Genomic DNA, 144,179 nt, shown 5'->3' with positions numbered 1-144,179 from the left:
ATCATTTCCTATGAAAAAAAATGTTTCGCAATAGATAAGATTTTCCCCTAAGAACTCGCCTTTTAGAACAGATTAAATTGATATTTAGCGCTGTGTTTTTATTTGTTTGTTTGTTTGTTTGGCCATGTCAAGATGTTTGGACTTGGTCTTACATAGTGATTAATAAGGCAATTTATTGGTTTCCTCGGTATAAAAAAAACAAATCATCATCGTAATCATTATCAAATGGGTTATAGTGACTGCAGCACACAACCCTGTCATTGATTATTTTCCCATGATGGCACACCCCAAAACAACTACAACATATATGCATTAGACTTTCCCTTAGATGTATTGTATAATTCTCCAATAACCAGGGTATTTGGTAACTCTGGAGCTGGCCTATTAGACATGTGTCCATGTTGTTTTAATCAGCTTTATTGGCCTAGCACAGATGATAGGAAGTTTGTCAGAAAGCTGTATAAAATGTCCTACTGTGAAATGGGTCCTCCATTTATGTGCCTAAACAAACCTTGGCCGGTTTCCTTCTTAAGTGTCACATTAAAACTTTTTAGTAATAAACCAACGTGCAGAAACTACATCCAGCATGAGGAATCCTCAGCATATGGCCAGGATATATAAATCGGTGAAGGCTGAAAGAGTTGAAGGTGTTTTTAATCAACAACAGATGGAGCCCCATCAATAGAATCTGGCTCTAGATGGGAATCCTCATCTTCCTGCAAAACTGTCGCCAGCATTATCTCTCTCTCGAGTTCCCCACCCACAGCCGGATTTCCAATGACGAATGTAAACAGCTAAATACACAGAGAAACCTTTAGCCTGATTTAAGATGCTTTGAAACATTTATATCTAAAGAAAGTTCTCGCAAATTACATTGAATGCATTGTTTTTGCTGACAATAGGGAATAATCCCCAGGAAGACTCGCAATCTGTACTGCTTGCAAGACTTTCCTGACACCTCGTGTGACGTCGTGACGGCTATAAAGTTATAGCAAGAAAAAAAGAAGTAATAAATTATGCTATATGGAGTTAGTTCCCAAAATGCTCCTGAAGATCATCTGAGTGTGTTGAAACCCTGCGCATGTGATGTGCACAGATGGTTTACAGCAACAGAGTGAGAATTCACAATGCGAAAGGGTGTAAATCTCCGCACCAGTTGCAGCTCGGCCGTTCAGCTTTTGTGCTCATGACTGAAAGGGTGTGAGTTCAAATCTCAGGATTTGAAACCAACTGTTGACTCACGGAGCATGCCATTTAACTCTTATCTGCTTGGCTTGTTCTAATGCCGAATGCTGGATACATTTTTTTAAAAATGCATGACGATGAAAATGTGTTGCCTTTATGGACAGAATGCCACAACCCTTTAAAATGGATAAGAATGATGATGGAAACGTTGTTCGGAAAATTGATGCAGTATACGACAGTGTGACTCTTCATCATCCGGTAGGAAAAGGTCAGGGCTTTACACTGATGTTAAGCAAGATGAAGAACAAAGTGATTCTGGTTGTCACCTCAACTCCAATGGTATACAATCTGACACTATAAAAATTATAAGGGCTATAAGGGTTAGTCTGGGTTTCTTCATATGAATGCATGTTCAAGTCAAACAGGGACTTTTGAACAGGGAAAATTTCTCATGAATGAAGCTGTTAAACCTATGGTAAGGTGATGACACTCTTAGCCGCAGTAAAACATCTGAACAGTGTATAGAAGGCCATACGTACATGAATAATGGTTCTAGCCGAGGGGGCTCGGAGCCCGCTGCAGTCGTTTCCATGAACATTTAGAGAGTTGAACACCTCATCCTTGAAAATCGGCTGTCGCAAAAAGTCGCGAGCTTGCGTGCGAGACGAATCCGTCTGCGTGAACAGTACTGTACATCATTCACCAAGACCACTTGCACATTACAGGTGCTAGGAGTTACACCTGGTATAGTCCTGAACATGCTCCAAGCCATTTTCAGGAGTTCCTGGGAGGCCACCATTTAGAAGTAAATCAGATACGCCATCCGATCATGGCTCAGGCATACTGAGAACTTTCTATCCTAATGGTATCCAAGCACTAGCGGAAGACTCGGATAAGTGCATTAGTGTAGCAGGGGATTATAGGATTATATAGAGAAATAAAGGCAGTTTCACTTTGATGATGGTGTTATTTTAATCTGTCCTAGTTTGACTTGAACATCCCTTGTAAATTAACTCTTTATTTACATTTTATCCTGTATACAGGTGCCTGGAACCTATCCCAGGAGACTTGGGGCACGAGGCGGGGTACACCCTGGACAGAGTGCCAATCCATCGCAGGGCTCCCAACATTCACTGCCTGCAGTTTGTTTGCTAATTAGAAAGACATTGAAACATTGTGTCTCACTAATGCATGTTATTGATATTGTACTTTTGAGACCAATTTGGAGCTTTGAGTTTCTGGTTGTGGTGGGTAAAAAAGGATGTCAATTACAAGTACAGAGTGAAACTTGAGCTGAATTTGTTTATCACATCGCAAGACTATGAAGATAAAACAGATAATCACAGAGGAGGTGTGCTATTTTACAACTCTGAATGGGTTTCCATTGCACATCATACTCGGGGATGGAGTGTTCACACCTTTTCCGCCTGACTGCTTTGTTTAGTGTTCATATTTAAGTGTTCATTAGGTTTCTGCAAGGTGTCGATTTGCCAGATACCCGCTGCTTAAAGCGTTGAGTCACATCATTAACACTTACCTCATATGTGCTGTAACTTGACTGAAGGAAAGAAAAGAGGCGCAGGAGGGTGTGGGGGGCGGATTCTAACCTCTGTGTGCATGGAGTTTGCATGTTGTCCTCGTATTTGAGGATGGGTTTCCTCCGGGTACTCTGGTTCCACAGTCCAAAGACATGCAGATTAGGCTGATTGGCGTTCCCAAATTGCCCATAGTGTGTGTGTGTGCTGATGGATTGACACGATGTATGTTCCCTGCCTCATGCCATAAGTCTCTTGGGATAGGCTCCAGGCCCTCCGCAACCCTGAATACAGGTTAAAGCGGTATAGATGATGAGTGAAAGTTCTTCTTGGTAAGAAGAACATGCTCAGTGGAACACAAATCTTTTGTCGTCATACCCGTTCATCATAACACCACTCTACGGGAGCATGTGAACAGGAATTGGGGAGGTTTAGGCTTGAGGGTTCTTCTGATACACTCATCATTGTGGTACCCACATAACATTTTCAGCATCAGGTGTCTGTTCATGTCTGGTGCATCCTATGGAATTGGGATCTGAGGAGTTCAGAAGCCTGGTGGGGTGCCTTGGGCTCTTTGCTGTCTTTGCTGTCTGTTTTAGTGCCTTTCTTTCGTTGCCAGCACTGACCTTTTTTTTTTTTTTTGCAGAAGCATTGGCTTCTCTGTAGGATCAGTCTGGATTGGCTGGCCTTTGGTCCCCATGGGCATGGGTGAGTCTTGGGCGCCCATGATCCTATCTCCAGTTTGCTGGATTCCTTAAGACACTTAAAGCCATAGTTGGTCATCAAATGTTGTTCGGTTTACCTGGCAGTGGTGTTGATGTTATGGCTGATTTGAAGTATATGCCTTTCTGTCACTCACTTTATTCCTGTAGTTTAGCACTGCACTGGTCATCTCCTACAGTACATGTAGGTTATGTGTCTCCTGACTGTATGGTCTATGAAGTGCAATCACAACTAAAAACCTGTTCTGTTATTGTCCTTATTGCCACTGAATGTTTTTTAATTTCTTTCAGGATCAATTAAGTATCTATACAAAAAAAGAAACGTGCCTTTTTCAGGTCTGTGTATTTCAACAATAATGTTGTAAAAATCCAAATAACTTTACAGATCTTTATTGTAATGGGTTTAAACAATGTTTTCCATGCATGTTTAATTAACCATAATCAATTAATTAACATGCACCTGTGGAATGGTCGTTAAGACCTTAACAGCTTACAGAAAGAAACACCCAAAGAAAGATGCCCAGGGTCCCTGCTCATCTGCGTGAACGTGCATTAGGCATGCTGCAGGGAGGCATGAGGACTGCTGATGTGGCTAGGGTGATAAATCGTCATGTCCACACTGTGAGACGCCTAAGACGGCGCTACAGAGAGACAGGAAGGACAGCTGATCATCCTCGCAGTGGAAGACCACGTGTAACAACACCCGCACAGGATCGGTACATCCGAATATCACACCTGCGTGACAGGTACAGGATGGCCACAACAACTGCCCGAGTCACACCAGGAACACACAATCCCTCCATCAGTGCTCAGACTGTCCGCAATAGGCAGTCCATGAGGAGGAGATGCACTGCAGTACTTCAAGCAGCTGGTGGCCACATCAGATACTGACTGGTACTTTTGATTTTGAGCCTCCCTTCATTCAGGGACACATTGTGAAACATTTTTAGTTTATGTCTTATGGTGTTGACTCTTTTAATGTTCATACAAATATTCACACATTTAGTTTACTGAAAGTAAAAACAGTTGAAAATCAGAGGACGTTTCTTTTTTTGCTGAGTATATATATATATATATCTATTTCTGAAACACACTATGCGCAATTTGGAAACGCCAATTAGCTTAAGCTGCATGTCTTTTGGACTTCGGGAGGAAACCGGAGCACCCGGAGGACCCTGGAGGTGCAAATCCACAGTGATGGTGTAGTTACTATCTTGGTTATCTATTCTATAGCTACTGCACATATTCAATGCTCACAGACTTCATGAATTCCGCACATTATAAATTGCACAATGCCATTATTGCACTGATGTACTGTGTATATACTCTACTATTTGCACTTCTTGTATTTACTGAGTACCTGTACTGTGCATTCGCCATATTCTATTTATAGTTTTCTCTGTCATTGCTGTGACATTACAGTCACTTAACAGATTTCTTATCTAGGTTACAGTTACAGTACTTGGACATTTGGCCAGTTATTGTATATTTGTTGAGACACTTTGAGTCTTAAAGCTGATGTATTTTTTTTTAATGACCTGTTAATGGATGGAGGATAAAATGTAGTTGACCTCAGTTATACATCGCATTGAGTAAAGTGTCGACAGCTTTGATTAGCCCAGAAGTATCTGTCTATGTCCTGATGAAAGCCCAGGAAGAATGTGTATCAAAATGAGCAACGGATGACGTTATGGGAGGCGACAATTAAACAGAAGGTGGTGCTTATTCCCGCCATGTCAAATTGAAATCATACATTAGTGGTAACATGAAGAAAAAACATTTAACAATTTTAAATGAATGTACAACACCAGTTGTAAGATGTCTAAAAGTAATCATCTTCAGCTGGACCTTCAAATACTTGAGCTGAAACACCTTGATCTAGAAAATGGAAATAAAAAAAATCCTGATTGGATTTTTTTTTTCTTTTTGCCATCAATATTTCAAGGACTTTGATTTTCAACCAAAGCAAAAATAAATCATAGGAATAAAAATAAACCCGAAATGACGTGTAAATAGTACTTTGCAGGAATCAGCGGGGTTTCTATTTCTGAAGCCACTCAAAGCCTTCAGTGTACTTCCTAGTGCACGTCCTGCAGTTCTAAACCCTAATAAAACGCGTTCCCATGGTGCGATTAACATCTGATTCAAAATAAAGAGCCTTAAGAGGGGGTTGAAGGGGGAAAAAAAGACATTTCAAGCATGTACAAATTTTACCTTCATTTTTAAGGGAGGCATTACTACATGCTTTTGGTTTTTTGTTTTGTTTTTCGGAGAAATCAAGTGACCTTAAATCTATGGTTGTGCTTTCGCTATGGGGACGGTTAAGTGTTTGCTTGGGGAAAGAGGGGGAAAAAAAGAGACGTTACAAAAACAACTCTATTGATGGCAGGAAGAAGAGTCTCTGCTCTTTGCCTGCTGGTCTAATGGGCTACGAGTGACTCAATCACTACATATATAGTGGGTACAGAAAGTATTCAGACGCCCTTAAACGTCTCTTTGTTTCTGTATAGAGTATTGCAGCCATTTGCTAAAATCATTTAAGTTAATGTACCCACAGCACCCCATATTGACAGAAAAACACAGAATTGTTGACATTTTTGCAGATTTATAAAAAAAAAAAAAAACTGAAATATCACAAAGTTGAAAAAGCTTAATATTTTTACTCGAATAAGTTCAGATTTTACCTGAAGTGTATAAGTGAATTTTAACGCGCTGGACAAAACGTAATCTTTATGCGATCTACATTATTAATTTCTGATCTGTGATCACTTTCCGATTACTAAAGAGGGAGTGTATTTGGCTGACAACGAGAAGTACAACTTAATGTACAGTACACAAGGCATAGTTCATATACTGTAAGTACAACTTCTGAGTTCTGCCGTACAGTGTGTGTGTGTATTAGTGATGCGCGAGTCGGGTATTTTTTCAACCCGCGGGTATCGCTTTTATGAACTTATTTGGCCCGCCCCGGCCCGCCCCGCACCACTGTATCTATTTTTACGCCCCGCCCCGCCCCGCCCCTCACCGCACCCGCGACCATTAAATAGACATACTAGGCATTGTAATTCAAATAAAAAGTTTACAGTTTACAGCCTACGCTAAATAACCGCTGATTTTTTTTTTTCATTTATCACACGGAAATGTTAATTTGGCGTTTTTACGTTCGCTGTGCAAAAAAAGAATGCTAAGACATTAGATTTAGCAGCCTGACTTTTTTTTCTTTTAATGATGTAAATTCCCGATCTTAATTTCTCCCGCACCTCGTCTTCCATCTTCACTTCTATTTCTTTGTTTTTGTTGTGACTGGCAGCGGTAGCTGCTTGGCGCTTTTGTGACTTGTCACGTGACGTAACCTTATCAAAGAACTTATATGTTATACTTATATGAAAATAGATATTCCCAAATATTTAATATAGGCTATATAGGGAATTGCACGCAACATACATGGATTTTTTTATTTAATTTTGTTTTTAATGACCCGCCCCACAAATAAAGTAACAATTTCTTTACCTGCCTCAACCCGACCCGCGCATCACTAGTGTGTATTCCCTTTTTTAAGGGTTGATGTCATTAAAATGGTTAAATGTATATTTGACAAAACAATATATAAAAATAAAGGAAACCGTTGCACTGTTCAACTGGTTCTGCAATCCCTCAGGAACAAAGAAGGCATCATGCAGACTTGACTTGACTCGGTCCTGGCACCTAGGTGATGGAACGACCTTCCTCTAGATATCCGTACAGCTGGGTTTGCCAGGCGGTTTTCAAACGAAGTCTAAATACCTACCTTTTCCAATTACAACCAGGACAGACAGACTGACTCACTGAAGCAGTATTAGGATCGATCTACTGATAAAGACTTGAAAACACTTATATAGGTCACATGCATAGGCATCTGCCACCTGCCACGAATGTAAATGATTTGGCAGCAAATTTATTTTCATAATTTAGCTAAATAATAAACGTCCTGTTGTTTCCAGTGTATGCTTGAATGTTGTTTGTCTCATTTTATATCACTCTCCACCATCTCTACTGATTCTGCTGCATCCTCAGGGAATGATCCTTGTTAGTCCTTGTCACTGCAGGACATAAAGTCTGAGAGCTGATTTGTAAGCTGGCGTTACGATGTCACAATTATTAGCTTCTCTTCCAGCTTTCAATTTGTCAGTCACATTTTATTGATCAGCGGCGCACTGTGCTGCAGGCTGGGCCGTTCTGTGTTATCAATGTGGTCAATAAGACAGCACACTGTTCTACTAATCCCTGCTTTAACAATTACACGTGCATGCAAGAAACATGCTGGATCTGTCTATCACATGGGGGTTTGGGGTTTATAATGGATCGGGAGTGATGCAAAAAAATTTGGTTCCGACTCTACACTACGGGGTACTAAAGAAAGTAATTGATACTGTACAATAATTAAAATTTCTCTTGCAGTATCCCTGAATGTGATTCCAGCCACAAAGTACATCAGGTTATGATTTCCATGGTAACAGCTTGTATGGTGGGTGTTCCTCATAAACAAATTAATAAACATAGTCTGATCGTTGAAATGTTGAAGCTTTGTGAATGATGCTCATTTGGCTTTTAAAAAAAAAGACTTTTCCTGGTTAGCTCTTTGAAGACATCAGATAAAGCAGTTATATGATGTCTTTTTGTTTTGGAGACACAAACCTGTTTTGCAGAATGGTAAAACCTTTTAATGGGTCCGTGACACTTGAATGGGTTGGGCTGGACATAAGGACACGGAAGGCAGGCTTAGAACAATGCAAATAGGCCCTTGGACACACACACACACACACACACACACACACACAGTTCTGTACTGCTTATCTCTCTCTCTCTCTCTCTTCAGTCCCTTTGCCCTTTTTATACTTTCACTGCTCACTGGAGCACAGAACCATTCCAATCATAAAACCGCTGCTTGACCATGCCCCCACCTCCTCATAATTGTAGCCCTAAATCCATGGACACCCTGGAGTAGGGTGTGGTCACTCAGCAAAGGGTGAAGGCCGACCCAACACATGATATCAGAGATATTATCATGATATTACTCTGTGGCTGATTTGGGTGGTCCTCCGCTTCCAACACCTATGACAACGTAGCCCCCAGCCTTCTCTCATTCCTTCGTTTGCCGCACAGTGCCGATTTTACCTACGTGACAATCACAAAAATTGTCTCATCATCTTGGATCTTGGACAGGCCGCAATCAATGTGGGGACACCTGGAAGTCTAGATACTGTACCTCCATCTGCACAATCGCACACTTCCTCTTTTTTATAGAATCACTACCGTGATTCCTGATATATTTGTCCTCGAATGCTGAAGGTGCAAGCTGCATCTAACCAACTGAGCAGTGTGGAAATGTGTAGCATACAGTAGATATGCAGCAAATTTGACACATGTTTTTAAAGTACTGTACACACAGGACTGGATGGAACCATCTGCCTTTACTGCTTTACTGTAAACCCGAATAAAGTTGGCAAAACTCTTTAAAAAACTTTTTGAAGTAATGATGTTTCCAGTTTTAAGTAAACGGAACTATAAGTTTTTAAGTTCGTCGTACTTATTCATAGTAATTGTTCTTTACTTGCATTATTTAGTAGCCTAACTCATTTCTTTTGTTGTTGTTGTTGTTGTTGCAAATCAAATAAATCAATATGTTACATTATTTTGAGCATTAGGGTTTACAGTGTTGTGTACCAGGACCACTGGACTGGACTAGTCATAATAGGGTCCCATAATTACCCCATAGTCCATATTGAGCAAGACCATGAGCTCCTCCAACACCACTTGTGTTTGCGCAACTCTTTGTATTTGTACCGCCAGCCCTGGGGCTTCTACAGTATATAAGATTAGCAGGACTGGGTAGAAGTAAAACCATGTTCTGTCTCCAACTTGGAAACCTCTGTGATTTAAATGGGTGAAAGTTCGGCTCTTTTAGGGGTTTTTTGGGGTGGTATATATGCTGTGCCATGCCTGTCTGTTCTTTTCACTTTGTTGTCAACATCCCTTACTTGCTATGTGACTTTTTAAGGGCTCTTTACACTTGGAGCTTCATTTGGGTAAAAATACAAGCACTTTGCACTGAGCTCTCTTTTTCTCCAGTCAGTTCTTAGGTCAAGAATATAGTGAATTTCACTTTTGCTTTCCAAATTTGCCTTTTTCCAATTATTTTCCCGATGCCTTAAGGATGCTTTTAACACGAGGCATGATTGCTTCACACCATGCACAGGTACAATCGCTCCACCACCACTTCTGGACAATTTTTACATTGGTAATAATGTTCTGTACCCAAGGATGGATGGATTGACTAAGATCCGAGACTTAGTCAATTTTGCGAGCTGCAAATAAACAAGTATAGAAAAGTATGTAAAGCAGGAAGGTTAACTTCCATGCTTAATATATGATTCGAACCATGCCCAAGTACACATTACAACTTTCGAGAACACCTTTTCAAGCAGACATACTGTAAGCATGGTACTCTGATCTAATGCACGGTATGGAGAGCTCACGTTACAGAAACCTACCAGACTTTGATTCATGCCGGAGTCCGAATTTTGTAAATATCCATTACCAATGAATTGCCTCTTTCATTGTAAATGTTTAAGTGTATGATTTAGGTAGTTTGCCATAGCTGACTATAATATAGCTTGTATAACGATGTCGTCTCCAGTATGCTTGAATGTTGTGTATTTTATACGGCTCTACACCGTCAACTCTATTGATTTGTTTGTAGCTTCCGCTTGTTCTGCTTCCATGTAGAACATAAAGCCTGAGAGCTGATTTGTAAGCTGGCATTACTACATGACAGATATTAGCTTGTCTTCTAGCTTTCTATTAGTCAGTCACATTTTATTGATCAGCAGCTCACAGTGCTGCAGGCTGGGCTGTTCTGTGTTATCAATGTGGTCAATAAGACAGCATCCACTGATCCACTGATGCCTGCTTGTGCAATAACACGTGCATGCAATGAATAAGCTCCGGCTTTCTGTCACTGCGGGTGTTTGTGTTGATGATGGATTGGGAATAAATACATAATCCGAAAATATATATTTCAAATACATCCAGGGTTCTTACAAAGACATGCTGCTATTTGTTTATTGTAGTTTTTGTAAGATCTCTATAAAAAAAGACTTCATAAATTCTGACTAGGTACTGTAGATATGTTGCTCTGGTTTTAGAAAAATATTGTAATAAAGCGCTGTTATTGGAAAATGGTAAATTTTTGTTAATTCTGCTGGAACAAATAAGAGCATCTTCTTACAGTTTATTTTCCTACAACAGCAATCCTACATGTTTAATGTTTTTTTTTTCATATTTAATTTTGTAATGCAATATATTATCATTATTATTATTATTATTATTATTATTAACTGCTAATAATTATTTTGATTAGGAGTATACTGTAATACATTAAGTGTTGTTGTTTTTTATTGTTGTTATTATTATTATTATTATTATTATTATTATTATTATAACAACCTCAATACTGCCATAATCTGCATTTGTCTAACTGTAACATGGTCACTTAACATATTCCTAATCAATTTAATTATTATTATTATTATTATTAATAATAAATATTTTGTGTGATGTGAAAGCTATTTGAAATTATTACTAGGAAGTCCTAGCTCCTTTTAAATTATATTTACATGTAAAATGTGTTCTACGAGGCACTAAAATTAAATATAAAAAAAAAATAATAATAATCCAAATCTTTTCTTATATCAGCCAGCTGTTGTAGTTGGTCATTTACTAGATTTTGCCCCTAAATCTTATTGCCTTTTTTCCATGATAGATCGATCAGCTGGTGGTATTGATGAGATTAGAGAAGTGGGAGGTTGCCTGTGGAGAGAGGCGAGACAGTCTCGGTCTCTCTCTCTCTCTTTCTGCTTTTTCTCACCTGTTCTATCATGCCCAAGGACAATCCTAAAAGAACAAATACAGCCTTTAAATCTTCCTCAGCCAGGAACAGGACAAGTGGTTTTTATTGTGTCTACATCAGACCTACAGTATATGTGAGTGTTTTTATGTAATGATATATTGCAGCCGTGAAATCATAAATCCATGTCGTAGAATAAAGTCCCAGGAGACCGTGCTGTCCAAGTTTTAGTTTAGTAGTCAACAGGAAGTGGATTATGGCTGACAGTGGTTGATCTTTTTATCGCAGCAATCTGGGTCATGCTGCTTTTTTAATTTATTTTTAATAGACTGTTTTAAGTCTTACATGTAATCACACTGAACGTGTACCCCGCACACATGGAACAATAGAACTTCTTTGTTTGGCCTTTTTTTTTTTTTTTTTTTTTTTTAGTAACCAAATGTAAGGAAATGATGTTGACCTAAAAATTTTTTTCCAACATTTCAATAAAATGAAAATAATATTATTATACTGGATATAGTATGTACTGTAGTGGTACATACTGTATGGTGATGGAACATTTACTGACTCTAAAGTGCATTGAATGTGAACACCCTCCAAATCACTATAATTACACCAATTGTTCAAGTCAAACCGGGACTTTTTTGTGCAGAATAACAGAACACAGTTATGTGTTTGTTTGTTTGTTTGTTTGTTTATTTTTACAATAATGCACTTATCTCAGAACTTCACTGGTGGCTGAATAACATCAATATAGAAACTCTGGCCCCCCAGGAACTCCTTAAATAGCCCAAACATGTCGAAATGGCCTGGAGTGATGCAATGTGCAAGTGGTGTTGGTGAACAATCACAGTGAGTGACACACACACACACACAGATGAGTCTTTTCCACAAGTTGGCGACGAGTTATCTGTGGATTTTCAAAGATTGATGAATGTTCATGGGAACGACTGTAGCGGGCTCTGAGCCACCTCGGCCGGCATTGCCATTCACGGACATGCTGTCCGTCCTTATTTAAAACATTTGCACCATTTAAATGTTTTACTGTGGCTAAGAGTCTCACCATCGTATTGTGCTTTTCTAAATATCAACTGGTTTTTTTTGTCATTCATGAAGAATTTCATCACAAGTCTTGGTTTGACTTAAATGTGTCCGGTAGCTATTACTGGTCTAGATTTTGCCATCTGCAATGGTTATGAAAGTTGGTAAAAATGCAAAACTGTCCATGACATAGTGCAATTGTAGCCCTGTTAAAGCTAAAGTGCTGACAGTGTTCTTTTGTCCAGGTCATGATAGGGGCGTCATTATCATTGGACTGTGATGTTTTGGCCTGATGTCAGTAAATGTGGGCCGTCTCTGGGCCGTCACTCATCTGCTGCCTGGGCACTCACACTGCCAGCTTGTACACACATTATCAATCTAAATAAGGAATTTAATTGAGACATTTTGCTTGCATATGGTTCACTAATTATAAAAAAAAAAAAAATCCTGAACGCTTTCACACGCATATGTGTTTTGATATTAGTTTACACTTACTTCCTTTTTATACTTTTATCAAAACAGCTTTTCACTGTCACCCACCTTCAACCCTATTAATAATCATTAATGTGATCTAATCCTTATTAGTTTCCTAAGCAGTATGTTAAAACATTTCATTTTGCATTTGTTCAATGCTACAAATATATACAGTGTATATCTGCAGCTGTAGTAGGCGTTGACTAAATGGTATGTCATTTTATTTTATAATTAAATATTATTTCTACCACTATGTCAAAGATGACTGTGCAGAATATCAGGAAAACCCCAGAGAAAGAAAAGTAAGCACTGACAGCATAATGTGTAAATCTGACATCTGAGATCTCTCATATTGGGATATGACTAGAGATATACTGGAGACGTTTTTTGTCTTTTTTTGTTGTTGTTGTTCTTACTACCACTTATGGTTCCTCTAAAGGTTCCTTCCTATTACCATCTCAGGAAGTTTTCCTTGCCACTGTCGCCGTCGTCCTCAGCTTGCTCATCAGGGACGATCTTACATACACATTTACATTCCATACAACTTAAATAATTCCTTTGATTGTGTAAAGCTGCTTTGCGACAATGTCAATTGTTAAAAGCGCTATACAAATAAAATTGAATTGAATTGAACTATATTTAAAAAAAATAATAATAAATTATTGTACCTGCTAAAAACCCAACAGGAATTTTTGGTTGTTAAACATTGTGATGTCAATTTGCCAACGTTACGGACATTTGTGTCAACATTGGTATTAGTTTGTTTTTTAAGGGCAGAATTACTTTTGATTAAAAGATGTCTACATGATGATGGGAGAACGTTGAATAAACAACCGTTAACACAATGTCGAAAAAAAAAAGACTAAAACAATATTAATACAGTACCAAAACCGATGGAAAGCATTTACAACACTGAGAATTGTGTGATGTGAGATACACACGCTGCGTGTGGGAAGCTGTTGTCTCTGTCCCAATCGGAATTCTAAACCCTGTTAGAAACTTAGGGGACCATGGATGGAGTTAGACGTTGTGCACATGGTCCTGGATCAGCACAAACACTTCAAATAACCGTTAAAATTTTACTTTATTTACCAACATTTTATTAAAGCCATTCTAACTTTCAAAAAACACAAATTTCCTGACTGTGAACATCATCGTAACATCGTTGCAGCTACTGTATATTGCAAATGTTACGGCCCCTGCTGGGGTTTCTTTCAAGCTAATTATATATAAGTTATTTTAGAAAATATTAACCAATTAGTATCGTAATTCAAGATACAACTCTAACCAGGTAATTACAAAGGATTCTGTAAAAGCAGTCTATACCTCTTAATGAACATGAAATTTATCCTGCAAGCTACAGTATAAAGCATGTATATGTTAATTCCCATTGTTTATGTGATTCTTATGCACAGCTTTAATCGCACCCAGATAATATGTATTTTTTTTTCTGGCAAATTTGCAACAACAAAAAACCCTTTTGTACAATATACTGTACAGTATCTGTCTATTTAGAATATCATAGTTGCATTTTTACTTGTGTTGCTACAAGGAGTCCATCCTTGATCTCTATCATGAGATGAGACATGGGAAAAATGTCCCAGTCCAAGGTTGCATGGGACTTTAGTAGATCTATTGACATGGACTCAATATATTTGATGGCAATATCTCCCTGGTGGTGCACATCATTTTATGCTCTCTTCTATTTTGAAGCCTTGCAAAAGGTCAACAAAGCACTTTGCAGAAACGCCCACCCACCCACTCAGTCACTCACGCACTGAGACTGATCATTAGTGACCTATGAAGGAGGTATGGATTAACCACAAGCTTTAACTCAGCCACTAGGACAAAGCTTTTGAGAAGTCTAATAGTCTTGCAGAGATTGTCTATGTATTACACTTCTCAAAACTACACATTGATGATCATTTCTGCTCAGCTGGTGGACTCCATCCATCCATCCATCCATCCATCAGCTATACGGCATAACCTGTGCAGGGTTATGGGGTCCTGACGACTCTCTTTCAAAAGCAACCCAGAACACAAAGCACCCTGGATGGGGTGCCAACCAATTACAGGATAAGACCACATAGTCACACTCCCACTCATACTATACACTACAGGAAATCTGGAAATAGCAATCAGTCTGCAACTCGTATCTTTGGTCTATAGAAGGAAACATGGCGAGAACATGCAACCTCCATGCCCATAGATCAGAGGTGAGACTTGAACCCCCAACCCTGAAGGTGTGGGCCAACCTTAATTTTATTTTTATTTTAAGGGGCCTCACCAATAAATCAAATTCCTTATTAATATGTATGTTTTTCGTTTAATTACTTTGGTATCCATTCAGATTATTAATACTCACTACAACCTTATTGTTGATTGTGCTAGCATGCACAGCGGCACCGTTCATCTCCCATCTACAGTACTACTGATTATTACAAACAGCTAGCATGTATATCTTGGGCCTTATTCAACACCTCCTGCGCATGCATAATTTAGCATTTGCATTGATTAACCTACAGTATGCGTAAAACTTCATACTAAGTTTTGCTTATGCATGAGGCTACATGTATATATTTCCGCACTCACCCGATGATGCATATGCAAAAACCCTTTGGGTAAAAAGGTGTAAGAAGCAGGTAAACTGACTGCAGAACTTCTATATGACATACGGTCTATTATAGCACTATTTGAGAGACTACTGAAATTATTGATTTTGGTGCTCACAAGATGCAGAATGTAAAGTAAAAAAATAAATTGCATATAGAGAACACGAAGCAATCGAATTGAGATGATGTCATATTTTTAGAGTTGGCTCATGCCGCTTTGTGGAGGGAATGTGTTTTTTAAAGCACTCGGTGCAGTTTTATTTGCTTTCTATTCTAAGGCTTTTAGCTACAGATACATTTCAAATAGAGAACGGAGTTGTTTGTTCGAAATTTCTTTAAAAAAAAAAAAAGACATTTTTTAATGTATTGCACAAAGATTGACTTTAGGTTGGCTTTCATGCACTGGTCGGAAAAACCGAGTAAACAGCAAGTGACCTAATAAATGCATCAAAACATCTGGATCTAATTAAGTTGTAATTACTGGTTCGAATTCATCTAATTGATAATTTTACTTTTAGCACCCAAGCACTAAAGATAACAAATAAAAAGACTTACATGATTTCAAAGGTTAATAATTTTCTTATCTTTTTTTCTGTTTTTTTTTTTTCCTTTTCCTTCACATCACGCCTCACACTCAACCCCGCCTGTGCTGCATCTAATGGAGTCTCTGTTCTATCCTGATTCACCTTCTTGTGCAGTACCACCGAGCCGAGCGAAGGGAGCAGTAAGCCGAAAGAGAGTGCCGCGAACGCCCACGTCCCTGACCCGGGGTCAGGTAAAGATGAAGTACACCTGCATTTCTATTCCATTTATTTCTCAACCACCAATCGCAGTCCCAACCACAGATGACACGACTGTTCTGGCTCTTGGGCTGTTACTGCGTCTGCTTATCTAGAAGAGTTCACATGGTGCCTGCGAGCATGGGATGCAGCGATGGAGAATGCTTCCGGCTTGTGAAGCTGTTTGAGCTGCCTTTAACAGACTGAGCTCCTGAGAAAAGGATGTGTATGACTATTGAAGTGGTTTTTTTTTCTATTCTCGTCAAAGATAACAGGAAGAAAGGCTTACTCCCGTGCGTCAGATGTCTGTCCTTTTTGAATAAACCCGAACTCCATCTCCTCGGAGACGGAAAGAAAAACATGCGGACAGATAGAAAGAATTTGGATGCATTATGTTTGCCTTTGTACACGTGTATATACCATGTTTACACACCATCATTATCATGTATTAATATATTACATACATATAAAGGGGTAGCTTTATATCCTACTCCTTACTTTCTAAATACAGTAGCAGCTGCAATTTTCTTTATGGGAACATTTTGTTCGGTTCCTATTATGTTAAACCTGTCCTATATGGCTACTAACATGAGAACGTTATGCCCTCGGCCAGACATGAGGACACGTGAGGCTCTGTATCATATAAAGAGTGTAATAGCTTCATTGCCATTAGGGCACAGTGGTGTAACAATAATTTTGCTTAATAATTTTCTTGGACGCAAGCAGATCATACTTGTCCAGGTGTAATTGTTCTGATCAGAAATACACACATACTCTGCCAGCAAGTGTAACAATGGGCATGTCATTCAAAGTCACATGATCCAGTCCTAGACTGTATAGGAACTGGACAAACCCACGGGTTTCTAAAGAATGGTTTTAAGGCTCATCTCATGGAGCTCTGGGCATCACCATCTTGGTAGGAGCTGACCACGCACACCCCTGCTTAATCTATAACTGGGCAAATGGGCAGAATAAAAAGTACAGTACCTGGATGTTGGCCAGGGGTAGCTCAGTGGTTAAGGCATTGGACTACGGTCCAGAAGGTCCCAGGTTCAAACCCCACAACCACAAAGTTGCCACTGTTGGGCCCTTAAGCAAGGCCCTTAACCCTCAAATGTATAATGAGATAAAAAAAAAAATGTAAGTCGCTCTGGATAAGAGTGTCTGCCAAATGCCTAAATGTAAATGATCTCCTACACGTCATCCTGTGTCAACTCCTCCTATCTATCTATACGTCTGAAATCAGGTGTCAAACCACTAGCTGTCTGCTATGCATCACTTTATGCTAGCCAGCTACATGGAGTCAGTGTAGTTTAACTTACCAAAAACAAAAACCTATAAGGTGGCACAGTGGTGTAGTGGTTAGCACTGTTGTCTTGCACCTCCAGGGTCTGGGTTCAATTCCCAGATATCGTGCCTGGGACAGATGGGACAGAGCCTCCCAGAGTGTGTGTGCGCGTGTGTGTGTGTGTGTGTGTGTACCCTGCGATGGATTGGCACCCTGTCCAGGGTGTACCCCGCCTCGTGCCCAAAGTCTCCTGGGATAGGCTCCAGGCCCCCCACGACCCCAAATACAGAATAGAGCGTTATAGATGATGAGTGAGAGTGATGTATAGCAGCTAATCACTTACATTGGCCATGTCCCAATTATCCATAATCTTATGGCTTAATATGTTTTAACTAATGCAATCCATTGAAATTGTATGGTTGTCACGTATGAGAAATCTATGTAAATCTTGGCGGTAATCAGTTGTAAAGTTGGACATTTTAACATGGACGGCTATGGAGATTGAGTTACTTTTGGGGTCCTAGGATGGGTTCCCTGTTGAGTTTGGATCCTCTCAAGGTTTCTTCGTATTGGCATCTCAGGGAGTGTATCTCTTGCTCATCAGAGACAATCTGATCATTTTGATCCATACACATTTACAATTTATACAAACATCCATAATTTCTTTTGATTGTGTTAAGCTGCTTAGCAACAATGACGATTGTTAAATTGAATAACAATCTGGGGTACAGCTACACTATAGCTTCACGTATTCCAGCTATCATCAAGAGAGGAATGGAGCGGATGATTTCTCTTTTTATTGCTGCCCGAATGTAGCTTGTTTTGCGGAAGTTCCATAATGTTAAATGTATAGAGTACAATGTATATACCTCGTCATATGAACACTCCATCTTTAAGAATATTCGCCTCAGCATACAGGCGAAATGAACCGAGCGCTGGCTAAGTTGCGCAGACGTCTGGGAGCCATTCAGAACTTGTTTGCGTCAGTAGAAAGCCTAGCAAAGCGAGTTTCCTTTTTTTTTTTTTTTTTTGCAAGATCTAGTGAAGACATGGGACAATGGGTCCCAAAAATAATAGAACGAAGTAAAGGGAGTCACTTTCAGTTTGGTTTGTGCCAAGAGAAATCCTGAAGTAAGGTTAAATGAGGTTTAATATCTATTTATTTTATATTTTACTTAATTTACATGTATTTTCTAAATGTTTTGATTGTTTTTTATGTCCAAAAATATGATTATAATGTTGGAAATTGATGATATATAATATTTTTTGTGTGGCTGGAACGTATTATCAGCATTTACATTATTTCCTATGGAAAAACGCGTTTCACAATACGAAATTTCGCTTTTAGAACTCGTCTCCGGAGCGGATTAAATTGGTCAATTCTTTAAATGTAACTCCGCCCGCTTATGTTGCTCATTTGCTTTAATGATCATAAAAATACAATATTATTCTTGTCTTGTTGTATTTGTGTTAAAATAATAAAAAATACAACCACAGCTTGTTTGCATGAGACAAAGAATATGATGGAAGGCTGAGAAACAGAGAGACATCTGTGTTGCACGTAGCATGTGACAGATTTTTGCTCCTCTAACCATGTGACAGCCGTGTTTATTTCTGTTGCGTGTAGGATTACAGCGCTGTGACATCGACTTGCCGTGTGCTACGTCCCTTAATCCTGATCATCCCATCTAACACATGTACAGTTCTGCTGGAACTGGACTATATTATTTCGGTTAAAAACAGAAAAAGCTGGAGTGCCCTCTACTGGTGCACTGCTGCAGTGCATGCATGTTTACTTGATTTTCTAGTGGAGGGATTTACTGGATCAGAGAAGCCGGACATGTGCATGTGCAAGTGTAAGACCACACGTATATGCTAGGTGTACTGGGGATTCAGTTGTATGAGTGGCTAGAAGGGTCATGATGTGTGTGTGTGTGTGTGTGTGTGTGTGTGTGTGTGTGTGTGTGTGTGTGTGTGTTTGCAGTTGTATGTGGAGTACTCAAAAATAGAGATTACATACGATCGATGAAGATTTAGACAGCATTAGATGACCACTTTTATGATGGATTTCACTTAAGCTATAAGTCCTTAAATCCTATGAAGGAATGAACACACACACACACATGCACACACACACACACACACACACGCCATTTTAAAGCAAAAGGCAAAAGATATGGTACAGCCTAATGAAGTCCTGTTTAAGGATTAAAGAAAGACTCCTGTGGTTTTCAATCTAATCCAAATCCACTGCATCGGCTGTCTATACCGGATTACTCAGTAAAAGACATTTTTTTAAACTATGAAAAGAAAGTAAAAAAAAAAAAAAAAAGATTACTTGGAACTCGTTAAATAAAGTTTAGGGGGCATCCGTTGAATTCTGTTGACAAATGGTAAAAAAAAAAAAAAAGCAGTCCTTTTGGAACTGTAGTGTTCTGTAGGACGTTCAAACCAAACCGGGACTTTTGACCAAACCGGGACTTTTGACTGTGCAGAATAACAGAACACAATTATGAAAGGAAAACCTCCTCTTTCTCTATATAATCCCCTGCTACACTAATGCGCTTATCCCAGTGCAGAATGTTTTCTCTTCAGAGCCATGCCTCCATCTGAAACACTGAACACCTTCTAAGAACTCCTTCAATGCCCTAAACATGTGGAAATGGCTTGGCGCGAGGTCAGGACTGTACAGGGACGTGTCAATAACTCCAAGCCGAGTTCCCGTAATGTGCAAGTGGTGTTGGTGGATGATTGTGTTTACAGTTCAGTTCACACAGACAGACGAACCTTTTCCGCAAGTTTAAAACAAGTCAACTGCTGATTTTTAAGGATCAGGTGTTCTACATGCTGAATGTTCACGGGAACGACTGCAGTGGGCTCGAGCTACCTCAGCCAGGATCGTTATTCACGGACATACGCTCTTATTTAAAGCGTTTGAACTGTTCAAATGTGATACTGCGGCTAAGAGTCTCATCACAGTACAGTGCTCGAAGTCAGTCTTCTGTAAATGTCAATTAATTCATGATAAATTCCATCTTAAGTCCCGGTTTGACTTGAACACTTGAAGGATTCACAAAGGCTTTTATTTACATTTATTTTATTTATATATATATATATATATATATATATATATATATAATATATATATATATAATATATATATATATATAATATATATACTGCATAATTAGGTACAAAATTATTCAGTATTTCCGTATATAACTTAAATTAATAAATAAATAAATAACATTACAGGAGAATATATTCATGGCTATAAAGAAAAAAAAAAAAAAATATATATATATATATACAAGACAGACCAGTTTTCACGCTTCGGGATTTGCATAAACATATAAAGGAGCGAGTGTGAACTCATATTCTCCACCAAGCTCAGTAAAACCTACCAACTGTTTTACTTATAGTACTGTGCAAAAGTCTATATATACATATACATTTTATTTATTTTTTTACATAAACCTTTAACACCTGCCCCATAGACTTGGAGGTTACAGATTATCGGTTTATTTATCAGCACATAATAAATAAGATTCTCATATTGCCCTACAAATAAAAGAAAACACTGGTGTGTACACCCTTAATGACAGTTTCGCGCTCTTCTACAGATTCACTTGAGAGATTTATTTTATACCTGTTTTAAGAGCCACACACCCAGTTTGTTTCAATTTGTCAAAAAGCATACCCCCCCAACACTCCCACCCCCACCCTCACTCCCATAAGGGTCTGTTAGAGCATGTGTTCCTGCTGCGTGCTCTCTATCGACATGGCTCGCTGCGGGTGAAACAGCATTAGGTCAGTCAATAATAAAGGCTGCAGTCACACAGGCCTGACCTGTTTTAGCCAATTCACTTTTCACTGCTAAATGAGAGAAGGCTGGAGCAAAGCAGGTTAAAAAACAGCGACCATGAAGGGGAAAGAAAAAAAAAAGGAAAAAAAAAAAACTAATTTTCCACATCAAGAAGAGATTACAGCATGTTTTCTGCCCTTAGCCTCTGCTTAGCTAACAATGACTATTATTTTTGATCTAATCATGATAAGATTCTAAAGAACCATGGCAATGCACTTCTTCTTGTGAATTGAAGGTTATTATGGTGATAATGAATATAATAATAATAATAATAATAATAATAATAATAATAATAATAACAATAATAGTGAAAGGGGTGTAAAATGTCACGGATAGTCAGACAGTCCTAGACATAACAAAATTTCTCTCTTTCAGTAAACACATTACCTGTCCCGTGTTGGCGCATATCTCTCTTTGTTTAAAGTGAAAACAAAGGATACGGAAACCTCAAAAAAGCTCAGTGTTTAATAATGAATGAAAAAGAACAAGGCGTATAAAAGTGAGTTAGGGGTGAAGTCCTGATTGTTTTAGCATTCCTATCAGAAACAGTTGAGGAGTGTTGAGTGTTACCTTTTCAGCAGCAGTAGATACTGTGTTTTTTCACACTCGATCTGACAGTCATAGTTAGAGGCGTGGGTAGTTTGTTTATTTATTTCTTTATTTATACACATTTTTTTTTTTACTGTGAAGAATGATACATAGTTGAATGTGAGCCAGATCAATTTTAACTCAGAATTTTTTTTTCTTTGGTTGCTCATATTTACTGCCACACTATAGCATAATAAATCTAATACAGTGGAAACTTGGATTGCGAGTAACTTGGTTTGCAAGACGAGCAAAATTTTGAAATAAAATTTAAACTTAATAAACAAGCTAGGGCTTGATATACAAGTAGTAAATATACGCTTTAATTACTGAGCCAATAGTTCTTTTCTCTCACATGCTACGATTGTGGGTAATCGTCTCCCATACTTGGTCTCAGTGCTCATGTGCGTATAGAGCAACTTGGTAGACAATGTGGCACTATGTTGCGTACCATCATACTTTAATAAATGGCTCTACATATGGGGTACCACAGTGGCTACTAAATTTCAGGAGGTATCTAATATAGTATGTTTGTACTGTACAGACTGTACCATAGTAAATATACTAACACATACATATATACAATGGCACCATATATAAAACATCTATCTAGGAATGTAAAGATTGTGAAGGCCAATGGTGACCATTGTATACTCCAATTTTTTCGACTTTGGTGTGACCTCCGGTCAACATTCAAACAGTTATTTGCACACTACGGACAATTTGGGAATGCCAGTTAGCCTAATCTGCATGCCTTTGGACTGTGTGATAAAAAGGTGGGAATGGATCCTGGTAACCACTAAGCCACCATGCCACCATACTATAAAACATACTATGTAAATATTGTAATTTTTATGGTACATGTAGCACTCTAGTAAATGTACCACTGTACCAAAGCATGTACCATAGTGTAGCACATCTACTATATCAGCTAATAAGTAACATGGTTCTGTCAAAAAATGCATGTACAGGTACCATGGTAAAAACTTTTCTGGGTATGGACAAACTTTTTTATTTTTTGCTTTTGGACAGGTTCTAATATGTGTATAGAGAATCTAAAACAATATATATAGTTAGCGATTATCTTTTACATTATAATAAATGTGGTTGCTTACTCTACAGTACATCACTGAATACAGTATGGCTACCTATAATGCTGAAAGAAACTGGCAATACAATTAGTTTATGTTATATTAAATTAGCTTCCCCAATCTAACCATAGGTCCAAGTTATGTAAATCTAGCAAACTTGTACATGTATAGGTTAACTAACCTAGTGAACTCACAAGACTACTATAGTAACTACATCATCATTACAAAAACAGCTAAATTTATGTTCTTCTAAGATGCATATTTGCATGGTTTACAACCTAATACTATTAAAGATGTTATTATTTATGTAAAATCATACATCTTTAATTTATATGTTTTTACAGAACTTGCTAACCAGAAAATCCACAAACGTTCTGACCACTAGTTCAAACTTACCACCATTTTGCTGACCAAACACATCACAGTCCCTCCAATCTTGCTTTCTAGTGGCTCACAATACCTCAAAATAAACGTCTAATGACCTTTACCGGTTGCAGTTGCTTTGCCCATAAATATTGGCACCCCCTTGAATTTGCTAGAGTGTTAACCAAAAGTTGCTAGGTGAATACATTACCAACAAACTCATCTTGGGTTCAGTTTAAGTGCAAGAACAAGATGTTTTTCAAAAAATTTTATTTTGTTTTGTCATGAGCATAAAAGAAGGCGAATACAGACAGAATTTGTCTCACAGATTACACTGTTGGCAGTGAAATAGTGGCATGCTGAAGGTTAATACAGTAAAGTAATACATCAGGTGTGTGAGCGTGTCGTGGTGTGTGTGTGTGTGTGTGTGTGTGTGTGTAAGAGGGAGAAAGAAAGAGAGAGAGAGAGAGAGAGAGAGAGAGAGAGAGAGAGAGACGTACTTTGAACATTTTTTGCACCTGTCTTGTGTTCCTGGGGTACATGTGCTTAGTGTACTACAGGTGTGATGTCAGAAACAAGACGTTCCGGTCATGTGGACTGAAACACAATCAGTTTACACAAGACCTCCTCCTCTCTCTCTCTCTTTATATATATATATATATATATATATATATATATATATATATATATATATATATATATATATATATATATATGCGCATGGACACTGGGTTGATTAGTAGTCCAAAACATTAGGCACCAAGCAGGCAGTACTGGTCTTATACAGCCTAGGGTTTATAATCACATAATTCTATTACACATGAGAAAGAGATAACTGGTGTCTCGCTTTATTTATTCCTTCCATGTATTGCAGCCATGGGCATGATGTAAGCGAAGGTCTTCCTCATGCTGGACAGCTCACTCGTGGAGGCGGGAGACAAATTTAGGTTTTTCCGCCCACACCAAACCGAACATGTGCGCATAGTGGAAAAGAGATGACAGAATAAAATTCCTATTACAACACGGATTCTTGTTTTTCTTTTTAAAGGCTATCATATTATTTTTTATTTTAGTTTTGTATTTATAAATGACTAAGAAGCTAAATAAAAAAAAAAACATATGATGCGACAAGACTACAGATGAAAGACATCCTAGTAAACAAATACCAAGGCGCTAGGTGTGTGTGTGCACTAATCCAATCCTTTTTTTTTTTTAACCTTTAACAGACACTAGTACAGTCACCATATCAGAGGGCTGAAATTATGGGTCTGCATCAAGTAACACAAACACAATTGAGATTTTAAATTACTAGAACTGTGTTAGTTTGGCCGTGCGGTGGCATAGTGGTTAGCACTGTCACCTTGCACCCTCAGGGTCGAGGGTTTAATTCCCACCTTGGGGTCTGTGTGTATGGAGTTTGCATGTTCTCCCAGTGCTTGGTGGGTTTCCACCCACAGTCCAAAAACATGCAGAGGCTGATTGGTGTTTCCAAATGGACCGTAGTGTGTGAATTCTGAGATGGCTTGGGACCCCGGTCCAGATTGTACACCCTGTATACAGGATAAAGTGGTATAGATTTGGGTTAAGAACTGCCCAATGCACTACTGAAACCTGGAAAAATAGTTCTGAACCGTCAGCATTCTGGGAATATGGAGATCACTTAAACTCCCGATAGTGGGCCAGGGGTAGCTCAGTGGTTAAGGCATTGGACTATGGTTCGAAAGATCTCAGGTTCAAACCCCACAACCACCAAGTTGCCACTGTTGGGCCCTTGAGCAAGGCCCTTAACCCTCAACTGCTCAGATGTGTAATGAGATAAAAATGTAAGTCGCTCTGGATAAGAGCGTCTGCCAAATGCCTAAATGTAAATGTGTTGCATTGTAAAACATTGACCGTAGAATGTTTAATAGTGAAAGTAAGAGCATTTACATACACGCACAATGTAATGAAAACTCATTGGATTGGGACTAAACAGCTGCATGTCCATAAAAAAAACCACTTGTTAATGAGACTAATCAGAAAAAAAGACTTTAGTTTGCTATGGAGGATAAAGGTTAGACTTTGGAGCGATGGAAAAAAAAAAAGGTCATGTGGTCTGATGAGTGGGTCAGGGTAAGAAGAGAAGCGATGCACCCGTCATGCATAGCGTCCACTGTACAAGCTTCTGTTCTGCGACGTTACGTGGCAATAAAATGAAGTCAGCTGACGACCTGAATGTACTGAATGACCAGGGTATCACATCTAATGGAGTTTCTCTTCCTTAATGGTACGGGCATCTTCCAGGACTCGAATTGTGCAAAAGTGGCTCTAGGAGCATGAGGAATCATTTATGAATTTGTAAAGTTAATAATTTTTTGGGTTTTAACTCATAACTGAATGCTTTGCCTGTTTTATTCCTTATATAACACAATTAATAATTAAAGTGCTGTAAGGAACTACAGAAATTAATTACAGCGACAAAAGAGCCCAAAGAAGGTTAAAAAAAATAATAATAATAATAATAAAAGTTTGTCTGGTCAACATACAAATATCACATTCGCCCACTCGGACCACCGCATTTTTTACAACGGCCCAGCAATACACTGAGCTCATCTCATCTCATCCAGACACACTCGCAGTGCTGCTACACACATTCTGGCATGAGCGACATAACAGCCTGTGACAGAGATAAAAAAAAGTCCATCCATTACATAAAACAATGCTGTTTACTGCAGGCCAGAGCCTCTCATCCTGCTGCTGATAACGTACCCGGCAAACTTCTCCTTGCACTTTTTTTTTTTTTTTTTACACGGAAGTATATATCTCAAGCTCTTTATGTCTGGAATATTAATGAAATTGTGCAGTCTGAGTACAATCCACTACACATGATGATAAATGTACTGTAGGCTATAATTCTACTGTCGCACAAACCAAGGTAGAGACATTTTTAATACGTTCTTGATATTAAAAAAAAGAAGATTTTTAGAGGTTGTAAACTTGGAAAGTGAAGGTGTGGCGATGCCTCGACCATTCATTAATCAGAATAGAAGGATTTTATTAAGTTCTGCTTCACACGAGTTATAACAGCTTCAACACTTCTGTGAAGGCTTTCCACAAGGTTTAGGACAATTTTGGACAATTTCATGCTCCCAAATTTGTGGCAAAAGTTGGGGTATCACCCAATCCTGCTCCAACATGACTGTGCACAAAGCACAGGGTCACGACGGGGCCTGGAGCCTATCCCAGGAGACTCGAACCAGGTGCCATTTACACACTACAGGCAATTTGGGAATGCCCAGTCAACATGTCTTTGGACTGTGGGAGAAAACTGGATTACCCAGAGGGCACGAGGGGAACGTGCAAACTCAATGCACACAGACCCGAGGTGGGAATCGAACCCGGACCATGGAGGTGCAAGGCGACAGTGCTTACCACTAAGCCACCATGCTGCTGCGAGTTAAAATATTTGAAATTCTATTAAATTAATTTATAATTTAGGATCACAATATACGTGAATAAATATAAGATTATTAAGCCTATAACTGTAGACATATTTTATTATTTTAGCCTAAAAATAATCTAATGTTCTATTGGCAGACTTTTTTTTTTAATTCAAAGCATTTAATCATAGAAAGGAGCAAAGCTTAATACTTTTTGTAATCTTATAATCTTGTAATAAGTGAAATCTTACGATCAATTTTTTCTTTTTTGTAAATTTGACTGGGTTTAAAATACAGTAAGGTCTGCTAAAACCAGGTTTAAAATGTAGGATTTTGTTTCATTTCCCTGGTCATACCTCCAATCTTAAAAAAATAAGAATATTGTGAAAAGTTTTTTTTGTGTGTGTGATTTTAATTTAAAAATTTAAACTCTCATACATCATTTTATTCCATGTAAAATGAAATATTCCACCCTTTTTTTTAAAACCACTTAGAGATCTAAAAATATTTGAATATCCGAGAGGTGCCGTCCATGGTACCCGGTGTGGTCTTCTGCTGCTGTAGACCATCTGCTTCAAGGTTCGACATTTTGTGCGTTCAGAGATGCTCTTCAGCATACCTCGCTTGTAACAAGATGTTTTATTGATTGTGATTAATTGAGTTGCTGTTGCTTTTCTATCCGCTATGTTTCTATCAGCAGTTCCTGAAAGACCCAGACGGCTCGTCTGGCACCATCAACCATTTGAATGCCACGTTCAAAGTCACTTAAATCACCGTTCTGATGCTCGGTTTGAACCTCTGCAGATTGTCTTGACCATTTCTTCATGCATAAATGCATTGAGTGGTTGCCATGTGATTGGCTGCTTCGATATTTGTGTTAAGGTGGGGTTGAACAGGCGTGCCTAATAAAGTGGCCGGTGAGTGTATAATCAATATTACGTTAGAGAAAGCTACAGAACACCGAAGGATCGTTCTAAAACAAACTTTTAAGTTAAAATGGCTGCCGATGAACTTTTCCGTTTAGTGTTGGATGTTGACAAAGTCCCATCTTTTGTCCTGTAATTTCAATCAATACAGCACTCAACCTCAATGCTCTGTTATCCTTGAAATGAAACCACCATTAACAGCATAATATTGACAAGTTTTTTTATTGCTGTCGAGGTCATGCTTTTTTTTTGTATCACTGTTGTCGCGCTTGATGAATGATGGCAGCACATAAAAGTTAGCTGCAAAACTCGTTTGAGCGCTCTGACATTTTAGGGAGCCCTCTCAGCGTCATAAAGGTGCCGGGGAGATGGATGGGCGAGAGAGAGAGTGGAGCAGGAAAGAGTAATGAGGCGGGGATGAGGAGAGAAGAAGATAGAGGGAGGGAGGAAGGAAAGCGGGAGATAATTAGGTTGGGAAAGATGGGAAGAACAAGAACCGACTCGGGGGAAGATGGAGGATGATGAAAGGCAGAAACTGAGAAGTATACTGTACATCGTCTGGAACTGGACTCAATGGGTTTTCCCATACCGGATTATCTGCACTAAAAGCTCAAGAAAGCAACTTACAAGTATGTGTTTTGGACAAAGAGTTTCCCAGGGTGTAACATCTGGAAATTGTGTATATTGTAGATCACAACACTAAAAAAAAATCTTTGGTCAGAAGTTGTTTAATCATTTTCTGTAACAGCAGCTCATTTTAGCCATAGGACAATTCATACGTTTATTTTAACACTCAAATACAAGCACAATGCCTGGCCAAAAAAAGAAAAAAAAATAATAATCACACAGCCTAATATTTCAATTAACTTCCATTATACTGTAGCTTTAATTACAGCATGCAACCTGGTGACCAGTTCATGTGTGAAAATGATTCCTGATGCTCCCACAATGCAGCTTTTATTTTTTTTAATGATGCAACTTCAACAAGTGTTTACGAGATCTTTTATCTTTTTTGTTTTGTCATCTCATCTGCAAAGTTTCCAGGTTTTAATCATGAGCTGTACGGTTCTTTAAAAAAATCTCCTTAGTCAAGTTATGTATTTCTTTTTCTTTTTAAAGCCAGGCATGTACTTTATGTGTATATGGTAACATTTTTGCTAAAAAATGTTTGTGGAACACGTTACATGTGACCTATCGCTATGTTAGCATATTAGCAGCATTTTTGAAAATTTCCCTTCCACTTCCTTTTCATTCATTATTTTTTTTTTTAGTCTGAAAAAATGAGTCAGATAAATGGTAATTGTGTGTATGGATGTGAACCGTCATGACCCGCAAACCAGATCTGACCAAAACATCACAACTGGACAATGTGGCCAGATGTAGCCAATGCTGGTAAGGTAAGAAAGAAAGATAGGAAGTAAGATGAACCAATAACAGAGACGCTCCATAACTAACAACATAATCACTGTTGAAGAAAATGAAATTGTATAAATAACAAACTGTGAGAGGAGTAAAACACATCAGGAGACGGTGTTCCAGGAAAAGAACCGCGTCTGCGTCTGTTTTATCACAACAGTTGATGGTTGATGACAACAGCAAGAGTGATGTCATTATCAACAACATGACCAATGATTCAATTTAAATGAAATGCAGAACAAGAACGAAACCAGCAAGTGAATTCATGTATGTCTGAAATGCTGCTTTGGACTGAAAATGTCTGATGCATTATTTTGGTTTGTGATCCTTTTCTCTATCAAATGAGGAAAATAAGGCAGGATAGAGAGGAGGTGGAGGGAGGGGGGGGGGGGAACAACCTAAAAACCTGAGGTGTCTAAACCCCCTGAGATGCTGCAGTTTATTCGGGAGCTGTGTAGGTGTCTAACTTTAAAAAAGGCACGACACAGGAAGTCTCCTGCGTGAAAGCACAGCGTGAGTATGTCTTTTACATAGACGGTCTGTGGAACAGTTCTCCACTGGTGAGTCTGCGTACAAGCTCTTTCCACAGTAGAGTTCGCTCCATCTGCGCTCCCTTCATCATGCCCCGGTTCTCCTGAGCACGCCGCGACAGGTACGGGATCACCTCGTTCACGGGGCCGTACGGGACATACTTGTACACCGGGAAACCTGCCTGACCTAAACACACACACACACACATCAAGAAAAACAAGCCTGTAGAACCGACCCAGATATTCTTACAAGCTAAGAATAAGCATTTCTAAAAAAAATTGTCCAAAACCTTGAGTCAAGAGCATGTTTAAGTCAGAAGTTAGACTTGAATTAAACTTCTGGCTGGAAACATTAAATATGGTCACCCACCATAGTGACCTCACATAGGAAGATCCCCTCCCTCGGCTTGTTGCTCAGCCCTGCTGTTCAGTAGTAGGTGTTGCTCAGCACTAGCTCATTTACATAAACACTAAAATGGCATGTTTAGAGGAGGAGTGAGACAAAGGCAGACACTTTGGGGGAGTTCTAAGATCTGCGCTAACTTATAAAAAAAAAAAAGGAAAATATGAGACCTTTAAGGCCTCCAAAAAAAACAAAAACAGTATATTAGATGAAATACCTAATCCAAATAATATGGACATTGTATCTATGGTATATTCAGTTTGGTATTTAACTTTAAAGGCGTAACGCATTCGATTTGCATTTGTACCGCAAACTGATCTTCCAAAAGCACTTAGACAACGGTTGTACATCTAACATGTCTCGGCTGATCGATTGCACATGATTAGATTAATTTTAAATGGATAGTTCAGCAAAAAAATCTAATGCAAACCGCAATTTCACTTTCCAGACAGATGCAGAGTGTGTGTTTTATGTCTGTGAGTGTGTGTGGGTGTGTATACCTAACGGAAAGCTGATCTGGTCGCACATCCCAAGCAGCTGACCAAAATACACCTTCCTGTCAGTTGGTGCAAGTCCCATTTCATTCATCCTATTAAAAAAAAATAATCAGCATGTAATAAAATTAAAGAGCAAAAACAAACAGTGGAATGAGATTATAACACGAGTTGACACGGCTGGACTGACGAGACGCCGCCGGACCTAACGGGTCGCACGATTAATGCTCGTTTTACTGCACGCAGGAGTTAAGTGTGGCAGCTTTTATCAGGGTTTTGTAAACACGCCTGACTTTGTCATTGACATGTGCTCTGGTAAATGGAGTGGAACCCTAAAGGAATGATGGCGCCACGTTTAATAAGATTACTTGGCAGAGTTTTTTTTTTCTTCCTACAGACTATAACTCCCTCACCGGGGAGCATCAATCACTGGCCTTATTTTGGAAATTGTTTGATCTAATAGCTGCTAAGGTGATGGATTGTTGGATCTGATTGCTAAGACTCGGGTTTAACTACTTCACCCTGAGTAAGAGAGAGAGAGAGAGAGAGAGAGACTTGGAGAGGAATGTAGGATTGTGTGTGTGTGTGTGTGTGTGTGTAGTCGAGTGCATCATTCTTGGCTTACTGAGGTCAGGTCAACATTCCATTTATTTTGCTTCTACCCATTACAAAGCTGGTGCTAAGCTTAAAAAAATCCATCTCCTTATATGGAAGTGATGCCAAGCCTCAACTACTGTATGTATACTAAGTATACCTCAACTATAAGAGACAAAATAAGAGGAAAATACAATCCAGAAAATCACATTGTAGGATTTTTTAAGAATTTATTGGCAAATTATGGTGAAAAATATGTATTTGGTCAATAACAAAATTTCATCTTGATACTTTGTTATATACCCTTTATTGGCAATGACGGAGATCAAACGTTTCTGTAAGTCTTCACAAGGTTTTTACACACTGTTGCTGGTATTTTGGCCCATTCCTTCATGCAGATCTCCTCTAGAGCAGTGATGTTTTAGGGCTGTCGCTGGGCAACACGGACTTTCAACTCCCTCCAAAGATTTTCTATGGGGTTAAGATCTGGAGACTGGCTAGGCCACTCGAGGACCTAGAAATTCATCTTTAATGCCCTTGCTGATGGAAGGAAGTTTTCACTTAAAATCTCACAATACATGGTCCCATTCATTCTTTCCTTTACATGGATCAGTCGTCCTGGTCCCTTCGCAAAAACAGCCCCAAAGCATGATGTTTCCACCCCCATGCTTCACAGTAGGTATGGTGTTCTTTGGATGCTACACAGCATTTTTTCTCTTCTCCAAACGTAAAAAGTTTTCTTCTGGATCACCCAAATGCTCTCTAGCAAACCTCCGACGGGCCTGGACATGTGCTGGCTTAAGCAGGGGGACACGTCTGGCACTGCAGGTTTTGAGTCCCTGGCGACGCAGTGTGTTACTGATGGTAGCCTTTGTTACTTTGGTCCTAGCTCTCTGCAGGTCATTCACTAGGTCCCCCCCTGTGGTTCTGGGATTTTTGCTCACAGTTCTTGTGATCATTTTGACCCTACGGGGTGAGATCTTGCGTGGAGCACCAGATCGAGGGAGATTATCAGTGATCTTGTATGTCTTCCAGTTTCTAATAATTGCTCCCACAGTTGATTTCTTCACACCAAGCTGCTTACCTACTGCAGATTCAGTCTTTCCAGCCTGGTGCAGGTCTACAGTTTTGTTTCTGGTGTCCTTTGACGCATCTTTGGTCTTGGCCATCGTGGAGTTTGGAGTGTGACTGTTGAGGCTGTGGACAGGTGTCTTTTATACAGATAAGTTCAAACAGAGTCTATTAATACAGGTAACGAGTGGAGGACAGAGGAGCCTCTTAAAGGAGAAGTTACAGGTCTTTGAGAGCCAGAAATCTTGCTTGTTGTAGGTGACCAAATACTTATTTTACAGAGGAATTTACCTTAATTAATTCATTAAAAATCCTACAATGTAATTTTCTGTTTTTTTTTTTTTTTTTTTATTATTTTGTCTCCCATAGTTGAGGTATACCTATGATGAAAATTACAGGCTTCTCTCGTCTTTTTAAGCGGGAGAACTTGCACAATTAGTGGCTGACTAAATACTTTTTTGCCAGACTGTATAGTTAAAATCAATTAAAATAAATTTTCTCATATTACCTAGGGTGTGCTGAAAAAAAAAGAAAACCCTATATTGCATAATTCTGAAGCGTGTATCCAGTACACCTCCCCAAAAAATGGAATATCATGAAAATGTCACTTTCTTTTTGTAATTTAATTAAAAAGCAAAACTCTCTCATATATTCCAGCTTTTTTTCAAGCCTTTTCTTGTTTTAATTCTTATAAATACATCTCACAGCTCATAAAAATGACAAGTATCTATCGCAAAATATTAGAATACTTCCTAAGATCAATCAAAACATATACATTTTTTTACAATTCATAAGTTATGTTTATACTAGGACTGGGCTTCTGTCGCACAAATTCCTGCATCAATGTGGCATGACATGGCGGGGATCAAAACATGTCACTGCTGAGACGTTATTAAAGACCAGGTTGCTTTGCTTCAGCTCATCTGTATTCTTGCTCTTCTCAGACTGTTTCTCATCTTCCTCTTAACAACATATTCTCTCTAGGGTTCAGGTCAGGCGATTTGGCTGCTCAATCAAGCACAGTGTTAACAGATAGTGGTAGTTTTGGCACTTCAGGCAGATGCTGGAAAAGGAAATCGGCACCTCCATGAAACTCGTCAGCAGACTGAATTATGAAGAGCTCTAAAATCTCCTTTCAAACATCGCCATTGACTTTTGACTTGATAAAAAACAGTGGACCAACAACCATCATCAGGTCAAATCATCACAGACTGTGGAAACTTCACATGGACTGCGAGGAACTTCTCTCTTCCTCCAGGGGCCAGGACATTCAAGTTCCAAATGAAATGCAAATTTTACTTTTAATTTTTTTAGCACTATAGCCTTGCACCTCCAGGAACAGGGTTTGAGTCGTGCCTTGGGTCTATGGGTTTGCATGTTCTCCCTGTGCTTGGTGGGTTTCCTCTGGGTTTCCTCAAAACGTCCAAGGACAAGTAGAATAGGTTAACTGGCATTCCCAATTTGGCCAGTTTTGTGTGTGCGCCCTAAAGTGGATTGGCAATCTGTCCAGGGTGAACCCCGCCTCTTGTTGCCCAAAGTCTCCTGGGATACGTTGGGTAGCTGTAATCATCAAAAATGAAGCAAAAAAAAAGCTAGAAATATTTTACTTTACGTGGACACGGTGATCTGTGGAGGCAGGGAATTAATATAAACTAAGCACCATCCAGTAGAGTGCTGAAATATTAAAAAAAGATAAGAGCAGTGTGTGTGTGTCAAACCCGTCAAGGTCAAGAAAGAAACAAAAAGCTGTCTATAAACCATGTCTAATAAAGGGCTTGAGAGTGCATTATGTTTTTATCCTAGGCCAGGCATGACGTGGGCAGAGTTATCTTTGTGTGTGTTTTATACGTAGAGATTAAAATGTGATTAGAACGCTGCTTGTCTTGTAGTTACAGTAAAACCTACAGACCTTTTGCAGACACGTGACAAACACGTCATCTGTTATAACAGTGGACTGTAGAAGCAACGTCATCGTAACAGACATCGTATACCGTATGTTTCTACTATCTATTTTTGTTGATTAATTATGTTTCGAGCCAAATTCGATAACACAGTAATGTAAAAACTGTTCTGCTGATTATTTCCATATGCAGTATGTTGTGGTGGATTTCGTAACTTATTTAAAAGAGAAACAAGCGTACGAAAATTGATGGAGAAAATAATAAGGATATTCATTTGCAAAAGTTTGATTTGTTATGACAGCGTGATTTACATTAGTGCTTCTGTTGCAAATAAGACAAACGTTGTGCGTTTATGCTTCATAACATGATGTGCAGGTGATTTTAATCACTTTCTATTAATTGTTACATCTTTATCAGTTGGGATTAGAGCTTGTTTATGTTAACTAACTATCTTTGTGGCTAAATATAATTACATACATTAACCACGGCGTCCCAGAAGTCGTTATACATCTAAGAAATTAATCCCTTTTAATGAAATGCAATTTCACTAACGAAGTATTCTCTATATAATTGCCATTTCTTTGAATCGTCTCTACCACTCATGACTTATTTAGATGAACACATCTGGTGTTATGCATGCAATTATACATCGAATAATGTATTCCTTTTATGTTAAATTACATTTTTTAGTCTTTATTTCTAGATAAATCTCCAATGTCCTTGTACAAATAAAACATGAGGAAAATAAAGAAAAAAAAATCCCTGCTGTTTGTCCTTTTTTTTTTTTTTTTTTTTTATTTTATATTGGCTGGGTCTTTAAAAAACAACAACAACAACAACAGGAAGATTTTCCCCCCAATATGACCTCATATAAGAAAACCCAGGAGGAAGTTGTTGCTCAACTCTGCTGTTTTCTTCTGCAGTGTGGCTCTGCGGTAGCTCATTTATCTCGACAATGAAATGGCGAAGTTGGAATAAGAGTGAACCAAAAGCACGAAAAAAATGATCTAAGGTGTGTTTCAGCTGGAGCATTAACACACACAGGTTGGGGGATACAGGAACCATACAGATCCATGAGGGACCTTTATGTGATCTTTGTGTTGTATCGTTTCCTGGTACAACATGACCTTCACCAGGTAAAAATCAAGCCAAGCCACGAATCTGAAAACTATTGATCCAAGAGCATCACTTAATTTCCTCTACGTGCGGAGACTTTTGGGACACTGTGTATTTCGGTCTAACACTTTCCTATTTATTTGAACATGAAGAGAACATTAGGTGCGATGTCTGTCAGATATAATCTTTCAAACTAGAAAATAGAGACGAGATGCGAGATTGCTAATATGAGATTTCGAAACAGGTAAGAGAGTCATAAGGTCAGTTAATATCAGAGTTCAAAGCATCTACACGACCGTCAATACTTTCAGACTAACATGTCAAAACTGAGAGTGATAACTCACAGCAGTGCATTTGGATGTTAAATTGCAGAAGGGATGTAGAGTAATTATGTCAGGTAGATTAAAATCTGGACTGTCTGTAGCTACAGTATGTTTGCATACATCAAACCAGAATAATCTGGTTATAATCAATATGTTTGATTGATAAACAATGTGTGCAACCTGTATAATATTCTATTATTGCATCATAATATATTTATTATGCAAAATATTTAAAATTCAAAATAATACAGGACATATTTTTCAAATATTGCGTAATAGCCGTGTCAACCATTGTGTATTTGTTTGATTTGAGTCATGATGTGCTCCTAGAGCAAGAAAGCCGTGCTGTAAGGACAACAGTTTATTTTACAGATTATGATCCTTACGATAAATAATTGCGACGCTGAAAGCGAGATGAAGATATTATGGATGATTAGCAATTGAGATGGAAATCACCAATCACCTCCTGATACGATATTATCACGGCATACCTCATGCCAATTCGATTAAAATTGTGATAATCATTATATCTAATAATAATTCAAACTTGGCACATAGGGATAAAAAATGTGTAAATAGATCACCTGTAGGATCATAAACAACGACGTTTTTACCGCCTCAAAAGGATCAAAACCCAAAAGTAAGCCCATGGGTTGAGCTGCTGGGCTTCTAACATACGCAACTTTTGACTAATTAGCGCTCGTGGTGTTTTGAGACTGGTGTAAGCGAGTGTAATGAGTGGGCTTGAGACAAAAAAGTGGATTTCTTTTGTGCCACTCGGACAATTTGATATTGAATTACATTATTGTTATTATTATTATCATCATTTCTACCTCTGTATTGTGTGTTTCACAGTGTCTATGTTGTGTGACGCCACCATGATGTTGGCTTTCTTGTTCCTGTCGATCTCCTCCAGCACGTAGTCCAAACACCTGCAGAAATGCAGAATGTCTGTTTAAATCTCAACTAACTGAAACGACTACATATCCAGCACATGCAATTGTAACACAATACCCATAAAGACGTATTTCTGATACGACACCTGTGGTACATCTGGCTCGTGGATTCGTAGTCCGGGTTGATGGGATCCTCGTAGCCGATCTCTTGAGCTCGTGTCCTCTCTTGGTGCATGTACGCCCCTCGTACCAGCTTGGCTCCGAAACACCAGCCTTCTCTCCTCGACAGCTCCACGTCCACACACACGTTCTCATAGGCTTCCTGCGAAGACGAACAGCAGTGCTCAGTTTATATAAATCAGCTACATGAAGTGTGTCAGGTGTGAAATCAAGAGCTGTGTACACGACTACGGTTTCCGTGTGTTCGAGTGCAGTCACGCAAAGTATTACACGGCAGACTTTCAGCAACTAACGAACCACGTGATTTGAATGTGTGCTTGTTTTTGAGTGTGTGTGTGTGTGTGTGTGTGTGAGAGAGAGTCCTGCCTTCAGGTAGCACTGGTAGGTGTTGAAGATGACCGGTTTGTCTCGGTTAAATATGCGCTGCATCTCCAAAGTCAGCCGACTGATGGCGGGTTGGAAATACGTCTGTTCTGCATCCACCATCAGCCTCACGTTGTTCTGCACCGCATGCTACACACATAAAACACACACACACGCAGTCATTATTACTGTACACACTCCTGAAGACATTTCGACACTGCAGCATTTACACATTACAATAAAACACGTCAATTATAAACTAACCTGGGGGCGTAAATGCGAACAGAACTAAATGTAACATTCCCTGCTGTTTAAACCAATTATCCATGAATCCACTTATTTTATTATTAATTATTACTAATGTTAATATGAAATAGCAGTATATTTTAAACTCACTTACTTTACGTCAATTCTACTTTATTCTGAATAAAGGGTTAATGGAGGGCCGGGAGCCTATCCCAGGAGACTTAGGGCAAGAGACAAAGTACACCCTGGGCGGGGTACCAATCCATCGCAGGGCACACACACACACAACAGGCAATTTGGGAACACCAATTAACCTAATCTGCATGTCTTTAGACTGTGGGAGGAAACTGGAGTACCTGGAGGAAACCCAACAAGCACGGGGAGAACATGCAAACTCAGACCACATACACAGCCTCCGAGGCGGCGAATCGAACCTGGACCAAGGTGACACCACTATGCCACAGTGTCGCGGCATTTATTTTTTTTTTTTAGTTTTCATTATAATTACAGAATTATCATCAATGCATTATGAAATATTAAAATGTTCTACAGTATATAAATTATACACACTACATGTAATGTATTTAATTTGGATGAACTTATAAAAGCAATATTTTTCAAGTTTCTAAATAAGTAGATTTTACAGATGAAATGAATAAAGTTTTAAAATAATTTTTATTACAAATTATTCCGTTTTTTTTTTTTTTCTGTTTTGTTAAAAAAATATTTGACAAAAATATTTATAGCATTTTTCCTTCATATGCGTCAGATCATTTTTTTTCTGGCTCAATCTGACACAAACATTATATAAGCAGTAAATAAAGAGTGTAAAAACTGTTAATATTCATCGACTCCCTGAAGGCTGAAGCCGAGCTCGAGGTCAGTTCCATTCCGGCTCATTCGGTTCATTTCTTCAGAGGAACTGCAATTCATCTGCCATTGACTTTTACATTTTTAATCGTTTTTAAATAATTTATTTGCAGCCTGTGAATTGAATTCGGCTCCGATCCTGAACTGAGCGCGGCCTTGTCTAGAGAAGCCACTCTATATTTCAGGAAACACACAGGCCGAGTGGTGAGTAAAGCTGGCTGCAGTTTGACACTTAAAAACAGTGAACCTGTGGCCGGATGATGGAAGTCTCACACTATTCATAAACGTGATGCACAGTTTAATATTAATCATCAAATTATCAGAAAAAAACAAGCTGTAAAGGAAGAACGTGTTTATATTTTTAATGGTGTTTTTCATGGCTTACTTTAGCAAGTACATCAAGTCTTCGAAGCATCCTCTTCATCTGCTTCTCCTCTTCCTCAGTGAATCTCTGCAACAGAGGCTCCAGGTGGCCTGTCTGTTCAATCAGGAAAAAAAACAGGTTAAATATGAAGCCAAGACATGTTTATTTAAAAGCACAACGTAGTCAATTTAGTTTCATACAGTCATTCATTCGTCTTCTATACCACTTATCATGGGGTTATAAAACTCATCTGCATGTCTTTGGACTGTAGGAAGAAACCGGAGTACCCAAAGGAAACTCATCAAGCACAGAGAGAACATGCAGTAACCCTGGAGGTGCGAGGCTACACGACTAACAACTAAACCACCATGCTGTCTAGTCAATTTAATTATTATACGTCTTTCGTCTGTTCCCGTCAAGGAGTCGCCACAGCAGTGCCATCCGATCTGCACACAACTTGGCACAGGTTTTACACCAGATGCCCTTCCTGATGCGACCCTCCCATTTTATCCAGGCTTGGGACCGGCACTGCATTCAGTGGCTGGGGTTTGGGCATTGGGAGGAAATTGAACCCAGGCCTTTCTGCATGAAAGCCACCAATGGCCCTGCCTGGATAATTTGGTATTTAGGATAAATAGATAATATTGTTTTGGTTACATTTAGGGAAAGTGAGCATTTACGGCCACGTTTAGTGAAGGTGACCAATCTGATCATGCCTATGTCTGGGGAAAGTGATCAATAAGACCTTGGCCATGTTTAGGGAAGGTGACCGATAAGACCTGGCAACGTTTGAGGGACGTAACCAATTAGATCTTGGCTACGCTTGAGGGACGTAACCAATCAGATCTTGGCTACCTTTTGGGAAAGTAACCCGTCAGATCTTGGCTACCTTTTGGGAAAGTAACCGATCAGATCTTGGTCACGTTTGGGGGAATCACCCTTGGTAAGTTCTATTCAAGCAGATCTTGGCTATGTTTGGGGAAATCATTCTTGGTAAGTTCTGAACCAATCAGATCTTGGCTATGTTTGGTGGAATCACCCTTGGTAAGTTCTGAACCAATCAGATCTTGGCTACCATTTGGGAAACGTAATCAATCAGATCTTGGCTATCGTTCGGGAAAATGTCAAGAAAGCGAGCAGTTCTGTCTTGGCTTTAGGGCAGTAGAGCTACTTATTATAGATTTAGATAAAATGAAGTATGTCTTGGCCACGTTTGGCCGCACATGGCCACTCATGTTTTGACTACACCCTTGGTAAGTTCTGAACAGTTGCATGAATTAAACTTTAACTAGCACTCTGGAACCAACAGCAGCATTTGGTGTGAGGACTTAAGAGGCAGAGTTGTGGAACTGCTGCCAACTCGGAGCTCTAAAATGTAGCGATAAAACCATAAAACTGTGTAGTTAACAGAAATCCAGGAAAGAGAGGCTGTTCGGAGGAAAATTCTGTCCTTGGTTGTGATCTGTGGGTGTCATTTATAAAGGAGATATTTTCGTGATGAATGAAAGCTGGCAAGGTCGGCTTACTCATGGGTGACGCAACGCTAATCTGAGGGTTGTTACTCATTCAAACTTGAATACCTTACAAAAAGTTGACCTTGTGTTAAACACACACAACATGACCTTCATTCAAGGACAATTTCATTCACTAAATATTGAGTGAAGGCCATTTCCCCTGCGATGCTTCACCTACTGAATACTAACAGTTAAACAGACATGTACATATTTACGCACTGCATTATTATTATTTTTTTTTTAAATGACAATAATTTGAATATGGCTAGAATTATTGGCACCCTTAGTGACAAAGCCCAATTTTAAAACATTAATTAAAAGGCAGCATATTATATAGACACTTTAAAACATTTTAATGCCACTTTAAAACATTTCAGAATTTTTATATATATATTTCCCCCCCAAATTCCTATATTCTATATTTTGTGATATTTTTACATGCCCTTATTTGTACAGTTTGTTTATTTTACTAGTTACATTTATTTTCCTTTGTATTTTATTTCATTTTATTAATATTTCTTCTTTATATATAGTTTTTTTATTTTCTTTTTAAGGTCACCGGCGGTCGTGTAAGCATTTCCCTGCATATCGTACTGTGTATGACCGTGTATGTGACAAATAAAATTAGAATTTTGAATTTGAATAGACGTTAAAAGGCATTTTACACCCTGTGTTTACCTTGTAGGGCTAACAACAGATTCTCACACCTTTTTTTTTTCTTTTCTAAAATGAAAATCACAAATGTGCATGTAATGAGTGATGAAGGGGAGGGTATCGTTGGGGGGGTGTTAATTGAACCCTCAGGTTTTTTTGTTTGTACACTGAAGACGTGGATACCTAAACATTGATAAAAAGTGAACTTTATATAAATTATAGCTCCCCCGTTAAATTGATTTGATGGTTTTCCTCATTTCTACCCAACTTAAGATATCAGTCATGCTCTCTTACCTCAATGTTGGGTACCACGAGAAGATCGGATATTTTTGTCCTCTCGTCGATCAGACTGTTCCAGTCAAGCATGTCGATGGTGCTAATGTGGGGAAGAAGGTTAATTGATACACTGCAAGTTCAAACCAGATCCATACTCCTTACTGGGCTAGACTATTACGCAACATACCAGTCTGACTTAATATGCATGAATTAAGGAGCTGGCTGAAACAAAGGCTCGACTTTGTGACATTTAAGACTTTTTTTTGTTCCTTTCTTTTTTATTAACACACTTGTTCTTCGAGCTTTAGGTGTATTCGTTAGGGGTCCGATGTGCCAGAGCTCGTTAAACTCTCTTAGGTGTGAGGAGTTAAGTAGCGAACACAAAGCTGACCCTTTTTTAAGGTGTACAATGACGGCTGCTTAGAATTCAGAGAGTCGTTCTTACCCAGACGAGCACAGCTTCTCGTTCGTGAACCAGCCACGGATGTCACCTTTGGCTCCGAGCTTTGTCAGAAAAGACTGAGAAAGAGAGGGGTTTTTATTCGTACGAACACACCTCATGAATTTCCTAGACGTTGAGAATGAATTTGTATTCAAACATCCACTGCAAAAAAACTTACGCTAGATCAGGTCAAATGCTCCGAAAAGAAGGGGAAAAAATCGGATTTGATCTTTATTTATCATATTCCTTGGGCTATACTCTTTCTCTCTCTCTCTCCATCTCTCACTTACTCACTCTTCACTCAGCATGAGTCGTGTCTTTACCTGCAGCTCCTCGAGGTCCAGTTTCTGCTCCAGCACCTCTGGGCCATCTTTCCCCTGCTGCGCCGCCAGGAAGCTGAAGAAACGTTTCCATTTCACCAGCACCTCTGAAAATTGCAGCTGGACGACGCGAGAGGAAAAATAAACAAAAAAACAAAATAAAAAACACCCTCAGATTTGCAGATTTCCTGCCTCCCAGGAGAACTTTATTTTTTTGGGAATATATGAATCTGAATTTTACCAGAAACTGTGGGCGTCCCAGTGCGGTCATCTTAATGGCGGAGAAACCGTCTTCAGAACTTCCACCTGAGTGAATACAAGCGTGGAGCTGATTGGGGTTTGGTTCATTTTCATCTCAATCTTATTTCGTTAGCTTGATTTGAAAGTGGATGAGGTTTTTGTGCATAAAAAGACAAAAGAATGCTTATGGAGACGACACCATTGACACAGGAGCAATGTGCAGAGATGGATGAAGGAGCCTAAAGAAGGGAAAACCACCACCGAAGACAAACCATGCAACGCGGTAGGAGACCGCCAACTGCTACAATTTTCAGAGGATTCGAGACTTCGAGGCCTCAACGATGGAGCAAATGCATGGCTTGTGATGGAAACTATGTTGGGTAGAACCTTGGTATTGCAAAGAGACCTACTCTTCCCTTAGTCTACCAAAGTTATGCCCACTTTACATTAGTTTCCAGTGTTTTCCACTCTAGGCGGGGTCGTCCAAGCATATTATTCTATTATTTATCACATAGACCTTACAGCAGAGTGAAATATTGTTTGCATGTCCCAGAATCAAGAAATAATCAGCTGGATAAATAAAAATTAGGAATAAAATATTTAATACTCTGGCATGCTAAATTTATCACATGTGCAAAGCAAGATATCCATGACCCCAGTCCAGCTTGTACACTGCATTTACATGGGTGTTTTCTGGGTGCTATCTGTGGCTATTGCTACATGCATTGTGCCTCTTTAACCTCCACTCTGCTACTGCTTCGGTCAGTCCCTGCGCTAGATTTGTGCTTGTCTGACTCTCGAAGAGTGGGCGTGTCTGTAGCGCCGAACTTCTTTAGACCTTGATGTCCACACGTCTGTGGTGATCACAATAGACGATGCATCAGATCAAGTCCGCAAGAATTTGCATTTTATCCTGTTCGTAAAGTTCATGCTGGGTATTTCGTAGCGTGGCTCGAGCACTTTCAACATGTTTTTTAATCCTTTGTTTTCCACAACCTGACCTGCTGCGATAAACACCTGATAGATTTGGGAATCGTTTTAGCCCGCTCTGATTCTGGTGCTGATTCTGCTTAAATGCAGCAGTGAGCAGCTGTTGCTGTGGTTGTTCCGTTTTCCACCCTGACAGCACACCAGGGTGATGTCATGCTCGATGTACTGCCGCTTTCATACGGCTTTCTCGTAGCACACCCTGTAATCGTTTTGTCCACCACCCTTTTTCAGTCATCGTTATATTTGAAGTCAAAATGCTTCCATGCATGTGATTTGAATGACGCGGGAGGCTTGTCGTGTTCTTCTGCTCCGTCTAATTTATTACCTAAAAAGAAATATCGACAGAATAATGTCTTTTTTTTATTTTTATATAAGTGTGTAGAGCACTTTTGTGCTTGCAGGTAATGCCGGGTCGTGCCGCTCTATAACACTGCAAGTACATTTCACACCTGTTGGAAACACTGCTTTCATTACAGACCATTTTGACGGTTTGGGGAAGACCCTCTTACTTGGTCCAGAGTGACGTTCACCATGTGCACAAATGGAACTGCATAAAGGCAAGGTTGGTTGAGTTTGCTTTGAAAGACCTCAAGTAGCCTGAACCCTCATTCAACACATTTGGGATGAACCTGAACATGGATTGTGGTTGCTATAGCTACAATAGGGTTGCAACTCCCTACTAACGTCAACAGTTTGGGAATGTGGTTACGGGACGTCCAACAAGAGTGGAACCTTAGATTAGAACTTTAGAGTTCATGTGACTTTTAGGGGAGGCACAATCGCCTTGCACCTCCAGGGTCCAGGTTCGATTCCCCTCTCTGTGTGCACGTTCCCCCTAGCTTGATGGGTTTCCTCCGGGTTTTCCGGTTTCCTCTCACCGTCCAAAGACATGCAGAATTGGCGTTCCCAAGTTGCCTGTAATGTGTGAATGAGTGTGTTGTTCATTTCAGCACACCGTCCTGTTGAGACACCTTTTCAAATCGATAACTGCAAAGTTAACAAATATAAAAAATAACTTTTAATTACTTTTAACTAGTTCATTTCTAACCTGATGCCTTGATGCACCTGAGGAATGTTTCCATGTGCTGGTCGCATTTGATTTCGTCTGCGTAGAAATACGTGCGTGCGCTCGTTACGCCGTCCCTGCGATCGCCGAACTTCCGATGGGCTGTGAACTTCCTCTCTCTGTGATCCACCCCTGAAATCCCAAAACATTTGAATCACATTTCATGTAAACAACTCATTCTAAACAACACGAACCAAATCCCATACAGCATATATTATACACTACGATACACCTGACATATTAGTGAGCTGCACTATTTTAAGCTCCGCCCACATACCCCAGTTTGACTTGCATCCTACCTAATCAAATATTTAGCTCATCTACTGCTTGCATAGAAATGAAAATATCAGGGATTGCAGGTAATTTCCTGATCTGGGAGAGAAAAAAAACACAAAGGTTTGTCTTTAATTCAAAAATTCTAGCATGAAACAGACAAGAAGCTCTGAATCACAATACGGTGTGTTTACTAGTTTTGAAAGAAAGATGTGCTGCGCTGTGTATCTTGTCTCTCACTCGCTCTGATTCACTTTCCCGCCTCCGTTCGTCTTATTACAAGTTGCATCAACACAGTGTGGATGAGCAGCTGCGTGTACAAAAATATCTTCTCCCGCAATATCGCTAAATCAATAACGGTGTAAGTGTGTGTCTTTGTGTTTGTGCTTGTGTTTGATGCGCAACATTGTCATGACCGGCACGAAATATATAAACAGATAAAAAAAATAAGGAATAAAAAAAAAATAAATAAAAATAATCAATGATTGAAGCGCAGTACAAAAGGAACTCGACTATTTTTCTCTAACAGCATGCCCAGAAGGCTTTTATTCCTCTTCTATCAAAGCAATGAAGGACGCGTTATAGTTTCCATGCAACTTTAGTAAGTGAGTGAAAACTTTCTACCTTGATGGTGTCCAAGCCCTGGTGAAACGCTGGGATGAGTGCATTAGTGTAGCAGGGTTTATAGATTACATAGTGATATAAAGGGAGTTTTTAAACTCTATGAGAGTTACTGTTGCAATCAAAAGTCCCGGTTTGACTTGAACCCCCCCCTTAGATACTTAATTTGCTTTTCTGTTACAAAATAACTCCTTTCAATCTCTCACGCCTCTCTGTGAATGAGACTATATTATAGAAGCGCGAACACGTACTGTATATTCAAATTAATGTCTCAATACTACGTGTGAAACTCTTAATCAACACCTTCTGACCAATCAGATTAAAAATTTCAGCAGCTGGAAAATATAGACTATATTGCCAAAGATACTCGCTCACGCATCCAAATCATTGAACTCAGTTGTTCCAATCACTTCCATGGTTACAGTTGGATAAAATCAAGCTCAGGACTAAATAGCTACAGACCTCCAAACTTCATCTAAACCTTCTCTACTTAAGAACATCGTGTAGAGAGCTTCATGGAATGGGTTTCCATGGCCGAGCAGCATCCAAGCCATACATCACCAAGTCCGATGCGAAGCATTGGTGTAAAGCAAGACGCCAATGGACTCCAGAGTTGTGGAGACGTGTTCACTGGAGAGACAAATCACGCATCCCTGTCTGTCGATGATTCTGGGCGATTTGAGTCTCGATCTGATGGACCAGTCTGGGTTTGGAGGTTGCCAGGAGAACAGGACTTATCTGACTTCATTGTACCAAGTATAAATCTTGGTGGAGGCGGGATTATGATGTGTTTTTTCAGGAGTTGGGCTCAGCCCCCTAATTCCAGTGTAAGGAACTCTTAATGCTTCAGCATACCAAGACATTTGTTTTTCTTCAACAATATTTTTTATTGATTTTTACCAGGGATAAAACAAAGTAGACATATAGTGTTTCAATGTACACTTTATAAACCCCTATACCTCCCACTCCACCCATCCCTGACTCCAAGCCAGCTTTACATGTCTAAGAAAGGCTAGACACCAGGCATATTTAAAGAAGAAAATCTGTAATAAAGAGTGGCGGGCGCATAAGGAGGTTGAATTGACAAGCTTGAGATTTGAATTCCATGCATCATCTGACGGTGTCAAATTTAGGTCCTTTTCTCCAAACAGGTGTAAGCTTAACAAGACATTTAGGACAAATTCATGCTCCTAACTTTTGTGGGAACAGTTTGGGGACGACCCGGTCCAGTTCCAACATGGTCCTCCAAATTAGGGTCCACAAAGACATGGATGAGCAGAGTTTGATGTGGAAGAACTTGATAGGCCTGACCTCAACCCCGATAGAACACCTTTGGAATGAATTAGAGCGGCCAACATCAGTGTCTGACCTCACAAATGTGCTTCTGGAAGAATGGTCAAAAATTCCTAAACCTTGTGGAAAGCCTTCCCAGAAGATTTGGAGCTGTTATAGCTGCAAAAGGGGCGGGGCCAACATTTTAGTAAACCCTATGGATTAAAAATCAGATGCTACTCAAGTTCATATGCATGTGAATGCAGGCAAGCGAATACTTTTGGCAATATAGTGTGTACACTGCATTGTCCTGTGCATTGAAAAGCAACACTGTCTACGTACCTTACACCTGAAAATATATATTCCAATAAGGTATATATTCCTATAACAGTCGGACGAAAGCCGCTACCAGACGGCTGGAACATTTCTCTTTCCAACGTTGTACAAAACTCTCAACAATTAAAAGCACTATTTTATATATATTTTAAAATTCCACTGGATGGAGTTAAGAGTTTGATCCAGTTCTTCATTCTAACCTGTGACAGCGTGATCCTGGCCCGAGACCGATGGAGGGCTCTTCCGGATATCGTGGCCGTGTGTGATTTCATGAATGTTCACGCTGTGCTGTAAGAAAACTCGACGCTCGCTGGATAAACTCGGTGATCGTCCGACTGAAATATCTCTCATTTAACATGTTGTAAAGTGTTTCGCACTCGCTCGCTAAACATGATTTGTATTTCCACAAGCACTCTCCACTGCTCTCCATCTCGGTGGGGTTCGTTTACCCCTGCGTGGGCTTTTTTTCTTTTATCTTTTCAGAAAAAGTCAACGTTTTTCAGATTATTAAAGCTTTTTAAAAGCTTTCTGCACTGAGAAAATTGAAGGAAGAAAGAAAAGAATGAAAGAAGAAGGGAAATTATTTTATATATTGTTAGCGTCAGATTTTAGCCCTTTTTTAAAATAACTTTTCAGAAAATTTTCTGCTTTAAAAAAAAAGAGGATAGTTCTGAATTTGTAATAAGTTAAATTGTACACCAGATTTACTCCTGGGCATTTGTAAAGCTTTTCTGAAACTAAACTTTAAAAAACTGTAATTAATAACATTTAAAAACTATATACATTTTAAACCTCGTGAAAGCTTTCTGCTGTTAAATGAAAATAGAAAGTTGTTATAACCATGTAATCCAGAATGCCACCTGGTGGTTGGTGGTTAGCACTGTCATCTTGCACCTCCAGGGTCCAGGTTCAATTCCCGTGAAAGGAAACTGGAGTACCCAGCGGAAACCCACCAAGCACGGAGAGAACCTGCACACAGACCCAGAGGCAGGACTCGATCCCTTGACCCTGAAGGTGCGAGATCAAAGTGCTAACCACTACGCTACCGTGCCGCCCACATGTGCGTTTCATAATTGGATAAAAATTAAATCCTGATGCCGTCTCAACAGCAAGCAAATCCATAAAAAAAAAAAAAAGACTTCTTTTTGTAAAATAAGGATCACGTACAAGGAGGGGTGAGTTTTTAACAGACTTGCTGGCAGTTGAGAAAGTACATATACGCAACTACCTTGTCCTCCAGACGTCCTTCTACTCCTGAAAAGAAACAAAAGTCTACGATAGTACCACCTCGGGACCACGGTGCTCCACTGTTTCCGCCAGTCTGAGTGGTTTTATTTTTGTTACCCTTTGGATTAACAGTCACCAGCGCTCTCTAAGGTCGGGTGTAACGCAGATAAAGATGTGGACCAGGGATTTAGCGCAGGATTTAGGAGTTAGGGCAGCCTATTGAGTAAAACTAAACCATAATCACTTTTAATTCTGTTAGGTTGCGACCTACATACACATTGTAGTTTGTTAGCATTAGTTTTTTTCAATGCTAAGTATTATTGCACAGTTACCGGGGTACAAAACAAGACAGCCAGATAAACGTTAGGGACGGGATCTCCCAGAAACCACCTGATACGATATTATAACAATACCTACATGCTGCATTTAACAATACAAACTGACTTCAAATACAAAAGTTTTCAATTAAATTAGACCTTTTTTTTTCTGATCAGCAATCATAATCGTTATTTCAAATCAAATGATTCATTCCTACCACTCGGGATGAAAATGTGTGAATAGTGCAGAGTTGGAATAGAAAATGCCGTTCCCCAAACCGTTGCTATAAAGTTGCATAGAAGCGTAGCATCGCCGCGGTATGCTAAAGCATTAAGATTGTCCTTCACTGGGGATGAGGGGCCGGACTGATTGAAACACCTCAATTCAATAATTAACTGGTTTAGCCAAATACATTTGTCGATATAGTGTATTATTATTATTATTATTATTATAATTATTATTGATTATTGGTCCACCCTGCGAAACACTTTACAACATGTTAAATGAGAGATATTTCAGTCGGACGATCACCGAGTTTATCCAGCGAGCGTTGAGTTTTCTTGAAATACTATTAATTTAATAATAGTACCAATAAAGTTCTTAGCAGAAACATGGTAAAATGAATTTACTTTATGTAATTTACATTCATTAAAAAGTATTTCTAATAATTAATGTCTTTGTGCCTAAAAACGGTAAGTTTCTTAACATAACAACTCATAATCTTTATCATAGCTCCTACAATGCTAATGGTTTCCAACGGCCCTGAAATGTTTTATTATTATTATTATTATTATTTACAAATGTTTAAAATAAAGGGGTTATCTCTGCTATATTACGTGTCGTGCTGCACAATTAATGAAAATGAAAAATCTATATCGCGATATGGATTCATGCAATTATTTAATCACAATAGTTTATTACGGATTATCAATAATTTTATTTATTTATTTTTTTTTGAATTTTGAGTTGATAAACAAATATTGGCAAACATCCTCTTAATGAGATTATTGGATAAATACGTTTGAACACAATATTTTACATTTAGTGGGTAAATACCGCAGACTAAATTGTCTAAACTCATTTTCATCGCATATTTGTGCCAACATTTTTTTGGGGGGAAAAAAAATTGTGCAGACCTAATAATTTTGTGCAGTTCTTGAGAACAAGTGGCATATGGAGGAAAAACACTCAATTATAAAATAATTTTTTAAAATCCATTTTGGATCTGACTTTGAATAATTTTTTTTTTTAAATAATTGCGTTTATTCTGGGATTTTGGTAAGGCCTGAGGTGAGCAAATACTTTAGAAAGCTTTTATCATCACCTTATCTAGGACACAGAAGAAGACATACTCACCAGGGTTTTCCTTCTCTGACGCTGACACACACGATCTGACAGAAGAAAGACAAAGAAAGGAAATCATTACGTTGGTCTTGCTCATTCTGAGAATTTCAAAAAGAAATTGACCAAAGAAATGATGATAATAGTCCAGAACTTCGGGGATAAAGCTCCTTTATGAGGAGTTTTTGTGGTAACAATGAACAACAATTAACTTTTGCACTGCGGGACGTTAATTGGTACTCTGTCAGTCGGACACCTACCACCCTAAACGCTCGGTGCAGCCGTTTCAATTTCATTTCATTTCACAGAGCTAATGGGCTTCACACCAAAAACGAATGCAGCGCACTTTCCCTGACACTCGACGCCAATATTCTGAAATGTTCCAAAAAGTTCAACAGAATTTATTATCGTCATTAAATCTAATGCTACCGGACGCCCTGCGCTCCACATTCTGCTGTGTGAGAGTCTAACGCAGATCAATAGAACAGGACCGATATTAAAAAATAATTCGAACGCCACGTTATGGAGAAAATATTCCTACAAATAACAGAATACATCACTTCCCCTGGCTCACGAAAAAACACCTCGCTTTCCCCTATGGGTAACTCGTTTTGAAGCAGGGTTGTCATGGTAACACGTTTCTCACCTGTTTGATCACGCTGGTTTTCTATTTCTTCCTGCCCGGGTCATATTCTCGTTCCATTTCAAAACCTGCACCCGACATAAATCACGATTTCTAGGTTTCCTCCATTCAAACAGGGCTTAAAAACTACAAAACCCAAACCCAAGTACACGTCTGACCTATGACCTCATCCCCTACTGACATGAGTGAACAAAAGTAAGACCAAAGAGATGCGCCGTCATTAACAAAGTGTTCGTCTGTACATTTAACGTTATCGTAAATGCACTGATGTGGCTACCTTTTTTCTTTTAAAGGTAATAAAACTAAAAAAGTGAAAGTTCTTTATCCTTAAACCTAAAACAAAGTTCTGACACTGAAGACTCCTTTCTTAAATGTTAATAAAACATCTGCTTATTAAAGTTGTTAATCCTGTGCAGCCTTTCTTTTTGATTTAATTATATTTTTAATTAAATTTGATTTGTTATTGTCCGACTGTCCCATCAGCTACATTTCTTATAGTTTTAAGGTATTAAAAACTACTAAAAGTAGCTAGTAAGTACTGAAATTCTGTCACTTGTGTTGTTGACTGTTCAAGTATCATATCACATGTTGTTGATGGTCTCTCGGCTGTAGCGTAGACCATCTGATCCGCACACTGGCTGGGAATTGAACCCCCGTCCCTGCAGTATTGCACCAAACCTCCTCCATTAACTCAGAAGCAAAAACGCAGAACATGGAAGCGGTTTGTGTTTTCTGCAGAGATTGTTGTATATCTTAAGGAAGTTGTTAATTTTTGAGAATTTTATATGTAAAAGTTTACTTATATATAGTTTAAAAAAAAAAAAAGAATCGATTGTGAACAATTAACTGCAACCACCAACCATTGGTGTAAAAGTAGACATTAGTTAGGGCAAATATTACTCAAGTGCAAGTAAAAGTCCTACATTTACTTGTGTACTAAAGTAAAAGTACTCAACTTCAAGCATTAAAATTATACGGCTTGCATTAGCTCAGTTGCTTAATTACCTTTTTCATAATAAAAGTCTCTCCTTTGCTTATTCACTTTATGCTCACTAAGTGTGTCTACTTTAAAGTCAACAGTCTCCATATCTAATTTTAAAAATCTGTTGCATTATTAGGCACATTTTGAAGGAAAACCAAGACTATTATACATGATACTCAGCAGGTGGCGACATTCCCACTTCAAACGCAACACACTAGACAATGACTAATCCGAAAGCTCATTAAAGAACCCAGAACAACATCTAAAGATCTGCAGGCCTCTCCCGCCTCAGTTAAGGTTAGTGTTTATAATTCACCAATAAAAAAAGAGACTGGAAGCAAAAATGGCCTTCATGGGAGAGTTCCAAGAATACAAAGGCTCGTCTCACACTCGCCAAAAAAACATCTTGATTATCCCCAAGACTTTTCGGCAAATATTCTGTGGACTGATGAGACAAAAGTTTACATTTTTGGATGGTGTGTGTCCCTTTACATCTGCGATAAAACTAACACTGCGTTTTATAAAAGAAAGATCATCACGCACAACAGTCAAACATGGTGGTGGTAGCGTGATGGTCCGGGGCTGGTTTGCACCTTCAGGACCTGGACGATTCGCCATAACTGATGGAACCATGAATTCTGCACTCTACCAGAAAATCCTGAAGAACAATGCCTGACAGTTTGTGACCTCAAGCTCAAGCGCAGTTGGGTTGATCCGAAACACACCAAGTTCACCTCTGAATGCCTTAAAAAAAATAATAAAATTAAGGTTTGAGAGTGGCCTAGTCAAAGTCTGGATTTATATCATATGACGTGACCTTAAACAGGCTGTTCATGCTGGAAAATCCTCCAATGTGGCCTTACTGAAACAATTCTGCAAAGAAGAGTGGACCAAAATTCCTCCACAGCGATGTAAAAGACTCATTGGCGCAAACGCTTAACCGCAAACACTTAACTGCAGTTATTGCCAGCAAGGGTGGCATAACCGGTTATTCTGCTTAGGGGCAATTACTTTTTTACACCGGCCAAATCAGGTTTAAACAGCTTCTTTCCCCATAATAAATGAAATCATCATTTAAACACTGGGTTATCTTTGCATAATAATTAAATTAGTTTGATGATCTTAAACCATTAAGTGTGACAAATATGCAAACAAATAAAACAACAGATTAAAGGCTATTACTTTTTCACGGCACTGTGTATATATATATATATATTTATATATAGAAATCATGTAAAGCAGGACGGGGCTTAATAACGGTGCAAGGCAGGGATGGAATGTCTGCCTCCTGTCAGGACGACCGGCACAAACGCCTGCATACTGGATGCCTACTCATCCTCTCATGCCACATCCTCCATCCTCTGGATATTGCACTCTTGGTAATGCTGAAAAGCTGAGCACTCACTTCCGTGTAACATCGTTACCGGGTCCGCCGAGGGTGGACAGTAATGCAATACTGATAGAGGCAGAGACTCTAAAACACACACGCATGATGAACATAAATTAGCTTTTATTAGCCAATGGCCAGCTTGGGTCTTCTGTGGTCGTAAAAAGCATTTCCAATAAACGCTCCATTTCGAGGTGATGACGAGACGGCACGGTGGTGGAAGAGCGCCTTCTACTGGTCTGTTCAGGTAACAACATCAAACCATGGTTTCACACAGTAGCTCAGCTGTTCCTGCATCTCCACAGGAACACACGTTCTATCCCAACTGCGCCGATTTACTAAGATCAGACATTTATTTTACTTACCAAAAAATTCAAGTGTTAATTAAGTTGGATACAGGATTGGTAGGAAAATGTCTTTCTTTAGTCAAATAGGAATTTTGCATCTGCAAATTCTTCTTAAAGGCTTCTACATCAGGAACAGCAATACTCCAGATACCAGAGCTTAATGACGATGTGTTCAGTGATGCTTTTAATGTTATAACTGTCAATTCCTTTTTTTGCTTTTTGTTATAAATTAAAGTAATATAATTCTTCAGGGTCTTTTTGGAAATACACAGAGCACAAATAAAACGAAAAGTAGAGAGAAATGATACGAACACACTCTTAAAATTCCTCTAGAGCATTATCACCAGTTTTTTATTGGGTATTTATTCATTTATTTATAACTTTATTAGGGATCCACATAACTCGAATGCCTGGAAATTGAGTTAAAGGTCCCATATGGTACTGTATTTTTAACAATTTAACTCCTACAGTTCTCCTACAGTTTGCCTAAAGTGTGTGTGTGTGTTCAAACCTCTGTTTCATTCCTTTTCCAAATGTACCGTTTCAATTATCTCCACTTAAATGAGTTACTGCTTGAGCGACTTCTTATATGAGGTCACATTAGGAGGGAAATCTGGTTTAAACTCCAGCTGATACAAAAACGGGAAAAGGAAAAAAAAAGAATGGACTGGGTAAACGAGAGGTGTTTCAAAAGTGGTGATAATGGACACTAACATCATTGGGACGTTTAAGAATATGAATCACTCAGATCTCACGTATTCTATAATCATTAATTACAATAACTGTGGGTCGCAGCGTAGGTCTATACGGTCCGCAGTACTGAGGAGAGAGCAGCGGCCGGCCAAAACCCACATTCAAAACCAGTCACAGAGCACAAGAATGCACATCTGATAACATTATGTCATCTTAAATAACTTTTGTCTCGTTCCGAATCGGATCAGAACCATCCGTGTTCTTTTACTTAGTACTAGCTACAAAGCTTACTAGATTCCAACACAAGGCTGAATCACAAACTCCTTTCCAACCCCTGATCCAGTGCACTACTTGGGGTGTTGAACGAGTAAGTGACTGTGCACCCTACATAGCGCACAAGTTATCCATTTAACAGATTTTGGGTTTCAATCCTGGAACCAGGAACTTAACAAACTTTTGAGATTTACAGAACTGTTCACCACCTCCATGGTTTATTCTCTTCACCTTTTGGCTACATACTGTAGTACTGGTAAGAATTTAAAACAATTTTTCACCTCTGTTGATCACCAGTCAGTCGCCAGCTCCACCAGTCGCGGACGGATATGTGTTGGTGGAGCAAAATAACTGATTAAAGAAACGAACAAATCAAAATCTGTTGATAATAAATGGTGTTTGTGGAACCGTTGTATAAAAGCAATATCGGACCCGCAGTCATGCTGTTGTGCTGAATATCAGCATGGTTGAGCCCTCATTTGTACGAGAGGGAGTATGTTGTGCTGGGATATCATATTCCAGCAGAACACACTTCCTCTTAGGTGATATTGTTTAATTCTAGACCATATGCATCCAATATTAGGGTATTTCATATTTAGCCCCAAATCGAGTGATCCTATAACCGAACCTATTGATAAACCTATGTTATTTTTGTTGTCTATTAAAGAAAAGAAGTAAAGTTCTGGATTGAGCTGATTTGCCCAAAAGAAAATGAAACCAAAATTAAAGAAATAAGGATCCTTTGCACCACCATATAATACGGTTAATAAAACCCCTTTTTAAAACTTCCAAGCTGCATTTAGACTTAAAGTCTGGGAGAAAAAAGAAAAACAGAAAATTCTCCTAAATGAAACCAGATATGCCTCCCAGATCACGCAGAGGCTCCCTCGAGCACACCATGTGACAGAACTTCTGAGGAAAGACTGTGTGTGAGTGTAAAGAGAGCGTGTTGCAACCAATCACACACGCTGGGCCTTGACTAGTCTGACCAATCAGGCGTCAGTTCTTCATTTACTCCTCCAGCTCTCCAGCTGTGAGTCCTCATCTCTGAGCCTGACTGTTTTTGTTCTGAGGATACTGTTACAGCTTGTCCAACCGCCTCAAATCCGCCGAAACACACCCCGAGCACCAACTCGTCCCCGTCTGCAGATTACCCGTCTGCACTTCCAGCCATATTGGAGTGTAATGCTGTTTGGGTGCACTCAAAAACTTTTGGAGGAATCGTCATAATGGCGTATAACTGCTGTCTGCTTCCTTAAGCGCTTTTATCTCCGCCGCACCCTCCCCCAACTCCCCCCCCCTCACATATGCTGGGAATTACCATACAGTGAAGCGTTAGACCACTTGGAGGAGCTTGGTGCGCTTTTTTGAGGCAGCGTTTAACACTCGAACAACAAACTGCACCTGGATTCTCAGATGCAATTTTCACACCCTGCTTCCATTGCTTCTGAGCCGTGAGCGCCAGTGTAGTATGGACAACCCGTAGGACGTCAGTGAATTATACAGCGTCGTACGGTGCTGTGTGGACATCTCGAGCCACATCTCATGTCGTCATATTTTGCTTCCAAAGTGTCAGACTTTATTGTATTTTTAACGTCGCTCTGAGGAACAGTTCTCCAGGCTTCTCTTTTTTTTGACACCTTTTTGTCTCTCATTTTTAGTCCAGTCCCTGTACCCGAGAATAAGTTTCAGAGAAATGTTTTTTCGTTGTTTGTTTAAGCCACACAGTGGCTATGAATCATTCAAGCATTAATAAAAACAAACATCTAACTTAAGGCATGAACTGGTGAGAAACCTGTGCAGATGATGACGGTGACTGGTGGTGCTGGTTGGACCAGATGAGAGGGGAGATGAGGTTGCTGCTGAGGTTGTTTAATAAATATGAAGAAATGAGGGAGTTTCAAGACTTTCGTGACTGTGCTGTGCTTTGTTTGTGTGCTGCTGCCTGCTACAGGAACTAAACTCAATTTCTCTCAATCAAAGATTTAAGAAGTTGTGAGGGAACATGATGGACATGTGACTGAGTACTTTTATACTATATTTAAGTAAAGGGTGTACAGAAGAAGTGTTATAGCATGATGGTATTTCAAGGAAAATACAATCGCTGTGCGATTAGCAAATAATTAATTCGATGCACTAATTATAGTTGGGTCAGTTCTCAATTCAGAATTGATTGACACCTAACGATTTGAATATTTTATGTTATGTTTCAAATGTTCAAACTAAATAGTCAAAAATTGATCTATTCCTTAAACATGGCAGACATAAAACCATTTTTCACAAATACTCGTGTTTTGAGAGAGTATAGTGTCTTCTTCTTTTGAAATACATGACCATTCGGTGCAACACTGCCATCTCCTGGACTGGAGTATTGAGCAGAAAATTGGCATTGCAAGATCGCTTTGTATGAGATGTGACATTTTAACAACTAACAACAGGAGTTACACAGCATTTCAATGCTAATAAAGTATTTTTTGTTATATTTTTCTATGCATTAAAATTAAACCTTTAAACGTTTGACTTGAAATAAATCAGAGAGCTATTGAAGTGAATCGAATAGAAAATCTCAATGCCTGGAAATTGAATCAAATCGACAGGCTACCTATGATTCACAGCTGTAATACGATTTACACAAATGCGATTGTGGTGAACACAAACCACACACTAACCTATATACATTAATGAAAACCCGTTGAAACAGGTGTCCAGTTACAGGCTCTTATGCGTAAGCATGACCAAAGACCTTACACATGGACTCTGCATTCCTGCAGTTCCTCAAGCAGTAGAAGCGGCGATCATCCATCTTTACTCTACAGTACCAGCTTCTACAGGACTATCATTAACTCTGCCCTGACCCACAGCATTACACAGTAACTAAACTGTATCGGATGAGAAAGAAAAACAAAACAAACACTCCACAGTGTGGTGAAGAATGCCCGCGGAGTCACAGGAACCAGCCTGCCTGAAATTAATATCATCTACACGGAACGGTGTACTACGAAAGGCCTGGAGCTTCCGAGCAGACTCGGCTCATCTGTCACACAAACCGCTCACCTTGCTCCCCTCGGGGGAAAAAAATGGCCGGCATTCGTGCCAAATCCTAAAGACTCGTGAATAGCTTCTACCCACAAGCTATGAGACTGCTAAACAGGTTCTCTTCATCTCCACCTCCACATGTCACATCAGAACGAGTCTCTCAGCACCACAAACACCAAGTTTTTGCATATTGTACTTAATGCCTGTCTGCTGCATAATTTTGTACACTGCTGAGTATTATGTGTAGCACCTGGACGCAGTGAAAACTTGTATTTTGTTCGGTCCTTAACCTTGTGCTGAATTAGAATAATAATAATAAACCTTCTCGGCCTTATGCAGAATGCCTTAAACTAACACCAAAAGCTGTGTTTTTATTTCTTGGTTCGTTATTTAATATAACGATGAGAATATTGATCATGTCATGTTGATGTCCTGCAGCAGGGTTTAAGAACTTGGAAGGATAGTGCTGAATCTTCTCACTGCTGTCTGAATAAGGGATTACATTTTTAAAAATATAACTAAATACCTGAGTACTTAAACGGCGAACCTAACGTGTTAGATTACTCGTTACATCAAAAACATAATCCGAGCACTCTAACATACACCCAACACTGTACACAATGTGATGAGAACTCACAGGATTTGGGATAAACAGCTTTGCGTCCATAAGAAAACCATTTGTTAGTAAAACTTATCAGAAAAAAAAGGCTTCAGCTTGATTGAGAGCGTAATGATTGGACTTTGGAGCTATGGGGAAAGGGTCATGTGGTCTAATGAGTCCGGACTGATCCTAATCCAAAATGATGGGTTCGTCAGGATAAGAAGTGTCCACTGTACAAGCCTCTGGAGACTGGAGTTGCTCAGGTCTAGACTTGTTATGTGGCAATAAAATGAAGTCGGCTGACGACCTGAATGTACTGAATGACCAGGTTATCACATCTATGGAGGTCTTCTTGCGTGATAACATGGCCGTATTCCAAGACTAACACTGTGAAAGAGACAATACCTGTCAAAAGTTTGGATGCGCCTTCTAACTCCATGGCCTTTCCTAATTTTTATTAATACAATGCTAAAGCCGTTCAAAATACACAATAATCTAGATGATATTGAGATGTATCTGCTACTTCTGCTTTGTAAAGCTTCATAACGGCTCTAATCTGAGGTGCTGTTTGTTAGTTGGTGATTTCTGAGGCTGGTAACTAAACTAAATGATCTCCTCTGCAGCAGAGGTAAGTTTTGGTCTTGCTTTCCTGGGAAGGTCTTCATGAGAAACCGTTTCATTAAGGAGCTTGATGGGTTTTGCAAGAACTGTTCCAGAACAGCTGGCCTTTTGTGTCTTCAAATGACAACCAACTGTTGTTGTTATTACTTAATTACTTAATGCAATATGTTTCATTTCAGAGTTTTGAAAAAAAAAAAAGCACTGTTCTAGAATGTAGAAAATAAATCAACAAAACCTTGTGTACAAACGTCTGACTGGTATTGTACTGTACATTTTATTCTGGAGAACTAATCATCAACATGAGCAACAAGACACAACTGAACAGCAGAAAATGAAGCGGACCCACAGGACACCCTAGAGTGTCACGAATGTTGCTTCTCTACACTTTTTGAGAGTGTTGCCAAAATCAATAGTACTTTTATAATTATGGTTACGGCAACAAGTAACACTGGAGTGTATGACACTCGTCTGTTTATTAATTCCTTTGTATATACTTTGCCTTGTCAAATCAAGTAATAACTTGTTAGCGGAATGAAGGTCTAGTCGTAGCGGGTGTGTGTTTTCTGAAGTGTTCCGACAAATCACATGTAGAAGACAAGCATGTGTGTGTTTAGCCCAAATCTGCCATGTCCTACTGTGCTCGTCTCCGTTTGTTTGCACATACTGTAAGCGCGTAAGCAGATTACAATTTAAGTAGATTACGATTTTAAACGAAACTCCCAGCCTCTATTGAAATTGATTGATTTAAATTCACACCCTTTGAACTTTGTTTAAAAAGTATAATTTACTACCATAGCACGATTGTGAAAGCTGGAACTGCACTGCAGTGTGCTTGGACACCGATGACGCTTATTTGCTGTTTGTTTCTTTTACGTGTCACTGTGTTCTACATATTAGTTTAAAGTAAAAATAAAAAAAAAGGGCTAGGTTTCGGGATTTTTTTGTACTTTTTTAACTCTTGGCCAACATCAAAAGCAGTCTCTTGACAAACTCTTTATATAATTGATGCAAAAAGGTCTGTTTGGAGAAATTTCCAAGGTGCGGTTCTGTTGTCCCATGACTGTAGTGCATTCTCAGACACACTGACTCACTACGGCCAAAATCCAGAGCTGACTTAAAAGTGTGGTGTGAAAATGAACATGTGGAGATTCAGGCCTAAGTTCTTGTTCTTGAGTGAGACGGACCTGAGCGAGGATTAGTGACAGTCCGTAACCACAATCCATCATGCTTATTAAATATAAAAATATGACACTAATTACAACTCACTCACTCAACGTCTATACAGTTTCCATATTTGTACATATTGTCTATATTTTGTACAGCTAAGTTTTTTTCATATAAATTATTTTATATTTCATATTTAGTTTTTCTATATTTTTTATATTTTATTCCTATTCTATTCCAAAATTTATTTCTTATTGATAATCTTAATTTTAAGGTCACGAGCGGTCGTATTTACTGCATATCGTACTGAGTATGACTGTGTATGTGACAAATAAAACAGGTTCATCTGAAGAAAGGATTTTTTTTAATACACACAATCATATAACAGTAAACAACATATAAACCAAGCTGTTTTTGTAATATTTACACTTATTCAGCTTATCCTTCAAACCAAAGCTGCACGAATCAATCAGCCAGTGACTGGAATCGGACGTTTTTTAGCTTGATTGGACACGACCATCTGCGCATGAGCTCTCGAGTGGAAGAACAGAAAAGCGTCCCGCAATAATCCAGAGATTCGCAGATTCCAATTCTGCTTGTGCTGGATGACATCACCTTCAATCAATATCACTATTAATTGGATTTTACATCGATTATGATTAAGAGATGATTATTTTGTTTTTATTTGTTTTGGTTTTTTTTGCCCTTATGGTTGACTGACGTGGTCTGTGATGTAAATATGCTCAATAATTAAAGCTGGGATATTTTTTTCTAAAGCTGCATGTTGCTCTCATGTCACAAACTGTCATGTGGTGGAGTCATGTGACTACATACAGTACGTGTGTAGTATGCATGTTTTTAAAGGGGCACTACATGAACACACACAGTAGGGAAAAAAACAAAATAAAAAGTATTAAGGTAATAACAGAACAAAAAAAAAAGTGATCTGGGCCTGATTGCGCCAATTGTAGCTCTGGATAACGGTTGCCGTACATATTTTTGATTAATTGCCCAGCTCAAGCTACAGCCATGTGAGGCTGGGAGTGTTGGGAGTCTAGGGAGCACACAGGCCATGCTTTGAGGGGGAGGGACATCAAACTTGCATTCTCACATCAATCATGGTGACACATGAGCGTCTGTGAATACACAAACACACACACACACACATACACACACATACAGATAATACCGACTAACGGTGCATAGGAAGCAATTTGAAAAAGTGTTGTCAGCTGGTGTCACGTGTCTACAAGGAGCATGTGATAGCCTTCGCACTCTCTGCTTTCAGTTGTGTTTTATTTGTACCCAAAAAAAAGAAAAAAAAAGAACTGAAACCAGAATGCTGGTTTTCAGTGGCGTTTTGTTTGTACCCAAAAAAAAAGAAACAAAAAAAACCCCTCTGTCCCAGTACCACTTCATCATTCTTTTTGTGTATTTTTAAAGAAAAAACCTTTTTAATAATACTAATCTTAATGACATATTATAAATATACAATAGAATATTTAATTAAAGATTACAAAAAGTGTTCATGTGCCCACATCTGGGTTTTGCATTAAAAGAACGGAGCGAGTGTGAAAAAGTCACCAGAACTCACATTCTCCAGCACGCTCAGTAAAACCTACCAGCTGTTTTACTTACAGTAAAGTTCAAATGTCTTACGAACACTCAAAAACATTTTCTATGGAGGTCACTAAAGATTAATACAACAAACACAGTCAGTATTCGGTGTGAAAACCCCACAACTTTGCTTGAAAATAATTAGTAATCTTAGATCCAGATGTGTCCAGCGGTTTTATTGAGTGTACTGGAGAATAGGCATTTGTCTGGCAACTTGGTCACACTTGCTCCTTTCTATATATTCATGCACAACCCATGAGCCTAGATTATTTACAACGATTAATTATAATTACAATTATTAAATATAATTTGTTTTTTGTGTTTTTTTTATTATAAAGGCAGCACAGTGGCTTAGTGTTAGCACCAGGGTCCGGGTTTGATTCCCGTCTCTGAGTGCATGGAGTTTGCATGTTCTCCCCGTGCTTGGTGGATTTCCTCTGGGTACTCTGGTTTCGTCACATGATGTCCAAAGACAGGCAGACTAATTAGGCTAATTGGCGTTCCCAAGTTTCCTGAAATAGGCTCCAGGACCTCCACGCGACCCTGTACTAGGGTTATATATAACCGAAACAGAACGCAAATTTCGGTGCCACTTAAATGCCTGAACTGTCGAATGAATGACGCAGTTGTAATAAGCATCAGATTTATTAACACACATGATCGCTAGTAAAATTTAAATACTGCATTTATGGGGTGTCAGAAATGATCGGAAAAATAAATTATTTCCTTAATTAGAAAAATCTTGAGAACTTCGGGAAAAGCTTTGATAATACAAATCCAAAACATTGTTGCAGTAATGCTACTGTCCATTTTATTTTTGTAAATTAAAAGTTTATTAGATTAGATAAAAAAATTAAAAGCACAAATCATCAGGAAATGAGACCATCCAATATGCGCGTGAATGCAGCAACTAACGTTACACTCACTCTGACGGCGGCAGGAGGTCTACCGCTATCTTAGCTTGCTAAATTAAACAACTTTCATTAAAATGCCTAAAACTAAACAGTCGAAAGTGTGGCTATATTTCACAAGAAAGGATTCCGACCCTGCGACGTGCAGAAAATGTTTTACAGGAGTTACTTGTAAAGGGGGAAACACGTCAAATCTAATGAAACAGCTTGTGGACAACAGCTGGCACTATCGGTGTGAATGAACCCCAGCTCCAGTCATACCAACCGTAGCAAAAAGGAGTCCACCGATTATGATGACGACAGCAGCCTTTCCGCAGGTTAGTCGTAGGCTAATGTAATGTTAATCGCAAAATGCAAATCTTAACAAATGGTCAAACGATTTGTAAAATACTAAATGTTACATGGATTCTGTCACCGGTATCGAAAAAAAAAAAAAACGAAACCCAACCCTACCCTGTACACAGGATTAAGCGGTATAGATGATGAGTAAGCGAGTGTTTTTATGTTATTTTTTCGCTATGTAATATGTTGCTTTATTTACAGTCATGTAAATATTGTTCTGTAATAATATTATATATTTAAATATTTTTTAAGTTATGTTTGGGAACAGTGAATAGTTTTATACATGTTCTACATTTGATTACTATCGTGAACACTGGAAACCCAGCGCCACCACTGCGACTTTAAGAATGCGTTGTAGATCAAACAACCTTCAAAATATTTGCTTGTTTAAATCTAAAACACTTCCCTGTTTGAGCGGGACACTGATCAATCACTCATCACAACTAGCAGCCTCAAACAAACAGAGACGCACCCATGTTCTTCTTCCCACTCTTTATCTCACATGCACAGAAGTCAAACGTGGCGTCATCGCAAGCCCCCGCTGTACTTTTTCCGAGGTACAACAAACACAACTTGATGTGTAAGGGAGTTTAGAAAATCAATTTTAACCTCGTGCAAACCTCGATTCTGAACACTGAAAACTTTCCCCATATAAAGATTAACGTGACTAAATGAATTAAACACTTACTCCATTTCCTTGGTCTCGGCCTCTTCCTTCGTGAGGTCCTCCTCCACGCTGTAGTCCAGAACGGCTCCGACTCCGAAGGCCCTGTTTTTCCTAATCAGGGGTTTGATGGTCTGATGATTCTCTCCGGCCACAAACTGCCCGTAGAATGTCATTTTCATCAGCTTCTCGAACGCCGCCTGACCTAGCAGCTTCTTACTCAGGTCCATTATCTGTGGACGGCGGAGTCATGAGACATTTAGGAATAGTACTTGCTTAGAGAGTACTGGCTCTGCTCATTAAAATACATAATAGCAAAAAAAAAAAACAATGCTGAGGGCGTTAAGTGCAGTATTGGTCTTAAATATTTTGCAACACTTTAAAATTTTATATTCAGACGTAAAAGGATAAATAAAACAAGCCCACCATTATTACAAACACATATTGCTGTGGAATCATCCGAAACTCATTTTAATTATTATTTTGCAGCATGGGGGCAACAATGGAACTTTATTTACAAAACTACAGAATATGTAATAATTCAGAATAAAAAGATAAATTTATATAATACTTGGAATAAACAAGGTTGTTTTGGTCTATACAGACGTCAGACGCTGATGTGCCACTATCATGACGCAACCTTATATCAACAAAAATGTGGACACGGGTGTTACGTCATGACAACAGAAAAGAAAGGTCAATCTTTTTACTTTTTTTCTTTTTTTTTAGTTACAATTGAGCAAGCGATGACACATCATGACCTTCACATGACTTAGAATTACCAGAAATACACTCAGGTGATACAGTACCTCTAGTAAACAAAACTTTTTTTAAAAAAATGTATTATTATCATTATTATTATTATTAAGTAGCCTTTTGTTAGTCGATGCTGGAGCAGTGGAAGCAGATGGACTTTAACCCTATAGGTTTAAAATAATAAGAATATTTTAATAAGAATGACATTGTCTTAAAATATAGACTTTTTAGCTAATAGGACAACAGATTTAATATTAGATTTAATATTTAGAATAAATACGTGTGTTATGTCAGTTCAGGTTTGATCAGGAAAACAATCCATTACAAAATAAAAATAAGTAAATAAGTAAAATGTGCCTAAAAATAGGCTTTATATTCATGTTATTACATAATAATAATAATTATACCACGGCGCTGATAAGTTCTCTAATGTGATTGGTCAGATTATCGTTATTGTTTCTATAGCAATTATAATATATAACAAAATATTAATTCTATATAAGAGAATCTTGAATTTTTTGGTTTGGTGCATTCATAAACTTTGCAACCAGGCAAAGTTTGATATGGTTAAAAAACATGTTTGGTGGGTTGACCACTGCTTTATGCTCTGCACTTTTCTGTACTGGAACAGTTATTTTTTATTTAATAACATGCTTTAGCTCAGTTTTTCAATTAACAAATTAAAAACAGTATTTGATTTATCGGAGCTGCAGTCCTATCACGTATGGTGTGACTTACTGTAAGTGCAGTGAGGGAACAAAAAAAAAGTGAAAGGAACTTTTTCAGGCCATTTTTGACTTCAGCAGCTTCATAATCCTTAAGATACACCCAAACATAGCAGGTGTTTCTTTTGTCCAGTGTTCTTCTTTTATATAAACAGATGTGTATGTGTGTGTAAGATGTTTAATGACTTTGTTGCATGGGTCTCCTTGAATGTTCTTGGCTTCTTCCGTCCCTACCCATGTGAGGTTCCCCACATACCAGTCAGCTTTGTGCTGTAATCCTACACACTGATATCATATGACCTTTCCGTTCCTGCATGACCATGAAGAACAATCTGGGACATAGACAAAGACTCTATAAAGGCCAGACGCTACTAACAGAATCACAAAGCAATGGAAAAGGAGTGCACGAATTGATTAGCATGTCCAGGAGGGTAAAAAGAGGAATGCAGCAAAGTTGTTCCCTAACATTAACTTTATTGGTTCAGTGTTGATAAACATGTTTTTGTGCACGTGGTGATTAGCTCATATCATATCAACATGCTGATAAAATGTTACCTATTGTTACTACTGATATTTCTTTGTTAAGCTTCTAAATAAGATATATATTTCTTTTTTTAATTGAATATTTCTTTATGTACTTTTCATTTAAATTTTATATTATGTAAAATTGTTTAAGTGTTTTAATAAAAAATGAATGTAAAAAATTTTAAATAAAACATATGTCAAAAATGAAATTCATAAAAAAGTATACTATTTTAAGCATATTTTTGTATTGAAAAAAATTTTGATTTTATATTTAAACAAAATGTGTATGTAAATAAATTCTACTATTTAAAGCATACTTTTGTATAAAACATTATCAGACTATTGTGTAGTATTTACAATATTATATTCTGCACTCTCTCATCGCTTTATCCTGTATACAGGGTCGCGGGGGCCCTGAAGCCTATCCCAGGAGACTCAGGGCACAAGGCATGGTACACCCTGAAAAGAGTGCCAATCCATCACAGGGCACACACAAATACTACGAGCTATTCTGCAACGCCAATTAGCCTAATTTGCATGTCTTTAAACTGCGGGAGGAAACCGGAGTAGATGGAAGAAACTCACCAAGCACAGGGAGAACATGCAAACTCAGCCCCGAGGCGGGAAGCAAACCCAGAGGTGAGAGGTGACAGTGCTAACAACCAAGACGCTGTGCCGCCATAAATTTACACATTTACAGAATCTGGGAGACTCCCTTAACCAGATAGACTTACATTTTTATCTTATAATACATCTGAGCAGTTGAGGGTCTTGCTTAAGGGCCCAACAGTGGCACCTTGGTGATGGTGAGGTTTGTAGCATTTTTTTTTTTTTTTTTTTTACATATATACAGTATTTACTTCATTTAGATTACATATTGCATAAAGTGGTTTATTTAAGTCTTTGTTCATATCATGGATATTTTTGTATTTAAAATATTATCAAAAATAATTTATTTAATTGCCAAGATATGACGGACATTTCATGCATGATGGATATTGAGAAATGCTCACAACATAATATTGTTGTAAAAATGTCGAAATGACATGCATTTTTTAATTTAAAGTGACTATTATAGCCTTGCACAAATATTATATTTTATAGTTTTAAATATTTTTTATGTTAGCGCATGACCTATATTTTTTATTAGACTGACTACTACTTAAAGTGGTTTACTGAAGTATGTTTATATATTAAAAAAATAATAATAAAAAATTAAATTATAATATTTTGTGTGTATTTTTAATCTTACTGTGTAGTATTTAAAATATTATTTATATTTTATTTATTTTGCATATTATGTAAAATAATTTATGAATAAAAAATTAGAAAATGTAATATGTAAAAAAATCATGTTTTAAATGGATATTTTTGTATTTAAAATATTATCAAATTATTGTGTAGTATTTAAAAGTTTGTTTATTTTATTCATTTCAGTGACAAGTTGCATAATAAGAAACACACCACACTAAATATTAAAAATGTTATTTAAAGTGATTATTACTGTATTGCCTTGCACAGACCATAATATATAATACATCACTTTATAACACTTTAGGAATGTTAGTTCCAGGACGTGACCCCTGGTACACCCGCATGTACACCATATGTGATGAAGGGGAAACAATGGGGAACACTTTACAGATGCGAGGCCTCCCTACCTCTTTATTTCTGTCCACCAGGAAGTCATAAGAGCAGAGTTTGAACACCAGCAGCCCCCTGAGCAGCTCCGCGGTGTCTTTGCTCTTGTACGCCTCTTTAGTCTGATCAAAGTCGACCCGGATCTCATCGTCGCCACGCGCGCCATCCTCGCCGCGGAAGTGCGCGAGCGCTCTCTGATGTCGGCCAGCTTCCGGCCCTCTCGAGCGCGACGCCGGCAGTCTCGTGAAGGCGCCGTTGAGCCGCGTCAGGAGGACACCTCTCCGATAGGACATTACTCTCTTACTGCTTAAAAAATATACATACACACAGTATAAAGACAAAAACACACACACACACACACACACACACCCCTCTGAGTCACTTGTATCTGGCTAGTACGAGTTTGTAGGCCGGCCCTCCCGTTACACACCCCTTAGAAATAACCCGCGCTGATTGGTTGACGATTCATGACGCTGATGTTTACTGACGTCACCCCCACATGTGCTGGAAAACCCAAAGGATAAGTTATGAGCTAGGTTCACCTTGGTACATACCAGTTTATATATATATATAATTAAATTATATTTAATTATATATAAGTATATTATAATTAAATTATATATATATTTATTTTTTTATAAAAGTTAATTATAATTGAATTCCTGATAGGGAACTCAGTGAGGCAGTGGTTATCACTGTCACCTGGAACCTCCAGGGTCAAGGGTTTAATTCCCGCCTTTGAGTTTACATGTTTGTGCTTGGTGGGTTTCCTCCGGGGTCACCAAAGTCCAAACTCTACAGAATAAAGCGGTATATAGGATAAGTGACTAAATAAAAATAAATATATAAAAATCTGGAAAAAACACAGAATTATTCCTGTCGCCTTGTTCCGGGTTCCAGTCCCATCTGTGTGCATGGAGTTTGCATGTTCTCCTCAAGTGGAAATCGAGCCCCCGACTCTGGTTAACCACTACACCACCATGCCGCTGAAGTGCAATTGCACAACCAGGAAATTAATTACAGTGTTTATCTATTTTGTTGACATAAGAAACTGTTCACTGTTGGGAGATTTGAGGGCAAAACCGTTCATGGCGTTCGCAATCCTAAAGCTAATATGAAACCTAATGTGCTACCTAAAAAGTGAGCAAAGATTGTATGTAATGCCTTTTCATCAGTAAGATAAGAGAGAGAGGAGTGCTACTTGTTAACAGGCAAAGCCAGGCAACTTGGGGCCAGTAATGGGCATCTGAAGGCTAACAAATTTATTAATTTTTATAAGACTAGGAAGTCCCTACCCGCAGATCTGCCCGCGTGCAGATCCTGATGCCTGTGAATAGATTATTTAGTCAACTCGCTGCTGCTCCTCACGCTGCTCCAGTTCTCCCTGTCCTATGCATCACAGTCTGATTAAGGATTTCAGTAGCTATGAATTCCCCCTGACTTACTGTACCTGTTTTTTCGCCGCAGACGGTGCTGCCTACACTAGGACTGTATGTGAAGAACTCCTGTGACGCGCTCACAGTATGACATAAGAGTTGATGATGATGATGCTGCCTAATGTTACATTCCTAAATTCTGATGGTTGGAGAAGCTTCTGAGTGATGACATCAAAGTGATGACTGAGTGATGACATTAAAGTGATGGCTGAGTGATGACATTAAAGCGATGAGTATGAGTGATGACATTAAAGCGATGAGTATGACATCATGTCATCGTGCTCTTTTAAGGATTGTTTATATTTATTTGTTTATTTATTTATTTATCTATCGTCTGGGTTTTTTTTTTAAAGGTCTTAACATACTCAAGTAAAATAAATAAATTAATAATCCTTACAATAACAATAGAGCCCTTGCACAATAAAGGTTTTTGGGAGGTCTTAACATGCTCAAAAAGTCATGAAAATCAGCCCACATGTTGGAACCTGCTGCCATTGGCATGCCCCTCCAAAAATCCCATATGATACAGAATATTAGGTAGGTTTGTTGTTACATAATGTGTAAGAATAATGTATAGCATGTACAGAGTGAAAGCTGGGACTACTAGCTATGACAGCTTAAGCAAATGGGACAGCAAAGGGAAACATGGGAATTAAAACATCAGGAACATCTAGACAGCAAGGTGTTATAATGTCCCAAACTTGATATAACATAAGCATAGTGTAATAACATTACGTTTCTTAGCAATCTTTGTTATGTAAAAGAAAGCACTCAGAGTAATATTATCTTCATGAGCTTCAGATGAAAAACTAGAATCAATAATTACACCAAGACCTTTTACTGCAGTGCATGATGAAACAGAAATGCCATCCAGAGTTACGATGTAATCGGAACACTTACTTTAAGTTGTGTGCAAACATAAAACCAGTATTTCTGTCTTGATAATAAGCATCTGGTGTCGAATGTACTTTACACATTCAGCAACTTTATAAAGCTGGTGTTTCTCATCAGGCTTTGCTGAGATATTCAGCGGTGTCTCATCAGCATAACAACAGAAACCAGGAGCCAGTCTAGGATCAGACTTATTAATAGCACCTTGGTAATTATTATCTTATATACATGATTTATATAATATATAATGATTTGTATGCAAGAGTATTTGTATGTGTGTAAGTGTGTACAGTATTACAGTGTTGTAAATTAATCACACAGCAGTACAGAGAACAAAATGTCCACATTATTACTCCCAAAACCGCATAATCAAATCTACATAGTAAATTAGCCGACATAGTGCAAATTCAAGTTGGTTCAATATTTGTCATGTCAACAAAATGTCAAGTGTAAATGCTTGTTGTGAGGCTAAGATCCTCTACAGCTTGCAATACAATATAAATATATTAAACGATGAGTGGGAGGAAAAAAAAAAACATTTATTCTGTAGTCTCTGAAACCATAACCGCTGAATCATTAATCATTAACAAGGTAGACAAAATACTTATATAGACAAAAACTAAATTGTTGGAATACAAGACAATCAACATAAAGAAAAAGAAATGTAGGATAGGAAACTACTTATTCAGCAATTTGTTCTTTATTTAATGGTTGGTTTGGTTAAATGCCAGGATCTAGTATAAGCATTTGAATGTGAAATTGGTTACAAATTATTAATATTCATTTTTTTTTTAATAAAAAATTGTACTTGGGAATAAAATGTAGTGACATTTTGTGTAAACGTGTACATTTCTAAACCTAACAACAGGGGGCGCCGTTGTATTAGGCTACATTGTTATGTTTGTTTCTCGTGAATAACGGATTTGTAAAATCTTGCAGAATATACAGTATAAAAGGTGCCCAAAAGTCTTAATGTGGTAATATGAGCGAGATCACGATAAGGGAGAGAGACGACACTGTTTTGTTTTGGTTTTTTTTTAAGGAATATTAATTAAACAGTGAGAGTTTTGTAAAATGTGAGAATTTTTTCCCACGCGTGAAATCAGAAAAAAGTATACACACTTCAGGAAAAAAATAGTATCATATTAATAACAGTCTATATCAGTGTTATATATATATAAAACGCATAGCAATACATTTTTAGCAACAAATTTAGTTTTTATAGTTTTTAGTTTTTTTATTTATTCAAGGTTTTCTTTGGCTGTGTGGTTATAATGTTATGGCTGATCTCTCTCTCTCCCTCTCTCACATTTATATATATATAAATGTGTGTGTGTTTGTATGTGTATATATATATATATATATATATATATATATATATATATATATATATAGAGAGAGAGAGAGAGAGAGAGAGAGAGAGAGATCAGCCATATCATTATGACCGCCTCCCCAATAATAGTTCATATTGATATACTCTATATGACAATATTATTATGCATTATACAAATTTTCTCCTGCTGAATGTTTCCTGAACATTTTTTGTCTGACTCTCTTATATATAAGAGATAAGTCATTGTGTGTGTCATTATTTTAAACTGCTTTCCTTTTCCACAACATATTTTAATATCACAAACATTGTGTATAATTTGTTTTTATATATCATCTATATATCATTTTATAACATAATTGTGTGTGTGAGTGTGTTTGCGAGTTCGTTGTTAGAGGGCAGTCCTGGGTACAAGACGAACACATACCCACCCACTCCCCCCCTCCAAACTCTCTCTCTCTCTCTCTCTCTCTCACACACACACACACACACACACACACACAGACTTGGCTGAAAGTTTTTGAGTTGTTGCTCAGGCCAAAAGCAAGCGAGCAGAGAGAACAGAAGGGAAACAGAAGAAAAAAAACGTTCTCTAGTTCTGCACACACACACACACACACACAGAGAGACACAGAGGGGGAAACAGAAAGATGCGAACTGGTTACTGTGTTTATTCATCTTCTGTCCGACAAACGACGCATTGGAGAAACTGAAAGTGGATTGTACAGAAGGAGCGATTGGAGAACATCGCGGGCTTTCCTCTTGTTTTCTTTTTGGATTATCAAAATGCGCGTTTTCTTTGATGATGTTAAAAAGTCGCGAGCCGTTTGGAACGCGAGCGCGAGAAGTTCCTTTGCTGGAGTAAAAACTACTTTGAAGTTTTGCATCCACATCTAACTCTCTCTCTCTCTCTCTCTCTCTCTCTCGTTTCCGTCCCGGATCCTTGGTTTTTTTTTGTTTGTTTTTTTTGCACGTTTTTCACGTGTTTTGTGCGTTAAGGCATGCGGTGCGCACGGAGCGCCTGGAAGGATGCTGCCGCTTCTGCTTATACAATGGAAATGAAGAGCACTTTGGCAGCCGTGCTTTTGCTTTTCTTTCTACTTTTTTGTCCTGCTTTGAGCCAAGAACTTAACCCCAAGGGCCGGAATGTGTGCAGGATACAAGGGTGAGTGTATATACTTTTGTACCAGCATGCACTTTTGAATACTTGTGGACGCAGAGATTTATACTGGGCCTGGGCTTGCACCACAAGCTTACTTTTATAGCCTTATTTTTATATCCATGAACAATTCACCAAGCGAACCTTGACTTGTGCGCATTTTCACTCTTTCCATCCATCCATCCATCCATTCTTCTATTATTATCATTATTATTCACTAAGCCTGCAGTGGCCCGATCTAGCATTAATCATCACTCCGTGCAAGCAGAAACCAGATGTTCACATCTGGAGCAGCGAATGAACCGATAGGGGGCGTCGATACGTCGAAGTGTCGCCTAATAAGTGGCGACTGAAGTCGTGGCAGTAACCTGGGGCACGTCCCAAACCGCATACCAGCCCATTATATAGTACAGTGGCATCAAAATAGTCTTCCGATACAGAACCCATACTTAGAGTCAAAGTGCAAAGTATCTCAAGAACCTGAAATAAAATAAATAGGGGGATTTATCTCTGGTGTTGTAGTTGTACTGTAGTTCGGCTACAAAGTAGGATGTCCGAGAGGTTAAAAGAGAAATGTTGAACATGATTTGGCTGAGGGGAACTACTGTATGTGTACTTGGCGTGCACTGTGGCTTAGTGAATCCAGGCTCTGGGTTCGATTCCTGCCTCGGAGTCCATGTGCATAGAGTTCGCATGTTCTCTCCTTGGTGCTTGGTTTGTTTCCTCCGGGTGCTCCAGTTTCCTCCAACAGTCCAAAGACATGCAGATTAAGCTAACTTGTGTTCCCAAATTGCCCATAATGTGTAAATAAGCGGTCCAGTGTATTCCCGCCTTGTGCCCTAAGTCTCTTGAGAGGCTCCGTGCAGCGGTACAGTACAAGTGAGTAAGTGAATTATGTGGCCATATGCCATGTAGAAGACTTAAAACAGCAATTATGCTAGAAATATATTAGAACTTAGACAGTCCACAGGCAGTGGATACTCGGGGTCCGTGCGCATGGAGTTTGGATGCTTGGTGGGTTTCTTCTGAGTACTCTGGTTTTATTCCACAGTCCAAGGACATGCAGAAGAAGTGCATATGCATGGAGAAGACCTCAATGTGTAGAAGAATTAGATACATTTGCGTTCCCAAAGTGAACTTGCGTGCACAAGTGTGTGAATGAGCGTGTTGATGGATTGGCACCCTGTCCAGCGTGTACCCTGTATGTCATGTAGAAGACTTACAACACCAAGGTCTAGAAGAATCATGCGTGAAACATATTATAACCCAGAGAATCCTGAGAAATTGTTGTGCATTATACGAAAACAATATGGCAAAACACGGGCATGCAAGTTAAGAGATAAGTTAACAATGAGAAAGGGAAATGGGAACTTTTTGTATTCTGTTCACAGAAATCAACAAAGGAGCAAAACGTTCAAAACCCAACACGTTCGATATTCTATTCTTTGTGTGTATAGACCAAATTTTGTATTGCACTAAAAGAAGTACTATACTATTGGGTCATATGTTTCCCCTAGCATAATATTATACCTTTAAATAACAGTCCACTTACTGTATGTGCCTTGAGGATGTTCCTTAATAGCAGAATAGTGTCTGTGAAGTAGTAGCTGCTATGTTCGAGTTCATGCTTGACCAACCACTTGAATAAAACTGGATTAATTGCAAACTTTAACAGCTGACAAACATGCACAGCTGTCAGTTTTACAGTATATATGAACCTTTTCTGGAATAAAAAATATATATAACAAATAGCCAAAATATCATTCTATAAATTTTAGAGGGTCCACTTTGTAAAAGAAATCTACAGTAGGCTCATCTGACATTGTCTGTTCGTTGTCACATAACTACAGCAGAGCATGGATACAGTATGAGTGTGCCCTAAGTGCCAGATCATTAACACACCATTAACAGTGCACCATACATCTGTATAGAATCTATTAGTTTGGTTTATAAAACAATAAAATGCATCATACTTCTCTTCATTAAACGTTTGTTTACGAGCAACTATAAAAACATTTTTTTTTGTTTATATGCTGCATAATGGTTCATATGCGCATCGTTATACTGCACGGTGCGCTGGTTTTTACTGCACGGTGGAATGCGTGACGAGACAAAACAGTGTCTGCTGTTGTTGCCATAGTGTTTTAAACGCTTTAGTGCAGTTTTCCTGTAGGGAATGTGGCATTACATCATGCACCAGGGCATTTTGGTGCAGCATCATATTATTATCAGTCAAAATCACAACGATCCCTTAGAAATTCGGACAGATAAACAGGTCATTGTTGTGATTGATGATTTCAATACTGTCTCGGAATGGTTATGTCTGGCGTACTGTAAATTCAGTTCAGTTCCTCGCCAAATGGCAGAATTTTGGAGAAATACTGCGATGGCTACCATTGTGTACTATGATCATACAGTATATTATTGATGTATTTAGCATGTAAGCTGATAATACAGTACGTCATGGCTGGACAGAAGATTCTAGCAGCTTGCACCATGGGATCATGGTAAAATTTATACCAATAACAGTGATATGCTTTGGACATTTTTACTCGATACGGATAGTTCTAATCAGCCAGCCAGACATAAACAAATGACAACAGCCAAGCCGTCTCCAGTTTTTGGCTTGCATGTCAAAATGCACGCTCTATTCCAATCCCAAAGCGTTGTGCACTGTAAGTTAGAGGTGAAAAAAGTTTTGCAAGTGAAAAAATAAGTGGAGCCGCACGCACATGCTGGTTAAGTTGTGGCTCGTAGTCTGTTGCCAGAGAGTGATCGGGTTTTATAGCCTGAAAGAGATAAACTGGTACAGTACATATACATATAGATGAATTTATAGATTTATGTGAAGGAATGAAAAACCAGTAATACACTATTACAGGATCTATAAAATCTACACTTTATTTCATTGCAGTTTAAGTTTCATATAGCGTTTTTAACAGTGGTCACAGGCGCAAAGCGGCTTTACAGTATTAGAAGAAAATATGGAAGTGTGTACAAATCAAACTGCATCAGAGGAAGTTTTTTTTTTTAAGTCATACCCACTAGTGTAAAGTCACTGCAGATTCAGTCCCATGGAGTCCAATTAGACAGTAGCATGTAGAGTGAATTTCCTACAGTCTACCCGAGCCTGCAATAACAAACTGGACTTCCAGCCTTCTAACACACAGTACTGTATGATGCAGAACTATTTTTATACAAATCATACAAACTTAATTTCTTTTGATTGTGTAAAGCTGCTTTGCGACAATGACGATTGTTAAAAGCGCTATACAGATAAAATTAAATTGAATTGAATGGGATTTTGGCTGGCGGTCACTTTTTATTTGCATGTTTATGGAATCTTTTATGCAATAAATTACCTTTAATACCTGTCATATGAGGCATCAAGTGAACGAGATATTAGTTCCTGATATTCATGTGTTGGACGCAGAAAAATTGGCTAGATCGGCAAGGTCTTGTGGAGTCCATGCCTCAGTCAGTCAGAGCTGTTTTGCACAATATTAAGCAGGTTACATAACCTTAATTAAAACTTGTTTGTAACGTCAGATACTTTTTTAATTTTAATGGAAAGATAGTCAAGATGTGCTGCATAGTAGTGTGGTCGTTAATGTAACAACCTCAGCAGCGACCTCGTTTCCCCTCTCGTCTGTTCCAAGCATCACCAGCATCACCAGTATCCTAATCACCAGCCTGATCATCTGTCATCATCTGCACCTGTTCATGTCATAAGCCAGATGTTTTTATGCTTGAATGATTCATAGGTCACTGTGACATTCCTCTGAAACTGCTCAGGGACTGGACTAAAAATAAGAACCAAAAAACTTGAAAGCAAGAAAAGTCCTTTGGGAAGTCTGGATGACTATTCCTCCAAGACTGCATTCAAAACATCTGAAATTCTGTCTCTTTGGAAGCAAAAACATGAAGAAATGACTTTTGCATAGTACTGTAACCTCGAAAACATTAATTTAAATCACACTAATTAGGTAGATGTAGCATGTAGATAAATATTAATGTTATACTGTAGTTAATAAAAACACGTCTAATAGGAACTGGAAGACAAATCTAGGCTTAGAGTAAATTACAGTTACAGTCAACGACCAGTCCCAGTCCGTCAGTGGATGAAGTCCAAACGACAAAGATGTGGGGATTTAGTAAAACACTTGATTGTCTTCCTCTATGACTGCCAAAAGAAATGAGTGTTGCGAGCGTTGTTGTTTTCACTTCTGAAGTCTGTTATGGTAATACACTGCTCCGGCCAAAAAAGGTCAACACCTGGATTTAACTATGCAAATGGGTCAATGTCTTCAATCGGATCACTTCCGCGGTGATTAATACTGTATGTTTCAGCTGACGAAGAAGTTATTTAACCCTAACTGATGCATCGAGAAGCTTATTATTGAGACTATTCATAAAAAAGGTTTCATAAAGGTCCAGATTGACCCTGTTCCAGGGTGATGGCTTGTCAGGGTAAGAAGGAGCGATGAATAATGTACATTATTCCTTGTACAAGCTGTTTGGGGTGTTATGATCCTTCTGTTGGTCAGGTTGAGGATTAGCAACATTATGTGCCCAAAAAAGGAGGTCAGTTGATGACCTCAATATATGGAATGACCATTTTTTTTCCCATGAATGTCATTTTTTTCTTCCCTGATGGCACGGTCATATTCCAAGATAGCGATGCTAGGGTTCATCAGACTCCAGCGGTTCAGGGAGCATGAGACATAATTTTCACACATGGATTGGACACTACAGTCTAAACCTTGACCCTATTGCGAATCTTTGGGATGCGCTTCGACTCTCCCATCATCAATACTTGGCGGTGTTAAATAAAGCTAAGAAGCAAGTTTTTTTTTTTTTCTATATGGATCAGGATTTATCTTTAATCGATTTTTTGTTCCAGCTTTGCTAACATCATTGTAACACACTGCTAATTATATACAGTAGGCTAACTGAACTGACATAGAAAGTGATTTAGTGTTCTTCTTCTCTTCTCTAAAGATACCTTTATGACATTTGACCAGCTCTTACTGATTTATTTTGCTCCGTCTATTTAATATTTCGCCAATTTAGAAACGTACCGCCTCATCCAGAAATGCCGTATTCTTCACTCTCTTGCTGGGGTTTATTCAAGGAAAACCAAGCCATTGGAATATTAGCTATACAGTTTGCCAATGAACAATTTTGTAAAGTCGTGTGGTTTTGGCAAATGGGTTTAAGCATTGGAAATGGATTTAATCAGCTTTATTGTGTATGCGGCTCATATGATTCCAGCTCTGTTAGGGTGATTTGCTTAAATCAACTCTACCGAACCCAGAATGTCGTCTGTGCTAGTAAGCGAAACAATGGTAACGGAATGAGATGTAAAGATCGTACTGAAAGATCGCCCCAAGTTCCCTGGGATAGGCTCCAGGCCCCCCACAGTATAAACACTATGGATAATGGATGGGTGTTTATTTTTTAACTATAACTATATTATTATCTGAAATGTAACCACTTTGAAGAACCACTTTGTCCCTATAACGCTTGTTTCTCCATATACATGGCCATTATGACAAACATGTCTCCTTATATAAACCTTATTACCTAGACTATGTTTAATGAAAACACATTAAACAAAATCTTATTATTGAATTACAATATATTTTATATACCTAGGCGGCACGGCATGGTAGCTTAGTGGTCATCACTGTCGCCGTGCACCTCCGGGTTCCGAGTTTGATTCCTGCTTTGGTTCTGTGTGCATGTTCTCCCTGTGCTTAATGGGCTACTTCGGGGTACTCCAGTTTCCTCCCACAGTCCAAAGACCTGCCGATTAGGCGAAATGGAGTTCCCAAATTGCCCGTAGTGTGTAAATGAGTGTGTGAGTGTGTGTGCTCTGAGATAAATTGGCACCCCGTCCAGGGATACCCCGCCTTATGCCCTAAGTCTACTGAGATAGGCTCTAGACCCCCGTGAGGCCCCTGTGAGCCTCCTGTATATAGGATAAAGCGGTATAAATGATGTAATGTGAAATATTTACGTGTTACTATGAAGTCTGCATAATGAAGGTGTGAGATTGTGCATCATTTTTTTATGATACTGTATAAGGGCCTTTTAGTCTAGCTTCCCATCGGCCGACTGCGACGAAATAAAGCCTATATGGTACCTCAAGCTCGACCAACATAAAATTCATTCATGCAAAAACAAACAGACAAAAATAACAAAAACTATTGTGATGTGTTCTATTACTCATTTTACATCCCTCCAAATAATTCTTTCACAAATAACTTTAATGTACTTAATGCCATCTTTATATGTATAGATATGGTACAAATTTAGGCTTCTAAATATATACCAACTTTAAACACGTGGCCTTCTGGAAGTCTATGCAAAAGCCCACTGTGTTATTTATCAGAAGTTCTATCTGACAGTAAATGAGATTAATTCAACATAAGGAAGATAACCTTTAGTGACCTTTGTCACTTGTTCAATCAGCGTTATCATGATGACTTAGGAGAGCATGCATGCAGTACGTTACCACCTTTTCCTGAAAGCCACATCACAACAGTTTAAGGGGGAGCTTTTTTTATTGTCCAGAGGTTTCTTACTTGCACGGCCTTCTTCTTTTGAAATACGGGCAGATAACAGATCCCTCATTCTAGATTGATATCGGTTCACATGAATCAGATCCCAACGTACCAAAAATAAGCTGGTGGGAAGGAGGGAAAATACCCTGCCGCAGGAAATTGCTCATAATTTCCACTTCTCGATTCTTGCTGAATCAAGTTGCACCCCCACCGGACCCTCCAGTTGACTGGTGACTGATCTTCAATTTCCACTCACATCAGCTTTCACGGCTCCAAGAGAATCAGATGAGTGCGGTTTGACTCTCTTAAATGTCTCGCGGCATGGTATGTGTAGTTTGACACAGAGCAGAGAAGTCAAGATTGTGGTGAAGCTCATGTCTGGAACACACACACATTCAGAGGCTAAACAAACCTTGACTTAAGGCAGAGCAGAGTTCAGTGCTCCGCTGGAAGTAAAAGTGTGGACAGGGCCTCTTGGGGGTCACATGTGATGGAGGATGAGGAGCAGCATCTGTGTCATATCTCTCCAGCACTACAGATTTATGCGAAAACGTCAACTACTGAGATTCAGAAGGAATGCAGACAAGAAAAAAAATGTGTGAGAGGGAAAAAAAAGGAAACAGTCAAGGAGAGAAGAAGCTCTCGCTCTTTTGTTATTAATTATATTTGGGACAAATTTAATATCAGTCTTATTAAACACCATGTAATTGCTGTAATTTCAGTCTCCACTATAACATTTCAATCTGATTGAAATCTTTTTTTTTTTTTTTGATTAGAGATGCCAAATGAACTGTTAACATGGACGCTGATCCAATTACATGGGCATGTACAGTACATGCTCAAAGCATTTAATCTACATTCGTATATTAAACTCAGTGCAGTGATTATTATTTCATTTATTAAGGGAAAAAAGCTGTCTAAACCGACCTGGCTCTATGTGAAAAAATAACTGCCCCTAACCCTAATAACTGGTTGTGCCACCCTTGGTTGTTGGCAAAACCTGCAATTTCTGATAACTGGCAAAGTCTTTCACATCGTTTTATTATAGGGATTATGTCCCACTCTTTTTATCAAAATAGTTTTAATTCAGCCACACTAAAGGATTTTTAAACATGAAACGCTTGTTTAAGTTCTTGCCACAGCATCACAATCAGACTTAAGTCCGGACTTTGTCTACAGTAGACCACTCCAAAACCTTATTATTATTTTTTTTTATCCATTTTTTTTGTCCCGCTGCATAACCCAATGTGCTTGACCTTGAAGTCACAAAACAATGGGCAGAGCACAGAATTCATGGTTCCATCTATAATGGCAAGTCGTCCAAGTTCTAAAGTTTCAACTACTTTTTTACATAGGGCCAGGGTCAAAACCAAAAAAATCAAGAAGGGGCAAATACTTTTTCACATAGGACTAGGGTCAAAACCAAAAAAATCAAGAAGGGGCAAATACTTTTTCACATAGGACTAGGGTTAAAACCAAAAAAATCAAGAAGGGGCAAATACTTTTTCACATAGGACTAGGGTCAAAACCAAAAAAATCAAGAAGGGGCAAATACTTTTTCACATAGGACTAGGGTCAAAACCAAAAAAATCAAGAAGGGGCAAATACTTTTTCACATAGGACTACGGTCAAAACCAAAAAAATCAAGGAGGGGCAAATACTTTTTCACATAGGACTAGGGTCAAAACCAAAAAAATCAAGAAGGGGCTAATACTTTTTCACATAGGACTAGGGTCAAAACCAAAAAAATCAAGAAGGGGCAAATACTTTTTCACAAAGGACTAGGGTCAAAACCAAAAAAAATCAAGAAGGGGCAAATACTTTTTCACATAGGACTAGGGTCAAAACCAAAAAAATCAAGAAGGGGCAAATACTTTTTCACATAGGACTAGGGTCAAAACCAAAAAAATCAAGAAGGGGCAAATACTTTTTCACATAGGACTAGGGTCAAAACCAAAAAAATCAAGAAGGGGCAAATACTTTTTCACATAGGACTAGGGTCAAAACCAAAAAAATCAAGAAGGGGCTAATACTTTTTCACATAGGACTAGGGTCAAAACCAAAAAAATCAAGAAGGGGCTAATACTTTTTCACATAGGACTAGGGTCAAAACCAAAAAAATCAAGAAGGGGCAAATACTTTTTCACAAAGGACTAGGGTCAAAACCAAAAAAAATCAAGAAGCGGCAAATACTTTTTCACGACACTGTACCTTGCACAAAGTGGTTTTACTTGCTGCAAAGCTTTTAATCTGCCATAAATATATAACAGAAGGAGAAAAAATGTGACGTTAGATCAGGTTTCCTATATTTTCCATTAAATCCAGCCTTCTGCATTATGATTGGCTACAAGAATTTAACCTTATCTGTGATTGGTTTAGGGCTTTACTATGTATGAAACGGCAAGGCAGTTGGTGGTCCCTCCTCAGCCAGACACCCAGTGGATGAAAGTAAAGACTGGTTGTTTTCATGGAGTTTACTGATCAGGAATGGAAGCAAAATTGAATTATGTGAGATCGTCCCATGTGGGGTAAACATGCACAGAAATAATATATTTATTTCTGCCTATAAGCTGCCTATAGGCTTATAGGCTACTATAATGCAACCTCAAAACAATAGAATAACATTTTTTATTACTTCTCAGTCTCATTTTCCTTCAGAGCTATTACAGTTAGTTCAACTTAGCTCACAATTTACTTTACTGTATTTTGGTGTTTGCATGGCGTCCAAATTGCATCACATCCGGTTTCACAAGACAGATCTTCTTTAGCAATTTCTTTCCCCGTTTAACTGAAAATTTTTGGTAAATTGCTGTTGTCTGGTATTTTTTTACTTTTATGCTGTATAGGAATGTGAGAAGCCTGGAGCCCATCCCATAGACTTAGGGCACTAGGCTAGGGATGGGGTGCCAGTCAATCTGAGGGCACACAAGCACACACACTTATATACTATGGGCAAGTTGGAAATGCTAGTTATCCCAATCTGCATGTCTTTTAAGTATGGGAGGAAAACCACTAAGCCAGTGGAGAACATGCAAACTCTCTGTACGTAGACCCGAAGAAAGGACTTGAACCCTCGACCCTGGAGGTGCGAGGCCACAGTGCTGATTAGTATTTCTGAAAGGTCCCACTCAGGCCACTGGCTTATTCCAATAGATACAGTATATATCAGTTTAAAGATGAAAATAAATGCTGTCTGGGTCATCTGTTCAATATTATCCCTATGTTGTGTAGTCTAAGATGGTCTGACATCATTTCATCAAAGTAATGCTACATCCTGATATCTGTAACATAACTGCCAAATTAAGAGTGCTAAAAACATTTTGACAACCAAAAAAATCCTGCTTCCTGATTTTCATGCAGACAAGCCAAACGATAATTTACATTCCATCGTTTATGATGTGGGATTGCATGTGAGGGATAAGGACCAGGGGACATTGCAATCATTACCTCAACAGTCAGTGCACATGTGCACAATGAAAAATTGAACACTTTTCTCATTCCATTGATAGAAAATAGATTTGACGTTGATGTCATTTTTCAGGATGCATCATGCATCTTGCTGTAGAGCAGAGATTGTTAAAGGCATGTCAGCTCAAGGACAGGGCCAGCAAACAGTCTGGGTTTGATCTGATTGAAAATCTGTGGTTCAAATTTAAAAGATTGGTCAATGCCAAGTCTCCATCCCATGAAGCTGATCTTTTAGCCACTATACCAAAAAAGTTGGAGCAGCTTGATGGAGAACACTGTTTTTTATAAATGTAGTCAATGTATAAAAAAAAAAACAGAATAAAAAAAAAATTGGATTTTTGTTGATGACGATCTTTCAAAAGGTTGAGACAGAGCGCCAGCCGATCCGCACACAACTTGCCATCCTAAGGTTAACTCCTAAGGCTCCTAAGGCTCAACTTTGTAGGCTTAGTAGTTAGCACTGTTGCCCTGCACTTCCAGGGTCTGGGTTCGATTCCCAGCCAGGTTCGAATCCTGTGTCTCTGTGCATGGAGTTCGCATGTTCTCCCCATGCTTGGTGGGTTTCCTCCAGGTACCCCGGTTTCTTCCCACAGTTCAAAGACATGCAGATTAGGCTGCTGGGCGTCCCCAAATTGCCATTGGTAATGGACAAAAGCCAAACTGGGGTTATTACTGTATAAGGCTTTAAGTCTTTTTCCTCAAATGAGTATACAGTGACATGGAGATACCTGGCCTGGAAGAAAAGTCCAGGTCACATGACCTTGTTTGGTCCGTTGTCATTTAGATCACTATCCTGACATGTTTAACCCCACGGGTTCCATATGTAATGTAAAGATAAAATGTCCCAAAGGGGAAAAATGAAATGTTGTTTAAAAATAATTTAAAACATTTTAAACTGAAACAGTACATTGTTTGGGGTTAGATTTGGTTATATACATTAGCATTAGATTCAAGTTTAAAATGGGCTTCTTGACTATGTAATATTTTTCTTTAATAAAGGCAAAATTCAGAGACCATTTATAATGGGACAAAAATGGTTGTGGGTGTACCCCGCCTCATCCCGGCCTCCCGTGACCCAGTACAGGATAAATGGTTACGACTCTTGTTAGTAGTAAACTTTCCCATCATACAAACTATACGAATGAATGGTTGTCCACCACTACAACTCATTTTGCACGATTGTTATGACTGAAAACATTCACAAACATTATCCTCGTGCTAATTTTCATCACTCCACATGGCTTAATCCTTCCTTCAAATTACCTTCTATTACAGAAACAAAGGTGGACACAGTCAACAAAATCTGAAACACAAGGGTTCATGAATGGTTCATTGGAGAATTAATGACTCGGAACTTACGAGTAAAAATAAATGCTCGGAAGGCTTTGTGTTGGGGAAACTCCGCTGTAGGTTTCTAAATACAAATGGTTCATAAATTAAGTATAGCCTATATTTGTAAAAGATACAAATCACTTTCTTCACATATCTCAACTGGGGTCAAAGTGCAGCTTCAGCCATGATATGTCACCCCTGAAGTGGCGAAAGCGACTGGGTTAATGGCCTTGCTCAAAAGCCCAACATTGCTAACTACGTGGGGGGCTTGAACCACCAACCTACTGATTACGAACACAAAGCCCTTATCCTATGAGCTACCACAATCCCATGGGAGTTTTCCCAGAGAAACAACCAAAAAATACTTGAGAACTAATGTTATATAATTGACAATAATTTGGACTAGTACCACACACAGTTATTGTTTTTCCCACTGAAAATCCAAGCATTGTTAGCTTCGACAAGGGTTATACTTGGAGACAGTTTTAGATGTTTAGAAGAAAATAATTAACATTGTAATTTGTACCACACTTACCCAGACTCAAATGGGTACTTCAAAGGGTTTTTAAGGGCTTATTGGCTAATTCAGGGGTCTTGGCTTCTCAAAAATGGTTTTCCTTGGAACGCTTTCTGACAAGTAAAATGTTATAGTTCATTTAGAGTTAGGTTCCTCCCAAAGAAATAACCAATAAACCATTAAGCTGCTCTTAATAAAAGAAGTAGCAATCAAATGTTCTGGCTTTCAAATTCTATTTCGCATATACAGTATAACCGCAGTGAGATGATTTTTTTTTATCATTAATGATAAACCGGTTGAGAAAACTGGTATGCATTGTTAAGGTTCTTTTGCCCAGGTCTAGTTGGCCTTGCTGTAAATTTAGTGACAATATCTCATCTCGTTGCTTTTAAAACTTTTTGGAAGTTTGTTCTCTTAAATAAACATACTGTATAAGACTCTCAAATATTATCCCGGTGACTATACTGATCCGCCCTCACATTAAAAACGCAAAACATTATACCCGATATTGTGTAGGTACCCCTTGTGATATGAGGGCAGCTCCACCTCCTGGGGCATGACTCTACAAGACCTCAGGGGTGTTCTGGCACCAGGACGTTATCAGAAGATGCTGTGGGTTGCGGAAAGGGGGGGTCTTGTTTCACTCACTCACTCATCGTCTGTACTGCCTTATCCTGTATACAGGGTTGTGGTGGATGTTGGAGCCTATCCCAGCAGACTTAGGGCATGAGGTGGGGTACACCCTGAACAGGGTGGCAATTAATTGCAGGGCATACACATACACACTCACACACTATGGGCAATTTGGGAATGTCAGTAAACCTAATCAGCATGTCTTGAACTGTGAGAGGGAACCGGATTACTCGGAGGAACCCCACTAAGCATTTATGCATACACAGGCGGGAATCGAACCCAGACCCTGGAGGTGCAAGGAGACAGTGCTAACCACAAGGCCACTGTGTTGCAGAACAGACTCGTTTGTCAGGTGCATTCCATGGACATCTGGTCAGATTGGGATCTGGGAAATTTGGAGCCCAGATTAACAACCCTGAACTCTTAGCTTCATATGCAGCAGTCTGTGGTGCACTGGGTGTCCTGGTGCCTTTCTGTTATGGCCAGCATTAATTTTATTTCAGCAATTTGTGTACATTGGTTTTTCTATCGGATCGTACTGGACTGGCTGGCCTTTGGTCTCTGGCACATAATTGATAATCAATGCTTTCAATTCCCCAGGTGGTGGTGATGGTGTTAGTGTTGGGGCTGATTGGTGTATATGTTGCTTGGAAAGGCTTTATTTTTGTCAAAAGATTGGCCAGACAAAAAAACCTGGTCACTAATGAGATCATAACTGGGAATAGTGATACAGTAGGTCCAAAGGTTTGTGCGTGGAGGATTTAAGACTGTCCAGAAGCAACAGGACAAAAATAGGTCCATGCTTCATTTTAGAGTCAGGATTGATTTTAGTGTCTGGGTGTTATCTTAAATGACAGAAGATGAACAGTAGTATGAGGACAGGAGACATTGAGAGATTTAAAAGAGGAATGGAGAATTGGAACTTCTTCAAGATGTCTAGTTTTCTCTCAGAAAACACTGTTCTCGGTATTCCTTCTTTGGCTTGGATCTCCCACAAAGAGTTTTTCCGGACATTTTGTTCAGTCTATTTGACAATGAGGTCTGGGACAGGGACCAGTGAAACTAATCTCATCAGTATGTGGCCTTATACTGAACCCCTCCGTCATCGTCGCACGATCCCAAGCGCCCATTAAACTTCAAACGGCGCTGCGTAGTTTACGGGGGCAGCTGCTTAACAGAATAAGGGCTCGCTAAGAAACAAGCATTTGCTGTGTGCATGTGTGGATGTCCATCTGTGTTACTGTTGTATGTGAGTGTTATTTGAAGCATCCGCCATCGTGTTTGAGAGAAGCCACAGATGGTAGCCAGACGTCTCGTATATTCTGTGCGAACCACACAAGCTACGAGATGTCGAAAAGGATCACACAGGGGCAGATTTGGGTCGGAGAAACAGCAACATCTGCACATGCTAGCCTTTTCAGAAAATATTTTTTTTTTTTCAATTATGAAGGTTGTGAAAAGCAAATGTATTCCTGATTAGTTAGTTTTATAGCTTTGTCAACATTAAAGCATTTGTTAACATGGTTTCAAAGCCAAGAACATCTGTGATAGTGAATGGCTGTCAATTAATAGACAGATCAAATAATCAACACTTGTATTTTGTGCTTTTGTATTTATTTTAATGTCATGGAGCTTAAGTAGTACTCATGGCTTCAAGTGGAAAAATAAGTCCCTCTGACCGAAGCCTTAAATGTAGTACATTCAACATTCGATGACATGCCGTGGCTGAGAGCCCACTGCAGTTGTTCCCATGCACATTCAGCGAGTGGAACTTGATGCTTGAAAAACGACAGACAATGCTGGGGCAATGATGGTGGGCATGCTAGTGCTAGTGGCAAAGCTAACGGCAAACACAGTAACAACCATGCCGAACTTCACATGGCTTTGTGATCAGCTTTTTAAAAGACTCATCTGTTTGGTCACAAACGTTTAGTTGGTCGTGATAATCCCGCCTCCAGCCCCTGACGTAAGCGGTTCTTTGTTCTGTCCAGGCAAAGTGTTTTTTTCTGTCTGATTGTCGGTGCTTTGGCTGCCTGAAAGCAAAGAACTGGTTCAAAATTGGGCACCGGCTCCGAACCAGCTCTGGAACCGCCGTGGTGGAAAATGGGCTTGGGTGTCTGTATGAAACGTGTAATATATTATACTCAATTTTTAAAAGATTACTTTCAGGGAACCCTTAAATAGTGTACAACAAACAGTTCCAAAGAGGACAAGGCTCCTTAATTTTCCAATGAGCAATTAAAGACAGCTTAAGACTGTTCATTACTTCGTTATATATTCAACATACTGTATCAGCTTTATGTCTCTTTGATTGAATCTATAAAGGGTCTAAAGACAGGTCTAAAGGTTCTCTATCAGCACTAAACAGAACCCTTTTTTTGGAAAAAATAAAACCACCATATTATCCAACATACTCTTGCCCATACAGAACCTTCAATTCTTTAAAAAGACATTTCCTATCAGAAACCAAAATGTAAAGGAGAAGCCTTTTTGGAAGGTAAGAACTCATATTAAACCCTTAAATAACTCATGTTTTTTATCAGCGTAAACCTTTTTTTTTTCTTTTTTTTACAACTCTCATTTTTGAATTGAATTAAAAGTTTAATGAACATGGACCAAATTGTGGAGAGAAAACAGGATCAAGGAGTTAATATATGTACATTAACTAAATATGTATATTTGCACACTTCATCTTTGCCACACTACAACGAAAGCAAGAAGGCAGACAATTCTTGGTGAGAGATTGGCCATAAAAGCATATAGTGTTCAACATCTTTTAGCTGCAATTCCAACAAGATTTGCTTGGTTTTATTTGCCATTGTTGGTAGTACGTAAAAAATAAAACACTAATGACGTCACTAACTAGTGACGAGGACACTCAGGAACTAGGGGTTCGGCGGTGTGCTGCAGACACACCAGTGCAGTTACAGTGAGGTCAATAAGTATTGGAACTTTTCCAAGTATTGGAACTGAGAAATCATGGAGGGGTCTACAATTTTCAGCATAGGTGCATTTCCACTGTGAAAGACAGAATCTAAAAAGAAAAATCCGGAAATCACATTGTATGATTTTTTAAAATAGTTTTTTGTATTATTACTGTGTCAAATACGTATTTGATCACTTGCTTATCAGCCAGATTTCTGACCCTTAAAGACCTGTTATTTTGCTTTTAAATAGTCCAGCTACACTCTGCTCATGATTCTAAATTAGTAGCCCCGGTTTGAGGTCGTTAGCTGTCGTAAAGACACCTGTGCACCCCACAATCAGCCAAAGTCTAAGTAGATACATGGGCAAAACCAAAGAGCTGTCAAAAGACACAAGAGACACAATTGTAGACCTTCACAAAGCTGGAAAGGGCTACGGGGCAATTGCCAAGCAGCATGGTGAAAAAAGAGCAACTGAACAAAATCACAGGGTGATCAAATACTTATTGACCTCACTGTGCTTTATGTTCACAACTCTGTAGGCCACTGGCATAGCCTCTGGTGTAGGCTCTGCGTAGTCTTGATGCAGAAGCATAAATCAGGATTTAGTGTATAGAACAAACCCTGAATTACTTATTAGTCAGGCTAAAGGTTGTTTTTATGACAAGTTTATTTCCCCATTAATCCTTGAAGAACTATTGATTATAAGAATGCAGAAATTAGTTTTTGTTTAATTTGTGGTACAAATGTTCAGTAATTATAAGAAATGGTTCCTCAAGGGTTCCTCGATTAACAAGTCGGTGAATAATGAAGGGTTCTGTCACAGACATTTGTTGTAAGGAGAACTGAAGATCTCTGAAAGGCTTCTATGTTTTCTAAGCATGTAGGATTATATCTCGAGTGGCATAGTAATGATGTGTATAATGATATGTAACGTTGTGTTAAGATGCTGATGACATTCACAGCTGCTGTATAATTAAATAGAGTATGACAGGAGGAGATGTAGACGTCAAGGGTGGTTGGTGATTTTTGCTGCCACACTGTCAACTCTTGTATTCATTTAATAGTACTTGTGCATGGTATTACATGATAATATGACCCTGTAATATAATTTATTCCAATATTTAAGAACTTTTTCTCTCTCTCTCTCTAGGTCTTCAGGGTTTGCATGTTGCAGTGGATGGGCACAACAAGGGGACGAGTGTTTAACACGTAAGAAAAATACTATATTTAGTCAACTTAAAACTTGTGGCACATACTGTACATATACAATCCCCCCAAAAAATCTCAAATGGTGGCGTCATTCTGGCTCACGCTGGAGTTATATTTGGACAGAGATCGAAGCGAAATACAGTCTGTGTGAATATAAAGTGAATAAAACAGTCATTGGAAACCCTGGATTGTGGTTTTAAGATGGCATGATCATTTTTATTAACTGCACGTACAGTACAAAAACTAAAAATTGGGATAAAAAGGAGCACATGGAACTTCTTTTTTCAGTTTAAATTAAACAAATTTGCAACATCAAATAGATAAAAGTTTAAATGCATGAATTGGACAGTGCTTAAAAACAGGAATAAAATTGCTATAAAAAGTGAAATAAACACTTATTAAGCTAGAATAAAATAAAAGAATTGTGATTTTTCCTTTTTTTAAATATAAACAAATAATACATTTTAAAGAATTTACTCTATGTTTGTTGATTCTGTAATTGTGACTGTAAATTCCGTTTTGTTGTTGTGTTTTTTTTGTTTTTTGTTTGTTCTTGTTACAAAATTAAACCTCAATATTTATGTGGGTCCATTTATTTATTTAGTTTGAGCTTTTAACAGAAAATATTTAGCATCTTACCAGACCATTTAGTGTTTACGGTTTTTTATTTTATTTAATTTTTTTCCATTTCTTGCACTATAGTTGCAGCAACATTGTGATTAATGTTATTTATTTACATTAAAACATGTTTTTTTGTAAAAATAACATTGAGATAACATTAAATGAACGACCCGAAACAACATTGCAAATACAACCACAAGACAACAGAATTTGATCATTATTTGTAGTACTATCTTAAATAACTTCCATTCGCACCACATCCACGGCCCATTAAGTTTCTAAATGGGTTTAGGATTCCGATCAGAGACTGGAATGGACAGAACAGCTTCCCACACATCGGGTCTAATATCATACATCGTTTAGTCTTGTAATGCTGCCTCTCTGTTTTATTTTCTTTTGGAAATATTGCCGTGAGTTGTGTTTTAGCTATCAAATTACTCTAATCTAATAAGATGTTCGCACAGCGTCCAAACTGCATCACGTCCACCTTCACAGAACAGATCTTAGACGCAAAGTGGGTTATTTTTAATCATTTGTATCCTTTTCGATTTAATATTTTGGTAAATTTCAGATATCAGGTATTTTTGGTGGCATATGTTACTATACGTACAGTGTTACCTTGGCATACGAACGCCCCGCCTCACAAATTTTCACCTTAAGGACTGAAATTTGGCAAGAAATTTGCCTTGGTATATGAGTGACTGAACTGAGCCAAACCGAATGTCAGCTAAGTTGCGCGTATGTCAAGGAGTCGTTCAAAACTTGTTTGCATCAGGAAAAAGCAAAGTGAAGCGTGTTTTTTTTTTTTTTTTTTTTAAAGTTTAGTAAAGACATAGCATCATGGGTCCCAAAAATGTTAGCAAGGACGGTAGCAAAAAGAAAAGGGAGAACATAGTGGTGAACATACAGCGCTTTTGCTCCAGTGACTGGAGTTTGACTCCCACTCAGTCCATTGGTTTGGTATTAATTTTATTTTGAAACTGTTTTTGCAACATTATGTTAGGGGGTTTGCGTATGCTATCCCATCATTATGTATTTATCGATATTCTAATCTTAAATTATCAAAGCTTCATAAATCAAACTGAAAACAACAGCCTAATACCAACGTTGTTCCAACATCCATAATGGTGGAAAATTAGTGCTCCCACAACTTTTTGACACCTAAACATTCCTGCTGGGTTTTTTCTGCGTGGTTTAATATGACAGATGAACTGTATTAGTTGGTTAAGTACCATTTTTTTGTTGGCTTTAAACTTCTGCAAGTATGGAGAAACCAAAGGCTCAGAACTAAATCACTGGCCAATATAATAGTTTTTATTGGCCAGATAGATGGCTAGATGGATCCCCTAACTTGTATTTCTCTAAAGCTAATTCTCCACCATTAGCATTGTAGGCACATTCCCCAAAAACTGGAATTTTGTGCAAAAAATATGAAAAAAAAAAAAAATCACCATTCTCAAAATACTGATGTGCATCAAAAAGCTAATCTCATTCTGACCATGCTTCCTTTTTACCAGCTCTCTGTGAGGGCAATTTCACTTGCAAGGAGAACGAGGTGTGCGTCCGTCCAAACGAGTGCCGCTGCCGCCATGGATATTTTGGAGCGAGCTGTGACACCAGTAAGAGACCGTGCTGTGTTATTACTTCCTTCTTACACAACATTTTAAGCATTCTTAGCAAATGATGATGGATGGTGCAGATGTTCTCAGTAGCATCCAAAGCCATAAAAGAGCAAAACTAATTCTGTTTCGTGTTTTTATTCATGTTTTTGCTCTATTATTTACTTAAATAATGTATAAAATATGCAGTTTAATGATTATCTTAACTAAAACGGATTTGAGACTTCTTATAATGTCATTTTGTTAAAATGTTTGAGTATGGTTCAAGAGAAACATCATTAAAGTCACTCTAAGTGCATTTAACAAAGGATATGGGTTTATCCATGCTGTAAAAATTGTATTAAATGAAAACATCTTCGTTCCCCTACAGAGTGTCCTGCTCAATTCTGGGGTCCTGACTGCAAAGGCAAATGCATGTGTCACCCTCATGGCAAGTGCGATGATGTAACGGGCAAGTGCACATGCCACCCAAACCGCTGGGGCGAGAACTGCGAGAAACCATGCCCATGTCAAAAAGGCAAGTGTGATCAGGAAACTGGCAAGTGCACGTGCCATACTGGATTTTGGGGCCCGCACTGCAGCAACAACTGCTACTGCAGCTTGAACTCAGTGTGTGACCAGGCCACAGGACGCTGCCTTTGCGCTCCGGGGTGGTATGGCCGCAACTGTGGTGCCCAGTGTGCCTGCAATAACTCACCGTGCGAGCAGTTCACCGGTCGATGCCAATGCCGTGACCGTCTGTGGGGTACGAATTGTGAACGCTATTGTCAGTGCGTGCATGGAAAATGCAACCAGGCTGACGGCTCCTGCACCTGTAAACCGGGCTACAGGGGCAAATTCTGTAGGGAGCCATGTCCTGCTGGGTTCTATGGGCAGAACTGCAGGAACAAGTAAGGAAATTTTGTTTCCCAATATTGATTTTGCTTGCACATTTAAGCTTGAATGCATTAGAAAATATGGCTGCATGACTGGGACAAATAGAACAACATTGGACCAGCTGGATTTTGAGTTTTCTTTTTGCCAGTGTGACATTCTAAATCTCCTCTTTTTTGCAGATGTGGTCACTGTAAGGGTCAGCAACCATGCAAGGTCACAGAAGGACGGTGCGTTACATGCGAGAGAGGCTGGAATGGCACTAAATGTGATCAGATGTGTGCACCAGGCTTTTTTGGAGAGAACTGCCAAGACGAGTGTCCACCCTGTAAAGACGGGCATTACTGCAACCGCATCGATGGGAAGTGTTCCCACTGTAATCCCGGCTGGATCGGAGATCGGTACAAACTAATATTTTGCTGTTGCAATTGTTGTGTTTGGGGTTATTTTTCTCATTTTTGGTTTATTGCCTGGGAGAAATAAATTATAACATCTTTCTTTCTATAGCTGTGAGGTCCGCTGTCCCAATGGCACTTATGGGGAGAACTGCGAGAATGACTGCAGCCATTGCTTTAATGGAGAATGTCACTTCGCTACTGGAGAGTGCCTATGTGATCCGGGCTTTTATGGGACTTTGTAAGTGTCTGAGTTTTCTTTTTTATGCTCTGTGACATGCAGTTGTAAAGCTTTTCATTTATATATCATATAGTCGTATCTTTTTCCCAAGTCAGTCAACCAAAACTAATTCCCATGCTGTACAGTTTTAATTACCAACAGCTCATTTCTACCCACTATCTAAGTCTCTCAGTTTCTAATATCTGATAGCAAATACCCACTCACCAGCAGGGTCTCCCAATTTCCAGTAACTAAAACTCACTCACGGGCTAAGTCTCTGAATTTCAACCAGCCAATTCCGGTAGGTAATTCCTGACTTTCTGGGTCCTCCAAATTTCCAAAGGTCTGCCAATGTCCAATAGCTAATTCCCACCTGCTAGGTCAATTTCTGAATTTCTGATAGATACTTTCTGTCTCCTAGCTGGTTCCTTGAATTCCCAGTAGCTAATTCCCACTCCCTAGTTGGGTCTCTGACTTTCCAATAGCTAATTCCCACCCACAAGCTAGGTCTCCCAATGTCCAATAGCTAATTCCCACCTCCTAGCTGGGTCTCTACATTTCCAGTAGTTAATTCCGTCTCCCTGTTTCCAATAGCAAATTCTCAACCCATAAGCTGGGTCTCCTGTCTTTCAATTTCTGATAGTAATTCCCACCTATTAGCTTGGTATGCCAATCTCCAGTAGCTATTCCAGTAACTTTCATGTCCAGTTCTCCCCCCAGCAGAAAAGGGCCAGGGGTAGCTCAGTGGTTAAGGCATTGGACTATGGTTCTGAAGATCCCAGGTTCAAGCCCCACAACCACCAAGTTGCCACTGTTGGGCCCTTGAGCAAGGCCCTTAACCCTCAACTGATCAGATGTGTAATGAGATAAAAATGTAAGTCGCTCTGAATAAGAGCATCTGCCAAATGCCCAAATATATATATTATAAGTGTGAGAATATCAATGGCCCTTTCCAGCATATGTACATGAGGACAGCCTTGCATCTTTGGCTCTCAGTTAGGAGTCTCATGAACATTGCCTCCTGAGATCAGACTGTCCTCATGAGAGGGATTTATACACTACAACTACGTTGTATGTACAGTATATCCTAGTAAGACTGTCATAGAGTATGAGCACCCCTGGTTATTACTCTTCTGCCAAACTTCTTACTGGTTGAAGAGCTTGATCAAGACTTATAGGTGGTATTAAGAGTAAGGAGAAGCACACGATATTAGAGTTTGGTTCTGAGAATAAGAAAGGAATGCTGAAAAAAGGCAACATTCTGTACCTTGGGGAGTCAAGAGTATAAAAGGCCAGAAGTCTGCGATTCTAGCAAATCATTCTTAAACCTATCGTTTTGAGCTGCTACAGTACATTTACATTCCATCACAGAAACGCTATTGTAAATGTCTCGCCATGTCTTTTTTGGAAGTGTCCCAAACCACCCCTTATAGTCCAGTGTATGGGTGAGGAGTTGTTTTCAAGTAATACTGCCATTGTGGGTATTCTGTAACCTCTATTGTTTGGACACCACCTTTTTGTGGTGAATTGTGGTATTTCATAAGAGCACTGTATATTCTCCACTACACTTTCATAAGTGTTAAATATCTAAATGGTGGACTCCCAAAATAGAGCACGTTATAGTGCCAGATGTCTGGTTTTAGACCAATGGACAGATAAATATACATGCCGGACTGCAGGATCCTCACAATGCAGGTTGAATTCTGTAATCACGCGTCCTTGCGAATCGCCTCTGAACGTACATTTATTTATGGCTACAAAGTGAACTAGCTTCTAACACAAGGCTGATTCTTAATCAAATCGCTCTATTAATGAAACAAACAAATCATAATCTCTTGATAATAGATGGTGTTTGTGAAACTGTTGTATAAAAGCAATATCACATTTGAGGTCATGCTGTTGTGTTGAATATTAGCATGACACAGCTCATATCAGTGATACGGTATCGTCTGCACCCTTGTGCATCACAGCCATGCTGATATTCATCACAACAGCACTCCGTCTTGTGTGATCACTTCTAGATTTCATGAAAGCATTTTCCTCAGTCATCCAAATTACACTGTCAATTGTGGCCTCAATTAATATCCACAATCTGGGAAGTTAATAATATAGGTAGCAAATCACCATGAATTATTAAACAGTAATAAATTATATAGCTAGTCGTTTCTACAATGTAATAGCCTAGCGACAATAACGATAAGACAACATTATTAGCCTGCCAACGTTATTGGCAAATTCAGTTTGAAGTGGCGTATTGGTTAGCACTGTGGCCTTGCACCTTCAGGGTCCGAGTTCAATTCCCACCCGTGTGTGCATGAAGCTTGCATGTTCTCCGCGTTCTTGGTGGGTTTCCTCCAGGTACTCCGGTTTCCTCAGTCCAAAGACATGCTACTTAGGCATGCTACTTCGGCACCCTGTCCAGAGTGTACCCCGCCTCGTGCCGAAAGCCTCCTGGGATAGACTCCAGGCCCCCCGCGACCAGGAAAAAGCGGTATAGACGATCAGTGAGAGTGAGTGAAGTAATGAGAAATGAACGTCAGAACAGTTCAGCATTCATCAGATCCTTTTCGTACACATGGTGAGCACCATCTAGTAGGAATGTAGCCTAAGATTTACTAAAGGCTTTTCTTCCATCATAAAATCCCTAAACATTTATTGCTATTTCATAATATGTGCATGTTTTTCCACGGCTCCAGAGGCGTAGAGACGCTGCATTCCACGAAAGCTTGTGGTTTCACAATGCGACTCAGCACATTAACAGATTATGACCTCAGCCAGGATGTTTGTTGCTAAAGCGCATGTGAACAGACCTTTTTCTATCCTACAGTATTTTCTGTTTTTGTGCCTGTTTCTTTAGAGAAGAAACAGGCACAAAAACAACGAGAGCTTCTAAATGAGCAAATCCAGTACGGAGCCGTTCCTTCGGTGGGATAGATGAAGGAAGCGTGTGAAAGAGATCTGAAAACATCCGGACTGGGACATTTAGCACCTAATTGCGTTGAAAGATTATTTAAAAAAAAAAAAAAGCGAATTAGTGTTTTTCTCCAGCTTATCTGAAATGGCTGGTTGGTACAAATCACCCAGTATGTTTGTTAAAGTTGGACCTTTATTGAATGTTATGAAATGAGGCAGGTTTGCCAGGTTTGGCAGAGTAAAAAAGGTTTATTGTAGCAGCTTTTAAATTCCATCATTAAACAATCTCACGTGGGTCACATGGAGTGGAGAAAATAAGGGGTTTCTCTCGTTCTCCTGCTGTTTTCGTAGTTTCTGCAATTCCCATATAATCAATCAACGATGTGTAAAATGATTGTATGTCTGTTCTGGGGTTATACCAGGTGCAGATGTTTTTATTTGATTTTATCTTCCATAAAAGCAAAACACAAACAGTGTAATATATACTGTAGAAATATACGTTCTTATTTTTTATATACGTTCTTATTATGAGGGTCTGGCTGATGTACTGTAGACGCATCCTTGACCAAAGTGCAATCCTTTTCTCTGACTGTTTTTTTCTCTTTTGTTTGTTTTATTTCAGTTGCAACCTGACCTGTGAGTCCGGCCACTTTGGGGTGAACTGCGCACAGACGTGTCCTTGCCACGATAAAAACTGCGACCCTGTGTCTGGAGACTGTAATCTGTGTAAGAAAAAAAGCCTCCCGTCTCTCTCTCTCTCTCTTTCACTTTGAATCTGTGAGAAAATAAGATAAATAAGCCTGGGACACTTTGGTATGACGTTTGTTTTGGAGACTCAGGAGTATTCTTGGAGGCTTGAGACATAGTTGTGGGGTCTCACATCGCTTGTTTTTTTTCCATTGCGTCAAGGGAAACGAAGGACGTGGTGTGTTTTCTAGTGCGCAGGGCAGACTGGGTCAGCTGCAAGTGTTTAAAAAAGTTCAGATGTTTCAAACTGTGCATCAAGTAGCGATAATTAAAAAAGGTTGTTGGGTAGAGTCTAAACTGATCAGTGAGGAATGTGTGAATGAACCAGTTACTGTAAATATTTTCTAAAGAAAGAAAATAAGGAAAGCAGGAAAGAATAAAGGGATGAAGGGAAAACAATAAAGAATATCAAGAAAAAATGGATGAAAGAAAGAAAGAAAGATGGAAAATTATTTAACTATGTAAAAAAGAAAGAATACAAATCACAGAAGAAGGAAGAAAGGAATAAAAAATAAAGAAAATGATTCAAGCAGGAAAGAAGGCAAATAGAAAATTATATAAATACAGTATATGATATAAGTGAAAAAGAAAGAAGAAAGAAAAAGAAAGAAAGAAATGAAAAATATAAATATGGAACCAGAAAAGAAAAGGTAATGAAAGAAGATAAATAAAAGAAATAAAGTGGAATAAAAATCTGGAAAAAAGAATGAAATAAAGAAATAGAAAGAAAAATGTAAGAAAGATCTAATATTATTTAAAAACAATAGAAAGAAAGAAGATAAAATAAGATAAATATGGAAGGAATGCATGGAAAAAATTAAAGAGCAAGAAAGAAGATAAATTGATAGACATACAAGGAAAGAAGTATGAATATAGATCAAAGAAGGAAGAAAGGAAGGAAGGCGAATATGAATACAAAATATAAATGTTGGAAGAAAGGAATGAGATAAATGGGAAATAATAGATTTGTGTAAAGAAAGAAAGAAAAAAAAAAGTTGATATCCTTATGACAACTGAAATCATCATAAATAGTTTATATTTATGTCAGTTTTCATAAAAAGATCTGTTTGAAAATTGAATTAAAAAGATAGAAACCTAATGATAATGTAATATTGACTCGTGGTGTAATAGTTATAACATATTTATATTCATTTACGAAAAAAAATAAGATCTTTGTAAATAATGGTCAGTTTCTATAAAAGCCTTAGGTGTCATGCCGGTTATATTTGATGCCTTTATTGCAACTGAGACCTTTTATAAATCATTCTGTAATGTGTGTCAGTTCTCATAAAAGGCTTATTAAGGTGTCATGCAGCCCTATGAACATAATGAATGTGTTTCTATGGTATGAACATGTAATATTGGTCCACAGTTACATTGATGTTGCTATAACAACTCATTCTGTAGGATTATGTCAGTTCTCGTCAATCCATTTACGAAGGTCTCATGTCACCCTGTGTCCTTAATAATCCTTAAGTGACCTGTGGAAAAAAAAAAAGACAAGGTAACTATCACGTAAGAAAAATGGAAAATCATCCCGAGGTTCTAGCCGCTGTTCCTAGTGATGAGGAGAACGCTGACGCAGAAATTGGAAGGTTTATTTCAGTACACGTGAGTCAACGTTTCTGTGGGTTTATTGGGACAGAGGAGGAAAACAAATCGGACTGAATTAGCAGTGTTGTGAGTCTACGATGGCCCATGGATGCAAAACACCCAGAAAAGATTTACAATTCTGGCATCTAGCTAGACTACCTAAAGTGTGTTATTATAGAGTGGAGTTTTATTTTAATTTTTATAAAGTAACCCAGCTTCCATTAGGTGACTTTTTAGCCGTTGCATAATAATAGGGAACTTGTCTAAAAACAGCATCTCAAACCCCTTGATGAAAAATAAGCATAATTAAAATCACCGAGATCCCTTTAGCTTCCTTTAAGGTTCCACCTCCCTGTCCTCTCCGTCTCTCAGGCTGATACACGCTGTAGCCAACCAACAACAAGAGTCAATGTTCAGTTTTTTATTCTGAGTTACAGCGGTTGTGTTTTTGGTGTTTTTATGTTGCTGCGCTTGCAGATTTGGTGGCGCTGCTTTAGTTGCTGTTTCCAAATTTAGAGTTGTATTTTTGTTTTGTTGTCGTATTTACAACACACAGCCATTACTGTCTGAACTGCTGGCAACAAAAGTGAGTAGACCCCTAAATAAAACTGCCCAAATTGTGCCCAATTAGCCCTTTTCCCTTCCCGTTGTCAGGCCAATCATTAGTGTTACAAGGTCTCAGGTGTCCTTGGGGAGCAGGTGGGTTAAATTTGGTGTTATCGCTCTCACACTCTCATACTGGTCACTAGACGTTTAACATGGCACCTCATGGCAAAGAATTCTCTGAGGATCTAAAAGAAAGAATTATTGCTCTACACGAAGATGGCCTAGTCAGCCTGTCAGTGCTCAAACCATATCCCGCACACTGCATCAAATTGGTCTGCATGGCTGTCGTCCCAGAAGAAAGCCTCTTCTGAAGATGGTGCACAAGAAAGCCCGCAATGGTGTCAAGCGTGTGTGGTGGCAAACAGGTGAGAAGTACAGTACAAAGACAGATGTGTTTTGCCTACAGTGAAGCATGGTGGTGGGAGTGTCATGGTTTGGGGCTGCATGAGTGCTGCCGGCACTGGGGAACTACAGTTTATTAAGGGGAACCATGAATGCCAACATGTACTGTGCCATACTGAAGAAGAGCATGATCCCCTGCCTTGGGAAACTGGGCCGTAGAGCAGTATTCCAACATGATAATGACCCCAAACACACTTCCAAGACAACCACTGCCTTGCTGAAAAAACTGAGGGTAAAGGTGCTGGACTGACCAAGCATGTCTCCAGACCTAAACCCTATTGAGCATCTGTGGGGCATCCTCAAACGGAAGGTGGAGGAGCACAAGGTGTCTAACATCCACCAGCTTTGTGACGTGATCAAGGAGGAGTGGAAGAGGATTCCTGTGGCAACCTGTGAAGCTCTAGTGAACTCCATGCCCAAGAGAGTTAAGGCAGTGCTGGAAAATAATGGTGGCCACACAAAATATTGACACTGGGCACAGTTTTGAATTTTCATTTAGGGGTGTACTCACTTTTGAGTTTACATTATACAAGCTGTACACTTATTACTTTACATTCTATCAGAGTTTCATATCTTTAGCGTTGTCCCTTGAAAAGATATAATAAAATATTTACAAAAATGTGAGGGGTGTACTTACTTTTGTGAGATACTGTATAAATGTGATAGTGTTTCTAAAGTTGAGGTTGTGTTTCTAAATGTAACGTCATGTTTACTTTAATGTGATGTTTAAATTCTGCTTTCATGTTTCCAAATCTGTTGTTTTGGTTTTGTTTCTTTTTTTTCTTTTAGAATTTGTTTAGTTTTTATTTTAATATCAGGTTTTATTTTTGTTGCTGTTTGTCTTGAGCAGTGTAGCACCTCCAGGGTCCGGGTTCGATTCCCGCCTCTGGGATGGTGTGCATGGAGTTTTCATGTTCTCCCTGTGCTTTGTGAGTTTCCTCCCACAGTCCAAAGACATTTTAATTAATTAGACAAATTAGGTTAAGTGGTGATCCGAAATTGACCGTAGCGTGTTAATGAACATGTGAGTGTGTATGTGCGTGTGCGCTGTGATGGATTGGCACCCCGTCCAGGGTGTACCCCACCTCGTACACCATGTCTCCTGGGATGGGCTCCAAGCCCCACATCATCCTGTATACAGGGTAAAGCAGTGTAGACGATGAGGGACTGAATATTATGTTTTTGGATTCGTTGCAACGTTTTTTCTTATTAAGCCCAAATTTACTGTTGCGTTTTGAGTTTCAAGTTTGGGTATCACTTCTGAATTTGCTGTGCCTTTGGTTTTACTTGTTATGATTTTAAAGTTCATGTGTTTTTAGATTTGATAGTGTCTATTTTGCTGTTTTTGTGTTATTTGTTTTTGTTTGTCTGAATTTGCTTCTGTAGTTTTTGTTGTTTGATGTTTCTAAATTTGTTGTTGTTGTTTATTTCTTTTATCATTTGATGTTATGTTTCTTTTGTTTTGTTTTTTTCCGCGTTCTGTTTCTAAAAATGTTTACGGAATTTGATGGTATGTTTACAGAATTTGCTGTTATGACATTGGTTTTGTTTCTTTCCTTTTTCTTAACACTTTTTATTATGTTTTTATTTTGTCATGAGTTCTTTTATATATATATATATATATATATATATATATATATTTATATATATATATATATAATTTGTTTTGATTTCTAATTAGTTGTTTTTAAATTTGCTATTGTGTGTTTACTTTTGTTGTTGTGATTTTTGTTGTTGTTATTGTTGTTAATATGGGTCACAACAGCAATCGCACAGTTTATCTTTACTTTGAAGCTGAAGTGTCCCTGCATCACAGATACTATAGCCTGAAAAGTCAAACATGGGACTTTTCCTTACACTGAAAACAAAGTTTTACGGCTGAATGAAACACAGCTGTTGGTAGTAACGTGCGTTGTCCATGTGTGTGTGTGTGTGTGTGTGTGTGTGTGTCCTATGTAGGTCAGTATAGTAGACAGCTGCAGGCTTTAGCGTGGCTGCCCTGATGGCGTTTCCAGAGTGGTGTCTGATTTTTATGGCTGTGTTTTTTGGCTCCCTTCCTGTTTTAGCAAGAATGAGTGCAGCTTCTCGGAGCGAGAGAGAGAGAGAAAGAGAAACAGGGAGCGACAGAGTGTGAGCGTAGATAGGTAATTAGGAAAACAAAGTAAGCGGCAGAGACCGGTCGGGATAGTGTAGGACGTATAGGTTATGGGAGCTTCTTTTTTCTGTAAATCAAACCGGTGGTAAAACTTTCCTGTAGACAATAACAATCTTAACCAATTACATATTAAACATACTGTACAAATCACCTAATCGCAGATGTGTGTGTAAATCATAATTACTTTCGACTACACGTGCTTTGTCACTGTTGCTCTTAAGCGTTCCAAAAAAGTTTTTCTCATAGCCAGCACTTAAACCAATTCCTGTCCAATCCCTGCTATTAATCATGCAAGTCCCTGAAGTTTTATTCCTTCCCGTCTTTCCTCAGATCCTAACCAGCGGATGGGCGTGATCGCTGCAGGCATGCTGGTGTCCTTACTGCTGCTCATCCTGCTCTCTCTTCTCTGCTGCTGCTGCCTCTGTAGCAACAAAGACCGCAGTAGGTACGGTAATGACGGCTGTCTAATCCAACCCAGATCTGAACCGTTCCATCTCACTTAAGCACTACAGGCTGTTGAATTCATTCGTTCTGACTGTAGTGCCAGTTGTAGTATAGTGACGCCTGACGACAAGTCCCCAGTGTCTTCACTAAAAGTCAGATGCAAAGCTGTAACTATGGAAGGCCGAATGTTGTATTGTCTTATCTTATCCTCCCGGCCTTTTAAGATTTAAAAATCATTCCTAATTGTTTTTGAATTGCTGTATTAACCAACCCAACCGTCAATTTTCTTTCCATTTAAGAGAATAGCTCTAAGTTTTGGTTTTGTTTTTTATTCCCAAAGTATTTGACTCTCATCTTCAGCATAATTCGCACTGACGGAAGAAAGGAGCTGTTTTTTTTTTTACTTACATATTTTGTAACTAATGTAATAAAAAGCTCATTGGCCTCAGACTGTTGGACCACACAGATGCAGAACACACAGCTGCCTGAAGTGTAGAGCTGATTTGTTTCGTCCTCAACACACATCTTGTGCTTGCAGTTCAAACCGGGAGAACTCCACCAGCAGTAAGAAGGCCAAGAGGATCCTGTGTGGGCGATTTAGCCGAATCAGCACCAAGCTTCCCAGAATCCCACTGCGCAGACAAAAACTCCCCAAAGTTGTTGGTATGTCTGAGTTCTTCATTTGAGAAATAAAGAGTACCACGCCGAATGCAGCTGATGTACAAGATATCCTTAGTGTGTATTGAATGCTGACCATCTCTCGTTGCCCAGGTGTGGAAAAACTCCAATTTATCCCATTTTGATTATTGCTTACATTAAAGGTCCCATATGTTACTACTTCTTTTAGTTACCAGTTAACACTTAATTATGGAGCTGAAACGCACCTTAGCACGTTTTTTACATTACAAACTCATTTTATTTTACTCCTCGTCCAATCATGTGGTTTCAGTGTCTATGTAAATGAGGTACTGCCAAGCCGACCCACCCCTGAGAGCAGCAGCGCTGGTGCAACAAGTCAGCGGTAGCTCAGTGGTTAAGGTATTGGACTACTAATCAGCAGGTCCCAGGTTTAAATGCCCACACCACCAAGTTGCCCCTGTTGGGCCCTTGAGCAAGGCCCCTATCCCTGTATTACTCAAATGTATGATGAAATGAAGTGTAAGTCGCTCTGGATAAGGGCGTCTGCCAATCGCTGAAAATGTAAACGTAAAATGCAGCAAGCCAGGGGGAGGGCCTGATCTTATATGAGGTCATAATAGGGGGACAGTGTAATTGGCTTGTTTGTGTAATTGGCTTTAACACACACAAAAAAAAAAAAAATTAAGAAGATTTTTACTAATATTTCCTCCCAATTATTGGCATGAGCTCATTTATGTTGAAGAACACCTTTAAGAAAATGCTCAGTGGTGCATCATGAGGTCATTAAAATGGCTCTAAGGAAGCACATGTTAGCCTATTGTGCCCTGGGAACAGCTTTATAGTGGTTGGGACTTGGCAAATGACCAAAGTAAAAATGAATTTGCATTTCTCGACTTCTTAAGGCGATAATCTGTTCCAACCACTTCTTCTGTCTTTCGGCTGTTCCCTTTCAGGGGTCGCCACAGCCAATCATCTGCCTCCATCTAACCCTATCCTCTGCATCCTCTTCTCTCACACCAACTAACTTCATGTCCGCTCTCACTGCATCCATAAATCCCCTCTTTGGTCTTCCTCTAGACCTCCTGCCTGGCAGTTCAAACCTCAGCATCCTTCTACCGATATATTCACAATCTCTCCTCTGAACATGTCCAAACCACCTCAATCTGGCCTCTCTGACTTTATCTCCAAAACATCTAACATGGGTTGTCCCTCTGATGAACTCATTTTTGATCCTATCCATCCTTGTCACTTTCAAGGAGAACCTCAACATCTTCAGCTCCGCTACCTCCAACTCTGCCTCCTGTCTTTTCTTCAGAGCCACTGTCTCTAAGCCGTAGAGCATTGCTGGTCTCACCACTGTCCTGTACACCTTTCCTTTCATTCTTGCTGATACTCTTTTATCGCACAACACACCTGAAACTTTTCTCCAGCCATTCCAACCTGCCTGTACCCGCCTCTTCACCCCCTTTCCACACTCTCTGTTGCTCTGGACCGTTGACCTTAAGTACTTAAAGTCCTGCACCTTCTTTACCTCTGCTCCCTGTAGCCTCACCGTTCCTCTTGGGTTCCTCTGTTCCTCTGATAATCTGTTCCAGCCACTAAATACCAATATTAAAATTTTCCAACACATATCATGTTTTTGCATATGAAAAGCAATCGAAAGTAAAACAGACATTAAACCTTATTTCATGATTACTCTTGGCACCAGCTGCTTCAAAAAACAAACTGAAATCGGCTCCCTCTTCTTCTTGCTACCATCCTTGCTGATATTCTTGGGACCCATGGTGCTATGTTTTTACTAAATCTTGCACTAAATGCAAAAAAAAAAAAAAAGTGAACTTGCTTTGCTTGGCTTTCAACTAGTTTTGATTGGTTACCGGAGGTACGCACAACTGGAAGTACTCACGACCATCTTGGTCGCTCATATGGTCAAAAAGCTTTGTATGCTGAGGCAAAATTTCCTGCAAAATATTAGTTCTTAAAGAGAAAATTTGCACAGCGGGGTGTTCGTATGCCAAGATACCACTGTATTTCACGTACCATAAAGGGGACCTATTGTGCAAAATTCACTTTTTAGTCACTTTGTACTCATTTTCAAAAGGGTCTCCAGTGTGCATGTACAAAACCAAAAATATGCGGAAAAAAAGGTTTGTTCTTTTTGTTTTTTTCATTTTTGTATGAGCTGGGGTTTAAACAAGCCAATTAGGATTGTTTCCCCTAATGTGACCTCATATATGAAGGACCCTCCTTCAGCTTGTTGTCTGGAGGTGCATGATTCAGCCATAGCTCGTTTATAAAGACACTGAAACAGCACAGTTAAAAGAGGAGTGAAACCTGTTAAAGAAATATTGAAATATGGGACTTTTTCTGATACAAGTAATGCATTGTAAATATGTTTATTACTTAGTACATACATACTGTAACTATGTATAATATGGCGACCACTTACTGTACATACATAGCATAAAACACCATCATTTGCTTCATGTTTGTCTTTAAATGATATAAAATAGGAATAATTGATAGACCCTCGTCCGAAATTGAACCACATAGCTGATTAATTATTACCGTTGCTTTAATTTTACGGGGTGCACACAATGATAGCTTTGAGTGTGAATGATTTACACCTCAGTTAGTAGGCATTTTATTATTCTTCCTACCACATTTAGGAAAGACTAACAAACGTGTTTTAACTTCCAATTACTCAGAAAGTGATGTAATCCTGTGTGAAAAATATAATCTGACAAAACTGTTTTAGTTTTTCGTAACTGATGAAATAAAAACAGTACACTCAGACTGTTGGACCCTACTGTAAGTACAACGTGTCATTTTTCATAACAGAAGCCCATGCTTTCCTTTTTTCGCCGCTCTAATTTGAGCCTATATATAAATGGATGGTCTTGATGATGGACATGTTCTTGCTTAGGCTTAAGTACACAGTGCTGTTTTTATTAATAGCTGTCCACTGTGGTTCTTCTCCGTCGCTCTGGGCCAGTGTTATTTATATGAACTGGATTAGTTTGCTTGGTCTTAATGTGCATGTTTGTGGGATCTGCTGTTCTCGACTGATGTGCTGCCACACGCCTCCCGCCATGTCGCCTTACGTTATTGCTACTAAACGTTCATGCTCCTCTTCTTCTTCTTCTTTCTGTATTTGATCTGTTACCAACGGTGAAGTGCTGTCACTGGGTTAAAAAGTGAACCGTGGCTACTCGATCAGGGTCTCGTTGCTTTCATTTGAAAGGAATGCTCTCGGTACCGGTCTTATTGCTCTTGGCTCCCTGCAGTGCCTCGTGTCTGTATTATTCTCAGTCCAAATAGGCACTTTTTCTCCTCCAGTTTCTTCTCTCATTTCCCGATTCCTTATTTAAACTCCCGTGGTTCAGAGATCAGGTTCCGAGTGATCCTTAATCAAAGACGCTCCTGGTTTTGCCAAGGCGTAATCCCTGCGGTGAGCTCTTGTGTTTTTGTGATACTAGCAAGCTGGCTGTTAAGAGGGTTTTTTTTTTTAAGAGGGTCAATAATCATTTTTTCAAATAAAATTCTTGGAAACATTTAGTGAAGCTAATCAGTGTTTTGTGCTTTTACCCTCAGTTTAAGGCCTTGTTCACACGGGCGTTAAGTTTTTGGATAAACGAACGTGCTCTGAACGTCCTAGACGTTTATGTTGCGTTTTGTAGTGGCGCTTGATTGACTTCTACACCGGCGTTGGTTTTTCTCTGTCTAACGTCAGCCTGCAGCCCAAATTGTAGTTTGTGTGTTAACCTGTGGAGGCAGTGTGTCGGGAACTGGATATGAAAGCCCGCCGCTACTGGGTTCACTCTCTGACTACACAAGGTCGGGTTAAAGGATTTTTTTTTTTTTGTGGTTTATAAAGAAATGCGAAAAATTTTCGCGTATGTTTTTCAACAATTTATTTTATTTTGCCTTTTTCCACATTTCCCTATGTACAGCATGTAGGATCATGGGATATATCCGGTCCCCCGAAATGTAAAATGAACATGAAGAAAGCGTTCGTTTCCTTGCGTTCGTTAGGTTTTAAACGGCAAGAAAAAGCTGCATGCAACGTTTTTTTGATGCCGTATAAACGAACAGCCGGACAAACGCACGTCACCAAAGCCCGTGTGAACACTCTCATTGACTCCTACGTGTAGAAAACACTCGCCGCTTGATCCGCGCTCACCGGACGCTACGAACGCCAAAAAAAACGCTTGATTTTAACGCCCGTGTGAACAAGGCCTAAAGATGGGGAAGCTTTAATGTTTCCATAAGGAACCTAACACAGTTTATGGTTGCATCTCAGGAGGCTTTCCACCAGTATTTTTGCTAGAGCAAAACAAACTTTCCCAAATTCCAAAATCCTTAATGGTTCTTGGTGAATTGATATTCCCTAAATCATCTGCGAATTGACTTTTAACTACTGTATGAAGTTTTTTGAGGTACTATATCAACCATCAAGAGCTGTCTACTAACTGTCAAGATTTACCTACCAACCCTTTACAAACTACCTGCTACACCTCACAGTTTGTTATGAATTGTTAAAATTTGTCAAGAACTGCTACTACGAGGGGGATTGAAGTCAAACTGTGACTTGTAATTAAATTTCATGTGAATAAAGTGGTAAAACTGATAGACATTTATAGTAGACTTCAGGCACCGTAGAGTGAGATGAGACGCTTAGCCGCAGTAAAACATTTAAATGGTTTTAAAGAAGGCCTTAAATCTGTGAATGACCATCTCGGCTGAGGTGGCTTGGAGCCCACTGCGGTCCTTCCCGTGAATGTTCAGCGAGTGGAAAGCCTGATTCCTTAAAAAAAATGTATGGATAATTCGTCACCAACTTGTGGAAAAGATGCATCTACACTGTGCATACAATCATTCACGAACACCTCCTGCACATTATAGGAACTTGACTGGCAGGTATTGTTACATCCTCCATATAGCTCTGACCTTGCACCAAGACATTTCCACATGGGCCATAAAAGGAGTTCCCGGGATGCATTAAAACGTAACGCAAGCTTTATTATCGAGTTATGGTTCTTTGTCAATCCCTAGTAATTTCTTAGACTATAAAGGTCCTTAAGCAACACCACAGGCGGACCATTTTCTAGTTTCCAGTGAACCTTTTGACAGACTACTTGTATGCTTTTTTTTTTTTTTTTCTTTTGGTGCTCCAACTACTGTAACTGCAAAAGCCCACATTTCTTTTCATTCCACACTGCCAGGGTGATTTCCTTTGGTTGTCTCCCACTAAGTCATAGAAGAATGCTTACTTACATAACCTTTTGGGTTGACTCCATAAATATCTTAATTGTTGTGTTGGGAAACAATTTTTCATCTTATTGTAGATTCAATGCAGAATGGTTAAACGGCTGTGCCAAAGGGAGGTTCTCAAGGCAAGCAAAAGCAGTTTTCTATGGCATTCATCTAAAGGACCACTTCTGTTACTTCATTTAAAAAATGTGGCTTAAGGGGTGTTTTTATCTTCCTTTCCTTTAGCTGATTCTTCAACTACTTATTGTACCTCAAATCCAGAAGCTACAGTAGTGGGTTCTTTGGAGTTACAGCATTTTTGGCTTCTTAAAATCCGTTTATTAGATGTTTGGGTATTTTATCACAGTGAATTAAGAATCCCATCAATTGCCCATCAGACATAACAAATCATTAACTTTAAAACCACCTAGGTTTTTGGTTCCCTTTGTGCCACCACGGCGGTGCTGACTCTCCAGAATGTCGTGGCTTTGCAAGACCTTTCGGGGTGTGCTGTGGTGTTTGGCACCAGGACACTGGCAGCGTATCATTTGGGTGCCGTGGATGTCCAGCACATCCCATGGGTGCTTGATCACACTGGGAAATGGGGAATTTGGAGGCCGGGTCAGCAGTCTTGGACTGCTTGGTGTGCAGTGTGCTGCCATGCACTGGGTGTTCTGATTGACTTTTTTTCAGCGATTTGTGCTGCTTTGAATTTTTTTCGATGAGATCAAACCAGACAGACTGGCCTTTGGTCTCCATTGACATGGGAAAGCCTCGGGTGCCCATGATCCTGTGGCCAGTTTACTAGTGTATAGCTGGTAATTAGTGTGGCTCAGTTCATCTACAGTATCAGCGCTCATAATGTTATTAAAAAAAATCATCTGCTTATTATACCACAAAAAAATAATTATGCACCTAAAGGTTCTTTAAGAACCCTTGGTTGTTTGAAAGAAATTGAACAAAGCTTGGTTCATCTTGGAGAAATGGTTTCTCTGTGGCACCAGTCTAAACAGAATTTACTACATCTTTGTTTTTTAAGAGTGTACATAATGGAAGCTTTATTGTGTTGTCATGCTTTGTTTCTTCAACCACCGCTTGTGCGTCGCACACATTCCTATATAGACATTTAATGACCGCGGGCATAAAAATCCCAGTGAAATGTTTATTGCTTTTACATCACATGATGGCTTCCAGCCTAAAAAGATAAAACTTCCCGAAAGAGTCACACAAAAAAAGTCAACGCCTTAAAAAGCCGCAGTGACACAGCATCATGTGCATATCTATTATTATTATGTCTCGTCACTTCCTTTTTTTTTTTTTTTTTTTTTTGCATGACCTATTCTCCAGTCAAATTAATCACATATAAAAAAAAAGGTTTAGTCATAACAGGATTTGCCAAAAGTCATTTCTTCCCTATGAGAGACATGTGGTTTGCTGCTAATTTACCGTATCATAAGTTGAAAAGTCGTCTTCACCGTGCCTGTGCAAAAATCCACCCCAAAACAATATCTTTGTCAGTGTGGCTGAAGGTCATGTTGTAATAAAAACATCTAGAGCTGCACAAATAAAAAATAATAAACCTAATAAGGAGCCAAAAGCGATTAGAGATGGATTGTTTCCCTTGTTTTTAGGGGTGAGAGAGTGTACGACCACTTTTAGAGAAAAGAAGTCTCACCGTCAACAAATAAGGGTGAAATGGAATAACGTCCACCCCAAAGTGTATTACTGAGAGCGCGAGCAAAACATAAAGTAATCTGTATGTTTAAGCTTTTCCCCTACACCTCCCCCCCCCCCCCTTTCTTCTCATTTTTGAGACTGCTCTCCTTATTGGGTGCTTCCCCCTACTTTTTCCCCCTTCTTCCCTAGTTTTCCCCCTCTATCCTTTTTGTAACCCTACCCTCAGAGGGGATCCAACATCTCGAGAATTCCTGGAGAATGGGGGTTGGGCCAGGCTTAAACAGGAAGTGACCGAATGTACTTCATTCTGTTACAGTGTGGCGATCTACTGTATCTGCTGGAAGGCCGTTAATATTGAAATCTTCATTAAAACACTTCACTAAAGTCTAATATGAGCAGCTCTACCATCATATCTAATTAGCTTCAAACAACGCTGCTTTCCCCTGAATCTTTATTAGCCACGTGTGCAGATTTTGATCTACAGAATGTTTTCTAAAGTGCAATAACTATGACATCAGCCATGAGGACAGTCACTTTCAGTTCTCCATTTTTTCTCCTGGTAGTTCCCACATTTACATTTTCAGCATTTGGCACACACCCTTATCCAGAGCGACTTACATTTATATCTGTAAAATTGAGGATAAAGGGCCTTGCTCAAGGGCCCAACTGGGGAAACTTGGTGGTGGTGGGGTTTGAACCTGAGACCAAACTGTAGTCCAGTGCCTTGAGCTATCCCTGGCCATTCCCACAGCACAAAGTACATTCCTTAGCTCATTTCAGGACAAATAGTCCTGACTTAAATCTGTTCCCAGTCATTGCCACTGTATCTCCACAGTCCCTTTTTAGAAGAGAAATGTTATTCTAAGATTAGATCTGGTTTAAACCCCTGGGATTATCAGTAATGTACACAAAGGACAAAAATGCCTACAGTGCTCCAATATGACCAGTCAAGTTTTGCACGCCCTCATCTTGTTGGTTTTTAGCGGGTACTGCAGTGTTCTCCCACCTCCAGGTGAATCTGGGGCTCTGGATTTTAATGATTGTGTGTTCATGGTGCGACTCAGTGGTCCAGACTCAATGGTCCAGACTCCACCCATAAGAAAGTTTACTATAGTAAACTATAGTCTATACCATAATATACCAGAGTATCATTGTGGTACTTTATAGACATTACCATAATAGGCACCATAGAACACCAGAGTTTGTACCATGGTAATACTATAATATGTGCCACCACGCTTTGGTGAATACCATGGTATTTATTGGGTACCACAATGACTGACAACTAATTAAATCTTAATCTTAATAAATTTTTAAATTAAGGCTCAATTCACTGAGCCCTTATTCTATTAGGACAGGGTCAGCAAGGACTAATATTTTAATTGTATCCAAGACTCTTGCTAATTTGCTTTACCAAAGACAAAGTGTTTGTTCATGCAGGAACTCGTAATTTTGAAGTGATTGGGATGGCTGATTGACCTTGTTGTAATTGGTTCCCAGTTGGGTGGGGTTTCCCAAAAATTTCCAAAGAAACTATAACAATTATCACTAATTACTCAGATGGTGTACAGCCATCGGAATTACTCACTTGCTGACTTATTTTGAGTAACCTCTCAGTCGAGGTCATCCAAAGCTCATCCCAGGAACATTGATCATGAATTATGGGATAAACCCTGGATGGGATGCCAGTCTATTGCATGGAAAGAATTCCAAATTACTATTGGTTATTTTATTTGTCTGGACATTTCAACCAACTGCTAACCATCACATATATGTCTCCAGAGTTTTACGGTTAGATTTTGCTTCATCCTGATCTGGTATCTCTGGAGGCATTCTATAGACAGCTGTGTGGCTCAGTGCAGGCTAGATGTGCCAAGAATGTGCTCTGGTCCGAATTGTATAGCGGATTGTGGGTTTGTAGCGGCATTGAGGCCAGTCTGGTGGCGTCTCTCTGCTCCCAAGGCCTGCAGTTGTCAGCCATCAACTAACTAAGCCTTCAGTCTGCTAGCACATAGTTTTCACATGCATGTTGTGCCAGTTTAGAATGTAACATTCCCATGTGAGTTAGCTCTATTAATGTTCTTGCACTGTAAAAGAATGTTGATCAAAGGCTTTTGTTTACATTCTTCTCTTTGGGCAATACAGTAGGTTGGAAAAATTGGTACACATTAGCTGGTTCTTGATGATGATTTATATTGACCATCAAATCAGTTTATATTTTTAGCACACATGCTATTATTTTTGCTTTGTATTTTAATTTTCCAATTCCGTAAATGTGTCTACAGTATGTCCCAGATAAAGTAAATCTTAAATCGTAATGATAATGAAAATAGATGGAAGAGCTTTTTTTTTTTTTTAAAGAGCTCTATCCATCTTCATCCATATGAAGAGATTTCTCAAAAGGCTTAAATTGCTTGCATCACATCAGAGAGCTGTAAACAGGCCAGGTTTGGGTGGTTAGCATCTTCTCCAGCTTTTCCTGTCTGAAAGCAGATGTGGAGGAGAAACCACAGGCGTCCCACAGCTGTCCTTCTTCTCTAGATCAGCAGAAAATAATACCAGCCACAAGCAGGAGAGTAGGACAAGAAGTCTGGGCCATAAAAAAACACTCTGACCTATATTAGGTTTGGAGACCTGTTCTAAACAAAGATTCGTCCAGTTAAGAAGGCTAAATAATCACATGTGGAGCTCAGATGAATTTATTTAAACTTTCAGGGAATAATTAAAAAGCATTTCCTTTTAAACAGAGCTAAATGCACATACCTGTCATAAAAAAAGATCTTCTCATCATTATCTTTTAGTGTAATGTTTGAGAATAAGATTAGTTTTACCCTTAACTTCTGTATATATCGTAGTTCTAATTTCGAAGGTTTTAAACATAAATTGGTTATTTATTCCTATACACACCGCGATGTTGCCTTCTGTGTGGGATCTATTCAGGAATCTGTCTCTTTAAATATCTTAAAAAGAGCCTTTGTTTCTGGTGCAACCCAGGAAAAACATCTAGTGCTTGCCCATCTTGACCCCATGTATTTGCTTTCCTTCTCCTATATTTTTTTTTAGTATCTCGCCACGACCCCGAAAACACCTTTGATTGCAGTTTTATAGAGCCTCCATCTGCCCCCGAGCATCAGACTCCATCCTGGTCCTCCCAGGAGTCGTTCTCCTCTTTTGAAACAAGCGAAGATGGCCCAGTTTACTGCGTACCCCATGAAGGTAAGTCATTGTCAAAACCAGCTGCCTGTAGGCCAACAGGAAGCAGCAGTTAGGGAGTTGAGGAGTCTCTGAACAATTTTTGTGCTAGCTCAGTCAGATGGAAAGCGATTGTGAAGACAGACTCACTGTTGTGGTAACGCCAGGCCTTCAGGCATGTGCACTGTGTGTGCATTGTGAAAATACAAACAGGAAATGGCATGAACGGTCGAGTCAGCATGTGGAATGTGGCCAAGTCGTGAATCATTTTCTTGTGTAAATAGTTAGGGAGAGAAGGAGAATAACAGTTGGTGTTTTCTAAGTAATTTGGTTTGATGACAAAAAAATTTGCCTGAAACAGTTCCTAGTTCCTCATCTCTTTTTTTTAAAGTAACGTGTGAATGTTCTCTGGACAGACCCTTAAAACTAAGGTGTATAACAAATGATAAGAGTAGTCAAAATGCAAAGCTTCTAGCTCTTCCCCATGCTTGACTACCTTCTTCTTCTTCATGTTTCATTTAGATACCATAAATGAGGGTAATACCAGACCCACCCCTAATGCCGGTACGGAGAATCTTGTGGCTGCTAATGAGGATGATGCTGGGGAATACACCTCTCTCAAAGACACAAGATCGACAACAAAGCCTGTCAATGATGGTAGTGAGCAGCCACTGCTAAAGTCAGACAGTGACGGCTCTACAAGTGGATCAGAGTCAGCCATGGGAGCGCTCTATGCCCGGATTGCCCGTCTGTCTAAGAATTCCAAAGAGGAGGAGGACAGCAGCACAGCTGAGACCAAAGTCAGCGACAAGGCCACATCCCCTGAGAAGACCAAACCCCGGCCACCAGACCCCTCTACCAAACCGAAGGTGTCTTGGATCCATGGAACTGGAGCCAACCAAACAGAGAAGGGCCAGGCACCTTCACCACCAAAAGAGAAGAAAAAATCTACAACAGAAGCTTCTGGAAAGGGGGATGAAAAGCATCGATCAAAGGAGAAATCAAGCAAGAAATGTGAGCAGAAGATTCAAGATGGTAAAGGTGATGGGATGGATTCCCCAAGCAAAATCAAAACCCACAAAGCTTCAGACCCCATTGAGCACATCAACGGAGCTGTCCAGAATGCTTTAAGGAAAATTGGAAACTTCCATTCAGATAGAAAAGGTAGCGAGACTACCAAAGAGCCACCCAAGAGTCCAAAGATCATGCATCCTCATATAAACTCAGAGGCGGCCACTCTTCTCGCTGCTCAACTTAAAGAGAAGACCCAGAGCCTGAATCGCAACGAAGGCATTTCAATTGGAATTAAATCCAATGGGGTGTCTACACCCCAGGCCAACAGGGAGAAGCCCACGCCACCTCAGAAGGCCAAGCGATCAGTGACTGCAGCGAACAAACCGCTTCTACCGACTTCCAATAACCTTCAAAAGATGATTGCTCCTGTAACAGACTCCAGCACCCCTGAGCCTCCAAGCCCAGAAATGCAGGCCATAAATGGGACCCAGATAGGAGATGCAGGAGATGCTACACCAAAGAAAACACCCATTAAAAAGCCACCTAGAAAGAAAGGCAAGGAGACAACCTTAGAGACAGAACCTAAGACCACTCCAAAGATGGCAATTATGCCGCCTCAGATCGTCAAATAGACACTTAATTTAGAAATAACTGGCTGACCGTGCAGTGCCTGACTGTAGTGAATGAAGCCTTTGATTTAATACTTTCTTGTCTCATGATAAGCAAACTGTTGGATGGTTATCAAATGGAATTGCTGGATACTGGATATATTGTTCTGCACGATCTTTCTTTTTTTTTTTCATATCTTCTGATGTTCAGGACTATCTTGGAAAAGGAACAGTCACTGGTTCACATGTTGTGCCTTGAAAGAAACAGTTGTACTGCCTGTACAAAATTCACAGTTGTATAGTAGGTGAAATTTAATTTTATAAAATTTTATATGCAAGTCTACATTTAACAAATAGTCTACCAGTCTTCACATAGATCCAGCTTGACTTTTCATAGCATCATGCAAAAAACAAGCAAAAATAAAAAAAAACAGTATCACAATATTAGCAGGGGGAAAACTTTTCATACTGTATGTGAATACCGTGGTACTATTATTGGTTATAGCGGTGCAACACAAGCACACTTTCTTTCACACAAATCCTACACTTGGCATTCTGTAACAGCTTACCTACAATTGTGTAACATCATAATGAGATTAAATTTCTGTATGTAATTAAATCAGGTGAAACTTGACCAAAGATGGTTCAAAGGTTCCAAAAACATATGCTAAAGCTTTTTTTTTTTTTTTATTGGATTGTATCAAAGCTACAGTCGGTGTTCTAGCAAACAGTGAAGAGTGTCTCAGATATTTATGACTGACAAAGTAACCTTTAATATCTTAATGCTGCTGATAAACCAAATCATTTTATTGAAATTGATTACAGTACACAATTCCGAGAGAGTTCGGGGGAGTGAACTAGACCCCCTAGCTTGGACGTCTAGGTCAGACTATTTGTGGTTTTTCAGTAGTACAGGAATTAACAGCAGTGTAGAGCACAATGTGGGGTTTTTGTTGCCTCAGCTCCAGTCACAGCATGTGGACAACAGACCACGGACTGGCGAGAGATTGATAGACGGTGTCGCGTTACAGTAGAGTTACACAAACAAGTCTGGTGCTATGTTAGTGGGCGAACTGCCAGAAAAAAGGATTAACAGCCAACAAACTGAGCTAGTGATTATTTTTAACTGTAAAGTTTTTGCTCGCGTGTGGCTGTTTCATTGGATCCAACTTTGTTCCTCATCTGATTCCCAGGACTGTCAGGCATTTTACCAATGAGTGCAGCTTACTATATTTTTTTAATGGATGCATAATAAACAGTTCATTTACAAATGGATTCAATCCATTATACATATCCACAAAAGTACACTTACTGGATGGGTATTAATTAGCGGACAGCATTATACTGTATACAGTATATTTATTCCTCATATACAGCAACTACAGTACAAAGCATGCATATGTTGGTTTCAAGTTCAGTCATGATTAGTTGTTAAGGCATTGTCTGTTCAGAGAGAAAACCATATTGTTTTTATTTAATCAGTTATGTTTCACTTTTTTATATAAGTAAAAAAAATCTTAATAATAATAATAATAATAATAATAATCATAAGACACAGTCCAAAGCCATGCAGATTAGGCTAATTGGCGTTTCCCCGCCTAGAGCTCCGTGTTCCCTGGGATAGGCTCCAGGATAAACAGAATAAGCAGTAACTTTCTTATTAATTTAAGTAGGTCATTCAAATTAAACATGTTGGAAGAGTAACTCTTCCTCTATATAATGGTACTACTCAACATGGTCTCCATCGCAAGCCATGCGTTTGCGCCATCGTTGAACACCACTCTTAAATCCTGTTTGAAATCCCCATTGTCGGACTTGATGGTCTCCGCCTGCACTGCAGAATGTTAACGGAGATGACACAATTGACAAGATGTTGCAATGCGCACAGATGGTTGAGGAAGTTTAAAGAAGGGGAACCAGCATTGAAGACAAATGCAGTGGGAGACCATCCACTCCAACAAAGGGGACTTTCAAAGAGGATTCGAAAGTGGGGTCCAACGATGACTCAAGTGCATAGCTTGTAATAGCGCCTATGTCGAATTGTACCTTTTGTATAAGGGAAGAGTAACTTTGTTAAAAGTTGCCATTTGAATGATTTTTTTTTTTTTGGGGGGGGGGGGGGGGGGTTCCCGATTTTCTCCCTAATTTAGTCACTAGGGGGCTCCACATTAAGGCTACTACTACCACTTAGCCGGGAGGGCCGAAGACTATCATGTGTTTCCTCCGAACCACGTGACGCCAGCCGACCACATCTTTTGCAACTGCTTGTTCACGCACCATTAGGGACGGATTTACACACTCAGAGAAAAGCGCTAGCCGCTCCTTCCGCGTGTGCAAGCTCACAGACGCCCCTGATTGGCTCACAGATCGCTCCTGACCTCTCGTCCCTCCCCTCTGAAAAAGCTCGGCCAATCAGCTCTCTCTAGACCTCCGGCTGCATGAGGTAACAGCATCACCCGGGGATCGAACCAGCGATCACTTTACCACTGCGCCACTCGGACGTCCGTCCATTTGAATGATCTTTTTCAGTTAAGAAAAAAGTATAATAATAATAATGATAATAATTGAGCAGACAAACTGAGTCACTATATAAGAAAAAAAAATTTGGGGTGTTACCTGAATTAAATTATTTTCATATAATATCACGTCTGAGACTCTAATATTTCTCTCGTTTGACAACAAACGCAATAGATAAATTAATGTATATACATGTTATATAATTGTTTTATTTTCTTTGCTGTCAAATAAGAGAAATGTATATAGAAGTAAGATATATTGTACTATTTATTCCTCCATTTAATTTCATGAAACGTCTATGAAACAAGTCAGTTCCTGTAAAACATTTTGTTAAAACAGCTATAAATTCTCATCCCCTCAAAATCCTCTTTAATTATTTTTTTTTATTGTTATTTTCTCTATCTTTAAGTTAAAAAAAAAAAACAGAAAACAGTAAAGCCCCCTTGTCCTGTAGAGTTTGTCTGAAAGACACTTACATTCACAGAAATAGGAAGAATTACTAACAGTTATATACATAGGATTTATAGTGCATTTAAAGCTGTAATTTTAAGTACTCTTATAGGACATTTAAAAAATCCCAATTGGCATTTAAGTAAATTATGGCAATAATAATAATAACCATAATAATAACCATAATAATAATAATAATAATAATTATTATTATTATTATTATTATTATAATTATAGACGTAATGGTGTGTTTTTTTTTTATAACTGATTAAATAAAACAGTTTAGCTAAATGAAACAATTTAAGCATTATCTTATTAAACCTGAAAAAAAAAAAGTTAAGTTATTTAAATATTTTACATCTTTAAGCCTTAAAGCACTTGTACGTTATTTAAACTGGGAACAAACTGATATAAAAGATGACAATGGCAGAAGGATGCATTTTATAAAACTGGACTGTTCTGAGTTTTATATATAAATCTTTAGGCTTTGGTGGTTGTATTGGATATGTAATGAAAGCAAACAATATTAATGAAATTTGATGTACAGTAAGGGTTTTTGATTTATTACAGTCAGTCTTTCTATTAAATGGTACCACAAATTTCCCTTTTTATAATGGTTATTTTTCTACATCGCAAGGTATTATTTTGTAATAATATTGTTATCTATGTTTGTAAGCTGTGCTTATATAAGGTATATAATATTTTTGCTCTTTCTTTTTGGTTTCGTGTCAAATGAACTGGCTTTCAAATTTGATACTTTTTTATTTTGAAACCCTCCTGCCTTACACGTTCAAGCATCAGGTACAAACGTATATGTATGAAGACTTTACTTAGAACGAGTTGTTTCATCATGTTTCTCTGTGGATGTTATTGTTTAAAACGATAAATCAAATGATGCAAGGTCAGTGAGAGATCGACTTCTTCCGCGCTTAAAACCGAGGTCCAGTGATTGATGACAAAGAACACATTTTAATGTTTTTGCACAGACCCTGAGACTGTTCCAGCTGCAGTAATAAGCCTGAGATGTATGTCAGGACTGTTTTCCGCTCTGACCGAGGTCTGCGCTGAAGCATGGCCCTGAATCGGTCTGGACCTCTCACTTCGTTTCTGTCTGTTTTTATGTTGTTAATGTGTGGTCGTTCAGTTACCTTGTGTTGAAATAAAAAGGAAACCTGTAGCTCCTGAACCTGAAGGTTTTTCTTAAATCAGACTTCTTTTATTTTCTGCAATATGGCTTGAAACTCCAATTCAATTGAATTCATTGAATTTTTTTAACAATAGCCATTGCCACAAAGCAGCTTTACAGAAATCCAGATGTTAATTTCGATCTATTATGAGCAAGCCAGAGGCAAACATGGCATGGCAAAACTCTCTGAGACCACATAAGGTAAAGACATTGAGAGAAACCAAAACTTATCTTCATTTGAATGACACCAGATACTGATATTAGAAATACAGTACAGTACAAAAATCTTTAGCCACTCCATTTCTGCATATTAAATGAAATTTAATAAAGAAAAGGAATAAGTTGCAAAGCGCCTAAGGATATAGTTTAAAAATTGGTTGTTTATGTAACAACCTCAGCAGCAACCTCATTTCCCCTCTCGTCTGTTTTCACCACTCAGCATTCAGCATCACATACATTTACATATTTGGCAGTCACTCTTATCCAGAGCGACTTACTGTACTTTTTTTTAAATCTCATTATACATCTGAGCAGTTAAGGGTTAAAGGCCTTGCTCAAGGGCCCAACAGTGGCAACTAGGTGCTTGTGGGGTTTGAACCTGGGATCTTTCGAACCGTAGTCCAATGCCTTAACCACTGAGCTACCCCTGGCGTCAGCAGTAACTAATCACCAGCCTGATCATCTGTCATCATCTGCACCTGTTTCTCACTGGTTCATGCCTTAAGTGCGATGTTTTTCATTTTTGAATGATTCATAGGTCACTGTGACCTACAAAACAAATACATTTGTCTAAAACTGCTTAAGTACCAGGACTAGATTGAAAATGAGACAAAAATGTCCTTCAGGAAACCTGGAGAAAAGAAATACAAGAATGTTTGACACTTTGGAAGCCAAAGATGAAGAAATGAGAGGGGTCAAAAGATTTGCACAGTGTGATAAACAAACAGAAAAGGTACAAAGTGTATTAAAAGGATGTTCAACATTAGCAGATTGTAATTATAAATAATAATCTAGGTATGATACAGAAACAATGCCAGTTTTTGGATCAAGCTGATTTTAGGAAAGTAGAGCTTGAGGGACCTATTTTTAAACCATCCATAACAGTGTGTCACAAGTGTAAGAGCTTATAAGTAGAACATCAGCAGGAATCAGGCAGGTCTGGAGGGCGAGAGAAGACACAGCAGTGAAAATATTTCAGGATCTGGTGCCAATATCACATCAAAAGTCCACCACATTCCTAAGAACCATTCTTTCATCATTTTTCAGATGGTTCTTTGGATTGGTTAATGGTTTCAGTTTGCTAAATAAGTTTTTTTTTTTTTTTGGTCTGAGGACCTACTGAAGAGTGCATCAAAGCACGTTTCTGTTTTTCTTATACTTTCATTATATTAAGTGATTAAATACAACAATATTTTACACGTTTTAGTTGCTTATGAAATTCATAGATATTGTCAAAAGTGTCCACTCTAAAGTATAATCTTGGACAGCAAAAAAAAAAAAAAACACTTCTATTCCTACATCCAATAATTTATTTTGCAAATTAGCAGGATTGAGCACCATTCAGTATTGGGGAGTGTACCCAGGGTAATATGTTCAAAATAAATATGTAATTGTTCTGTTAAAACACATTAACCCACTTTGAGACAAATGTGTCCCGTTTCAAAAGAAAATATTTCCTGATTATTATCCAGAATATTTTATTGGAACAAGACTTTAAAACTATCTAAACAGCGACGAAACAAATGGTTATCATTTGATGTGGTTTTTGAGGTCTCTAAAAAGAATTTCATCAAACAAATAGAGAGCTAGAGAACATCTTTTTCAGGTTTTCATTAATTACCATAGCATCATCTTTCAGGGGCTCCTACAGTTGTCCATCCTTATCCACCATTTACAGCACTTCTGCTTAGGAACAGGGGACACTAGAACTGGGGAACGTAGCGCACACGGAGAATAGCGCTCTTTCTCATGCTCCTATTATTTGCCATAGAAATCTGGCGAACATAATGTAGGGCCCTGTGAACATATCACCCTTGAGAACTAGGATCCTGGTAACATAGAACACTGGAAACATTCAGTAGGATCCTACAGTATGATTATACAGTATGATAAGCCTCTAGAAACATAGAAGCCTGGAAATATAGGGCCCTGGAAACATAGGGGTGACCCTAATTTTATTGTGGAACTATGCTCTATTTCCAATGCCAAAATTAGAGCATTTCAAACTTAAATTTTTATAGTACAGTGTTATAGACAATATTAGTAAAAAACACTTTGTGCAGCCTGCATGCTAAGCTAGCTAGCTAACTCAGATGCTGTTAGAAATAAACAAAAATAACTATTTCATATTAAACTGTAATTCAAGAGGATTGTATAATTGATACTGAATTCCAGCATATTTATTAGCAGTTACCTACAGTAGCTAGTTAGCTAGCCCAATGTCCAAGTGCCCTATGTTCCATAGCTTCAGTAGCTAACTTAGCTAATGTTAATGAATAAAATTGTGGTTGTTGTGATAATCTTTTTTTTTAGATTAGCTTGGTTGCTACATTGTACTGTAGATCACAAACGTTATCGCTAATATACAGTATAACAAGTATCTCAAATTAACTCAATTTCTAAAATCTTTTTCTTGTTTATCTGCGACAAAAAGCTCATAAGTTCATTAGAGAGGCAAAAGAACATTCTCAAAATTCAAAAGAATTTATCCTGGTGTTACTTATAATATTAAATGTGTGAGGTTGATTCTGGTAGTTTTTTGGGCATTAAAAAACAATTAAATTGAAACGTTGTTTGGGTTTTGATTGCCAGTCAATGCCCGAACCCCAGTCAGTGCCGGTCCCAAGTCCGGATAAAATGAAAGGGATGCATTAGGAGGGACGTCCTGCCCGGATACCTCGGACTATTCAAAGGAAACAGTCAAAGGACTGAAAACAACATATAGAAATCTTGCTTATGCACACTAACCTAAATGATTATTGGGAACACCTGTTCAATTTCTCAATAATGCAATTATCTAATCAACCAATCACATGGCAGTTGCTTCAATGCATTTAGGGGTGTGGTCCTAGTCAAGACAATCTCCTGAACTCCAAACTAAATGTCAGAATGGGAAAGAAAGGTGATTTAAGCAATATTGAGCGTGGCATGGTTGTTGGTGCCAGACGGGCCGGTCTGAGTATTTCACAATCTGCTCAGTTACTGGGATTTTCAGGCACAACCATTTCTAGGGTTTACAAAGAATGGTGGGAAAAGGAAAAACATCCAGTATGCGGCAGTCCTGTGGGCAAAAATGCCTTGTTGATGCTAGAGGTCAGAGGAGAATGGGCCAACTGGTTCAAGCTGATGGAAGAGCAACTTAGAATGAAATAACCACTCGTTACAACCGAGGTATGCAGCAAAGCATTTCTGAAGCCACAACATACACAACCTTAAGGCGGATGATTAAAGCTACAACAGCAGAAGACCCCCCTGGGTACCACTCATCTCCACTACAAATAGGAAAAAGAGGCTACAATTTGCACGTGCTCACCAAAATTGGACAGTTGAAGCCTGGAAAAATGTTGCCTGGTCTGATGAGTCTCGATTTCTGTTGAGACATTCAAATGGTAGAGTCAGAATTTGGCGTAAAACCAAATGAGAACATGGATCTATCATGCCTGGTTACCACTGTGCAGGTGTAATGGTGTGGGGATGTTTTCTTGGCACACTTTAGGCCCCTTAGTGCCAATTGTGCATCAGTTAAATGCCACGGGCTACCTGAGCATTGTTTCTGACCATGTCCGTCCTTTTATGACCACCATGTACCCATCCTCTGATGGCTACTTCCAGCAGGATAATGCACCATGTCACAAAGCTCGAATAATTTCAAATTGGTTTCTTGAACATGACAATGAGTTCACTGTACTAAAATGACCCCCACAGTCACCAGATCTCAACCCAATAGAGCATCTTTGGGATGTGGTGGAACGGGAGCTTCGTGCCCTGGATGTCCATCCCACAAATCCCCATCAACTGCAAGATGCTATCCTATCAATATGGGCCAACATTTCTAAAGAATGCTTTCAGCACCTTGTTGAATCAATGCCACGTAGAATTAAGGGGTCAAACACCGTCTAAGTATGGTGTTCCTAATAATCCTTTAGGTGAGTTTATATAGAATATTTCGAATAGTTCGAAGATACTGGATACTAATTGAAGGTAAATAATACAGGAAACGTCTTTTGTAAGAGAGACTTCCCTTAGAGGCAAAGGACATTAGTCTATCAGCTCCAGTACAAATGTAAAGAAGCACAAAGTCAAAGACTAATCAACAGAAAATGTTTGCTTTTTTTAAATTATTTTTATATCTTTTTTTGCCAAACCATTTTAACCGAATTTGAACATTCCTCTTGGCTGTTGTCATCTCTACTGCTTCAGTCAATAAAGCAGACTGTTTTTGCACTCTTATTACTGAACCGTGTAATGTCCAGGAAATACACCTTGGCAAAATTGTGTTAGATTTTCATAAGTCCCAGTCCTTGGCTTGGCTTTACTGCACCTTTCCCACTTCTTTGCCTGCAGTAATGGATACTTTATGGTTTTCCGCTGACTCCTGGCTGCCTCGTGCGGGGCGAGGGTCCACCAGAGCGACGGTAGTGATCACACACCCGTTTACTCGCCAGAGTTTGGAGGAGCCTGAGGATCCGCCTGGCAAAAAGTGCAGCTGAGACACAACAGGCTCTTTCATGCAGGAACAGTCGGGAGTCTGTGTAAAAGAGGCCCAGGAGTTAAAGCATCATGTGCTGCGTATTTGCCCTTGTTTTTCTTACCTTCTTTAAAGGAGGGGGATGGGCGTAAGGGGGGGAGGGCATGGTCACGGCGTCATGTGAAGAAGGTTTCTCGTGAAGGACACGAGAGTTCCGATTAGAACCAAAGCAATGGAGATACACTTGCGACTCGCACTGCTGCGAGCGTGTGCAACAGACTAAACAAAAGCCAAGAAGTCATGACCGTGCAAGATGTCGAAGTACAAATATTTCTCATCACTGCAACTCTCATACAAGTGTAGGAAACGTTCCTATAACACAGCCGTCCTCATTATGTCAGCAAGTCTCAGTTGCAGTTTAGAGCCGTATGAAGTGTTAGGTAAACATTATGATAAAGCCAGCGTGTGTACCCTCAGGAGCGAAGGTTCCTTCGCATCTCTTCAGCTCTCTTTCGGAAGGATCTACTCACGGGCACTGAACGTGGTTTGCATGGACCGGCCACACATGAAGGAGTGCTAACATGACATACTGAACGTACGTCGAGCTCCAGTCGGCCCCCACAACCCCAAACCCCAAATCTATTCACTACCCGGACCGTCGTTATGGTGACACGACCGGATTGCTTTCACATCTGGTAGCAATTTCAGGCTGTGTGGAAAAAAAAAATGCAGCAGAAGAAAGAAATTTATGAGTGAAGGGGAAAAAAAAGCAAATATTTTCTGCAATGCAAAGCAGAAAGAAGCCCAGGCTTAAGTTACGCTTGAAAGGGGTTCGATATATATATACGTGTGTGTGTGTTAACAGGCAGATTTGTGCCACTGTGGAATGTAACAAGGGGCTCAACAAAAAAAATTATATCTAAATATATTATATAATATTAGATATATATGAAAAACTACTGTAAAGTAGATTAGAAGATCTGCAGTTTCCTGTTTCCTCCATGCTTTTGGCCCTGCAGAGCGACAGGAAGGAGCGACTGCCAGCATTGTTGCCGGATGTCGTTGGGTTTCTACTCCTCTCTTTTCTGAAGCCGCTCCCATATCAGCGTTCGGTCATTCTCAGCAGCTGGCATGGAGCAGCGGGCACGTCGCCATGAGAGGAAAAGCGATGTTAGTGCAAAGGCGTTCGGCCCTGTCGTGGGCCTCCAGGCGCAAAAGGCTGAGCTCAGCACTTCAGCAGGCAGAACCACAGGAGTGAGATCACATCCGTTTATGTGTATATGTGTGTGTGTGGGAGAGCGCGTGCATATATTATTTCCAGCAAAACTGAGCTGGCACTGTGATTTAAGATGTAGTGATTTAGCCTGAAATACATTATAATTAACTGGGAAACAATATAAGCCAATAAAAGCTTTGTTTTTTTTGGTGGTTTTAGACTTGCGATATTTAGCTCACCTCATTAAATTTATTTCGGTCGTAGCCTAGCAAGTGCTAGAACGTTTATTCATTGCAAGTTAAACGAAAAAAAAAAAAAAAAAACTTCCGCCTAGCACACAAGTACTGTTTTACGTTTCATTTATTCATTGTTTTAAAGTAGCAGGTTGGGCCAGAAAGTTCGAACTTATGTTACATATCCAGAGCGACTTACATTTTTATCACATTATAAAAGACAGATTTTATTCTGAGCATTTTAGGGTTAAGGGCCCTGCTCAAGGGCCCAACAGTTGCGGGGGTTTGAACCTGGAACCTTCCATTCAGTGGCATTGCCTTAACCCCTGAGCTTCCCCTGGCCCTCTTGAACTTTAATACATCGAATCCATTTCTATCGCTTGACTGGTGCATCTTGCTAATTAAACACTACTTGTGTGAAAACTAAAAAGCAAAGTGTGAAAATGCATTCTTATTGGCTGTCTCTGATCTTAATCATAATCATTTGCCAGCTAAACACAAGGTTTTTATTTTTGTGAACATTGTGGTTAATCACTAAACTGGTACTTAATGTCCAACATTCCCGAGGTCGTTACGGACTCCAAAGGTCAATTTTAGGAGGGTTATGGGAGTTTGGACCACGAAAAAAGACTTGAAACAACAGTATGCTAAAAAAAATATTTGCTCCAGCTGTTGCATTCCTAGTCTCAAACCTTTCCTAAACCCACTGCAGTCGTTCCTGTGGACATTCAACAAGTGGAATGGCGGAAGAGACGCATCTGTCTGTGGGAACTGCACACACAATCGTTCACCAACACCACGTCCACATGTTTGGGCCATTTAAAGGAGTTCCTGGGAGGCTGGCGTTTCAGACGTGAAGCAAGCAGTCTGTGAAAACTTTCGACCTTGATGGTGTCCAAGCACTCGTGAAACGCTGGGATTATTTTGAGAACCGTGTTTAAAAGTCCCGGTTTGACTCGAACACCCACGTCATTCGTGGTTCTTGTATCCTTGTGCATTGGTCAGCAGCATTAAAAATTTGATTATGTCTCTTTTGGCGTATAAGTGTCCGAAATAAAGACGATTCGCAAACAGCTGTCTGCCTCTTCCCCATCACTGCTCTCTTTTCCTCTTTTGTCAGCATAATTTGTGCCGAGTTTATTAAAGAGGATCTGGCTGTAACGGAAAACAGACCTCTATCCGTCTCTCTCTCTCTCTGAACTCCCTCATTTTGTCTCTTGCTTTCTCTTTTTCCCTCTTTTTTTACCCTCCCTTTCTCTGTCTCTCCATAGAGGAAGTTGTGAAGCCAATCTTGGTTTCAGGTTTCAGAGAGGCCAGGTTCTCTCTCTCTCTCTCTCTCTGTCTCTCTCTAACTGTGTTTTAAAAAGGGACAGAGAGAACGTGTGTGCGGTCTGTACCAACAGGCACGGGCAAAAAAAAAAAAAAAAAAAAACTCACTGGTACACACTTAAACTCATTTCTCTTTTACCAGGGTCAACCGGCACTGACCTGGTGTAAATCCTGCCATCCGTGTGTCCCGCTGTGACCAGAGCCGGACCACCAGCCACCCTGAAACACAATATGCGACCTTGAATAATGAGAAGTTTCAGTTTTATTCTGAACAAAATCTCGACCTGATGCCGCCGAGAGAAAAAGAATCAGGTCATTATGAAACGTCTTCTCATGTGTGTGTGTTTTTCTCTCTTCCTCCCTCCCACTCTCTTTTCTCGGCTGTTTCACTGACCGAGCATGTGTTTTTCATTATCAGTGTGAGATTAGAGCCGTGGCGTTGCTGCTGTAGTCTGCTCTCTCGATATCACCTCTGATGTGGTCACCTCTGGACTTCAGCATGTGTGTGTGTGTGTGTGTGTGGGTGTGTATGCGGTACGCGGTGCTACTCTATCCAGCGTACATCCGGTCCCTGGCGTGGTGATGTCATCAGTGCAAAAGCTCGAAATCTGTAAACACTGCCTCTTTTCCTCTCTCCCTGGAGCTCAGGGTGCAGCGGGGAGGAAATGTCAGACCTCGACCGTGATCTTCATGCTAAAACAGACCCGTTTAAAAATAATATATGGCGAAAAGGAAATTACCCTTTGGGTCCTACTATCTAGCACTTTTTGCTCAACGTTTGGCTGATGCTTTTATCCAAGGAGGCAGAATCCGATCCAAGTACATGCATATACAAGCAGCTGAAGGTTAAAGGTCTTGCCCAAGCGTCCCGCAGAGGTTCTCGGGTTCCAAAAGCTTAGATATAATGGCGCCAATATTCATTTTTTTTTTTTTTGCTCCTATTATAATATACAGTAGTAAGTTGCTATAACATGCCATGTCATACTTTTTTATAAGTTTATAGTTACAGTCGGTGTTGGCGCAGGGGGAGCTATTCCCTCTTATCACTCATGTTATAGCAGCAATAAATGTCATTCTGTCGCATGGCGGTAAAAAGAGAGGGAAAAATTACTAGCAGGCTGTTCTTAAGAAAGTGCAAAACATGAACACCTGCAAGACAAAAATTCCTTCCATCCAGCCAGATGACCTTTTAGTACAATAGACATAAAGTTAAAGCTCTAATGGATCCCGAAATGGGCGTGGTCGTCAGCACTGATGACCTGGGTTTGAATCCCGCGTGTGGAATTTGCATCTTCTGGTTTTGTCTGGTTTCCACAGTCCAAAGACATGCAGTGCAGGTTGATTGGTGTTTCCAAAATTGCCCATAGTGTGTGCTTGTGCCCCCGCATGGGCTGGCATCGCCAAAACAGTGTCGACTCCCAGGGATAGGATCCATGTCCTTCATGACTTTACACAGAATAAGGCATATAGATGGATAGATGGATTCAGAAATGACAGAAACTTCTTCTTTGGGAGACTTAGCATTGATTAACTCTTTGACCATTTTTAGTATACAGTTACACAAAAAAATTATTTATAATCGCATTTTCCGGTGTCATTATGACGAAGATTACAGTAGGTTCTCTTTTGAGTCTGGGCACTCTCAAGCTTTTCTTCTCATATTGCCCGAGGGAGTTTTTCTTATCACCATGACCTCCGACTTGCTCATTAGCAACAAACCGATGGATACTGTATAAAATGTATATATTTAGATTTCTGTAAAGCTTGCTGCCTTTTATTTCAGTTTAGAGTGAAATATCCTGTTACGGAGCACCGACACTGGAGACTCCTTACTCCTATGTTAAATAAGCATCTCATCACTAAAAACATCATTGTATCCACAACTTCAATGCAAAGTCCACTGATGGAAGGTAACAAAGTCAATTCACTTTGTTACTGTACTTAAGAACAGTTTTCACAAATTAAATACTTTAATTCAGTAGTTTTATTAGTGGAAACCTTTTTTACTTTTATTACATTCTAAAACAAATATCTGTACTTTCTACGTCACTATATTTGTGTGTGCTGTTGCATCACGGAAATGCAGTGGTGTAGGTAGCAGATATTAATTCAATTTCAATTCAATTTTATTTGTATAGCGCTTTTAGCAATTTTCATTGCCGCAAAGCAGCTTTACATAGTCAAAAGAATTATTTAGGTTTGTTAGGTTTAGATATTAGAACAGAAATTAGAAGCAGAAATATTTTAGACTGTAAATTGTAAAGTGTGTGTGTGTGTGTGTGTGTGTGTGTGTGTGTGTGTGTGTGTGTGTGTGTGTGTGTTAATGAGTGCCCTGGGGACCTAGACTTGCAGGATCAAACACACAGCCTTCATTATTCACAGGAGGAAGCTGTACAGAAATGCTGAATGCTGAGAAAACCAAAGAAGTTATCTTTCTTTCTTTCTTTCTTTCTTTCTTTCTTTCTTTTTAAAAGAAGAGGATGAAGTAAACAGGGAGGATGAGAGCCTGCAGCTGAAAATAACTTCCGCTTCCTTATTATGCATACCAGGGGAGAGTATGTTTAAAGCAGGCATGGGGATATTGTGTGTATGTGTGTGTGTGTGTGTGTGTGTGTGTGTGTGCGTGTGTGTCTGAGAGTGTTAGGATCGCCGACCACTTAAACACAAAAAGGACAGGATAAGCATCCTGATTGGTCATAATCCAAGCACAAGTGAGTCATCAGGGATGAAGGGATGTTTGTAGTGAGAGGTGTAAAGCATCAGGAATAAATATCAGGAATATGAGGAACCTGCATGTGAAACAATGTGAATTTGTTTCGCAGATGTGGCTGTAGGGTTTGCGTAACACTGAAGCATTCCTGTTTAGGCACAAATAGTCCTCGCATCCTCTCTCTCTCTCTCTCTCTCTCTCTCTCTTTGTATACTTCTGTTCAAAGGAACCTTTATGGTATTGTGCTGTAAAGGGTGGTTTTTTTTTTGCACATTTGTTACACATAACTGATTCAGATCATCAAACTCATTTTAACATTGCATGAAGATAACCTGAGTAAGTACAAAATGCTGTTTTTAAATAATGATTTAATTTCTTAAGGGAAAAAAAACTATTTAAACAGACCTGGCCCTGTGTGGAAATAGTAAGGACGGATTACTGCCAGACCTGTTGAATCAAGAAATCACTTAAATAGAACCTGTCTGACAAAGTGAAGCACGTTAAACTACGGTATGGCAAAAAGCAAAACATCATCTTAAAAAAGTCAAGAACAGAAGAGAAACAAAGTAATTGAAATGTATCAGTCTGGAAAGGGTTACAAAGCCATTTCAAAGGCTTTTGGTCTCCAGCAAACCACGGTGAGAGCTGTTATCCACAAATGGAGAAAACACGGAACAGTGGTCGGCCGACCAAAGTTACTCCAAGAGCACAATGACGACTCATCCAGGAGCTCATAAAGAACCCAGAACAACATCTAAAGAACTGCAGGCCTCACTTGCCTCAGTTAAAGGTCGGTGTCCAGCAAAAGAAAAAAACTGGGGGTTGGGGGGGGTATGGCCTTAATGGGAGACTTCAAAGTCGAAAGCAACTGCTGACCAAAAAGAACACAAACACTCATCTCACATTTGACAAAAAACATCTTGATTATCCACAAGATCTTTAGGCAAATATTCTGTAGACCGATGACACAAAAGTTAAACTTTTTGGGAGGTTTTCCCAGTTACATCAAAATTTTAGTTAAAGAACATCATACACAACAGTCAAACATGGTGGTGGTAGTGTGACGTCTTGAGCTGCTTTACAACTTCAGGACCATACGACTTTCCATAACATGGATGGAACCATGAATTCTGCACTCTACCAGAAAATCCTAAAGGAGAAAGTCCGGCCATCGGGTCGTGACAAGCGCACGTAGGTTATGCATCAGGACAATGATCCGAAACACACCAACAGGTCCACCTCTGAATATGTAAAAAAAAAAAGAAAACATTGAGGTTTTCAAGCAGCCTAGTCAACGTCCGGACTTAAATCTGATAGAGATCCTTAAACATGCTATTCATGCGCAAAAACCCTCCAATGTGGGTGAATTAAAACAATTCTGCAAAGGAGAGTGGGCCAAAATTTTTCCACAGTGATATGGAAGACTCATTGTTATCATACTCAGTTATCACAAATGCTTTAAGGTTGCCTCCAACGGTTTTTACCATCAATAAATAGGAAATAGAGGGGGAAAAGTGTGAAAACAGAGAGAGAGAGAGAGAGAGAGAGAGAGAGAGAAAATTGGCAGAGCAAGATATAAAAAGGCATGTACTGTATGGGGAAGAGAATTAGGACTAACGCGAGAGAGAAGAGAGAGAGCAAAAAAGATGAATGAAAAATGAGATGGAGGGAGTTTTAGAGAAGTAAGGAAAAGAGAGTAAGAAGAAGAGAGTGAAACAGAAGTGCAAGAAATAAAGACAGGATTGAGCAATAGGAAGGCAAAAAGGTAATAAAGAGAGAGGAAATAAGAAAATGCAATAGTGGGAAAAAAGAGGGTGAAGAGAACAAGTGAAATAAAGGGCAAAAGAAAGGACATGAATGATCGATGTTAGGGTGAGATGGAAAGAGTTAGAGAGTAATTAAAGGATGGAGAAATGAAGGAAGAGGAATAAAGGTAAGGGAGAGATAGAGAAGAGGAAGGGAAAATAGAAGTAATTAATGAAGGGAGATAAGAGAAGATATGAATAGACACACAAGAGATGTGGAGAAAGATGGAGAAAGTGAAAGTGTTGAATGGATGAGAGCGAGGAAGAAGAAATTAAAGTAAGAGGAGAAATATGAAGAAAGTGATAAATAAGAGAAATATATATAAAAAACAGGAAATTGAGAACAAAAGATTAAGAAGTGGAGAGGAGGAAGAGAAGAGGAGGAATGTGGGGTAGGGAAGAAGGAGGAAAGGCAAGCATATAAAAATGAGGAGAGATGAGAGAGGATGAAAAGTGGAAGGAGATAGAGAAGGGAAGAGAAGAGAGGAAATGAGATAACAAGATGAACAAGGAGAGAAAGAAAAAGAGGGGGGGGGGGGTGGAGGAAACCATTTTCACTGGTTATGTGTGACAGGAAACACCCCCTCTGCTGGTTATTTACTGGTAATGCACCATAACACTACATAAACATACAACATAAAACATCATGTCCCAACTCAATTTAACACACTTATTGTTCCTCCTGGTATTTAGTGCAATATGTTCATATGTCATATGGTCAAATTCTACTTATTTCTACTACATATGGAGTTGTACTGTAAAAACTACAGAAGTAAATTTCAGGCAAGTCCATTCTGCTTATGCTAAAAGTGAAAAGGGGAGAAATTTCCTTTAAATAGAAGGAACATTGAAAAACTCCACTTAAAGCCTTCACTGTATTATCTATTAAAAATATACCTGCTCTATAATGATAAAATTTAATTGAACCTAATAAATAAAACATACCGTGCATACTGTGCTGTCCTACACTTTTTAGAAAACGCACTGTTTGTCTCTGTATGTGATCTTTGCAGAAAGCCTGCATTGTTTGGTAAAGAATATTTTCTTTAACTTTTTTTTTTTTTTAAGTAGGTCAGATATACTGTATCAGATGGGATTTTCCAGACTACTCCACATATAATGTTGTTATTGTTGGGGGTGGTAGTGGCGGTTATGGTGGTGCTGGTCTTTTGTATTTAAATCCTCAGGGTCTGTCAGGTGTTTACTATAATTAGTGAGTACACGCATGTAATGCCAGTGCATTTCCTACATTTGTTTAACTCCACCCGTTTTGTCAGTGTTTGCTGAAATGTCAGCAATGGACATAAACCTGATAAAAACAACTCTCACACTCCGACAATAGAAGGCAGCTATAGATTGAGGGACCTGTGTAAATATTCCTGTGAGCCCTCAGAGGGCATGACCGCTGCCTCTTTCAAAAGCACCAGTACCGGTCCTGAGTAATTTATAAGCCTTAGTGAGTGAGTTATGAGCAGCTTTTAGTTCTGTTTGGAGTAGATTAACACGTTAAAGCCAGTGTGGTGTGAAGAAGGTTTCTGGAACTGTGGGAAACTCGAGAAACCTTTAGGGGCTCAGTTTCATCAGAAAATGTTGAACTAAAAGCAATGAGCTCAAAAATAGGCAATAAGCAAAATGTACAGTTTTATTAATAATTGGGATTTTAGATAGACCCCTTAGCCCTTATACTGTATTTAAAAAAAAAAAAAAAAAAAAACATTGAATATTAAAAAAAAAAAATTGGCACAATGTTTGCAAATGCAGAACATATGCTTTTGGCCAAAACATAGTACTGGTGCTAAAACGTATCTCACCTAAGTGCAGAACTGAATTTTCAGGTAGGATCATATAACAGCATTTTTTTTTTACAATACTTGATGCTTCTTATTTCCTGATCCATGCTTCGTTTTTAAAAAAATATATACATACACATTTTTTTTTTATTAGTTAAAAGAAACACATTTGCTAAATACGGTTTCATGCCCTTTTATGTCTGTAATGTCCGGAACTTTTTTGAATTCAAATCTTTCAACTGTCTTAACTGTCATTCAGATGAAACTCAGCCAATTTAGATTTCACATGAAAATGTTAAAAATAAACCTGAAAAAGTATATTATTTTAAAATTCCAAATTGTTAAGCTATTGCAATATAAATTTGACATGGTTACGGACACTACAGATTTTTGTGAAAAATAATCCTTAATTTTGTACGAAATGCTTTAGGAAACTTAAAACAATTTTAATATCAATACCAATACACATAAAGAAATATTAATAATTGGTATTTTAAATTATCATTGTTTTAAGCGAGACAGCATAACGCTGAAAAATGGGACACATATAAAATCATCTCCCCAAAAAGGCTGAAGTTAGTTATTTAACATTTTTAGGAAAGCAAGATTGGTCACTTCCATGTTGCATCAACTTCAGAAGTAGCTTCTTTGGCACTCACATCTTACAAATTTAGCATTCAACATTTAAAACATTTATTTTAAAAATATTACCTTGAAATTAAATGCTAAACAATATAAGTAACTTATAATCTTGATGAAACTGACATGATGCAGCTTCCTGTATATTTAGGTTAATGGATTACTGTAAATTCAATAATAAGTGACTACAAACTGAAATAATTGTATTTATATTTTGCAAATGGAATCACACGTTAATAAAAACATGACGAAAGTATTAAATATGATATTTCAGCTAAATGTAGAGGTAGTGGGAGGGAGTTTTAAACTGCTCTAAGGACTTTATTACTTTTTAGTTTCAAATTTATAGTTTTATGTCATTTATTTAAAACATTCAAATACTGTGCACATTAGCATAAACACGTTACAGTAGATGTGTTTCAAATGACTTTTATTTGACATATTAGTAAATGGATGTCTATTCTGCACATTATTATATCCAAAGCCTTTTCATAAAAACGTTAAAACACTACCTGTTTGCATTCATCTTGTGCAAAGAGACATGGCATTGAACAGACCAATCAGGCTTCGCCACATGAATACAGATATCAATGCACCTGTATTTCCCACAGACAGTTTCCACTGCTGTGGGACTTGGCCATGTGGCTCTCGGTGCTGATCGTCTTGGCTCTCTGTGCCACGGGGAAAACCGAGGAAAACACGACACAGAGTCCGGCTGGAGAAGAGAAAGTCATCATTGCCAGAGGAAAACTGATCGTGAGTAGTTTAATAGAGAATATGGACAGTTTTGTGGTTATGAAGTAAAAACAATACTAAGGCAAAATCCTATGACCAATCACACAGTGACGACTGAAAATTACAGGCGGTAAACTCAGATGAACAGACAGGCGACTAGATTTGGGTTGAAATGCATAGTTGTATTATATACAACCACACTGTTAAATACAAAAAAAAAAAAACAACACTTTTCACAAGGTGTTGATTATTTCCCGAAAAACAACACTCTAGCTTTAAGGTAAATCCCATATTTCGTGCACTAATTAATAATAAATACAATTAATAATTGTAATGATTTCCAGAGTAACCAGAGAGTGGTTATAAATGGAGGATTTGCCACGTAAAGAGATTTACCAAACTTAATTCTTACAGTAATTGGGTGAATTTTCTCTTTCATAAAGAGATTTTAATGTAACATTTATGGAAGGAGTCTCCAGTGCAAGGGTTTTGTAATAATCAGAGGAAAATATGCAATGTTTTCCTTACACGCAAAAAAAAGTTTCTTTGACAAGACAAGAATCTGTGTCTATTTATTTATTTATCTAAAAATGTATTTAACCTTTAAAAGAAACCAGTGAAAAAAAAAATACAGTTTAACATGATGTTTTATAGGAGTTCCACAACATAAAACACTCACTCATCCATGGGGTTAGGGTTAGGGTTAGGGTTAGGGTCATCTGTACTGTTTTATTCTGCATACAGGGTCACGGGGGGCCTGAGGCATATTTCAGGAGACTTACAGTAGAGCATGAGGTGGGGTACACCCAACTCATCTTAGGGCGCATACACACTCACACTCTAGGAACACACTAATCTGCATGTCTTTGGACTGTGGGAGGAAACCGGAGTCCCCAGAGGAAACCCACTAAGCACAGGGAGAACATGCAAACTACATGCACACAAAAACCAAGACAGGAATTGACCCTGGACCCTGGAGGTGTAAGGCGTGGTCCTGTGATATATAAGGAATAAAATGGCTTTGGAATAAAATAGGTTTGGACACACTACTACTACTACACTATCTCTGGTTTGCTCACAGTACCGAGCTGTTAATTACATTCCTTTCACAGGACAACCTTTTTTTAATTCTTAATATATTATTATATTTATATGAGCATTATTGCTTTATTTAGACTTTATTTTATCTAAACTGTGTGAGGATAATAATGACAAACCGTGGCACATGATAAACTGGTTTTAACTAACTATAGTAGCTAGAACACATGACCTTGTGCTGTAAATATCGCTTTATTCCACTATTGTTGCTCACTTCCTGTATTTTATCAGAAAACTGAAAAAATATATAATTAAAACAACTTCTCATTTCTTAACACTTCTTTGTTTTCTCTTCCGAGGCTCCCAGCGTGGTGGGATGAGCGATAAAGAAGATGCCCGAGCTCTACAAGTTTGTCATGGAGCGCTGGGCACTGTAGTATCCTCACACTAGCATGAATTAGTATAAAAAGGTCTGTTCATACTCAGAAACCAGTTTACTCTGAGGTTAAAGACCTCTAGTCTTAGATGAAAAAGTAAAGGGGTTTTAGAGCTGGATTGTCTAACCATTGAAATGCACAACTGGATCATCTTTGAGTCACTGTTCACTTTAACCTGTTTGTAAAAGTCATAATCTCGACTATGATTCTGGGGACAACAAAAACCCACGTCTTATCTTCTACAATGACAAGGATGAGGAGGTGAAGGTAAGATATGTTTCTTGTGATTGTCTTTTATCTTATCATCTAGACCGCTTTATCCTGTACACAGGGTTGCAGGAGGGCTTGGAGGTTATTCCAGGAGAATTCATCTCCACTGCTCAGATTACTTTTTTTTATTCCCCCCTCAGGTTGTTCCATTGAAGAAGATGAAGGCAGATGAGATCAGTGATCTTCTGGACTCTCTTGGTTTCTACAAGAGATCGCAGAAAGGCGAAGAGGTCCCTGAAGAATTTAAAAACTTCCCCATGATGGCGCCACGAGATGAATTGTGACCCCTGGTGGCCAACAGCCATAACTCCACTGAGCTAAAATGATGACGACCAGGACCTCAAGGCCTCACAATCGGGTCAGGTTCTGGACTGAGGGAACTTTAGTTTGGTGCAGCAGCTGTTTGCAACTGATTACTTAAACATAATGAATTTCCTAATAAATGGGTTTGAAAAACCTTTGCACGGTGCACCAATCATTCATTCATTTACGAAAAGCCACTGATTCTGTCAGATTGGATCGAATGTCTTTAAACAGAGTGTCTAATCACCACGGGCTAGAACTCAGAATGGTAACTGTTCAGCACCTTGTATTAAGTTTGCACATTTAATCAGAATCCAGACAAGGCATGTGCACGACAAACGTTAATCCCCTGTCAGGGGATTTAATCTGGTTAGCGCTTAGCCATCTGTCACTAATCTCAGCCGACACGAGACAGAGCCTCAGAGACGAAGTGCAGCATGGATGAGTGGTTCTTTTAGGCCACCATGCCAGTGTTTTACACCCCAATTCCCCAGAATCTCAGAGTGGGTCTGGTGCACGCCAGCAGTGCCATATTTATCAACAACAGAACAAGAGATTGTGGTTATGGAGTTAACGATCAAGGTAAGTTTTAGATTTTGAAAATGCATTTTGTACCAACTTCCTGAACATTGTGAGGTTTTACTGTTTTACATCTACAGTAAAGTTGACATCGCTACATTTTCAATGCTGGAAATTAGGAGCCCAGCTTTTGACTTCTCTTTAGAAAGCCAACAGTAATAATGCTTATGCATAAAGTGTTTAATCAGATGGGATGTTGCAGTTTAAACATCACACTCAGCAGAATACCTCTAATACTGAATATCTCCAACACATTTCCAGTTTCCAGCAAGGTTTCATCTCACCTGCCTCTACAGATGCTTCTCTATTTCAATATGTTCTTCTTTCCTTTCTGGTGGCTCTCCGAGATTGTCATGCTGGACTTAAAGGTGTGTCTTAGTCTTTCAGTCTTATTAAAGAAATAAAAATAAAAACAGAAGTTTCAACTAAAACATAGGTGCAGATTAGAAACTAGTCAGCTGGCCAATATAAAAATAAAATTTGTTTCTTTACCTTTGCATTAGACAGAAGCATCGATAAATTAGGTGACACTGTGAATATATTATTTAAATTAGGTGTAACCAGTTTCACATAATGTATTTGTATAATGTATATTCTAAACTAGGCATGCCTCGTTCGCATGGAATTTGTACACTTATAAGCATGTTTTAAAAACTGTACAACACCATCTATTGAATTTTGAAATCAATTAAAATGTTTACGTGTTGCTGTGAAGTGCACGGAATAAAGCAGTACTGTAGCAGTAAATTACAGTATTTTTATTTTATATACCATTAGAGTATAAAGTTGGACAGTTTGTCATTTAAGAAATAGTCCAGACACATTCAAAATAAATAAATGATTAAAAATAAATTACTTAAAATATATACAATTTGCCATTATGTTTAATTCATTAAATTAACTTTAGCCAGAAGCATTGAACCATTGGGGTGACATTGTGGTTATTTTTAAATAAGGTGCAACCACAAATTAACATACTGAGGCCATGGGTTAAAGAAACTCAAGTAAATGAGTCTATTGTGGTGACAGGAGCCAGTATGGAGATGAACTAATAATATTACACTTTCACAATATGACACTCTGGGATTAAGGCTTTAAGATATAATGTGCTGTAGTCAATGGCATTGTTAAGGCATCATCGTAAGCTATTCTCAAGGCAAAATCTCACTGGTTCTGCCCTTCACCACCTACACTTTTGACCTGGAAGAAGTTTTCCTTTATAGTTAGTCTCTAATTTTTAAAACATTTTATTTTTTTTGTTTATTTATTGATTGATTGATTAATTAATTGATTGATTGATTGATTGATTTTGGTGTATTACTAAACACTTTATCAGTAATATCAACAATAAATGGATGATTAACATTTAATTGATATTTCAGAAAGAAGCTCTTACAAAAACTTTTAAAAGGAACTTTTACCAAATTTGTAAATTGATAATAAAAAAAAAAAATCATAGCCACACATACAGTATTGTAATACAAGAGAACATTACCTGACTTAATTAATGAACAAAACAATAAACTAGTTTGTAAATTATAAAGAAAATTGCAAAACAAATAACAGTATTACAAATAATAATAATAATAATAATAATAATTTGTAATACTGTAACAGTAGGATGAAACTTTACTTGTATGACCCTTCCACATACTTTCTACACTTGCACTAAGTAGTGTTGTTTTTTGCCCAATGCTAACTGCCGGACTGTAGGTTAGAGCCAGATTCAGATTGGCTACACATCAAAAAAAGGGCTACACTAAAGTGTAAAGAGGAATATGATTTCTTGCTTGTTTCTACTGACAGGACAAAACATGGTTCTTCTTTTGCTGAACCAATTTATATAATGTTATCTTAATTACTGTCACCAACGTACGTCTTGATTGACTGTACGGACATCCAGAGGAAGTTTGTTCCTGCACCGAGGTGCCAGAACAGAATAGAGCCTGGATGAATTTCTTCCTCGATTCCCGAGAGATGGTGGAACAAGGTGAGCAGTGCTGGAGGATCAGAGGGAACGTGGTGCAGTGCGTGGTGTGATTAGAGCAGAGAGGTAGGTGGGTGCTGGGCCATTTTTAGCTTTGTAGGCGAGCATCAGGGTTTTGAATTTGATGCGGGCAGCTATAGGAAGCCAGTGCAGGGAGCGGAGAAGTGGGGTAGTGTGGGAGAACTTGGAAATGTTGAAAACGAGACGTGCTGCTGCATTCTGGATCAGGTGCAGAGGACAAATGGTGGTCTGACAGAGGCAGACCTGCCAGAAGTGAGTTGCAGTAGTCCAGTCTTGAAATAACAAGGGACTGAACAAGCACCTAAGTAGCCTGTGAAGAAAGAAATGGGCGAATTCTTCTAATGTTGTAAAGAAGAAATCGACAAGAGCGAGTAAGGTTAGCGATGTGTAGGGAAAATGACTGATGTTTGTCCACAAGATTGCGAGCAGTGGCTGAAGGTGTGATCTGATTGTTGTTCAGGGAGATCACAAAGTCTTGTCCTGGAGATAAATTGCCTGGGATAAACAGCAGTTCAGTTTTACTCAAATTGAGCTTCAGCTGATGAACTACCATCCAGGATAAAATGTCTGCCAGACATGCTGAGATCCGGGTAGAAACCTGAGTGTCTGAAAGAGGAAAGGAGAGAACAAGTTAGGTGTCATCTGCATAACGATGGTATAAAAATCTGTGCGATGTTATGACCTTACCAAGAGACTAGGTATAGAGGGAGAACAGAAGAGGACCAAGTACTGAGCCCTGAGGGACACCAGTAGAGAGTCTACATGGGGCATTGCTGTTCCATTATAGGAGTTTAGAACCTATTTAGAGTCCCCAAGCATGGAAATACACACAAACACGGACTACTATTGATTTATGTTGGTTGCCTGGAAATCTTTTTTTTTTTTTTTTAAGAATTATTAGATTACTTGTTACTTGTGAGTTTGTTAAGAGTTTTTTACGGCACTCTGAATATGTGGAAATTCTGGCAAATATAGTGGACATATGGGCGGGTTTGAGGCAGTGTCTCTACTGTCCCATTGACTGACACAAACACACACACACACACACACACACACATACACACACACACACACACACACACACACACACACACACAGAGAAAGAGAGACAAACAAGTCAGTTTATACTTCTATTCACTATTCAAAATCGCACATAAACACTATGTTCCAGTCACTATAAAACAGCTGTTAATATACAGTATACAGGTCAAATTTTATCCAAAGCACACTACTGTGCAAAAGCCTTGAGCTACACATCATTTCTTCATATTTTGCTTCCAAAGAGTTAGACTCTCTTCAATTTTTAATGTAGTATTGCGGAATAGTTCTCCAGACTTCCTAAATAATTTCTATGTCTCTCATTTTTAGTCCAGTTTCAGAGAAATGTTTTTTGTATGTAACGCCACACAGTGGCCCATGTATCATTTAGGTATGAACACCATCTAAATTAAAGTATGAACCAGTGAGAAACGGGTGCAGATCATGACAGGTGATCACGGCGGTGAGGTTGCTGAGGTGGTTATACTGTATAACAAGCCATTTTTATAGTGTATCTTAAGCACCTTGCAGCCTGTCGCTGTGAAGCATTTGAGTCCCAAAATTTAAGTATCATAATAATTTACAGTCATGAAATAATTTTTTTAATAGTTTATCATATTCTAAATATATTAATGATACATAAATAGAAACATTAAAAACAACAACAACAACAATAATAATAATAATAATAATAATAACCATTTCACTTTGAGGGTTTTTATTCAGGTAAAGTGATTTTTTCAATAAAGTAAGCATCAGAAAGATAAAAATTTTAATCAAGCAAAATAATTAAGAGATCCTAAGAAGTTTTGGTTTGATTTGAGGTTGGAGGGAGATATATAAATAACATATAAATAATTTTTGACAATTAATTATTGCTTAATTATTGTTTGAGACATATGACAACTACTGTAAAACCAAATTAATGTTTCTATTTTTGTCTTAAACCCAGTTCACGCTACTGGCTGGATACTACCAGTGGCTAATGGTGGGCGGGATGGTAATAATTAGTGCACTCGAAGCTCTCCGGCTATATCTCGGCTACGTTGGGAACCTAAAAGAAAAGGTGATATGAGTATAAATAAAGTGTGTGTGTGTGTGTGTGTGTGTGTGTGTGTGTGTGTGTTTGTACTGAAATTGATCAGTACAGTTCTTTACTCCTTTCTTCTTCCATAAGGTTCCAGAGCTTGCTGCTTTTTTGCTGATCTCTCTAGCCTTCCAGATGCCCATCCTTCTCTTCTTCCTCACTGATGAAGGTCTGATAATCCTCCCTCTGGAGCGAGCAGTGCACTCTCTGTATCTGGCCTTCCTCCTCGGTGAGGTGATGTCCTCATTTGCATCTCTGAAGGTCATGACACGGAAACTGGCTCTGCAGTTCCACCTCAGGCAGTTTGGGTCTGTAGACACGTCCTCTGTGTTCGCTTGTGGGAACAGGAGTGTGTTACCGGTTATTACAGACAAAGAAATCCATCCACAGTGATTAGACATACTGTAGGAGTTGTGTTTTATTCGAACTGTATAGGAACGTTGAAAAGCCGACATAACCCATTATAACCTCTGTGACTGTAAACCGTAATGTATTTTTTTAGTGTTTATACATATGAATATAAATATACAAGAATAAGAACATACAAGTAAAAAGTTCCTGGTTTAAACACTATGTGTCAGTATCACACAACCAGACCAGCCTCTATTTCATTCTTTCAGCTTTTTTATAAATGATATTGAAATAAAACTTTTGGTCATTAATGCTACAGAGATTCCGTGTTTACATAAACAACAACATCTGGAATATTTAGTGAAGGAATAACACAATAGATGTAGAGCGTGTTGTCTGTTTTAAAACTTATAAACTTTGTTGCAATCTTTATAAAAAATACAAAAACAAAAGGAAAACAAAATAACTTTTTTATTTTGTTCTTTACTTCTTATGTATTATGTATGTAATTTATTATAAATAACCTGTGGCCTATGACTCTCTATTTATATATATATATAAAAAAAGTCTATTTGTAGAAAAGTTTTGGCACCCTGCCCTGTTTTTGCTATGTTAAGCTGTGCAATACTTATAATGGCCACATGGTGACGCAATAAAACAGTTACACTGACAGCAAACACTACTGCCAATAAGCATTCATGGGATGACTCATCACGCTAGTTCTCATGCGGCACACACACAAAAACACACACACAAACTGCAGTAGGGAATACCACTAGTGTCTGTGTTAATCAGGGTAAAACCTTTAGTAGTTTGCGAGTAGTTTTTAAATACTTGGCAACTTTAGTAATATGGAAATACAGGTGTGTTGCAAAACAAATACAGATCATTTAATATGAACTTATTTTGCATTTACATAACCATAATTTTTTTCTCATGGCACTGCTAATGGCGATGATGTTGTCTTTACAATTTTAGCTTACTGTATACCTGAGTGATGCTGATTATTAAAGCTGATTGGTTTAGAAGGTGTTGATCACTTTTCTATAACAGCAGCTCATTTAGATCACAGATTTAATGTGTATAGCTGCTGGTTCTGACATGTTTGGGTTTATATACAGTAGAAACATCTTAAACAGGTGCTTGAATGATGGACACTCCACAGGTGTGGGTGGGATATGGTGACGAGATGTCTATTTATGAAGGAGTCTCCAGTGTTAGTGATGTGTAACAGCTCAATGAGGTCAAACAGTAACTATAAGTCTTAAAGGGTTTTTGCCACAAAAGTGATACCAGGAATATATATATATATATATATATTAAACTAGACAAACTGTTAAAAAACAATCCGTGTGTCATTCGTAAATAAATATAAAGCATAATCAATATTATGTAAAGCAAAATTCAATGACTAGGTTCTCACACATCCATGTGCTATTCCTTACACACTATATAGTACTGTTCTAGTAGGTGCTATTCTGAATACCCTATAATAATTGCTGCAGCTGCAGTCAGTGTAAAGAGTGACCCTTTTAAATCAGTTGTAAATGATGTTGTGCATTTCAACAGGGATGATGATGGTAATGATTATATAGAAGTTTTTTTTTCTTTCTCTCCTATAATCAATATGTCTCATTAAAGTTAGGAGCTGATCTCTGTACGACTGCTGCTGTTGCTGATGCTGCTGTTCCAGATGTTCTGCCATCCTTCATTTGTATTAACATGTTGAATACGGAAGTTTTTTCCTAACTCTTTGATAAGTAAAAATCAGCAAAAAAAAGAAACGTCCCTTTTTCAGGTCTGTGTATTTCAACAATAATGTTGTAAAAATCCAAATAACTTCACAGATCTTCATTGTAAAGGATTTAAACAATGTTTTCCATGCATGTTCAATTAACCATAATCAATTAATTAACATGCACCTGTGGAATGGTCGTTAAGACCTTAACAGCTTACAGAAAGTAGGCATTTAAGGTCACAGTTCCAAAAACGCAGGACACTAAAGAGACTTGTTTACCGACTGTGAAAAACACCCAAAGAAAGATGCCCAGGCATATTTCCTAGAATACACCAAAGCCTTAATCGGACTTCCTGTTTAATTCATGTCTGAAACGCCGGCCTCCCAGGAACTCCTTTAAAAAAGGCCCAGACATGTGGAAATGACTTGGAGCGTACAACTGTGTACCGTTCCCACAGACAGATGTGTCACTTCAAGTTACCAACAAGGACGTCTTGTACTTTTATACACTGCATCAAAGTCAGACCAAAACTGGTGTCTTGAGGTTTAAAAGGGGTTCGATCACTATTTACTATTTACACCTGTACAGGTACAAAAGTCTGACAGCCATTTGTTTATCAGTTTATTATTTTTGCTCGGTCTTTATTATCCTGTGTCTGTGTGTATGTGAGATGAAATACAGCTACCTAATTACAATATTACAGCTGTACACGCCTCCAGTTATAGCTCCTTTAAAGGTTTTTAATGAGCACTCCGGGGCTTCGTTGGAACTGTTGAAGCACCTGAAACAATCCACCAATGAGCATGACGTTTTTCTTGGAATTGCTTCGGGGAACCATTTGAGTTGGCAGATATTTTACTTTTACATAATAAAGAAAAAAATAAATAAATAAAAGAAAAAATATCCATATATTACAGATGAAGTGGTGGCATATAATACAACTTCTGTTTATATCTCTATACGACAAGTATGTATGACATTTTAAAATATACTTAGTTCTGAGTGTCTCAGTGGTTTGATCAGATTATAGGGTAAGTTTATACAGTCAGACTCTTACGCATTTGAACAGTGTTTTGGATTTTTGGCTCTGTATACCATAACAATGGATTTGAAATGAAGCAATCAACAACTACATCCAGCCTTATTTGAGGGCTGTAATGAAATATTGCCTTAAGTATTTAATAATAATAATAATAATAATAATCAACCCCAATTTTTGACCAATCAAATGTGACTGGACAATCAATTGATAAACACTTTGATACCTAGTTGTGGCCTATCTCTTAGTTATTTCATGACAAAATAAGGAAATCTGAAAGGTCTTGAGTTGATTTCAGATGTTGTATTTGCAGCTCTTAATATGCAGTTCAAAGACGTCACAGATGGGAACTAAGGACTCGGGGTCAATGGTCCAGAACGACGGAGAGTGTGGAAAGGAGGTAAAGAGGCGGGTACAGGCAGGTTGAAATGGGTGAAGAAAAGTGTCAGGTGTGTTGTACGATAAAAGAGTATCAGCGAGAATAAAAAGGAAAGGTGTACAGGACAGTGATGAGACCAGCGATGCTTTACGGCTTGAAGACAGTGGCACTGAGGAAAGACAGGAGGCAGAGTTGGAGGTAGCACAGCTGAAGATGTTGAGGTTCTCCTTGGGAGTGACAAGGATGGATAGGATCAAGAATGAGTTCATCAGAGGGACAACCCACGTTAGATGTTTTGGAGATAAAGTCAGAGAGGCCAGATTGAGGTGGTTTGGACATGTTCAGAGGAGAGATGGTGAATATATCGGTAGAAAGATGCTGAGGTTGGAACTGCCAGGCAGGAGGTCTAGAGGAAGACCAAAGAGGAGATTTATGGATGCAGTGAGAGAGGACATGAAGTTAGTTGGTGTGAGAGAAGAGGATGCAGAGGATAGGGTTAGATAGGGGCAGATGATTCGCTGTGGCGACCCCTGAAAGGGGTGTTTAATACAAAAATAATAAATAATAAAACATAACTAAAACATGAAAACGATAATACTAACAGGGTTTTCTGATGATCTAATTTTTCCTTTGAATGTGTTAACTTTTGTATGTGTCTCTTCTTCCTCATTCCTTATATGGCAATTCTTCCTATTGTCCATGTCTGGGTCAATATCGACGTAACTTCCTCTCTCTTTGTTTTTCCCAGAACGGGTTAATGACTTGTTCTTTTGATGTAAGGGATGTACTGTATGTGATACAGGACATTGGGACAACTTTCTATGTTGTTAAAAAATAAGAGAACGTGCTTCTCAATTCTTCTTGAGAATTGGTCAGAAGGTGTTAATGGATTTTCTAGTACAGCAGCTCTAATAATATTTCTGGCTACTATCCTCTTCGCTATGAATTATCGTAAAAAAAATAATATTTTATTTAACATTAGTCTCCAGTGTCAGTGTCAGTAGATTCCATTTTCCTGGTAACCTGATTTTTCACATGAGATACTGTATAACAAGAACTGACTTATTTCATGACTGTTCCATAAAACATTAAATGCAACTCTAAATTGATAATAAGAAGGATATGTGTATTTTAATAAATAAAAAACTCTATGTTTGCAATTTGCTGCAGTTTAACTCCTCCAGATATTATTTGAGTAACATCTCTTTGACTCTTTTTCCATTCCAGCATTCGTTGCCATGTCTCATTCATTGCTTATTAACTTCATTCATTGTTGATGTCTGAAACTGTAAAACAGTTGAACACCAGAAAAAAAAAGATTAGAAAGTGTGTCTCGCAAGGGAATCATATCTATACTATTGCAGGCGCATTGCAGAAAGAAACTAAAGTGTAATCATATTTCTCTCCCGGGTAAGTAACCATGGGATCTCGCCCTTTGCGGCCTCTCGTGGCTGCAGCTTAATGACTTTGCCCTCCATCACTTGGAAAGATATAGAAGCTACAGAAAATGGAGAGAGACAGAGAGAGGAGGAAAGAAGAAGCACCAAGCCTGGGAATGGAAATGCACTCTGGAGATCAGGGCTCTTCAATACCCAGACCATGTATGCTTGAGGAGTGAGATGAATTAGTACATTTTGGAAGGGGAGAGACGACATGAAATGGAGTAGTGGGCGGCACACAAAATCTTTTATATAATACTGTGTATGTATATATATATATATATATATATATATATATATATATATATATATATATATATATACACACACACATACACACACTATATATATATATATATATATATATATATATATATA

The 144,179-nt window shown here is 38.8% G+C and overlaps 4 protein-coding genes and 1 long non-coding RNA gene across 5 annotated transcripts; 3 read left to right on the top strand and 2 right to left on the bottom strand.

Moving 5' to 3' along the window:
- Window positions 1-29,053: 29,053 nt before the first annotated feature.
- Window positions 29,054-66,755, bottom strand: prodhb (proline dehydrogenase (oxidase) 1b). Its single transcript, XM_053481623.1, has 14 exons — window positions 66,376-66,755; window positions 62,733-62,941; window positions 49,443-49,477; window positions 44,022-44,171; window positions 41,985-42,049; window positions 41,747-41,863; window positions 41,427-41,500; window positions 41,000-41,081; window positions 38,559-38,651; window positions 37,061-37,207; window positions 36,661-36,836; window positions 36,452-36,550; window positions 30,620-30,708; window positions 29,054-29,903 (listed from the first exon to the last, which is right to left on the bottom strand). The coding sequence occupies exons 1-14, from the start codon at window positions 66,646-66,648 to the stop codon at window positions 29,713-29,715; spliced, it is 1,800 nt and encodes a 599-aa protein (XP_053337598.1). The 5' UTR covers window positions 66,649-66,755; the 3' UTR covers window positions 29,054-29,712.
- Window positions 66,756-70,508: 3,753 nt separating this feature from the next.
- scarf2 (scavenger receptor class F, member 2) lies at window positions 70,509-113,462 on the top strand. The gene is made up of 11 exons (XM_053480915.1): window positions 70,509-71,177; window positions 87,768-87,826; window positions 89,965-90,066; window positions 90,437-90,956; window positions 91,122-91,340; window positions 91,447-91,575; window positions 95,090-95,193; window positions 100,301-100,415; window positions 100,953-101,077; window positions 111,047-111,199; window positions 111,698-113,462. Exons 1-11 carry the CDS (start codon window positions 71,014-71,016, stop codon window positions 112,819-112,821), a joined length of 2,814 nt encoding a protein of 937 aa, XP_053336890.1. The 5' UTR covers window positions 70,509-71,013; the 3' UTR covers window positions 112,822-113,462.
- LOC128509267 (uncharacterized) lies at window positions 95,238-124,858 on the bottom strand. The gene is made up of 3 exons (XR_008356025.1): window positions 124,810-124,858; window positions 124,575-124,634; window positions 95,238-96,695 (listed from the first exon to the last, which is right to left on the bottom strand). It is a non-coding gene; the product is annotated as an uncharacterized LOC128509267 (long non-coding RNA).
- Window positions 124,859-131,970: 7,112 nt separating this feature from the next.
- selenoe (selenoprotein e) lies at window positions 131,971-134,299 on the top strand. The gene is made up of 4 exons (XM_053481408.1): window positions 131,971-132,115; window positions 133,492-133,568; window positions 133,758-133,836; window positions 133,980-134,299. The coding sequence occupies exons 1-4, from the start codon at window positions 131,999-132,001 to the stop codon at window positions 134,121-134,123; spliced, it is 417 nt and encodes a 138-aa protein (XP_053337383.1). The 5' UTR covers window positions 131,971-131,998; the 3' UTR covers window positions 134,124-134,299.
- Window positions 134,300-134,567: 268 nt separating this feature from the next.
- Window positions 134,568-139,641, top strand: zgc:112294 (transmembrane protein 17A). Its single transcript, XM_053481329.1, has 4 exons — window positions 134,568-134,724; window positions 134,983-135,089; window positions 138,720-138,833; window positions 138,945-139,641. The coding sequence occupies exons 1-4, from the start codon at window positions 134,607-134,609 to the stop codon at window positions 139,245-139,247; spliced, it is 642 nt and encodes a 213-aa protein (XP_053337304.1). The 5' UTR covers window positions 134,568-134,606; the 3' UTR covers window positions 139,248-139,641.
- The last annotated feature ends 4,538 nt before the right edge of the window (window positions 139,642-144,179 follow it).

This window comes from Clarias gariepinus, chromosome 21, assembly GCF_024256425.1.
Source record: "Clarias gariepinus isolate MV-2021 ecotype Netherlands chromosome 21, CGAR_prim_01v2, whole genome shotgun sequence".
Classification (NCBI taxonomy): domain Eukaryota; kingdom Metazoa; phylum Chordata; class Actinopteri; order Siluriformes; family Clariidae; genus Clarias; species Clarias gariepinus.
Note: the sequence above shows the minus strand (reverse complement) of the source record. Positions and strands in the feature narration are given on the sequence as shown.

Coding starts and splice junctions, on each gene's coding strand:
- prodhb (XM_053481623.1), bottom strand. CDS start 66,648: ATGTCCTATCGGAGAGGTGTCCTCCTGACGCGGCTCAACGGCGCCTTC. Junction 41,864..41,984: donor TGGGACGCCCACAGTTTCTG/GTAAAATTCAGA, acceptor CGCGTCGTCCAG/CTGCAATTTTCAGAGGTGCT. Junction 36,837..37,060: donor CCTACCAGTGCTACCTGAAG/GCAGGACTCTCT, acceptor TCGTCTTCGCAG/GAAGCCTATGAGAACGTGTG.
- scarf2 (XM_053480915.1), top strand. CDS start 71,014: ATGCGGTGCGCACGGAGCGCCTGGAAGGATGCTGCCGCTTCTGCTTAT. Junction 87,827..89,964: donor AGGGGACGAGTGTTTAACAC/GTAAGAAAAATA, acceptor CCTTTTTACCAG/CTCTCTGTGAGGGCAATTTC. Junction 111,200..111,697: donor TTACTGCGTACCCCATGAAG/GTAAGTCATTGT, acceptor TGTTTCATTTAG/ATACCATAAATGAGGGTAAT.
- zgc:112294 (XM_053481329.1), top strand. CDS start 134,607: ATGCCAGTGTTTTACACCCCAATTCCCCAGAATCTCAGAGTGGGTCTG. Junction 134,725..134,982: donor TTATGGAGTTAACGATCAAG/GTAAGTTTTAGA, acceptor ACACATTTCCAG/TTTCCAGCAAGGTTTCATCT. Junction 138,834..138,944: donor TTGGGAACCTAAAAGAAAAG/GTGATATGAGTA, acceptor TTCTTCCATAAG/GTTCCAGAGCTTGCTGCTTT.